The 144,179-nt window shown below is 38.5% G+C and overlaps 1 protein-coding gene across 3 annotated transcripts; it reads left to right on the forward strand.

The window, feature by feature from the left end:
* The first annotated feature begins 18,854 nt into the window (after nucleotides 1-18,854).
* Nucleotides 18,855-85,625, forward strand: CCDC50 (coiled-coil domain containing 50). Of its 3 annotated transcripts, none has more exons than XM_032630224.1 (12): nucleotides 18,988-19,367; nucleotides 45,108-45,170; nucleotides 46,027-46,153; nucleotides 49,365-49,455; nucleotides 57,397-57,514; nucleotides 61,939-62,466; nucleotides 69,531-69,646; nucleotides 70,080-70,124; nucleotides 70,240-70,344; nucleotides 72,531-72,610; nucleotides 77,392-77,498; nucleotides 79,315-85,625. In XM_032630224.1, the coding sequence occupies exons 1-12, from the start codon at nucleotides 19,319-19,321 to the stop codon at nucleotides 79,332-79,334; spliced, it is 1,449 nt and encodes a 482-aa protein (XP_032486115.1). In that variant the 5' UTR covers nucleotides 18,988-19,318; the 3' UTR covers nucleotides 79,335-85,625. The 3 variants fall into 3 exon arrangements, with proteins under 3 accessions (XP_032486117.1, XP_032486115.1, XP_032486116.1); XM_032630225.1 differs by having other exon boundaries at nucleotides 18,992-19,367; nucleotides 61,939-62,385; XM_032630226.1 differs by lacking the exon at nucleotides 61,939-62,466 and having other exon boundaries at nucleotides 18,855-19,367.
* Nucleotides 85,626-144,179: the final 58,554 nt, after the last annotated feature.

The raw sequence follows: 144,179 nt of genomic DNA on the forward strand, positions 1-144,179 counted from the left end.
CCTTATTGTAGTTTTGCTTTGCATTTCTCTAATGATTAGCGATGTTGAGCATCCTTTCATGTGTTTGTTGGCAATCTGTATATCTTCTTTGGAGAAATGTCTATTTAGGTCTTCTGCCCATTTTTTGGATTGGGTTATTTGTTTTTTTGATATTGAGCTGAATGTGCTGCTTGTAAATTTTGGAGATTAATACTTTGCCAGTTGTTTCATTTGCAAATATTTTCTCCCATTCTGAGGGTTGTCTTTTCATCTTGTTTATGGTTTCCTTTGCTGTGCAAAAGCTTTTATGTTTCATTAGGTCCCATTTGTTTATTTTTGTTTTTATTTCCATTTCTGTAGGAGGTGGGTCAAAAAGGATCTTGCTGTGATTTATGTCATAGAGTGTTCTGCCTATGTTTTCCTCTAAGAGTTTGATAGTGTCTGGCCTTACATTTAGGTCTTTAATCCATTTTGAGTTTACTTTTGTGTATGGTGTTAGGAAGTGTTCTAATTTCATTCTTTAACATGTAGCTGTCCAGTTTTCCCAGTGGCTGTCTTTTCTCCATTGTATATTCTTGCCTTCTTTATCAAAGATGAGGTGAGGGCTTCCCTGGTGGCGCAGTGGTTGAGAGTCCGCCTGCCGATGCAGGGGACACGGGTTCGTGCCCCGGTCCGGGAGGATCCCACGTGCCGCGGAGCGGCTGGGCCCGTGGGCCGTGGCCGCTGAGCCTGGGCGTCCGGAGCCTGTGCTCCGCGACGGGAGAGGCCACAACAGTGAGAGGCCCGTTTGCCGCAAAAAAAAAAAAAAAAAAAAAAGATGAGGTGACCGTATGTGCGTGGGTTTAGCTCTGGGCTTTCTATCCTGTTCCATTGATCTATATCTCTGTTTTTCTGCCAGTACCATACTGTCTTGATTATTGTAGCTTTGTAGTATAGTCTGAAATCAGAGAGACTCATTCCTCCAGCTCCGTTTTTCTTTCTCAAGATTGCTTTGGCTATTCAGGTCTTTTGTTATTCCATACAAATTGTGAAATTTTTTGTTCTAGTTCTGTGAAAAATGCCATTGGTAGTTTGATAGGGATTACATTGAACCTGTAGATTGCTTTGGGTAGTATAGCTATTTTCACAATGTTGATTCTTCCAATACAAGAACATGGTATATCTCTCCATCTGTTTGTATCCTCTTTAATTTCTTTCATCAGTGTCTTATAGTTTTCTGCATACAGGTCTTTTGTCTCCTTAGGTAGGTTTATTCCTAAGTATTTTATTCTTTTTGTTGCAATGGTAAATGGGAGTGTTTCCTTAATTTCTCTTTCAGATTTTTCATCATTAGTGTATAGGAATGCAAGTGATTTCTGTGCATTAATTTTGTATCCTGCTACTTTACCAAAATCATTGATTACCTCTAGTAATTTTCTGGTAGCATCTTTAGGATCCTCTAGGTATAGTATCATGTCATCTGAAAACAGTGACAGCTTTACTTCTTCTTTTCTGATTTGTATTTCTTTTTCTTCTCTGATTGCTGTGGCTAAAAGTTCCAAAACTATGTTGAATAACAGTGGTGGGAGTGGGCAACCTTGTCTTGTTCCTGATGTTAGTAGAAATGGTTTCAGTTTTTCACCATTGAGAATGATGTTGGCTGTGGGTTTGTCATACATGGCCTTTATTATGTTGAGGTAAGTTCCCTCTATGCCTACTTTCTGCAGGGCTTGTGACATAAATGGGTGTTGAATATTGTTGAAAGCTTTTTCTGCATCTGTTGAGATGATCATATGGTTTTCATTCTTCAATTTGTTAATATGGTTCATCACATTGATTGATTTGTGTATATTGAAGAATCCTTGCATTCCTGGGATAAATCCCAGTTGATCATGGTGTATAATCCTTTTAATGTGCTGTTGGATACTGTTTGCTAGTAGTTTGTTGAGGATTTTTGCCTCTATATTCATCGGTGATATTGGTCTGTTGTTTTCTTTCTTTGTAACATCTTTGTCTGGTTTTGGCATCAGAGTGATGGTGGCCTTGTATAATGAGTTTGGGAGTGTTCCTCCCTTTGCTATATTTTGGAAGTATCTGAGAAGGATACGTATTAGCTCTTCTCTAAATGTTTGATAGAATTCACCTGTGAAGCCATCTGGTCCTGGGCTTTTATTTGTTGGAAGATTTTTAATCATAGTCTCAATTTCAGTGCTTGTGATTGGTCTGTTTATATTTTCTATTTCTTCCTGGCTCAGTCTCGGAAGGTTTTGCTTTTCTCAGAATTTGTCCATCTCTTCCAGGCTGTCCGTTTTATTGGCATATAGTTGCTTGTAGTAATCTCTCATAATCCTTTGTATTTCTGCAGTGTCAGTTGTTACTTCTCCTTTTTCATTTCTAATATTATTGATTTGAGTCTTCCCCCTTCTTTTCTTGATAAGTCTGGCTAGTGGTTTATCAATTTTGTTTATCTTCTCAAAGAACCAGCTTTTAGTTTTATTGATCTTTGCTATTGTTTCCTTCGTCTCTTTTTCATTTATTTCTGAACTGATCTTTATGATTTCTTTGCTTCTGCTAACTTTGGGAGTTTTCTTGTTCTTTTTCTAATGAACACTTTCTTATAAGCTATTTGTAGCATGCAAAAATCATCTTAAAACAAAAGATAATTCAAGGTTCTTGTCATACATTTTCACACCTAATATAATACTGAACACAATAATAGATCCACAGTAGCCTCACAAAAAAATCATTGATTTAAATTATGAAATCATCACTGCTTTGTTTAGCTTAGAATGGTTACTCTTTTTTCTCAGTAAATCTATTTACTGTATGTGTGTTCTAGTTTATTTTTCCTTTTCTTCCATTTGTAGTGGTGGCTTTCTGCTTACCCACAATATGTCACTTTCCTCTCCTTGACTAAGCCATCTCCTCTCCTTTTGGTGGATTCCAGGAAGTCTTTTTGGGTGGCTAAACAAATTTAAGAATTTATATAAGCCTTCATCAAACCAGCAAAAGAATTTGTCTCATTCTAACGGGTGGCCTGAAGAGTTTAAAGGAAAATAAAATCATTTAAATATGCTTGGCTTGGACAACCCATTTTGCTCAGTCTTGGTTGATTCACAATGCTACCTTGCCAACCACAAATTTCCTTTCATTTTGCACCACGATATTTTTCAAGATTTCACTGTGAGAAATCTTCTATGTTGTCATTACATTAAGTAATGGATGAAATTAGATATTGAACAATTCAGTTTTATTAATTAATTTCTTGATGAATTTAATACTCCTAGAGAAACTCAGTGCAAAGAGCAGTGTTTTAGGGATAAAATGCCATTATCATAATGAGATTTCTTCCTTTGACACAAACCATTAGGTGGAATCAATATTTATGAAGCTTTTATCCTGACGTATAATTTGTAACTCCTGCCAGGGTATGACTTTTTAGCTCAGCTGTTCTTAAGTCCACTAAGTACTGTAACAGGATGAACTCAAAATTATTGCCACTACTGGAAGCTTTGCTAGGAAATGTGAGTTGAGAGGAAAATAGTCCCTGGAAAGTGAGTTATGTAGAAGCAATCAGTTTTGTTGACTGCTGAGAGTCAACTCCATACTTAGCTTTGTTATGAGACATCTTCATCAAACATCCCTTACAACCCATGAACAGATTAATGTCTCTGGAGAGGGAAAATTTGAGACAAGAACTGGGACAGTAGTGTCTAGCAATATATTCTCTTTTTTAAAAAAATCTCACCGTTATTTCACAAGTACCTATTTATCCCCAACCATGTAACAACCAGTGAGCCAAGAGACATGTGGGATAAAATCATTCAAGAAGCTGTGTTCCATAATGGTAAGAACCTATTACTAAGATTCAGAATGCCTACGTTCAATCTGTGATGCACCACTTGTGAATGTCATGATAATTGGTGAGTCCTGATTTCTTTATCTTCTTCCTCATCTGCTGTTCTTCCCAGTATTTCAAGCTGATGGTACAATCAACAACTCTTCATTGTCTGTGGAGTATTATATACATGTTATTGACCCACACTAAAGCCCTCTGGAGTTGTAGTTTTCTGTGTAGCCAGACATAGAATAGGATGGGACATATTCATTTAGGTCCAGCTTGGTGAAGAATATATTTCAGAAGAGAGACTTAGCTGATGACTTTAGAATGAAATCTAGTAGAGTTCCTGAAACAGCCTTCATCCAGTGAAAGGGATTTGAAAAATAGTTATGTTGGTTTTCTTGACCTTGATTGGGAAAACTCTGAAGAATGTACTTCACTGTCATCCCAAATTCCCTAGTGGATTTTACTCCAGTTGTCCACAATCGTATCTTGCTTGATAACATACTCCATCGGCTTTCTTCCCTTCCTAGGATCACTTCTCCTCTCCCCATCAGTCTCTTCTGGTATTTCCTCCCCAATAAACTACCTATACTTGAATCCTTGTCTCAAGGTATGCTTCTGAAGAAAGCAAATTAAGACACCTCTAATAAAATATAATATTCACATATTGTTTTTAACCTCAAAACTCCATTGTACAGAAACTCAACAAACACAAGATATGTGTGTACTGCTTACCTTTTCCCTCACTTACCATATAAGACAAAGAAAAACTACATTGCTGTAAAAACATAAAGAGCACCAATTAACTTCAGAGACATATTCAACCTGCTCACTGATTTCATCATCTATAGATTAGGTATAAAGACGATTTAACTCTAGCACATTTACAATTTGCAAATAATCTACTTGGGCTAGTAGACATTTGGTGCTATCTAAAATATCCATCAGCATATTTGGTCCATGCCAAATGGCTTTGGACAGGATCAAATAGTTCTAAAAATATAAGGACATTTTGGCATAGACCAAATATCTAATGGACTAAATGTCTTACGGACATTTTGGACAGGACCAAATGTCCTGCAAGGATCTACTTGTCATGTATTTTGTTAGTTTATGTCTATTCTTGTTTTATCTTGTATGCAAGTCAGAAACATAAAATAGCCACTAGACTCCATTGCAGTTTCAGAAATTGTCTAAAGCACCGTGGAGATATTTATAATAGTTCAAAAGACCTGCTTTGGGGTTCTTTAGCTGCTTGAGCACTAAATATTCCCCTCCGGTAAGCATGGGGAAATTTCATGCTTATAGTTGCTGCAGATTGCTCATTAACTATTCCCTAAAGAAGCTTTGCTTCACCTCTGGCAGACCTTTCCTCTCCAGCACATGAGAGACAGGCTACTGACAGGAATGAGAGTGCAACACATGAAATTAAATGAACGAGGGACTCATTGGAATTATGTGAAGAGAAAGAATCAGCAATCTTCACTTCCCATTTTAATTAGCTAATGAACGCCTGGACAGGCACTGAGTCATTTATTGAGGCAGAATTCTGTTGCGACCACTCTGTGTGAATACAGAATCATAGATTCTTGGAACCTGAGCTTGCTTTGAATACTAAGCTTGACTTTGAAGGCTCTCCATATCTAGCCTCAACCTATCCCTATAGTCTAGCCTCAACCTTTCCCTATAGTCTCCTTGCTGACCACATTTCCTCCATATTCTAGTATACTGTGTTTTAGCCTGGGCACTTCAGAAAAGAAAACCTGAGGCAAAATTACATGCTTATGTTTTATTGGAGGGTACTGAAGGGTGACAGAATATGCCACCTTAAAATATGCCATTTTGACATAAGGATTATTTTGAGCTAAAGACATCTGAAAAATAATCAGGTGAAAGAAGGGCACTGTGAACTCCTCTTTTTCTTCCCGAAAGCAGGAGATAAATCCACTTATGGAATACGCCCTCCTAATACCAAGAGGAAAGTAGCATTCTTAGCACTGAGAGAAACCTATAAAAATAAACCTTGTTAAACTACACTTATCTTTCTGGTGACTTTTCTACCCAATGAACTATCCTAGCTCTAGCCCCACTACCTTGCCACATTTTCACCATTTACTACTCTTTGCCCAATTCAGTATATAGATGCGTTCAAATCTAGCTGCTTCATTGGGTCTTCAGTTACTTATGAGGGCTCTCTGTCATGTAAAACTCATATTAAATTCACTTTTATGCTTTTCTCCTGTTAATCTGTTTATGTCAATTTAATTCTGAGTCCCAGCCAAAAACCCTAAGAGGTTTAGAGTTACCATTTGCCTCCTGAATGGTACAAAGGAGCACGAGACAAAAAGGGAAAGTAAGGCATGGAAAGAGGGGAACCAAATACAGAGTAATGTGTTGCTGTGCTGGCCACAGTCTCCCATTACTTACCTGAGTCTTGCAGGATATATCTGCACTCTCTGCAAGGAATCACTGCACCTCAAAAGAGTCCTCGGTGGATTGGTAGGGCAAGGGATTCTCTGTTACCTCCATCTCATCTCTTGGTCTTATTGGTCTCTTGGTCTCACTATCTTATTGGTCTACTCCATGGAGTGTTCCCTCTCCTGAACGTTCAGGCTGTGTTATTTCCCAAGGCTTCCGGTAGGGAAGCTAGAACCTCCTCAACTTCAATTCACCAGTAAGCCATGGCCTTGTGAGGCTCTTGGGCATGGAGGCCCTTTTGTCCCCCATTTCTTGTAGTCAAGACTTCAGCCTCCATAACCTTCCCTGAGTTCCAAAGGGCAGATTCAAACAGTTGCTTTCAAGGTAGGAACAACCAAGAAACCACCTGAACCAAGATTAAAGGGACCGGAAAAAAAAAAAAAAAAAGATGAAAGGGACCGGAGAAGCTCATCAAGGGTAGGAGACTGCCCACCTATGATGATATTTAGGGAGTACAGGTACTGCTCACACCTTACTCTTGTCAGCAACCCCACTCTCAAACTATTAGTATAAAACCCTTCACCAAATCCACCCAGGTGGGGACACGTAGTTTTTGAGGGCAGGGACCCGCTGTGTCCCCCTTTGCCTGGCAAAGAAATAAGGCTATTCTCTTCTGCTTCACCCAAACCTCTGTCTCCCAGATTAGATTCTGCAATGGTGTACAGAGGCTGAGATTTCGGCCTCAAGTACCTTATGCAGGGGGTCATTCATTTGTGTTTGTGGGAGAAGTAGAAATAGTTGTACCTTTATCATCATGGGAATGGCAAGAGCTATTGCTAAAATCTCTGTGGCTTGGAAGCAAGTGCTAGGGCCAGGGATAAAGGTAAAGAGGAGCCACATAAAGATGTGACAGGGCAGCTTGAATTGCAACATGGACCCACTACAGAACACTCTCTTGTACAGGACCACAAGCAAAACGTGCAGCCTCTAAGTCGCAGTTAAAGGTCACAGTAGTATTGCCATTTGCTATAAATGTTACTGCCAAAATTTAAAGGGGCTCACATGTGCTATATCTCTTTTGTCATGTAGGAGTTGCAAGAGGCAAAATCATATTTATTACTTTCATTTAAAGTAATCTCAATCTTGCCATTACTGAGAATTAGGGTTGAATACTTCTTTGTTGGAGGAGGCTTTCTTGTGCATTGCAGCATGTTTAGTTGCTTCCATGGCTTCTATCCACTTTAGCTATTTCCCCGACTTCTAGCCCTGATGCCCACTAGATGCTACCCACTCACCTTGATTTTTGAAAAACAAAAATGTCTCCAGACACTGCCAAATGTCTCTCGAGGGCAAAAATTTTCCCCGGTTGATAACCATTGCTTTAGAGGGAAGGACTCAGTGTGCCCCAGATCACCAGACCCAAAACACATGACTCCTGAATCTTTGTAGGGTCTCTTTCCACTTTCTGGTATATATGTGTCTTACTAAAGTATTGAGAATACTTGTTCACTCTTGCTTACCAGGCCAATCAGAATGATTAGAGTGATGTCATCTATACATAGACCATTGGGATATTCTGTAGAATGTGAGAACGATCATCATGGTCAAGACACTTGAGGACTAGATCCCGAAAGAGTATTACAGTTAACATAACCATGTAAAGGCAAACTGTGCTTGATCTTCTATGCTAAATGGATCGTTAATTTGATAAGAGCACACCAAATGTCAGAGACTGGGTTAATAAAGATAATAATTAGCTACTGGGAGTCAACTCTCAATGGGTATCTCACATATCTGCATAACTTGTAAGCAGAGACACTGACTTTTTTTTTTAACATCTTTATTGAGTATAATTGCTTCACAATGGTGTGCTAGCTTCTGCCCCACAATAAAGTGAATCAGCCATACATATACATATATCCCCATATCTTCTCCCTCCCTCGTCCCCCTCCCACCCTCCCTATCCCACCCCTCCAGGTGGTCACAAAGCACGACTTTCTTTATTCTAAACTATCTTTCAAAGGATGATTGTATAGTAGACAGCTTTGGAAGACAGAGAAAGCATCCCCTTTCAGAGCCAACAGTAGGTTTATTTACAGTCCAGTATAAGAAAGACAGTATCCCCCATCAAGGCAAAGGGCAACCAGGCTTACTTCCCATTATAAAAGATTCAGGATCCTTAAGCTTGAGGTTCCTTTCCTATAATACACCCCATTGAGTGTGAAGGAATCACCTGGTTGTCTTTGTATCATCCTGTGTGAACTGGGGTTTGGGGAACTGGTGCAAATGTTGATACACTGTCTACTGCTATTTCTGTAAGTAATACACTATTTTTGTCTCTAACCCAGGAATCTCCTATTTTCTGCCAGTGCCCAAGAAACTGTGACAGTCTAACTTATTAGCTTGCAAGTGGAGTAAAATCTCACACTTCCCAGTTCCTGATGTCTTGTAGGATAGCAATAATTGGAGTTATAATCTGGTTAAGGTTACAGCAGTCTCCCATCATACACCATGACCCATGGTGTTTACAGAGGTCAGACAAATGAATGGATCAGAAAAATGCTCATGGCTAATTTTGCTACATCTTTTATATATTTGATGGTGGCTCAAATCTCTTCAATTCCTTTGGAATGTGATACTGTTTCTTACTTACTGTTTTTGGGGTGTTGCTATAGGAAACTGATTTAAATGTTTTTATTCTTTAATTGGTGCTAGTATATAAAAATACAATTGATTTTTGTATATTGACCTTGTACTCTATGCCCTTGTTAAATGTATTACTTCCAATAGTTGCTTTGCTTCTAAATAGTTTCTATGTAAATAATCATATCAACTATAAATAAAGTTGACTTTTTTTCCAATCTGAGTGAACTTTATTTTCTATCCTTCTTATTTCACTGTGGAGTGTTGCACAGTAAAATGTTGAATAAAAATAGGGAGAATTGATATCCTTTCACTGTTCCCAACTTAGGAGGAAACAGTGCAATATTTCACCAAGCTCTTTATTTTTCATAGATACCTTTTACAACATTGAGGAAGCTTCCTTCTATTGCTGGTCTATTCCTGGTCTGGTAAGAGTTGATTTTCTTAAAATTATGAATTGCTGTTCCATTTTGTCAAAATTGTTTTTGATAATCTCTATTGAGATGATCAAGCTGTTGAATTACAGTGACTGATTTTTAAATATAAAATTAATTTTACATTCCTGGGAGTAGCCTCAATTGTTGTTTATGTGTTTTTCCTTTTGTATATTTCTATTGATTTACTAATATTTTGTTGAGAAATTTTGCATCTATCTTCACCAGGGGTGTTGGTCTATATTGCTCTTTTCATATAATATCTCTATCAGGTTTTGTATTCAGTGCTATGCTAGACACATAAAATAAATTGGGTCATGTTTTCTCCTCCTGGCTTATTCAAGTCTTTCCACACCTAACCTCATAGCACTTTAATTTCATTTTTGCATCCATTACTTTGTGCTTCTGTTGTCATGAATCTTACTTTTACACACTTTATAAACACTACCTTATAATGATTTTTTTTTTTGCTTTAAATAAGTTGTCTTTTAGAGAAACAAAGAAAAAAAAGAAAAGAAGTTAGTCTTCTGGAAACCTATCCTCACATTTAGATCTTCTTTCTTTCCTTTAAATCTGAAATTCCATTTGTTATCCTTTCCTTCAGCCTCTTGAACTTCTTTTAGTATTTCTTGTAGTGTAGACATGGTGGTTACAAATTTTCTGAGCTTTCATTTTTCAGAAAATATCTTTATTTTATTTTTATTTTTGAAGGACAATTTTGTCAGGTATTGAATACTCATTTGACAGGTATTTGTTATCACTTTACAGTTGTAATTTTATTATTTTCTGGCCTGTATTGTTTCTGGTTAGAAGTCAGGCAACATTTATATAAGTTTTCCCATGTATAAAATATGCTATGTTTTTTTGGGGGCTTCCCTGGTGGCGCAGTGGTTGAGAGTCCACTTGCTGATGCAGGGGACACGGGTTCATGCCCCGGTTCGGGAAGATCCCCCATGCCACGGAGTGGCTGGGCCCGTTAGCCATGGCCGCTGAGCCTGCGCGTCCGGAGCCTATGCTCCGCAACGGGAGAGGCCACAACAGCGAGAGACCCGCGTACCGCAAAAACAAAACAAACAACAAAAAAATGCCATGTTTCTTTAGATGCTTTGAAGATTTTCTGTTCCTCTGTGGTTGCTGTCCATTTTGACTAGAGTGGTCTAAGTGCTTTTTCTTTGTATTTCTCCTTCTTGGGGTTTCCTGAGCTTCTTGGACCTGTAGACTGAGGTTTTGAAATAAAATCTGGGAAACTTTCAACCATTATTTTCTCAAGGGCTGTTTTTTTTCCTGCCTCATTATCTTCCTCTCCTCTCCTGGGTCCTTATGTACCTGTGTTATAAACAGTATGGTATTATTCCACTAGTACCTGAGGCTCTTGTTTTTTTAATCTGTTTTCTGTTTTTTCATATGAAATAATTTCTATTCATCTGCTCTCAAGTTCACTGAGTCTGTATGTGCCATCTCCAAAATATTATTAAGTCCATCAGTGATTTTTTTTCACTTCACATATTGTACTTTTTGTTTCAAGGATTTCCATTTATGTTTTTGGTTTTAATCTGCGAAAATTCTATATCTGTTCACTGTTTTTTGTGTAAGTTCTATTTCGCTGAGAGTTTCTAGTCGTTTATTCATTATGACCACATATCTTGCTTTAAGTCCCTAAAAATATTTCTAATAACAGCTAAAAATAGCCTCTTTACGTCCTTGCCTGCTAAATTTAACATCTGGGTCACCTTGGTGTTTGTCCCCTCTGATTGCTTTTTTCTTGATTATTCATCACATTTTCCTACTGCTTTACATGTCTAGTAATTTTTGGTGGGAAAACTTTTTGTCCTGAATATTTTGAATGATACTTTGTAAGGAGTCTGAATTAAATTGACTTTTTTTTTTTTTTTAATGATTGTTGAGTTTTGTCTCGGCAGGCGGTTATTTGCTAGAAGCTCTTCTTCTGTCAAAGCTTGGTTTTAGGCTGTGTTAGGTTAGCTACAGAATATCCTTTGCAGGTAGGCTATCCACAAAACTTATGGCCTCTTTGGTAGCTTACCTGAATACCAGACGTGTTAATGAGGTCTCTCCACTCTGAGTGGGTCTTTAACATTTCCCAGCATCTAGTGTCCTCTAGAGTGCCCATTCCATCCTCTATTCTGTGGAAACTGCTTTCCGTTAGGCCTCATAGGGTTTCATCTGGCAGATATGCAGTGCAGGCTTTGACCAAGGACTTGGGAACTCCTGTGTGCAGCTCCTGCTTGTTCAGTCCCCTACCCCACAAGTTCTAATTGTATCAGCAGCCCTGTATTCTACTTTATGCCTCCCCAGAGAGACTCTGCTTGGACTCCACTCCCTTTATAAAAGTTGGAAAATTGTACAAAGCTACAAAGTTAATAAGAGCATAGGAGCTCACTTCATGTATTTCTCTTGTCTCAGGGATCATACTCCCTAAAGCCCAGGACTTGTCAACATTGCCACATACATTTTCTCCAGCTTTATACTTGTTTATGGATGGAGGACATGTTTGGAACGATTTACTCTATGCTAGCAAGAAGTGCAAGTATAAATATGCTTTTAAATTTGAAATTATGAAATATGTAATATTTTGTATGTAAAGAAAAAAATGGAAAATTTTCCATATTTGTCTCAAATATGTGGCTTTTCAAAGAACTGAAACTTTACAGATATAATTGAAACATACTTTTTTGGTTATTTATTGCTATATAATATACCACTCTACAGCTTCTTAGCTTTAAATAGTAACATTCATTTCTTTGTTCAATATTCAACAAATTGGCTCAGGTCAGTGAGGACAGCTTACCTCTGTCCCACCTGGCTTCATCTAGAATGTCTCAGCTGGGTTTTGAAGATCCATATCCAAAATGCTTGGCAATCCTCTTGGTGTTGGCTGTCATTTGGGAGCTCCACTAGGGGTTCAGGCTGGGGATCTTTATTCCCTTACAGATAGCCTCTCCACATGGCTAGTTGAGCTTCTCACAGCAAGGAGATATTAGGATAGTCAGATTTCTTACAAGGCACCTTACTTCTTTCAGAGCATCAAAACAGAAATTGCCTAGTCTTCTTAATGCCAGAGCTTTCAAGTTTCAGAATATTACTTCTGCCATGTTTTACTGGTCAATGTAGTAACAGATCCAGCACAGATTCAATGCGAGGAGAATTGGACTCTATGTTTTTTTTTTTTTTTTTTTTTTAATTTATTTTTTTTGGCTGTATTGGGTCTTCGTTTCTGTGCGGGGGCTTTCTCCATTTGCGGCAAGTGGGGGCCACTCTTCATCACGGTGCGCGGACCTCTCACTATCGCGGCCTCTCTGGTTGTGGAGCACAGGCCCCAGACGCGCAGGCTCAGTAATTGTGGCTCACGGGCCCAGTTGCTCCGCGGCATGTGGGATCTTCCCAGACCAGGGCTCGAACCCATGTCCCCTGCATTGGCAGGCAGATTCTCAACCACTGCGCCACCAGGGAAGCCCCTGGACTCTATGTTTTGATGGAGCTCTACAACATCATAGTGCAAGAGGGCATGTGATAGGAATCAATATTGTGGTCATTTTTGCAAATGTAATCTACTACTCACAGTTTCCTGCATCCATTATTCTTTCCCCTTCTCCCACCGCTCAGAGGTAGCCACTGTAATCAATGTGTAAACTTCTTATGCATATTTTTATATCTTTAGTACAGCTCTCTCTAGCACTGAACAGCTTTCATACTTCAAGCATTCTCCACATAGAGCCAAGCAAAATAATGAAAAATCTCATAAATGTGTTATAGGACAGGAATTCCCTAGATGTGTTTATCCAAGAATCTACTAAGACCATTACACTGCTGACAGCTTGAGTTACACAGGTTCATCCTGTTTCCTTCTCTCAATTTGAATTTATAGTCCTGCCCTTTTAGTTATAGGTATCATGGGGAAAATAACACGTGGAAAGAAGATTCCTAAATTATGGGTCTCCTGGAGAAAAACTGACTATGTGGTTCATCTTTAAGAGTGGATTCCAATCTTTTCTAGGTTGAAGATCTCCTTTTAATTAAGACCTTCCTCCATACATAATATTTTTTAGTCACCTTTGGTTGAAAAAAGTACATAATCACAGAAAGCTATGCTGATCTTAGTAACATTTGTAAATAAATTTTTGTATATGAATCACAAATGCACTTGAGTTCATTTAAAAACTAGAAATATGCTTTATGAGAGATTTATAATTTATGCAATTTGCAGATAATTCCTTATATATACATACATACACACACACACACACACACACACACACACACACACATATATATATATATATATAAAAATTAGTGGAACTTATGAAAGTAACTCCAGCATACAGGTATTTGTCCCCCAGAGGTTAGAAACCTTTTAACATAGCTCACACTGTTGAATCTTGCTTTAGCTCTGTATTAGATCATGATCCTTCTTGCACAAGTCAGAACCTATGCCAGTGTGCTTAATATCCCTGGATATGAAGACTGTTGACATCCTACCTTAGTCCCTGCCAAGTCTCTTGGATAAGAATCCCTTGCTCTGGCTCCATATAGACTCACTTTCTTCATTACTGTCTCTTGCCTGCACTCTCGTGGTAGTCATGAAAAATCTCCCAAATGACAGTGGTATCCATACTTATTTTTTATTTTCCTTATTTTTTCACACTGGAAATGTATTTATATGTAACAAATAAATACCCTGTAAACAAAAGTTAGACTTCAGGACATGGTGGTATATAAGCTAACGTTTCCTCTTGGCAAAATGAGATTTCTGTCTTTATGCACAGCCTCAGCGGCCATGGCTCACGGGCCCAGCTGCTCCGCGGCATGTGGGATCTTCCCCGACCGGGGCATGAACCCGTGTCCCGTCACATCGGCAAGCGGACGCTCAACCACTGTGCCACCAGGGAAGCCCAAGATTTCTGTCTTTTTAACCCAGTTGTTTCTCCAACTTTTTTTTAATGATGTCTACTATCTAGTAAGGTCTAGTTTTTTTCTTAAAACTCAGTTTTTAAAAACATTAAAAAATTTACTTTCAAAAATATTGTTTGATCAGCACGGTCATGATCTGCTTTAATACTTCTTTACCAAATGCTTTATTCAACAATGTATTCAATACATATTTTGTGAACAGCTATTATGTGCCAACACTATTCTATGTACTTAGGACACAGTAAAAATTCACATAGGCAAAGTTCCAATCCTCTTACTAGACTGGACAGACATAATAAATAAACAAATAATATCTGCAGGAATAACTAACTGACGTGGAGAGAAAAAAGAGACAAGATATGGAATGACAGGGATTGGATTACTATTTTAGATAAGGTCAGGAAATGTCTCTCTGAGAAGGTGGCATTTGAATAGATACTTGAATGAAATTGGGGAAGCACATCATGAGGTTGTTTGGCAAGGGGTGGGGTGGGGTGAAGGCTTTCCAGGAAGAGGGACCAGTTAAGTGAAAGGTCCTGTCGCAAGAATATGCACGGCCTAGGAGGAAAATCAAGGAGGAAGGGCAAGATGCCAGGGTGAGAGAAGGCCAGTGAGTTAGGGTACAAGAGGAAGGAAATGAAATCAGAGTGCTAGGGGTGATTCTAGCAGATTATGGTAAGCACTTTGGATTGTATTCTAAAGATGAGATACCACTAGAGATTTAAGTACAAAGGAGTGACATTCTCTGACTTGTATTATAAAATGTAGGTGATTCAGCAGATATAGAGAACAATCTAGTGGTTACCAGTGGAGGGGGGGAGGGGCAACATCGGGGTGGGGAATTAAGAGCTACAAACTATTAGGTATACAATAAGCTACAGGGATATATTGTACAACAGGAGGAATATAGCCAATATTTATAATAACTATAAATGGAGTATAACCTTTAAAAATTGTGAATCACTACATTGTACACTGGTAACATATAATATTGTAGATAAACTATAACTCAATAAAAAATTTAAAAATTGATTGATATTTCAATGGGAGTGTGGCTTTAGTGGGTTTTCAGGAGAGAATGAATTAGATACATAGGTTCAATCCACCATCTTTACTGAACACCCTCATTCATTTTTTAAACTTTGTAATCTGGTTACTGGCTCTCAACTCTACAATTGCTCTTTCCTTGTGAATAACCGAGATGTCAAATCAAAAGTCCTCTTTCCCAGTCCTTGTTGCCCTTATTTTTTCAACAGTATTTGACACCACAGCCAATTAAACCTTTGAATGAATATGAAACATATGCAGTAGGATACATGAATATGGAACTCACGGGAGAGTTTGGGTTGAAAATATAAATTTTGGAGTTGTCAGAATATTAGGTTGAACCATATTAATTGTCAGTCAAAATGGTTCCATATTGGCAATTTCATTTACCCAAGAGTTAATAATTAAAGCAAAGTGACTGAATGAATTACCCAAAGTAGTAAGAATAGTTAGGAAGGAATCGTTTGAGAACTGAAGTGCTGTCTGAAACACTCCAGCATTTAAAGGTCTAGGAAGGGACTTCCCTGGCGGTCCAGTGGTTAGGACACTGTGCTTCCACTGCAGGGAGCTCGGGTTTGATCCCTGGTCCAGGAACTAAGATCCCGCATGCCTTATGGTGTGGCCACCAAAAAAATAAATAACTAAAGGTCTAGGAAATTGGGAGGAACCCCCAAAGAATGTGATATAGGAGTGTGTGTGTGTGTGTGTGTGTGTGTGTGTGTGTGTGTGTGTGTGTTTAGTTTTGGTGTACATTCTAGGGGTGGTCAGTTGCCTAACTAGGAATACAAACTGCAGGTGTGGTAACCTAGGATTTTACCAGAAGGCTACACTCTAAAGAAAATTATGAGAACTTAAGCTATTTTTTAAAATCTTAGATTAATAACAGAACTTTTATAGCATAACTTAGTGAATATTAGAAATGCATTTAAAATCGGGGGCACTTGAAATATGTAGATATGTGGATTGACTGAAATATTTTAAAGAAATTCCCCACTCTTGTTTGAAGAGTGTATAAGAACCAAGAGAGCCTTTCAGCCTTTAATCTGTGCAACGATACCCAACGCATGATTCCAAAATTATGGCTGTGTTTGCACAAATCTTTTATGGACTGTGTAGTTAGACCCTATAAAAGGATAAAGAATTGGGACTGTATTAAGTTTGCAGAGCAGGTTTTATGACTTTGTACCTATGTGCTAATAAATGTGTATATATATGAATTTGGACATACTTTTTTTGTAACCTAGTAGAAACAATTTGGGTGGAGCTGCTAGCCTATAACTATCTCCAATAACTGGCAGATACCACTATCCAGAAGAACCATCAAAATGAGCTTTCATTGGTTTGGATAATTTTTGAACAAAGCGGCTAGTGGTGTAGAACTGTCTTGGGAGCTAAATGAGATAAGCAAAAATACAAAAACAAAAACAAAAAAATGTTTCAAGAAGATGAATAGAATCATATCTATTACATGGTAATAGCCAATAGGAGGAGGGCTGAGAATTGACCACTGGATTTGGCAATATGGAGGTCATCGTTAATTCTAATAAAAACAGCTGTTTTTGGAGCGGTGAGGCTAAAAAGTATGATTGGAATAAGTTCAAGAAAGAATGAGAGAATAGGAAGTGGAGATCATATGAATAGATCAATATGGCTTATGATCTTATGAAGATCATAAGAAATGTAGATATTTTTAAGGAAAACAAAGCAATGACCCTTTGGCATATCTTAACCATATTAGTCAGAGCCTAGGCAAGAAACAGAAGTCACACTCAAAACGGTTTAACTGGAAAGAATAAAATGCAGGGACTACTTACCAAGGCGTGGGTATGGTTAAGGGAACAGCAGTGAAGCCATTACTATCCTAGGCCTGAAGGGGTACTGGAAAGAAATGGTATTATTAGAGACCCATGAGAGCTGGAACAATGGGAAGGAGGGCTCTAGACAGGCATTGTAGTCAGAGGGACACAGTATGACCAAAATTTTGGCCTAGCATAAAGGAAAGGGGTGTAATACACACCCTGATATTTCTCTCCTCCCTTTTTTGATCTTCTGCCAGTGCTGTGCGTTTGTCTAACTCAAAAGGAAGAAGCCACAGGGCAAGGAGGCCCTGGTGACGTATTTATAAATGTCAGCCTCCGAGGGCAGAGCATGACAGAGCAGTGAAGACAATGGGTTTTGGGGAGGGAAACAGACAATAGTGCTATTATAAATATTCTCTATGACCACAGGAAGTTAAAAAAAAAAGTCACAGGAGGCAGGCAAGTTAAAAATCCTCACAAAACTACCTTTCTAATAGTACTTCCTTTCTATTTACACATTTAATTTACTGGGTGTTCTTTCTGCCTAGTAATAGGGTTGTCTAACCTTTTCTGAAAATGGTCCAAGAGTAAATATTTTATAATTTGAGTCCTAAGAGGCAAAATTGAAAATATTATGTTATTTCTGTAACCACTTAAATGTAATCATTTAAACACATAAAAAGCAGTCATTCAAATTCAGTGGGCTGGATTTGGCCTATGGGCCACGGTTTGCCACCCTCTGGCCTAGAAAATCTTTCTTAATTTTTCTCTGGCCTTAGTCAATGTCAAGTCCAAATAAAACCTCCTACATATGGCCTCTCATACTGTGACTCTGAGCTGTGAGTGACAGAAAATCAACTTTTACTAGTTTAAGATAGTAAAATTACTAGCTTAAATTGAGAGGATGCTGGTGGTAAATCCCAGAATGCAGAGCAGCAGGAATCCCAGCTGCTCCAGGGATCAGCTGGTTTGCTATTGTGGTTTGTGTCTTCAGTTTGGCTTCATTGTCTACTAGGAAGAGCAAACCCTCCCCACAAGAAATAGAATGCTTATCTGTCCTTCTTTATATAATAACCCCAGAGAAGTATTCTGCTTGACCTGTCTCGGTCACACACCCATCCTTAGATGAATGTATGTGGATGAGGGAGGAAGCTTGCTGATGGTGGAGAGGTTCTCTGGTTGTACAAGCTTGTGAGAGGAGGCCCTCCTGAGGAGGGCTTCCCATAGGGAGGGAGAATTCTGTTGCCAGGAGATGCAGACAGGAGATGCTGTCTATTTCGAGGAGATAAAAATGTCACAATTATAGAGCAATGTGTGACATGCCAGAAGAGAGAGATGTCTGACACACGTTGTTACCACCCTCAGAACCTAAAAATCACACTTGGTAGACATTCATGCATTTCTGATGAATGAATGACTCAGTTCCCCCGGCTGATTGTGAACACTCTCTTCTCCTAACTGGTCCAGATTTTGATCAGCTGCTCTTTAGTTCTGTAAGTTGTAGTAGAGGTTTTTAACGCCCATGTATTACCTTTCCTCTAATCCCAGGAGGCAAAGAGTGCCCGAGAGCGCCAGTCTCACAGAAAAGCATCCTGTGGAAACAGCTCACAGAATGGGGACTACACCGGAGACAGTAACGACTGTGTTCTGGGGGGCCCGTGCGGCCTTTTTGAGGAAGCCTTCGGGACACAAAGCCCCACACCGACAGACACGACCCTTCGTCGAGAGGGAGGCAGGGCGCGGGGGCGGGGGCACCGCCGGGCCCCAGCCTCGGGCGCGCGTCACTCGGCACAAAGGAGACAGCAGGGAGGCGGCCGCGGGAGCCGATCTGCACTCGCCAGCCGCTCGCAATTGCGGTTACAGACCTGCAGTTCCCCTCCCCCTCCCCACCCAGGCCCGCCTGCCCGCCCGCCGGCCTTTCTGTCTCCTCTCTCCCTCCGTACTGGCCGGCCTGGGTCCATTTCCGGGCTCCGGGTATTTGGTATCGATCTGGGCCGGGGGCGCGGGAGCAGGTGGCTGCGGCGGGGCAGCTGGGCCGCCAGCCTGCTGCGCCGGGGCCCGTCTCCCGCCGCCTTTGTCGCCAGTCTTTGCCCGGCGGCCCGCTCTGTCCTCCGGGCCCGCGCGCGCTGCAGGACTGACTTTGCGCCGGGTCGGGCGCTGCTGCTGCTCCTGCTGCGCTCCGGGCCGCGCTCGGTGCCGACGGCCGCCGGGAAGCGGGAGGCGAAGCGCAGCCCGGAGCCCGGGCCAACATGGCTGAAGTCACCATCGACCAATCCAAGCTGCCGGGAGTCAAGGAAGGTAGGGGCCGGGCCGTGGAGCGCGCGCCGGGGCCCCTCCGGCTCCCAACCCGGCGTCCCTCCCGGCGGGGGCGTCGTCTCGGCGTCCCCAGCGGCGCTTGCTCGGCGCCCATCTGGTGCCGGCCCGCCGTGGCCGGGAGGGAATTGAATTCAGGCTCTGCTGTGGGACCTTGGGCAAGTCACTTTCGTTCTGAGCCTCAGTTTTCTCCTGCGTAAGGAAATTGTGGCAGAGAGGTCAGCACCACCCTCATCAAGTGGTTGTGCAAAGGTTCTCTTGAAAAGAAATGCCCTTAGTGAATGCTCCAGAGCTGGGAGCTGTGTCCTAAAAATTCAGGCCCAGTCTAGCTAACTTGAAGGCTAGGAAGTGGGGAAGAGTTGACGTTCAGTTCCTTGTGGAGCCTTTGTTTTGAAACTTGACTCTCCCTTCTTCTGTCTACTTTTCCTAGCCCTGCGTCTGGCTGGCTGACTTTCCCACCTTCCTCCAGGGTTAAAAGTTTAGTCTGGGCACTGCCCAGCGCGAGCAGCGGATGGGAAGCTGCTATAAATGAGCATTTTCTCACAAAAAGCACTAAGCAAAGGGGAGCAGGGGACTCACTGTGACCTTGATTTTTACTGGCTCCGTATATTGAGGTCCAGAAAAATCAAGATTGATTAGTATTGGTCTGGCTTGGGTTCTAGCAAGTAGCCCACTGAATTCTTGTTCCTCGTCTTCATCCAGACCTAGTATTTTTTTTTTTTTTTTCAACTGAGGTCTTGGGTGCTGGATCGCCTTAATCTTTAGTGATCTTTGGCTGTTATTTTGACCTTGGGAAGCATGGAAGTCCCAGAGTGCTATCCGGGCTTGCAGAGATTGTCTTTGTAGTGGATGTTATTTGTTTCAGCTGACTCTTGTGGTCTTAGTTGTCTTGGGAATATGGAATTGAAAATAAGAATCTTTGCTTTCTTGGAACTGCGTGTTTCATTGCCAACCTGATTTGATTCAAAGGGGCTTGTGGGTGCTCAGGCTGACCCCAGAATCCGAAGAAAGCTTGCCTACTTTATGTCCCAGAGTTCCAAACACTAGGCGATTTTATGTAGAATTTTTAATTGGGCTGGGCCTGTCCTGTTGTTCCTGAAGGATGTTAAGAGTTTAGGCCTGAGATTTTTATCAAATAGTGTTTTTCAACCTTTCAGTTCCTAACCTGGCTTTGGTGAAGATTCTGGCATTCATATGTAAATGAACTTTTCTTAACACTGTCAAGTCTGGAGCCTGAGTGATAGGAAAGGCAAATTTACACTTTGGAAGTCCAGGTCTTTGAGATTGTCCTTAACCTTTCTGGTATGAGAGAGAGAGAGAGAGAGAGCGAGAGAGAAAACAACCTTAATATGTAAAGTATTAGTCAGGTAGTGCTAAGATTTTACCCAGCTCCCTGTATGTCAGTGACCTGAAACAAACTTGAAACTCACTTTCTGTGTATGCATTTATATTACTCTTAGGTCTTCTGGTTTCTAACCGAGACATGAATGGTTTATTCTAGTATATTCTTTCTTAAGGGTTTCAACAAACACTTTCCATCTGTAAATGCAAAATTTTTCCATTGCTAAACTCCGGAGTTTAACACATTTGGATTGCTTTTATTTTGCACAACATGGTGTTTGGCAGTCGGGTTTACATGATATGGTAAAGTGGTAAGGACATTTCTGTGGCTGTTTCATTAAGTTAGAATTAAGTATTGATTTACTTTGAAGGTGGTCCGAAATTGTTGAGAAGATTATTGTCTATGTAAGCATCTGATTTTTCTAGTTCAAAGATCATCAAAGGAAGTGATACGCTATACTAGGAATGTGCTAATGGTGGTGTGGTTTTTGATCTGGGAAGTATTCACATCGAATAAAGTGTATCTTTCCCTAATATAACTCTTAATTATGGCCAGTTGCTCCCTAACGATGTTTCTGGACCCTAATTAAAGAAAATAAAGTTGGTGTCCATGATTGGGTAAAACATACACAAACATTGAGACTTTTTAATACTGAAACTCCAACTCAGTTTGAAAAGGAAGTTTAGCAATAATTCACTTAATATTCTGGCACAGATTTTTAAACTCCAGTTTTAAAAATCTGTCTCCTCTACTTCTCCTATCAATCTAAACCTTTATATACAATTACAATTTGGGATCATGGGGTAGATTCCAATAGAGATTGAGAAGAATAATGCAGTGGATGTCTGTGCTTTCCCACTGCCCTTTTCTTTAGGAGAGGATGGGGAGCCCTGGGACTTTTGTTGTGAACTTCTCAACAGAGGTCATGGGTAGCAGCTGACATCAGGGAAAGAGACTATTTGAAAACTTTTTTTTTCTAGGTTAAAATCGAATGCTTGCTTATTTAGTTTTAAGATGGCCAAAGATATTCAACATTTGGACAGACCTTTGAAAAAAATAACTACAGCAGTATTTTTACTTTGGGAAATCTCTCTTAAAATAGGAGACAAAGGGACATGTGTGAGTTCTTATGCAGTGAAAAGAATTAAGTCTAACTAAATGTCAACACACATCATTATTTCTGGTTTAAAACCATATTTGGAACATCTAAATACTTTTTGTAATGGAAATACTGTTGCCATTGTTTGGTAGTAATGCTTTATTTCTTCTGAAACATTTGAGGTTCTTTGCCACAAGATTGGAAATAATTCTCAGCCACTTTTTATCAGTAGATGTGTAACTCAAATGCATCATGCAATTTGTGAATGCTAGACAAAGGTATTCTCAAATAGACAAAGGTTCCAACAATATTCCGAAAGTTTTTTAGTTTAGATCAGAGCTCCCGCCCCCCCAAAAAAGAGCACTTTTCATTAGTTAACAAGCTTAGAGTTTTGGTAAATTTTAGCTTCTTCGCTGAATCTTCTTTCTGAAACCACAATCCAGACTCCCCACTTTTTTTTGCTCTCTGCAGTCTGATTCCCATCTTTCTACTTAGTTTTAATTGCTCACCAATCACTAATCTTGCCCTTTCCCCCACCTAACAGAGGTTTCACGTTATCTTCAAGTTTTGGTCTGAGTGCTGTAGCCTGTCCATCAAAGCCATTTCTAGACCCTTTAAAGTTTATTAACTCCTTTGCAGTTTTTTAGTCATTAGCGTTTTCCCACTTTTAGCCATTGAGCACTTATGTATCAACCCTCCCATCTTCTACCAGGGCTAACCTTCTTCTTTCTTTCCTTTAAGCAGTAAGAAATTTTATTATGTGTTATATATCCTTACTGTCCTTCAACTGGAAGTTTCCACCGTCTCCAAAGTTAGTTAACTCTGTGTGTGTGTGCAGGCACGTGTGCACCTGAATGCAGTCACGATTAGCGTCTGAAATTGGTGCACTTGGTAGAGACGTTTCTTGAAATAAAGGTAGCTAGCTATTCTGAGAGCAAATCCTTTTTCTTTCGTGAAAGACAAAAGTTAATACATTTTCAGAAGTATGCCTAGAAAGCACTGATTCATTTTAGGTCCAGGACACCCCAGTGGCATAATGGGGTAAATTAAGTTAATGGCGTAAATCCAGAACTTTAAGGGGAAGAATACAAAATTATGTCTGGTGCAGTGAGTAAACCAAGTAGTCCCAGAGATCTAAAGCATATCACACGCACACTAGGTACCTAATGCGATGGTGATCTCTGAGAGGTGCATTATCTGGCTCCAGGGCAAACTCACTTTCTGTTTTCTGCAAAATTCCACAGCAGTTTTTTTTTGTTGTTGTTATTGTCTTTTAATGAGACCACGGCTACATCTTGAGTTAGGAGGTTTGTGTCTTGCTTTTCCTTACCCTCATCTGGCTTCAGGTCTTTCACATAGCCAGCAAAGATGCAGCAAATATTTGAATGTGTGAATGAATGAATGAGTAAATCATGAATACTAGATGCTCCCTTTTAGTTTAGGAATCCTATCTCTGGCATAATTTCATATTCCTTCTCAGAGCATAAGCTCTTTTTTTTGTATTTTATTTATTTATTTATTTTATAAGTTTATTTTTATTTATTTTTGGCTGTGTTGGGTCTTTGTTGCTGCGAGCAGGCTCTCTGTGGTTGCAGCGAGCAGGGGCTACTCTTTGTTGCTGTGCACGGGCTTCTCATTGCAGCGGCTTCTCTTGTTGTGGAGCACGGGCTCTAGGCGCACGGGCTTCAGTAGTTGTGGCAGGTGGGCTTAGTTGCTCTGCGGCATGTGGGATCTTCCCGGACCAGGATTCGAACCTTTGTCCCCTGCATTAGCAGGCGGATTCTTTTTTTGTTTTTGGCCGTATGCGGGCCGCTCACTGTTGTGGCCTCTCCCATTGCGCAGTCTCCGGACGCGCAGGCTCAGTGGCCATGGCCCACGGGCCCAGCCCCTCCATGGACCGGGGCACGAACCCGTGTCCCCTGCATCGGCAGGCGGACTCCCAACCACTGCGCCACCAGGGAAGCCCTAGCAGGCGGATTCTTAACCACTGTGAGGAAAGTCCTCAGAGCATAAGCTCTTAAAGGGCAGAGATAATGCCTTTTAACCATGGGCATCATGTATCTTAGTGCCGCTATTAACTTTATAAAAACTTTTAATCTATTTTTCTAATGTTTTTTCTTCTCTGATCTTCGCTGTGGTGGAGAGGCAGTCCTGTAGAATTCAAGGAGTTGTTGTAAAGAGCCCTTGAAATTCCGTACGTGCATCCAGAATGCCTCTCACATAAGGGAAAAAAACATCTTTCAGTTTATTGCTATATGCAGGTATGCAGTACCTTCTTAAATGAATCAGTGATTTTTAAAAAATGAAATAGCTGTTAATTGTAAAATAAAGATTATCTTAATGATTTGAGAAATGCTTTTTTTTTTTTTTTTTTTTAAACTAACAAGTACATAAAGGACAACTTCTCCCTTGTGGGAAACTGTAAAGTTAATTGCTATTTTTAAAAAAGGATCTCAGAGTAGAAAGCATTAAAAACCACTGATCTAGGCCAGCCAGATTTTCCAGATGAAAATCTGAGAGCCAGGATGGGAGAGTGGGTTGTATCAAACCGCTGAGGCTAAGTATCTAAAAATTGTCACATGGGGCCTAGACTTAGAAAAGTTCAAAACTGAGTATTCACACAGCTCAGTCTTCCCTGCTCTCTCCTTTCCCACCTTCCCTTCCTTTCCTGTCTCCTCCCTTCCTCTCTCTTCCTTTGTTCCCTCTCACTCTTCTTCTCTTTCTTTTAAATTATTCTGTAGATGCATAAGAATCATTCCTCATGTATTCCGTTAATACTGTCATTTAAAACAGTGGAATAAAAATAATGAATGACAAAACAATTCCAGAGATTTTTCTCAACTTATTTTAGGGACAATGTTTGATATGAATGTTAATGAGTTAACATAGGTTTCATTTTATTTTTTAATTAAAAGCTTTTTTTTTTAGGTTTTTATTTCGATTCAGCAAATGAATTACTGGGTGAACTACAGGAGGTCATACTCCTGCCTCAGTGTTTTTTTCTACCTAGAAAATGCATTTCTTCTCTGGTACACTCAGCTGAAGGGGCTAATGTTTAGAGGCTTGGACATTTTAAGAAGTTTAAACATATTAGGGAAATAAAGAAAGCCATAGGCTATGTTTTTTTCTCTAATTCTTTTCAGGAACATAGGAGTTTTGATTGAGATAAATGAATTTTTGCCTCAGTAACAAAAAGCAGTGTGATACCATAAAACTTAAGTAAACTCTGCTTGAAATCCCAGTTTTCTAAGTACAGGAGTGTATTTTAAAATTAACTACCCTGACCTATAAGGGGAAAAAAATAAACCTTATCACAGCTACATTTGCAGTTTCAGATGTAGCCACTGGAAGGGCTGTTGGATTAATGTTTTTAACTGATGACCTGTTTAAAAGTGTCCTGTGCTTCAAACCTGTAAAATTAGGATACCCTAGATCCTAAATAAGACCTACAAAGGATCATTGGTCTTATATACCTTGGGGATTATTTAGACTATTTATTCCCAGATGTTTGAATTTAGAAACCAGTACAAAAGAGTTTCTAGATACTACATTTAAAAGGACACAACAAACATGCACACTCAAAAGAACTATTTTTTTGGTCATTATTATCATTAAAACACATAAACACACACACATTAAGATATGTAGGTCTTCATATAATAGTTGGTAACCATACACTGACATAAAAGCATTGAAAACTTTCTGATAAACTAGAACCAATCTAAAACCAGTCTTGCTTGTTGTATATCAGTGTTTTTTTCTTTTTAGTCAAATTCATTGATGTATAATTCACGTACAGTAAAAACGCATCCTTCTTAGTATGCAGTTCTGAGTTTTGACAAATGTATAGTCTTGTACCCACCACAGCAATCAAGATACAGAACAGTTACATAACCCCCAGACTGCTCCACCCTTTTCCCCGCCTCCACCAACTGCTGGTGTGTTTGCTTTCCCTATAGTTTTGCCTTTACAAAAATGTCATATACATGGGATCATCCAATAAGTTGCTTTTTGAGTTTGGCTTCTTTCGCTTACCATAATACATCTGATATCATGTGTGCATCAGTAATTTTGTTCTTTTTTATTGCTGAGTTCCAGTGTACGGCTGTAGCACCATTTGCTTATCCATTCACTGGTTGACGAACGTTGGGGTGTTTTCACTTTTGGTGGTTATAAATAGTCTCTGTAAACATTTGTATACAGGTTTTTTTTGGGGTGAACATGTTTTCATTTCTCTTGGGTAAGCACCTGGGGTAGGATTACTGGGTCATATGGTGAATGTATGTTTAGCTTTATAAGGAACTGCCAAACTTTTTCAAAGTGGCCTGTACCGTTTTGCATTCCCACAAGCAACGTATGTGAGCTCCAATTGCTCTGCATCCTTGTCTGCACTTTACATTGTCGAGATATATTTTTTTAAATTTTTAACTATTTTTTTTAAGGGTTTAAATTCTGGTTTTGTTGTTTCGTAGCTGTGTGATCTAAATTTTAACAGTGTAATATCATCTTATGTGGCTTTAATTTGCATTTCTCTAATGACTAATGATTGGAGCCTCTTGTGCTTATTTCCTATTCTCATATCGTTTGTTGAAGGAGTGTGTGTTCTAAGCTTTGCCTTTAAAAACAAATCAGACTGTTTTCTTTTTATTGAGTTTTGAGGGTTCTTTACATATTCTGAATTCAAGTCTTTTATCAGATAGATATTTTGAAAATGTTGGTGGTCTTTAAACCTTGCTGCAACATTAGGATGATGTGGGGAGCTTTGCTGTAAGCATATTCCTGCCCAACTTGATATCAGCTGAATCTCTTGGAGATGGTCCCAGGAATCTGTAGTTTTTTATATCTAGATTATATTCTTGGACTTACAATAGACATTTGGAACATATGACTAAGAATACTGTGGCCACCCTAATGCAGGGATTGATCCTACCCTACTCTGATTTTTTTAAGCTTTTGCATTGGCAACTCATTTCTTTATCAGGGTTAAAGAATGGGCAGCATTTTTTTTTTTTTCCTTTTAGTAATTGAAATTAGTTCCTCTAAGATAGGGGTTTGCAAACTATGGCCTATGGGCCACCGCTTGTTTTTATACAAGTGAGCTGAAGACAGTCTTTACATTTTTTAATGATTAAAAAAAAGAGGAAGAAGAATGTTTTGTGACAGGTAAAAATTATATGGAATTCAAATTTCAATGCCTAAAGTTTTATTGGAACATAACTTTGCTCATTTGTTTACATATTGTCTGTGGCTGCCTTCACGCTGCAAATGATGAGATGAGTGTCATTATAACAGAGACTATGATCAGCAAAGCTTAAATTCTTTACTATCTGGTACTTTGTAGAAAACAATAATTTCTTTGGGACCATTTCAGTGAAACCGTTTTAAAAACTTCCCTATTTAATCTTTTTTGATATTTCAGTTATCACTATGAACATTTATCAAAACTTTTCTTTAATTATAGTGGTGCCCGGTTGGGGACTATTATTGGCTGAACTCGTGTAGCATGTTTTATTTTTGTAGTGACTTAAAAATACAGGCTTACATCCTGATTTTTATTTTACTTCTTTTTAAGAAGAAAATGTGCTCTCCATATAAATTTCTAGGGACTTCACAATTGATTATCAAGGTAGAAATCTTATGTAAAGTGAGAATAATCCATATGCCAGCTCTGAGTAAGGATCTGTGGGGCTTTCATGAGTGAAGTGCATGAGTAAACAAGTTCAACTTCTAAAAAGTTTGCTTATGATTCTTAGCTTGTTACTTGTTACTGGCTGTCTTCAAAACATGTTACAAACATTTGCGTGAATGAAGTGCCACTTTGTCTTCTTGGATACTTGTATCAGAAGTACCTAGGTTGATTTACCACTAAACTTTGAAGGCCTAGTGTGTGATGGGCATTTCTAGTCCTGATACAGCTTCTCAATGACCAAACACCAGGGGAGTCCCCACTGGACTTTCTTGGCTTTTATTTTTCTAATGAGTCATAAAGACTGAGTCACTTTCCATTAGCATTACTCCAGGACTTTTAACTGCATATAGTAAAAGCACGAATGACTTACAAGGATATCTTTCCCTCTTCATTGCCTCCCCATCAACAAATTTTTTTTGCCTATTGACTATATAGAGGAGTCCATGATTCACTTTAGGTATTAAATTCACTAATTTTTGAGTAGCACTTCCCACCAAATACTTTAAAATATTAGCTTTGTCTTTCATATTATGAAATTCAGCAAAATACAGAATGTCAGGGTTGGCAAATACTTTCAAAACGTTTTTAATGTCTAGATGGGAAACCAGAAGTAGAGGAAGAGAAACAAGGGACTTGATTAAGATTCATATCCTCTCATCTGCACGTTGAGATTGGCCTGACATCTGCCAGCAGCTATTTTGGAAAGGACTATGCACTCTCAGTGTCTGCATTTACAGATCACTTTCTGGCTTTGCTTACAAACGGTTCCTTATCCTGTCAGTGATTGCTGGACTCTAACTTGCCATGTCTGCTTCTGTTGTTTTCCCTAACTTGCCATGTCTGTTTCTGTTGTTTTCCCAGTTTTCCATGGTCAGACCTCATTATTTTAAACTGGGCTTTAGTGTACCCATGAAGCATTTCTTCTTTTCTTTTCCCCTTGTAAGTTACCCCATTAAAACTCCACAGAGCTAATGTTTGAAAGATCATTTTGGCTATGTGTGTATATTGGAAGGGACAAGCTGAAGGTTTAGAAGATGGCTGGGGAGCTATTATTGATAGACTCCAGTTTACTGTGCTTTTAACATCCCTGAATTCCAGGAACTTGGTTGCAGTGGCACTCAGGCTCCCCCAAAATAGGATAATTACTGAGGCTTAAAGGCAGTGCTGCCAAATAATTTATAGGCCAAACCCAGACACTTTGTGAGTAAAAAGGGTGATCCTAATAATTTTACCAGAATAGGTGTATGCTGGTGACCACACAACTGCAAGACACATTGCTGAAATACCACAGGCAGCTGGATATGATGAGTAAGCAAGGTCCTTGTTAAAAAACCCTTTCTAGATATGAAATGTAAAGTTTTTGTTGACACTTAAAACCTGAAGGGTACCTGTTTCCCGTATACTATCTTGAGGTTCTTAATGTGTTTTCTATTTCATAATTGATTACTAAGTGAAATCTGCTCAATTGGAGGTAGTAGGAATAATTAAGTTTTCATTTAGCTCTTCATATGTGGGTTTCCGAAAATTCTACTTTTTTGTTACGCGGGCCTCTCACTGTTGTGGCCTCTCCCGTTGTGGAGCACAGGCTCCGGATGCGCAGGCTCAGCGGCCATGGCCCACAGGCCCAGCCGCTCCGCGGCATGTGGGATCTTCCTGGACCAGGGCACGAACCTGCGTCCCCTGCATCGGCAGGCAGACTCTGAACCACTGCGCCACCAGGGAAGCCCCTAAAATTCTACTGTTAATTAGTTAGTTTTCTTTTTGTTTCCTGTTTATTGGTTCTCCCCATTTATTCCCTCTGAATGTGGAGAATGGGTGTTGAAAAGATTTGTGTAATTGAAGGGAGGTAAGAAATGCACACATTTCTGATTCCTACTTACTTGGCAGTATGTAATATAAGTATCATTTTCTTCACCTTAAATAGAGTAGGAGGCTACCATTCTACTCTGTGCATTTCTGCTGTGTATCTTTTAAGTAATTGAGCTCCTCCTAGAATTATTTTGCAGTATTTGCTCTTGTTTACTGATACATTAAATAATTTGTCCAGATTGAAAGGAAGCTTGTATAAAATTTAACTTAAGCAGACTGACTTCTTTGGAAAGGGGAAGTACTTTGAATCTAGACTTGTTAAGCCTTGGTTTCACATCTCATCTTTCCTACTTATTTGATGTAAGGACTCAGAAAAAACACTCAGTATCTCTAAGCTTCACTTTCCTTATTTGTTTATTGGAGATAATATTTACTGTGTCTAATATATGGACTTTCCATGAGAGTTAATTGAAGAAATGGATATGAAAGTATTTTGCAAAATGCAGTGTTATACATTCAGTCTCAGTGATATTACTGTTCAAGTTACCCTAAAATACTCCAACTTTTCCTTTTTCCAGACCATGGTTATTTGAGCCCTAATCCTCTGCATGGTATTTCCTTCTATACTATCTAAATATAGCATATTTCTATCCTCTCACTACCTCCTCAGGCCCAGCTCAAATGCTGATTCTCAGTTAAGTCTACCCTGTTTCTTTCCTGTGTATCTTTTTAACTTACTTCCTTAAGCAACATGTCTCATCCTCTGTATTGGTCTGAAAGCTCTCCATCAAGACAAGACTGGTAGCTGACTGATCTCAGTACTACTTGGGGATCCTTACCCATAGGAGATACTCCAGAAAACTTGTCAGAGTATCTGACAGCTTATGTTCAGTGGGCAGACTGACCTGAGCTAACTGAACTAATGACACTAGAATAAGGGCTATGATCATTTGCATGAATTCACTGGGATAGGAATAGAGGATTAGAAGCAATCACTTTTACTTTTTGTTGCATGAAATTTCCCCATCTCTCACATGTCTGTAGGGGACTGATTGGCGTTAAGGTTAACTCAAGGCCAAAACACATAGTAGGCTCCTTTGGAAGCAATGATCTTACCTGTTTACGGATTGATTTTAGTTAAGTAAGACCTTGTTCAAGTGGGTACATTTTCCAGGATTGTGATATGGTATCATTTTGTTGCTGTTACTAAAGGATCCAATTAGTTTCTTAGATGGTATTGGATTCTATTCAGACTTTTTATGTTTACTGTTTTCTCCTTTAGATTTATTTTTAGGTAAAGGGGTCAAAGTTCTTACAAAGTTTTAACTAAACAGGTCACATGTAACATGTATTTTTTAAGTTCTTGGTTATAGAGTTCCTGATTGTGAAGAATCTGAATATTTTGAGTTGGAAACTAAAAAGATGAATGTACAGATTATAAACCTGGTATGGTTTATGATCAAGAGAGGGTGGGAAAGCGTGAGCAAAAGAGCTCAAGAATTTTTGTTTTGGGGGTGGATACGTTTAATTCATACATATTTTAGGATGGTTTTCTAAATTAGGGCATACTGCGTAGTCTCTTTCAGTTTCATGTGGTGTATTAGAAGTTAACACTGTTTTAAAAACATGCAGTGCTACAAAAACCAATTTATACTTCTAAGTAGATATTATAGCAGTTTTTAAAAATCATCAAAATGACTTTGAATTCTTAAAAAACAAGTGAGACAAGTGAATCAATCCTCTAGAGCAGAAAGGTGTTTGGACAGCTTGTCTTCCTGTTCACAGATGCAGGCTGCCCCTGATTTTCTTTCACTTCCTCTTCAGGGGAATTACATGACAACCAAATATACTATAGGATAACCAAATATACTATACTGAAGCCAGTTTCAGTAACAATACATACATAGAGAAATCCAAGGCATTTAGAACACATTGTAGTTGAACTTAAATTTGGTGATCTTCAAGAAGACTTCTGAATATTGAGGGTGTTCACTTTCCCAGGCTGTGCTCTGTTCATTGGGCCCCAGGTTAACCTTTTAGTAAATAGTACAGTCCACAATTGCGTTCATTGGACAGTGAATGAATGATAACATGGTCTCATTTTACCATGATACTGAAGGCTCTGTGAGAACTGCTAGTTGAGACAGGATAAGTCTACCTTTTTATAAGTCACTAGATTGAGCAAAAAGGTTATTTTAAGATTTATTGGTGGTTAAGGCTACTATACATAAAATATGATGGATAAAAGCAGATGTTTGCCATTTTGTATGGTAGAAATGATAAAACCAACAACAGCAATGAAGAAAGCAATATTTGGTACAGGAGAAAGTTAGCATAACAGTCATCCTGTATGGATAGTCTTTTATATAGGCTGTGGTTATGACATTTTAGATGATGTGCCTGTATCCAAGAGACAAATATATATTACTTATACTGAATCAACTAAATTTCATACTACCTTATATCTAAGTGGGAGGAGTTCTTAAAAATAATTTGGACTGTTTCCTTATAGGTCAGGACACTGAAGTTCTGATTTGGAAAGTGACTTGTCAAAGGTCACTTGGTGAGCTGCTGACAGAGGCAGAACTAAAATTCTGACCGGTATCTGGAATGAAGAACTGGGCTGTTTTTACTCAACCTGTTTGTTCCTTATATGCTACAATAAGGCCATTATATTTCTATAAATTGGGAAAGAGATATCTATATTTCTTATAGTAAGATGCCAAAATGCCATGTGGATTTGGCAGAAAGCTTTTACTAGCGTATTCAAGGAACAGAAATTAGGAAAATTCATCTGGTTTTAGGCATGCTGTATTTTAAATTTACATGTTAATATTTTGTTTAGATTTTGATGGCTGCACTTCTTCTCAACAGTCTACTCTCCTACCATTCTTAATGGTGATACTTTGATGATTCTTCTATTTTAGTAAACTATAATTACATGACTTTCACATAGAATTCTACTTTGCTTTCTAATCCTGGACATTCAACTGAAAAAAGTTTGGGGTGGTGGAGCTTATTAAACATTCTAGACACATTGATTTCCTTTTAACTCAGGCCCACAATGCATACATATAGGAAACATGTTCTCCCTCATGGGAAAACATATGAAGTTAGAAAGAGCTATTGAAATGTAGTCAACTGTTGATTATATTGTAATTCCTTGCCAGGAAACATTTCCATACATTCATAAGAGGAAGTAGTGATTGCTTATTCCATTATAGATTCTATACTACAGAAGTGATATATCTGTGTTAATCAGGGACTTAGTGGGACCTGACTAAAAGAAGTACTTAATAGAAAAGAACTAATTATAAGAATTCATTAACTCTGATGATGCCAGTAATAATTGGAAGTTCCGTTTCTTGAACTTCCTTTTACTGAGTGACAGGTGTTTTCTTTGGCCCTTCACTTACCTAATTTAGTCCTCACAACATTTATCCTCATTTTGCAGATGAGGAACCTGAAGCTCAAAGAGATCAAATAACTTGCCTAAGATCTTTTAGCCAATAAGAAAGCAATTTTGAATCCTGATCTGTGTAGCTCCAAAGTTGTTTTTCCTTCTCTGAAATACTCTTTAAACATTAGGCAAAATCCAAATCAGAACCATCATGCCATTTTATGTACTCTGTTCACTTTTGTATCGTTGAAGACATCTCAGCTTCTTTCTTATTGGAGTTTATTACTAAACTTCAGTTTTTGCTTCTCTCTTCCCATAGCACTGAGTGTCCAACCTTCTTTGGTAATAGAGAACCATCAAAAGTTCACATCTAACTTAAATACCACTAAGGTGAATACAGGTTTCCTTCTCAAAAAGAAAAGAAATAAAGTAAAATATCCCCTCTGATGAACTACATGGAGAACCAAAGTGGTTGACAGAATCCCTTCTTAAAATCTATGCACAACTCCCTGTTACCTGCTTAGGAGGTTTCTGGGTGTACTTTGGAACACAGGCCTGTTTTTTCCAGTTTGCTGTTGGGTCATTACCTTCTTCTGTACAGAGTATTTCTAGGAGACAAAATCTGCATTTAATGTAAGCCTGCTTGTAAGAGAAATCTCCTGGTCTTCTGGGGAGGCATTCCCCTAGTAAGTGTAAAAACTGAGTTGATCTTAGGAATGTACCCATGATCTCAAGATACCTTTTAGAAAAACACAATCTAGTCAGTAAACATGACCAATTATTGAGCATACGGCAGCATATCAGAGTAGAATTCCAGAAATCTCAAGACTTGCCCATTTATTTTATGTGCATACTTTCAGATTTACATTATCCAAGATTACTGGAAATGAGTGTAGAGTTCTGACAAATGGTTACCACAGTGGAACTGTGACTGTTGCAATTTGCTTTATGGGAACAAGATTGTAAGAGAATATTTTTCCCATACCTGCTTATCCCATGAGCAATTTTTTAAGTTTGTTTTTTTTTAAATTTTGAGTATTACTGTACTCTCAATCTTTTGAAATCGAAATGAGTTTACTAATCCTAATAAGAAAGAAAGTGCTAGCTAAAGTATCTACTTGCAGAAGAGAAGTTGAAAGTTCAAAGATAAATAGAACTTGCAGTAGCTAGTACTTAAGGAAACTTGTCATATGAAGCCAATAAACCAAAATGGTTTTTCTTCCCTTGGTGTAAACTTGTACTTAAGTTGGCTTGATGTGATCTTTTGGGTTTTAATGGGCATGACTGGGTTTATCCTACCGAGGTTTAAGGAGATGGGTGGCTTTTCTTTCTAGGCTAAGGCAAACAGAGAAACCAAACCACTTGAGGGCTGCCAAACCATTTGTGGGCTTAAGTGCCAGGAAAAGTGCCATTCAAATAGAGGGACAGAAGGTCGGAGTTTCTCTAGGGATACATGGGGTGAAAATAAAAGAAAGAAATTTTTACTACCAGGATATTCATAGTGGAAAATTGCTTTGAAAAAAATTGTCTGCTACTGCTTGTCTAAGGGTTTTTACCCTTTTGAGGACCCCTGTGGTTATCAGTGGTCTGTTGTTTTCTACATAGAAGGTTTATCTCCATCAGAATAATTTGTGAGTACCTTTTTTAAAAAAGAAAATTTCCTGCAGTGCTTAAGTACTTACAGTTGTTATTATTACTCTCATATTACAGGGGAGCAAATGTAAGTGATATTAATTTGTTCAAGATTATTCATCTAGTGAGTGTTAGAGCCAGGATTAGAATCTAGGTAAGCGTACCCTTGGTTATACCGTAGTACCTCTGTATGCAGTAAGTATTCACTGAGTATCTCGTTACCAATGCTCTGTGCAGTGTACTACAGAATTCTAACACTGTTTAAGAGTTTCATTTTTTCCTAAGTGTAACTTTGATAGTCATCTTTCTATGTTTAATTATGAAATTTTATAAATCTATTTAGAAATCAACTGAATCATTTTAAAGCAGGAGTGCTTCCCTTTTAATCATTTTTATGATAGTAAGAGTAATTACGTATTTAGCTGCTGTGTAAATTCATATATTCCTGAATTGTTCTGAAGTGGAACACCCATGTAAAATGTAATTGTTCTTAAAGGAAGGCACCAAAGACAGTACTTTTAGGAGAAGACTCCTCTGATTATGATCAGTTTAATTTTACATGCCAATTGAAATTCACAAATGCATAATTTGCTAATGAGAATCCACAGTTCTTTGGTAAATGATCTGTAAAGTATTAGAGATCTGGTAGGTTATTCAGTAGTAGCTGTACTTCACAGAATCGAATTCCCTTAACTATATTGAATTAACAGCTCACTTTCCTTTCCAAGAGGATGTTTGTTCACTTTGTTTCTGTGACTGTATCTGCACAGTGGTTACTTGATAGATGTACAACAACTCTTATTCTTTTCAACCGGCTGAGGTTAGCAAAACTACCATCACCTTAAGGCTGAGAAAAAAGAAGCATAGGAGAAATAATGTACTCTGAAGTTAAATCAGTAGCTACTACAAGGCTAAAAATATATTGGTTGTCCATACTGGCAAAGCGAGTTATATCTGTTGGTTAAAATATAAATATGCATTCTCTCTCTCTCACACACACACATGATTAAAATGGTTTTAAATGCTGCTGAGTGGTCCGGTTGTCTAAATTGACACTGTCCTTTCTGTCATACTGTGATTATTGTTTAGGGCAGTGTTGTCCAACAGAACTTTTGTGAAGGTGGAAATACTCTGTATCCCTCACTGTCCATAATGGTAAGCACCAGCCTCATAAGGCTATTTAGCACTGAAAATGTTTTTAGTGAGACTGAGGAACTGAATTTTTATAATTTAATTTTGGTTAATTTAAAGGATAGCTATGTGTGACTAGTGGCTACCATATATAGTGTGAAAAAAATTTTTGTGACCCTAGTGGGTAGAATAATGATGGATGGATAGAACATACAGATTTGCTTCAGTTTAGGGCAGTCTTTTCTAATATGTGTTCCATCCAACATTGGACCATGTGAATGCACCTCACTTGGGGTTTTGGAGAGTTGTGATTTTCCTTGGGTAACTTTTTTCTTCTGTTACTGCCAACACAAAAAGGTTTGGCTTCAAAGCACCAGTCCATAAAGTTTATGCCTGTAGCCCAGGAAGCTTGTGAGGTGGTTTGTGTTTGTGGGTATTTTTAATCATTTATGAAAACTTGAGTCAGATATTTCCTAATGGAAAGTCTTATCTCTATCCAGCAGTTCTACCAGGATGAGTAAAAACTGCTGTTTCCACCCTGCTACCTTCCTTCCCTTTTTCAGTATTCCTCTCACCCTCAGTCTTTTACCCTGTCCGATGGAAATTTCTGACTCAGCCATTTTCACTTTTCCAATAAGTTACCCAGTTACTCTGTGGTCTCTGATAATGATGCAGATGGTCTGTGATATTAAAGTAGTACTTCTGATTTGAGGACTTATATTATCTCAGCATTTTCAAAACCCACTTGCCTGCAATCTAGTGTGTCTGTGGTTAGCTATAATATATCTCCTTGCCAAACAAGTGGTTTGGGTTACTGGGGCTTTCATTTAACTTTGAATTGGGGGGATGAGGGGAAAACAAAAGCTCAGGAACCTATTTTGATAAATTGCATCAGAGTTAAATGTTGGGATTAAATCAGTTGTTTTGCTTTTTAAAATGTCTCCTTACTGAGCTCAGTCTTGTTCTTTTGTTGAAGGTGTGTGCATATGTTTGTGTGTATGTAGACACGTGTTTAAAACTCATGCTTGAACTATTGAGAAGTACATTATATAACTCAGTGTTTTCTACTTAAGTTCCAACATGGTGGCTGAACTTGCTTTCGTGTTTGGTACTAGTAAAACATTTCTCTCCAGTCAGGAACTGGTGTTATTTCTCCTTTACAATAATGAGAACTGAACAGCTTTTCATATTTCCCTGATTGCTTTGGTTCTCAGGAAGATCAGATGCAAATTTGGGGTCTTACGTAGACTTTGTTTTTGTTAGCATACATTTTTCCTTAAAAAAAAAAACTTATTCTCTAACCTTAAGGAAACAGTATAATTAAATTGAATCCATAACATTGCTACTGCAACTTATTTTTTCCTGTAGTAAATATTTGCTGCTTCACTGTTTAGGTGCTTAAATTAGATTAAAAACATGCGTTTTTTTTAATTATAAAATGTTATGCAAGGGATTATAAATAATAAGATTCCATTTCATGGTAGATAAATTAGAAAATATATAAATGTTTTAGAAGGAAAATAAGCTACATTATAGTCCCACAGTACCTGATCAATGTTAAGATTTTGATGTTTATCTTTTCTAGTATTTTCTAAATAAAATTTAACTTGAAAAATCAAATATTTCAGCTATAGTCAGTGTACACTATAGAAAGGCTCAGAAATCAGCCCTGGGCTCTGCCCATATCATGGCGAGTACCTTCAGGACTTCACCTGTGCATATAGCCCATATAATATGCCATGTGGCTGGTCATCTATCGTGTGTATACAACAACAGACTGAAGAGTGCCAGTGGTTTGTACAAAACACCCACATACACTATAGGGAATGTGAGTGCACTCTGAGGCTGGAACTAGGACCAGGGATGATATCTCTAGATTGGCAGGTTTTGTCCTTCCACAGACCATTTTATAGTTACCTGAAAGGGAACTCTGTTGAAAGGAAGTGGGCTTCCTGTGGTTAAATATTTATGAGGAGTCCAGATGATTATTTGGACAGGATAAAGCTGGACTTAACAACTACTCAGACCCTTTCTGATAGTCAATTTCTATAATTTTAAGAAAGTGATGAATCAGCACCTTTTTATGAACAGTGACTGAAATTTAGAAATATTTGAGGAAACTTGGGAACCCAGCCTGTCATCCAGGGCCTTTATTATTTTCAGAGGTATTTTGGATTAAAGCCTCTTGATGCTCTAAGACATTTTAGACTTCTAACCAAGGTGGTGACTTTAGCAGATCAGATATTTGGTAGAACTTTGCAGAAAATCCTGGGTTATACTGTTCTGGTCTTTGTGGAGCTTTTTATGAAAAGGGGAGCTTTCTATCATTTTGTAATGTTGATGGAAGGATAATTAACCCTGAAAATGTCTTTCTGTTACTAGATTTCTCAGGACTTTTCTCTCCTCCTACTTTTTTTTTTTGGTTCTGTCATCCTTGACGTTTTTCATTCACCTTATACTTAATTTATTAACATTTTCTAATTTTCGGGACTATTTGGCAGCCTGCAACTATAGAGGACTTCTGAGGACATGAGACAGTTTTATCAAACAAATTGCTCAGGGGACTAGCTCCAGATTCTGAAAATTCATGCCAGCACCTTAGCACACAGTGCATTCTGCTTTAAAATGCCACATACATCCTATGTACCCTTTCAGGCTGTTTAGCTTAATAAACATGTCCTCATGTATACAGACATTTTTCATAGCCCTGGGGTCTAATCTTGGCAATGCCACATATTTAACTATGTGATCCTTGGCATGTTATTCTAACTTTCAGAGCCATTTTGAGTGATGTACTTAATTGTCATCTAAAGGAACCAAGAATTGACCACCTGCCCGAGTGTACAACTTTTCTAGGTGTTCTAGGAGTCTATCAGGTAATTATCCTTTCCATTATAATACATCTGAAATTTGGGGTGTTGGGAACAGAAACCCTTTGCTGTCATTTAAGGCACTGTGGGTAGATGTGCAGCTTCTTAGCTTTGTTTAGGTAAGCTAGAGAATGTGGAAATGCAAGATTTCATGGTGCATCATTTATACTACTCATCATTTTTCTCAGGAGCCCTCCTTTCCACAAGGATTTATTTGAAAATCATCATCCCAGGCATTGAGATAAATATTGGAGAGAAAATGATCCATAAGATTTTTCCTACCTTTCAGGATCTTGAATGTATAATGGGGAAACAAATGAGTACATGTATTTATATGATTAGTTCTCCAGTGTTATATTTACTACATATTATGAAATCACTGGGGGGAAAAAAAAGCATAAGTAAATCTGCTGGGTGTGTGAGAGTATCAGTTGTGATGGTTTTGGTTCTGTGTCCTATAGGATTGGATTGATAGAGAAGTAACATTTGAATGAGGTTTCTGAAGGTTGATTATGAAGTTTTTGAGAGTAGAGAGGAACCACTGGCAGATAGAAAATGGTTCTTAAGCCCATCATCTGTGTAACGGTGACTAAACTTCCCTCAGACTTGCAAGACTCCCCCATTCTCTGTGTTTCACACCCACACCAACCACCCAAGAAAAACATAAACCAAAACCAATAACCATAAAAATCCCCAAACAATTGAAACAGTGGTTAATGATACTCGATGCCCCAATCATTTGTACAATATGTGGAATGAAAGTCTTTGTCTTTCATAAAGGAATTGCAGAAATCTGTGTGTACTTTGTGGGTAGTTTAGTAAGGGGGGATAATTATACTAAGGACAATAAGTACAGGAAGGTGGATCTGACTTAATTATTTTATAGATCTCTGCTCAGAAGGCTCTTCTATCTCCCAGGCAGATGGAGTAACCATAGTATGTATATGGGAAAGAACAGGGCATTTGGAGACTTGGTCAGAAATGTAGCCCACCCATTGGCTACTTCAACTAGGAACAAAGTAATGAGTATGGAACACCTGTGTTGTTTACCTCTTTAGCATCAGCCAAAATTAGGTGCCACTCTATTTCCTCTGTCATACTGTACTTCAGTTTTGTTCATTTCTACAAGATGGAAATTATAGACACTAAAAGTCAGAGAAGGATCAAAGGTTACCTTTCAGTTACCCTTTATCCCTAATAAATTAATTGCTCAAACATCACTTGGGTATTATTCTAATTGTTTTCAGCTTTCTGCCTGAAAGTGGGAAATTTCAGTTGTCAGAGTGACCAGGGGCTCAAAGCTGTGTTTGTTGTTTTGGGGCTCATAATTGGGGCAGGTGGTTAGGAGAGTGTCTCCATTCCATAGCTGAGCATCTCTAAGAAGCTCCCACTGATGGTGGTGGTGATGGTGTTGGAGACTGGTTTTGGTGTTGGTGTTAGTGGTGGTGATGTTGATGTTATCTTAGTCCCTATATATAAACTTTGCTGGGGCTGAGGAGGTGGAAGATTTGGCATTAGGATGAGGTCTATTCACAGTTTACCTGCATCCCATTTCTCTTCTACTGAGGCAGTTTTATTAAAGCTTTTAATAAAGGGAAGAGACTTCTTTAATAGGTTAGCGAGACATTTCTCTTGTAGGGCAGCAGACAAAGGCTTAGGGGTTTTACCTATGTTATCATTTCTTGGTTAAAATTGTCTTTAACAACTCTGGGACACATTAGTCAGAATTCATTAATGCTCTCTTACCAAAGGGAAGAAAAGCCATTGATTTTGGGTGGAGATGGGGGAAAGTGGTTAGATCCCAAACGGAGATTTTCCTTGGAATTTCCCACTGCAGTTACTACCTAGGGTTTTTCTTACAGGTCATCTATGAAATACTGTGCAAAATTTTTTTGTCCTTGCTCTTCAGAAGTGAACACAGGCCAACCGTGATAGCTAGAGACTTCTTGGGAGATAGTGAGACAAAGTAAACTATGTCAATTGTTATTGCTCTGTTTTAGGACCTGGAACCCACCTTCTGAACACATGTACCACCCTTACCTAAATTTTATTTCATCTTCAATTTCAAAGAAACTAATGCATATTTGTCTTATTTAGTATTTAATAATATCACTCTTTTCTGACATACTTAAACATAGGCCCATTTCTTCTAGGAGTTCTTTGAGCAGAAATATTGGAGGCCAGAAGAGCTCAGGTTGGTTTGCAGTTCATTTGCTCATTTGTTGGGTTATCTTGGTCAAGCCAGTTTATTTCTCTGAGCCTAGTTTCCTCATAAATAAAATGAGGATATTGATAAAAACCTTCAGACCCTCAGACAGTTAGGAGGAATAAGTGTGAAAGTGCATTGTAACCTACAAAGTGTTATATCAATGTCAGTTGCAGTTGCCTGTCATTACCAAACTTTTCAAGACAAAATCTGTGTCTGGAACATCGTCCTCATTCATAGAGGGTGTTTCCATGTGAACAAAACAAAGGAAAGTAAGCATAAACCCAGCTCTCAAAGCAGTGAGTATGTATTCCATCTGCTACTAATAGCATTTACACTAAAACAGAATAATTCACAAAATTATACCAGAACATAAAAGGTAATACAGACACAGTTGAAAGAAATAGTTTCTAGTGAATGTATTAGTAATCCAGGAATTTTTTTTTTTTTTTTTTTTTTTTGCGGTACCCGGGCCTCTCACTGCTGTGGCCTCTCCCGTTGCGGAGCACAGGCTCACGGACGTGCAGGCTCAGCGGCCATGGCTCACGGGCCCAGCCACTCCACGGCATGTGGGATCTTCCTGGACCGGGGCACGCACCCGTGTCCCCTGCATCAGCAGGCGGACTCTCAACCACTGCGCCACCAGGGAAGCCCAACCCAGGCATTTTTATGTGGGAGGAAGCTTGCTCAGTTTTCATAGCCATTTATTTTCAGAAAGTTTGGGGATGTGGGTAAAAAAATGACAAAACAGGAATGACTTCTTCACTCATCTTCTAGTTTGTATAGAGTTAGTTCGTCCCTCTGCTAAGAATGCTTACCCCTTCTGCCCTAGGAGTTTTAACCTTCCTTTGAGGTTGGTTTTGTATGTTAACTACTTTAAGGTTTCCTGATACAGCTCTGCCAAGTCACCCCCACTCCTTACACCTAGCCCCAGTTCATAACAAGCACAACTGCTCCACTTTTATGCCTTCAAGGAATCTTCTATAGGTCTTTATAAACTTTATTACATTTTATATTATGCTTATTTACCTTTCTGTCAACTCCACCTTCTTGATGGCTTGTAAATGACTTATTCCTCCTAATAATAGAATTCAGCAAATGTTTGTTGAATAACTGTGTTTACTAGGTGCGTACTATGCTATTTGTTTATTTAGAGGGATCCACAGATGAATGAGAATCATCTTTCTCTTCAAGGAAAATAGGTGGGAGATATATAAATCCTACTTCCCATTCCTGAGACTTGCTTGCCTTAATATAAACTAATCCACTGTATATATGTACATATCTGGATTTTAAAAATCACTAAAGCTCTGTTCTTTTCATGGGAAAGGGAGAGGTTTCTAGTTTTTATTTGAATGTATGAAAAATTTTACAAGTCTCTGTGATGCTGTCAGTAGCAACAGAGCTTAATTCTATTCATAACATTGTTTTCCTCCTGTCTATGGAACTCTGTTCTTTGACTTTATTGACCAGTATTTCTTCATTTTTTTTCTATTAATGAGCATCTTCTGAAGTCCTACTAAATTTATGCTACATCCAGCACTAACTGTGTGGAAGGTGTAGAGATTGCAGGGCTGGATGGGAATGGAGAATGATGGGGTTGGCTTAATGGCAAGAAGATAACCTGAGATTAGGGTGAATGAAAGCGAACATAGGAGGGAAAAAGTTTGAGAAGTGGCAGGATAAAAGCTCAGGGTCCAGTAGTTCGTCTTAAATGTGCCTGCCTGGAAACGTAGTGAGATGAGTTTATGCTGTTTATTCTCAGTACTGTTTATAGCCCTTTGCTTCAAAGTAGAGTGGATTAGAGCAGGAGCAAAGCTCCTGGCTTTGAACTTGTCCTGGCTGAGAATTGTTTTCTGTAATTCCCAAACTGGTTACTGATTTGCAAGGTGGCTGGGTGTGTGATTTTCCCAGCTTGCATTAGATTAGCATTGCAAAGAATACAGGGGCTGACTTTGAAAGCAACTAGAGTGGATGCATAGGAAATTATGGATTAAGTAAGTAATATTTGCGCATAAATGAGATGATATATTTGGAAGTTTTTAGTAAACTTTGAAGGGCTAAATCTGTGTATTGACAATACAACCCTGTGCATGTATGAGTGTGTGTACATCTTTGTAATCATGGAAGATCTTCTAGGTTCTTTTCTAGTGCAGGCCTTACCCATATTTTGTGGGTACCAATTCAGCCTCTACTGTAATAAGATTCAGGGTCAAATCACAATAATTAAATATACTTCAGCCTTGCTTTTTACATATTAAGAACTAATTAAGAGTCATTATTAAGGCAATCATAAATTCATAAATTCCTTGGTATATCATGATATGTGAAATGTGTCATCATGTTTATGGTTTATATGTGCTGCTGATGAAATAAAGATGAGAATTTTTAAAGTTTTTATGTTTAGCTGTAGAATTTAAGTGCAGTATATGTAAAACATTACAAAAAGCACAGAAAATATAGAAACCCAGGAACCTATCACCTAAATTTAATAGATGTTAATATTTTGCCTCACTTCCTTCAGTCTTCCCTAGTTTGTTTGTAAAGCAGTGGAACAGCATATATATAGTCAAGGCACACCTGCCCCTTTGCTTGTGTCTCTAGGGGTCACTATGTCAGTGCCAGATATTAAGACCATATATTTTTACTACAGGTATATGTATCCATAAACATTATATTTTTAATGTCATGCTGACTGAAATAAAAAACGTGAAAATATTGCAGTTATTCACATGGAAAACTGTAGTAATTTTATAATTTTTATTTTATTCAGCATAATATTAAAAGCATATAAAATATATCATTTTGGCATACCTTTCTGCTCTAATAACATAAATTGAAGTGGCTTTTAAACTTTTTAAAATATTCATTCTGAATATTTGTTGTCTGTGAACTAAATCCATACGTGTCTTAGACATTTAATTAATTAATGTTAATCGGCTAAGTGTTTTAGAGAATGCATGTCGGTCAGTATAGAATATCTTCTTTCAGTCTGTTCCGACTGTGGTTTACCAGAGTCCAGGAGGGCTGGTTGCCATGAGCAGGAAGAGCTCTTGCTTGCTGAGAAACTGACTCCCAGCCCTGCCACCGGCAAACTATGTCTACAGCCTTCATAAGCCCTTTCTTTCTTCTGGCCCTTATTTTCCTCACCTGTTAAGTAAGAGGTTTAACTAGCTCTTCTTGAAAGCACTTTCATTCTGTGAAATATTGGGGAACTTTGACCTGGGCCTCAAGTTGTTAGAATTTGCTGAGAATATATTGGATGTAAAAGAACAGGACTTTCTATTGAAATTGCCGGTTTTGTAGTTGCATTTGAGCCAGGGCTAAGTAGGTCATATTCGGTTTAATATGATTTTGGGGCAGAAATGATTTTTCCATCATAAAACCTTTTCAGAGTAATCTTGACGCCTCCAAGCCCTGCCTGCTTTTTTGTTGCATTATCTCTCAGCGAGGGACAGGGCTGTGTGAATGTGTATGTGAACATACATAAGTGCTAAGAATGGCAAAGGAATGTTTTTTCATTCTGTTTTAATTAAATGTCTTCACAGACAAAGTCAGAGCTGCAGAAAGAAATCTGTAAACTCTGGTAAGCCCTAGAGGACAGTTTCATGAGTCCTACACATTGCAATAGTCTGAGGCCTTGGGAACTTTCCTCTTTAATGTGACGTACATGTTTGGAATAGAGTGAGGATATATCACCTAAACTACACGTCCTTAAAACAAACAAAACAGCATTTTTCATGATAAGAGTCCTTCATATGTATGTTTGTTTTAAGAAGCAGAAGTTTAAATTACAGTTTGGGGTGGAATGGACCTTTAAGACCATCTCTTCCTATTTGTGTCTAAGAAAGTAGTTCAGGAAATGCTCTTGCCTGGCTCTCCAGATGGAGGCAAAGTTAGGGGCAGATGCCTGGTACCCTCCAAGGTTCCCACTGTCTTTTGGTTTGCAGGCTCTCTTTAGGCAGCTCTATATTTAGAGAGACCTAGAGAACCAGTTCTAACTCGTGTCTGAGGGTGTGGACCCATTGAAGAATGTGACTACACTTAAAGTAGAGATCCGCTCCTGCCTAAGGGACTAATAAAGGTGTGTTTTTCCTTAAGAGCACCAGGATACACATAAGTCTCTGGGAAAGGATCCTCTGAATCCCAGATGGCTTAACTCCTCTGACCATGCAAAAACTCAGATTTTTCTCAGCTGCAATATGTGAAACATTCTTGTCTCTTATTATTACAGCAGTCCTTTATAGAAGTGGGTTAGAATTTCTGGGCCTCTGCGTTCTGATTCTGTGATTAATTTCCACAGGCCAGGGACCTAACCATTATTTTGTGACACCTTGTTCTTGGCCCTGAGCAGGTACTATGTGGATTTTTGTGAATGAAGACTTTATACTAACTAGTCACTGTTTTGTGCATTGCGAGTTATAAAGTTGATCATCCTAAAATATTAGGTTGGAGTCTTTGAAGTCCTGAACAAGATCTTTTTCTTTTTATGTTAAAGTACTACTAATGAGCCTTTCTGTCTGCCCCTTCTCCCTCATCCTCTGCAGTGTGCCGAGATTTTGCTGTCCTGGAGGACCACACCCTGGCCCACAGCCTGCAGGAACAAGAGAGTGAGTAATAGCCCTCTGCGTGCTCCTTCAGTTTTCTTTTTTAGTGGTAGCTTGAGGCAGATTTCTCAGAGTGAGGCAGGGAGAAAACAGAGTCATCGGGTTATATCACCCATCCATCCTGAGGGATCTGTCTAGGCAAATGACACCTCAGTGAAGAATGAAGTTCTGGGTGTTTTGAAGTCAGATAGCTGCTAGGGATGAGAAGACTGTTGGATGTATCAGAGGAAAAGAGGGACTTGAACCATTTCCTTTGCCTTAGTGCTATAGGAGGGAGATAGTGGTTATACATGCATCGGGGGTGTGTAGAAGGCTGGCAGAGGGATGGGTTCCTTCCCCTAGAATAGGAGGCCTGAACATCTTTTCCCAGGCGCGGGCGGTGTCTAGCTTGTAGATTTTTCTGAATTTTTTTATGTATGTACTCATGAATAGTAAATCTAAGTTATATGTGTTATACAGAAGTACGTAAGTATGAATTTGTAATTTGTGAATCATTAATTTGTGTGTCAGTATAAAAATTCAGTATTGAAATAGTATTTTATAAATAAGGTGGCAACTTGTAGAGCAGAAAGAGCACTGGCCCTGGTTTTAGATTATTTGAGTAGAAGTCCTGGCACTGCCACTGTTTTATCTTGTGCCCAGTACAAATTACTTTAACCTGTCTGATTCTCTTTTTCTGCAATGCAAAGATGAAAATAATAACTCCTGTGCTGCGTATTATATAGTGTTATTTAGAGCATAAGATGAAATGATGGATGTGAAGCCCTTTTTAATGGAAAGGCTCTTCTTAAGTTTATTCTCAGGTTTATCATTAATAAGCCAAAGCATTATAATTCCTCTCTCCAATTTTACTATCCAGTTGAGCATCATTTGGCATCGAATGTTCAGCGGAACCGTTTGGTCCAGCATGATCTCCAGGTGGCTAAGCAGCTTCAAGAGGAAGATCTGAAAGCTCAGGCTCAGCTGCAGAAGCGCTACAAAGACCTGTGAGGACTTGGGGACTGGGAGGGCATCATGCCCGGACTGGTTTTCTCTGTGGGGTCAGCAACCAGGGCAGGGAAGAGGACTCTCCATCTGTTCCTCTGATTCCTTTCACTATTAGATTACAAATCCTACAGTGACTATCCCATAGTTTTCTTTGAATTAAAAAAATTGTCTTTGTTGTTGGAATACTTTACTAGGTTTTGGGACATGTGGTATCTAGTGTGGACTCAACACTCTCACTGATGACTTTGAGTCATTTGGTCCACCTCTCTGACTCAGATTTCCTTACCTGTACAGTGGGCAAATGATCTCTGTCCCCTCTGCCTCCTGGGCTTTTGGGGGGAATCCAGCGAAATACTGGATGTCAAAGAACTTTATGAGGTCTGTTGGGTTCCTTTATTGTTTCCTAGCAGTGTTTGCTACTCCTATTTTCCTCGAACCCCTGGCTTTTCTTTTTGTGTGGCTGCGCCACACAGCTTGCAGGGTCTTAGTTCCCTGACCAGGGATCAAACCTGTGGCCCAGCAGTAAAAGTACCACGTCCTAACCACTGGACCACAGGGAAGTCCCAAACCCCTTGCTTTTTAAGTAGAGGCAGAATCTTTTGGAAAGCTCTGAATCGTACCCTTAGTTCTCTTCATAACTTAAGTGTCTGACCAAAGTTATTTCTCTGTCTCCTCCTAAATGGAGAGATCATGTCTAAGGTTTCTTCCAGCACAATGACTTTTTATTCTTTTTCATGTTTTAAAGGCTCACAGAGTACCTTTCTTCTTTGAGAGAGGCTCCTATACCTAAATCTCTAATGGTGGATTTAACCACAAAATTGTTTTGAGGAGGAAGGGGTAAAGGAGGAAGTGAAGGGACCCTTCTATTTACTTTCGTTGTCATGTTCAAATAAACAGGATAGCCTGTTATTTTTGCTGCCTTTGAGGAAGGGTTTTTCTATTTTATTATTTTCAGAGAGGACTTTATTCGTGATTTTATTCAGCTTCCTTATTTTGTACATAAACATTCTTACTGACTCTCGCTAATAACTCTGCCACCATGAAAGGCACCAGAGAGCACAGATATGAATAAAACATAGCCATTGCCTTTAAGGGACTCAGGGGAAATAAACTCTGAGCATTTGCCAAAGCAACACTCAAATTTGTGAAACATTCCATATTCTTAAAACTAGATTAATAAACACTTTTTGGTAAGTTTAAAAAAAAAGTAAGTGAAAAGAGGGTATGGAAATAAAAAATGAGTATATTTTTATTTTCAATTCTGTGGTTTGAATGGTTCAGAATCCTTGAATGTTAGACCTGTAATATGAAGTCATTAAGTCCAAAAACTTTTATAGCTGATAAGACGACATAAGAGTGCATGATTCACTGGCTAACAGTGGCAGGACTGGAAATCAGGTCTCCAGGCATCTTGTCCAGTGATTTTTTCTACTGATTCTAAAAAAGCTTGCCATTTCTGCTTCTGGCCTGTGTTCTCTATCTTGTATTCCCTTCCTCCCTTTCTGTCCTGTATGTGCGTTATACACATACATACATACCCCCATGTGTGCACACATCTACTTTCACCTACATCTACTTTTACCTACATAGATTTCACCTACAAATCTATTTCCCAACATGTTGAAAGTGACCAGTTCTTTATACAAATGAGAATAGTCTTCATCCCCTCAGTTTTGTTAGAATAGAATGTATGGATTTCGATTCCTCCAGAGAAGTTAGGATATTGCCCCCAACACCCAACACTTTTCAGTTATAAAAGGCTGCCATTAAACATGGAATATACAACCAAGACTAGATTAACTGAGTACTTTAAGTTCAACTGGCAGGGGGAGAATAAGAGGAAATATTTGTGTAGCAAACGAACTGCATATATAAACCACAATTGTAATTTTGTTCCAGCATCTTTTTAGATAGTGAACTCTAAACGTGCTATCTCTCTCCTAGTTAGCAGTTAAAGGTTGTAAAGGCTGTGTAAAGGTTGGCTCCCCAGCACTATCACACTCTAGAGTTATAAGCTGCCCAGTGACTTTTCTTGAAATCTGCAACCAGAAGACTGGTGTATCTGTAGCCATCTCTGAGAGATCCAAACCCCATTTTCTGTTGGAACCACTGTTTCATAGGTGCTGTTTTAAAGGATCTATTTCTCCCACCAAAATGATTTGTCTTGTTTCTCCCACCAAAATGTACTGTGGGCTTCTGAGTGCAGGATGGAGATTTATTTATTTTCGTATCCTCAGTGTTGAGCATGGTGCCTGGATGATAGCAGGTGTTGTTTGAATCTTTTTGAATGCACAAACGCCAAAACAAAACAAAACTGTGGTAGCAGCCGTATTATAACATTTGGGCTTTTTAGTGGCCAGAGTATTAAGAAAACTGGCATCAGCCACAGAGGTTTCTCCTGGGACCTAAAGCTAGGGAATATACATTGGGTTGTTTGCCCCCCTTTTTTTTTTTTTTTTTTTTTTTTTTTTTATGCGTTACGCGGGCCTCTCACTGTTGTGGCCTCTCCCGTTGCGGAGGACAGGCTCCGGACGCGCAGGCTTAGCGGCCGTGGCTCACGGGCCCAGCCGCTCCGCGGCATGTGGGATCTTCCCAGACCGGGGCACGAACCCGTGTCCCCTGCATCGGCAGGCGGACTCTCAACCACTGCGCCACCAGGGAAGCCCCTTCCCCCCTTTTTAAAAGTTTTATTGAAACTGAAAAAAAATGCCTCTAATTAAAAAATTTATAAAAATCATTTTAAAGTCATACCACCACCTCTAGGTGGCCACAGTATTATTGACATTTTAGTGAACTCACTCCCAATTTTTTTCTGCATACTCTGTACGTAGTTGGTTATTTGTGGACCTTATTCTCACAGTATACATCTCCTTTGAGGGAACATGCCTGTCTCTGTAAAGCAACCCCAGTAGGATGAGGTGATATGGTAGTATAGAAAAAGCCTAGAGCTTTCCGTTGTAGTGTCTGGGTATTACATTCTGATTCTACCACTTATTTTCTCTGCAATCTTAGGGAAATGATTCCACTACTCTGGGCCTCAAGTTTTTTCATCTGTAGGATATGACAATATCAACCTCTTTGCATCATTATTGTGAAGATTAAGTGAGATAAAAATATGCACTGGCTCATAGTGAGTATTCAGGAAATTGTGTTTAGGAAAAATCATTCCTTACGTTCTTTATTCCTGTTGTTTTCATCTTTGTGTTTTAGTGAACAACAAGACTGTGAAATTGCTCAGGAGATTCAGGAGAAGCTGGCTATTGAGGCCGAGAGACGACGCATTCAGGAGAAGAAGGATGAGGTACAACTTAGTTAATGCCCCTCCACCCCACAGAGGAGGGCTGCTCAGCTCCAGAGCTGTGACTTTCTGTATTCACAGGCTCAGTGTAGGGTTGCTGGATGGGCAGAAGAACTCTCCCCTTTTGGGGTGCATAGTCCGAGTGTCACCCTCCATGAACCACTGTTTATTGCCCTTTGACCAGTTGTTTAAGTGGTGAAATCTTAAAAGATGATAATGGATAATTTGACATAAATTGTGAATTCGTTTCCGTAGGGCTACTGTAACAAATTATCACAAACGTGGCTTAAAACAATAGAACTTGGGCTTCCCTGGTGGCGCAGTGGTTGAGAGTCCACCTGCCAATGCAGGGAACACGGGTTCGTGCCCCGGTCTGGGAGGATCCCACATGCCATGGAGCGACTGGGCCCGTGAGCCATGGCTGCTGAGCCTGCGCGTCCGGAGCCTGTGCTCCGCAACAGGAGAGGCCACAACAGTGAGAGGCCCGCGTACCGCAAAAAACAAAACAAAACAAAACACAATAGAACTTTACTGTCTGACAGTTCTGAAGGCTGCAAATCGAAATTAAGATGTTCGCAGGGCCATGCTACCTATTAGGAAAGATCCTTCTTTGCCTCCTCCTAGCTTCTGGTGGCTCTTGGCTGTCTGGCATTCCTTGGTTTGTAGTTGCATCATGTCAGTCTCTACCTTTATTGTCACATGGCCTTCTTCCCTGTATCTTTTTGTCCTTTTGTTTTCTTATAAGGACACCAGTCATTGGATTGAGGACCCACCCTAATCCAGTATGATCTCCTCTTAATTATATCTGTAAAGATCCTATTTCCGAATAAGATCATGCTCTGAAGTTCTTGGTATAAATGAATTTTTAAGGGACGCTTCAGCTCAATACTGGGTGTCTGTCTGCGGGTTATTCCCACAACTTTAGGGAGAGCAGACCTTGAGTGTAGCCTGAACAGGAGTCAGGGACTGTTCATTGCTCTCATTCTTTTTTGTTAATGGTTTCACTCTCCTGTGATATGCTGCCTCAAAACAATGATCTGTTTGATTCTGTATATATTTTTAAACTGTGTTGTTTTTAAAGCTGAAAATGGTTAAAATTAGCAGTAGTATATGGTTTGTGAGAAGACTTGAATTTGCGCTTAATGATCACTTGCTTTTGTGTTATGTTTTCAGCATTTCAAATGGTTCCTTTTCAATTTACATTGATTCTCTGTCTGCTTTTTTTACACCTATTGTGCTGTTCTTGGCCATTGTCTTGATTTATAATAAGGAAAAAATGATTTATTATTTTTAATAGTAGAACGACCATATGGTATTTTGCATACTCAGAAATACTTTTCAGGGTTAAAGTGGGTGCTATTAATAAGTACATAAACTGGGACTCTCCTGGGCAAACTGGTACATATGATCACCCTGTTAAATAGATATAATCAGGGTTATCAGTGAACCAGCCTGCATCTTCTGTTCCTCCACTGAGCCATCCTTGTTCCTCTGGAACTCCTTGTTCAATGCCAGGTGAGTGTGAGACGCCTGGTGTGAGCATATTAGCTATTTCTTTAAGAAACAAACCATGATTATGTGATGATCAGAGTTGTAAGTAGGAATTAAGGATTCCTTTTCATCCTTCCTGTTAGCAACACAGGAGCTCTTTCTTACTACAGGATGTGTTGCATCTCTATAGTCAAGACTGCCTTGGAGATGAAACTGGCAACTGAAAGAAGTGATTATGTTTTGTAGACAGAAAAGCTTCTATTTTAAATATCACAGAGTAACGAAGTTGGCTTCTTATAAATGCTACTGGTGTCCTGTAATTCTCCCCCCTCCCCCCACCCCGTTCAGGGAAAAACAGTATTCGGGAAACCAAAATATTTTATTTTACGCATGTGGAATCTAAATAGCAGTCACAATAATCTCATTGTTACACTATATAAAGCGTGTAGTGTAGTGAATAACTGCGTTTTTCAGATGAAGAAATTAAGTCTTGAAGAAGTAAATGACTGGTCCCAAGCTACAATAAGATGCCAGAGAAATGTCTGTACAGTTCAGTCTCCTGACTGACCGCCTCTGACCTGGATGTACTGAGACACAACATAGAACACAGAGACTTTGGAGTTAGACTATCCTGGGTTTGAATCTTACTCATTTAACTTTTAGCTGAGACTTTCAGCATCTCACTTAACCATGTAGAGCCTCAGGTTCCAAACTGAAGAAGTCCATGGTAACTCCACACTTACCCCAAAGGGCTGTTTTGAAGTTTAAATAAAATTAAGTATATAAAGTCTCTGCCACATATTAAATTAATAGTTGCTCTTTCCTTTTTGCTTTCTTGCCAGGTGTTTTCCCCATCATTCTGCCCCTTACAACAACTCTGATTTCTCTTATAGGGAGATAAGCGTGAAATTAGAAAGGGGAAACAATACACAGGCTTAGGTGTGTTCTAGTGTGGTCTGATCTGAGGGATCTTCAGGCGTTTATGCTTTGCTGCTCTCCTACTACACTGCCTTCCACTATTGTTTGACCTACTGCAATGTTCCCCCTTCCCCAGTGCAGTGCAGTGAGAGATGAGAAATCCAGTTGTGGACGTTTAGTGAGACTAGCCTTTAAAAAACTGCTTTCAGACTTTTTTGACTTTTCACTGATGCCTTAGATTAGATGGCTGTCCCGCCAAGATGTTCTTCTGTTGTAGAAAAATGTGACTTCCAGCTGACTAGTATGTTGTAATATTAAATAAACAAAATCTGCATTAGTAAAGTTTGATGTTGAAGGATGTATGATAATCCTTATTTATTTTAGCCCAGGGTGCCTAATAGGGGAGACTAAGACAATTGTGCTGATTTTTCTGTCCAACTTTGCATTGCCTGTTACTCATCAACTGTCCGAATTCTCCCCCCTCCTCACCGCCCCCATGCTCTTCTGCTTCCTTGTAGAGTCTGCCTAGCTAATGAGTTCTTACTGAACGGCAGGGCTGTGGAAAATTCCTCTCTGGATTTTCACCCAAATCTCTTTTAGAGATTTTTGGGGTCAACTCTCTTGGGTAGTTCCTAGTCCCCCCAAACAGATGTAGAATCCAAGGCCCCTTTCCTCTTGGGACAGATTTTTTTCTGAACAACATTGTTCCTGAGTAGCATTATACGACTTTGTGTGGGTGAATTCGCATGTCTAGCTTTGTTATGGTATAATTTTATTGTGTTTTTTAACAGAGCACAGATGTAAGGAAGGTAGCATTTCCATTGGGGAGACAGATGTAGAAAAGTTTAAAAAAGATCCTTTGTATTCTTACCAGCATTGTGGCCTCTCCCTCCTTCCTTTCCCTCCCTCTTTTCTCTCTTTCCCTCTTCCTTCCTTCCTTCCTTCCTTCCTCTCAGTGCCCTGTTGAAGGGGCTTGTGGCCTTTGGTAATACTGGACTGTATGAGTTTGTGATTAATATGGGGGGATTAATTTTATTGGGATCTTTCCCTTTGGTCACAGCTTTAGCATTTGTCAGTGTTGTTTAATGAAGCCAAGAAATGTGTGTTTAGTTGATTTAACTCAGTTATTCTTAAATAAAACTCTTAACTAATTGTGTGTGAATGTATACATATGTGTGTCTTTAAACCTAGGTCCAAATATATGTGAATGTGAAACTATTTTAGCGAAAAACTTTTTTTTTTTTTTTTTGGCGTAAATAAACAGTAGCATGGCCAACCATGTTATGAAAAGTCTGTGGCACTAGTCCAACAATTTGGAGCCATTTATAATGTGAACTGTTCAGGGATAAACTTAGTAAACAATTTACATTAAAAATTAATCTAGTGTGAGCCATGGTACTTTTTCATAGCATTCTTAAGGTCATTAGTAATTTGTGTTCTAAAAAAATATTTATATAAGCTGGTAATATCTAGAGAATAGCTCAGATAATAATAATTTTAGCAACTGAAATTTTTCCCTATGTTTTGGCACTTTAGAAATAGGTTTATACATATATAGCCAGATGGGGAGTGAGTGGGTTTCTTCTGGTTGAGAAAATTCTTCTCTCTTTTTATCCTAGTTATACTGATGTTTTTATAGCAATGGAATTGGTGTTACCCTCTTTTTCTGGTCTTATAGAGTAACCCTTTTGGGATTATTCCTGCTTTGAGTTCCCTACTGAGTTAGATGTTAATATGTTAATTGCTAGTTAATAAAAGAAATTTAGCAATCTAATGGAATGGCTTCCTTTTTTTTGTTCTTCTGACAGTCATTTGACAATCACATTTTCAGATCTCCTTTAGCTTGTCTTTATACCCAAGATTTTCTCATTTTGAATCCCAGTACTATTGTATGATAGAGGTGAAAACTTTAAGGGGGAAGTAACCCTGATATAAAATCATATAAACCATAAAAATACCCTAAGGGATCCAGCACCACAGTTCAGTAATTTGTCTTCTACTTGAGAAAGATGCGTGGGGTTCCTCTGGGTTCCATTGCACCTTGATTGTATGAATGCTTCTCTTAGAGCAATCATCTTTGCGTGTCTTACATTAGGTTAATCACTTTTCTTCTAGCACTTAATAGATAAGAACATTAACGATATTGACCACATATCTTGTTTCCCTATAGGAGGTCTCTAGCAGAATGTTTGACCCATTGAAGGGAATCAGTAAATCTATGTTTTTCTTAAAATAACTTTCCTCTAGCGTTCCAGGGATCCTTACATGTGCCCTTACTTATGCTCACAGCTTCCAGTTTTCCAGAGTTGAGTGTTGTTTCAATAAATGTATTTACTAGAAAGTCTTGTATGCAACAGAGTTGTTTCTACATATTAACCCAAAGTAAGTCTACCTGATTAATTAAAAAATAATTGAATGTGACTTCAAAAGGGCTTATGAGTTCTTTTAGATTTTTTCCCCAAGTTATGTTTTATTGAACACTAGTTTCATAAGGTTTATATTTTTTTATGTAACAAAAAGGCATCTGTCACAAAATAAATTTGGAAATTCCTGGGTTACAGGAAGATAACAGGTTACTTTTCTTTTATCAAAGTGTTAAAATGAGCTAATGTGTTTAAAGAGTTAGATATAATACGTGTTTTCTATTGAATGCTTTCTGGTTTATTTGGAGAAACTTTTGATACCAGTGTTCTCAGAAACAGAGCTTGACAAATGCTGTTCTAGACTAACCTTTAACAGGAAGGAAGCTGTAGACTAAGGAGGTTGTTTATGTCAAGGGTGACCAAGCTGCATCCAAGCATTGTGACTAATAATTGCCATCTTTAGCTTGTTACAGGGGAAATTTTTTTATATTGAAATCACCTAACTAAACCCATTGTGCAGTAATGTTGGAGAGCAGGGAAGAAAACTGACTTGGGCTAAACCACGGTTTATAATATAGCAGTGATTTTCCTTTCACTCCCCAAGTCTAGCTAGCTGTTCTTCTCAGACAGAAGAAACTTACTCAGAAAAGAGCTGAGAGGTTAAAACAGCAAAGGGTTTGGGTGCTGAGGTGCATGACACATTATGATTATTATTATTCTACTCGGTTAAAAGCCCTCCTTTTGACTAGCTAATGCATTGTACAAAAGAGGCATCACCTTTGTTTCTCTTTGGTTCAACTTTGGCTCTTCACATTGAGAAGGCTTATTACTATGTATTAATTAGGACCAAATTCAATAGCAGCAAAGCAATTATAAAGTCCCTGGAGTAGAGTTTAATAATTTCTACTGGCAGTTGGACCTGGTAATTTTCCTTTATATTTTTATTCAGTTATATCAAGGGAAACTTTTTGTTTTCGGTAAAACAAACCACTTAGGAAAATGAGTGTTGGGTGCTTAGTAAACATGACAACTCAGGGAAGTGTTTACATTTTCTTCCTACTTGTGCAGTAAAATAAATAGGGATTTGGGAAATTCTGTATTCAGGTATTACTTTGGGGAGAATAAATTATCTTGTCACACCTCTCTCTTTTCCTAACCGACTGGTATATTGCTTTGCAAGACATCAAATAGAATGAACCTGGCACAGGGGATGGCACCTGGTAACACTCTCAGATTTATTACAATGGTGCGTTAGGGTGTCAAGACATCTGACTTTAAGGTTGAGTAGTTCAGACTCTATTTTACAGATAAAGAATTCAGGCCCAAAGAAATCCATTTTAGTAGTTAATGTTTCTGTCCCAGTGTCTCTAAAGCATCTCTGACTTGAACTGGAAGAGAAAAAGAAAATCATCATATTCTTTTGGTTTAGGGGATTTTTTTCCATCAGAGTATTAGAAATTCAGATTTCTTTGCATGAAAATTATACTTGTGTTTTAAGTGGGACTGTGTTCTTTACCTTTCATTCTGAGCTGCAGTATTTTGTGAGTGCTTTTACATGGATTACTTATCAAATATATATGTATATGTTTTACAGACTTATGAGAAGTTTCCAGCATAGAAATCAGTTAAAGGACATATGTTAATAGTATATTTATAAGTTTGAATTTAGGCATGGACTTAACATAAAGTCAGGTTTGTAAGGCTATTTTGTGAGCATTAAAAGCCGAGTATATGGATAACGTTTGCTAATTTACCTAGCCTCAGTATCCAACTTACTGCTACACTGATATAAGAGAAATTGAGTCATTCAGATGAATTTTATTTGCCTTGCAGTCTTATTATATTCTTCACATTGACTTATTCAGAAAATTGCAAAAAGAAGAATAGTGATTAATTCTTGCCTCAAAATTTGCACCATTTACATCTGAGCACATCTTATATTCCTCATTGTAAATATAAAGAAGTTAGCCCCTCAAACTACCTATGGCTATTATTACCATTTGCATCGGTGAGTATTGTTGCCATATTTGTAAGATCTTTAAGAATCTGATAATGGCTAGGGATCTTTTTTCCAAAAAAGTGTACATGAATAAAGTTTATGTGCTATTTTATTGGGCCTTTCATAGAAATAATCTTCAAATTCAGAACACTGTCACTTTCTACCTCAAAACCTTTAGGAACCCCTCATCCCTTACATTACAGACGCCAGACTTCTTAAGATTGTCTGTAAGGGGTGCCTGTGATCCAGCTTCTGCCTGGTTTTTTAGCCTCACCTTTCTCTGTAACACCCCACATCCAGTGTTCTAACTGGACTATTGGTTGTTCCCTAGATTGATGCCCATTAAAATATTTATAACTTTGCTGATGCTGTTCTCTGTTCTTCCTTTACCCGTTGGAATCCAGTTCTTTGTTCAAAACCTAACATTAATGCAAAGCCTTGAACTAATCCGTTTGAGTAGAAATAATATTCCCTCTTTTGTGCTCCCATAGACATTTTACCCTCTTTTTTGAGGCATTTATAATTCAGTTGTATTGCAGCTATTTGTATATACCTTTGTTTTCATGGGGGACGGTAATCATTTAGGGGACGCAGTCAGAATGTTATTACTCATCACTCAGTAACTGCTAAAAACTTGCCTGGAGATAGAGCAGAGGGGAGACAGGAGGAAGACTGTTTTCTCTTTTTTATTAGTTAAGACGGTGGTCCTCTAATGCAAAGCTAAATGAGAACCAACTGAAAAATTCTTTTAAAAAAGTTTTCAAATTACATTGTAAATACAGTTTATAAAAGTTTATAGATTATGGTACTCTTCCTCATTCAGACTTAGTGAATCATCATCTTGGAAAAAGGGCCCATAAATATGTATTTAAAAAATTCTGTTCTATAACCACCTGTAGGAACATTACATTTGAATGTCTTCAAGTTAAGTTAGATTTAAATTCAATTAAAAAAAACTTTCCCTCTCATCTGGATCTTGTGCCCTTCCTATTGAGCAGTCATCTGTGGCATTTGGACAGAAGGAGCTTAATATCAGGAAGTTTAGAGAGCCTAGCTGGAGGCAGAGCCACAAAAGCCTGGCAGTGGAATGTCAAACCATTGACCTGTAGGGTCACTGTATGGAGTTTGTTCATTCTCTGGTAATGTTTATTTCCCTTCTCTTTGTATTTGCAGGACATAGCTCGACTCTTGCAAGAAAAAGAGTTACAGGAAGAGAAAAAGCGAAAAAAACACTTTCCAGAGTCCCCTGGAGCCAATGCTTATGGTGATAGTTACTATTATGAAGATGGAGGTAAGTTTTTGCATCATGACCTACTCTATCCTTAGACTCAGTTGCAAGACACCCCTTTAAATTTGTCTGTAAAGTGACCCTAGGGCCCCTTTAGATTTGTGGTGGAATTTTATCTTATCTAATAAATTCATCTGTTCTTTAGTTGGATGACCAGAGCCATTTTTATGGCTGTTAAAACTTGAATATAGTTTAGCAAAATTTGTCATGCATTCTTTTGCACTATTGCTACTTGGAATGTTGTATTACATTCTAAGCACATAAACTGGGGTGTGGAAAAGTGGCATATGAGTCTCTGGGCTTGATCTTTCTCAAGGAAATCTGGACAATACTGTTTGAAGCAGCAAAGTGGCACAAATACTAAAGGAGGTACAGCATTTATCAGTTACTGGATACCAAAGCTTTTTTTCCATGCTTCTTATCTTTTAAACCTAGGCCAATGGGTTAACCTGCTGATGACAAAATTGAATTTTAAGATTCTCTGTTCCTTTTTTGCTCTTGATGCTTTCTTTGCTATTTGATTACCATATAGAAAAATTTCTGAAATAGAGAGATCCCTTCTCTAGTGCTTGCTTTTGCAGTGGTGGCGGTGGTGGTGATGGTGTGGTGGTGGCACTTGTGGTGGTGGTGAATCTTTATCTTAAAAGTGTGTTGGGAAACGAGTATTAACAAATATTGTTCAGTCCTTTTTAAAGATCTGTCAAAGGAAAGACATTTCCTATGGTTTTTAGTGTCAGTATTTATTGTAGTTCAGCTTGGAGACTATACTTAGGATACCAGCTAAATAAAATCTAAAAGCAGCTTCTAGAGAGTAAAGATTTTAAGGTCAGTAATCCCCAAGTCCCTTGAAAATTAATTGTCAATTGCTTTTCTATAATTTCATTGTAAAATGTAAGTAGGTATTTGTCTTTGATGAGTGGAATGAAAGATACATATATGTAGGTGATAGGATTATTATAGTTTGAGTCTTGCAGTCACAGTGTTCTAAATCTATCCTAATCAGTAGAGCTCAGCTCTATAACACAATCAGTAAGCAGGTTGATTCTCACTTATTGCTTGGCGTGTTGTTCTTCCATATGTAAAATGCTCAGCTCTTTGTTGATAGCCACTTTCCTTATGATGGTCTTTCTAATCAAATGTAGTACATCATTTAAAAAGAAAAATTATTGCCGTATTTTTCTGTACTAGAGGTCAGAAGGTAAAGAGTTACTCGTCAGCTTTAATTAAAATCTTAGAAATGTGGTCTGGCGTAAAACATTAGGGTGGTAAGTAAATTAAGTACACTAATTTTAGCATTCCTCTATTAAAACCTTTATACTAACTTGAATTGGGACTCAAGCCTGGTGGTTTGGACCAGACTGCTGACATACTGTTTCATCTCTCTAGACTATGTTAAGAATTCTGTGGATTTTCAGGGACACCTAAAATTTTTACAAATCTCTATTTAACTGCTTTTGTAAAGTTACGGAGAATAGCATATATGCTACTTTTTTGGAGTTGGGGGGGATTGGTAAGAGAAAACAATGACCTTCAGAGCATGTGCCTGTAAAGTACTGTTGGAATTTCTCTTCAGTTGTGTTGCTGCTGGGAGACGATATATCGCTGAGCACATGATCTTCATTTATATGCCTTTGAGTTAGACTAAGTTGAGTTCCACAGAAACCGTATTGCAGTCCAGCTCATATTTACAAAGCAGCCTTATGTTCTTTGCAGTGGTCCTTTCCCAACACGTAAGGGATATTCTTTAATTGTACTTCTTTGCGTGCAATATGATTTTTGTCTGTCTTATAATAATCACAGCAAATCATTACAGAAGTGTTTGTTTTAGCTTTCATTTTAATTAAACTTTAATAAATTAATCTTTTAAGAATAATCATTTATAGTTTTTCTACAAATCTGAAATTATCCAAAACATCTGTCAGATTTATATCGATTGAAGTGGTATATCTTATTCATTTATGAATCCATGTTTTTTTTTCAAAGCCACTTACCTGTATTGCAAGCATATTAGAGACTTTAAGTCATGGTCTTTGGAGTCATTAGACCTTGATTCACGTTTCATCCATTCCTTAGAAAAATTGTAATGTTAAGGAAGTTATCTACTGTAATCACTCTAAGCCTTTTTCTCATCTATAAAATGGAGATTCTAAAAATAAATCCTTCGCATGGATGTTGAGAAGATTAAACAACATAATTTTTCTGAAGACTTACGAACTCTAAAGTACTATTATTTATACATATATTAATGTAATATGTGTACTACATAGTATTTTGTCTATTTAAACAAAAATCATTTTATTTTGAAAGACAAACATGGAAGCACACAAATCAAATGTTTGCATATATATATGCATATATATATATGCAAACATATGTGTGGGTGTATATATATGTATACGTATATACATGTATATGTATGTATGTATGTATTGGCTATAAGGAAGTTAATTATATTTGCCAAATAACTTGGTCTCAAGAAACATAAAAGTCTCAATCCTTAACTGAACTGGGTTTTAAAGGATTCAAACGGATTCCTCCACCCCGTCTCTTTTTTTTTTTTTTCTTTCCCAGGTTTAAAGATATCACAAGTGATCACAATAAATATTTTTTCCTGTCAACTCTGTAAAAACATAGTGACAGCTCTGTTCTAATTCTTGCAACACACTTCCCTAAAGTAAAACTACTAATATTTGTTAACTTTTTAGAAAGAAGTAAAAATAAAAAACAAAACAGTCATAACTTGACAAATCAATGTTGAAAACAAAACCTTTCTTGTCTCTTTTTGGGCTTAAAGGCAGGCTTCGCTCCTGCAGTTTTCTGTGGGAACATAGGTATTAACACTAAACCATTGTCTCCTAGTTGGGGTCATCATTTATGTAGCTGGTCAGTATTATGTTAATTTACAGCAGTAGTGAAGTGATTCTTTCTCAGCTGTCAAGATACTCCTAAAATAACAGTTTGGCTAAAAGAATAGATACTTTATTACAGAGAGTAATTGTTCTGTTTCACTTCTGCTTATGTAAAAAATAAGTTTTCCATAAATTATGAAGATAAACACCTCTACAGACTTTTTAGAAGACAGATTTTAATTTAGATGTCATCTCTGAGGCAAATGTTCTTTTCTTCTGGAAAGCTCAAAAGGAAACATTTTGGAGTTTCTAGTGGAAGCTTATGGCATAAGAGATACATATAACACATCTCCCCACCTCTGTTCCTTCATTAGATAACAATAACACACTTTAACAAAAACAAAAAACCCAAAACAAGCAAACAAAACCCGTAATAACTAAGGAAATGTATGGTCGTTTATTTTTTCTACATCCCACCCAATTACGATAGCTGTTTCAAAAGCAGTTCAGCGAGTGACTAATTCCAATAGGGAAATCTTGGCTATCTTAGCAATTTTCCACGGAATTAGGATTTCTTTTTGTTACTTCCCAGTTAAGGTAAAAGTCTTAGAAAATGTTAAAATAAATATGCTCTTGCAATGTGCATTGTTAATTTACTTCCTTTGTTTTCACAGTTTGCTTGTTCTTAAATGAGACCTGACAAAAAAGCACCCATGTGTGTGCTGTTTCTGCAGTTTGTGTTAAACTTAGGGACTTGTATATTTAGCACATATTGTATTTTTATACCCAGAAAACAATATCATAAAGTTTTTTGAAATGTATTTAGGAAGTGACTCCTTTTTATGTATTCTGTTATGGCATCTCTTTTTAAACCTTTTCCTCTGAAGAATTTCAAGTAAGATTAGGAACAGAGTTATCCAAAGATAATACGGTCATTTACTCACTTAAAATTCTCCTTTACTCCCTCTTCTTCCACACTGAACTGTAACATGGCTGGGATTGTTGGCTTTGGCCACCTATGGGGAAAGGACAGAGGAATACGAAAATCTGTGGCTCATCACTCTAGTGGACTAAGTAGAAATTAGCAATATTCTGACATAGATTTATTGTTATTTCCAATAAGAATATTTGAAAGTCTCTGACTGGAATCACAAAGCTTAGTTCTTTTTCTATTTTATAAGACTCCCTCAGCTCTCACTTTTCCCCCATATACTAGTTCCAAATTGGTTTTATAAATAGAATTAAACATTTAATGACTAGAATTTTTGTTATTGGCAAATATTAAAGTATGTGTTAGCTCTTCGCTAATCATATCAAGCTCTTCTTTCAGATTTACTTTTTTTCACTTACTTTCATTTTAGTTTTCTACCTTTCTGGCTATGTACCCAGAATCCTTCATGTACGCATGGACCATTCCAGCAAATGCTCATTCCTTCGTTTCAGTGTGTTAAATTGAAAAAGTAATCTTCTTCATTTTAAAATATGTTAAACTTGGGCCCTGTCTCTGTCCTGTAGTGAGTTCATACTCATGAAGTTAACTTGCATTTCTATTTTTCACATTCCTCCACCTCCGCTCAGACCAGCCACGGTCAAGGAGGGCAAGGGAGTTGGGTTCTGGCTTCTCAAAGTCTTATAGACTCCAAAGTGAGGAAAAGACTGTGAAGCAGAGAAAGCAGAAATCGAAACCTCCACAGGAGAACTTGGAAGAACTGGAAGAGCATCGTTCATCAGAGAAACCTCTTTCATCCTCTAGCTTGGGTAAAGCGAGGGACGATCCCCAAATTAACACTGAGCAGCCTGAAAGGAAACGATCTGGTCATGAGAGGCTCCGAAGACCTCCTCTCCCCAAGATCAGTGGTGAGGTGTTTCTGAGCACTGAATCGGAAGACTGGGAGGCTAACCATAGCCATCGAACTCGGAATTGGGAAAAACAGTCCAGGCACCAAGACCAACTTTCTCCCAAGGCCTCACAGAAAGCGGGGCTTCACTGCAAGGAAGCTGTATATAGAAGCAACCATGGGCAAGGTGAGCACAGAGAGAGGAAGCACAGGCCCAGGGCTCCTCCCATCTCAGAGAGTGAGGCGCGGCACCCACTCCATGATGCAGGTAATAAAGGACAGCCTCGTTGGAAGTTCTGGTATCATGTATATACATACAAACAACTGTATTTAATAAGCATCGTAAACAACCTGTTCTTTCTCTCTGGCTTGTGCTCCTGGCTTGGAAATAAATCCTGGAGCCAAATATTACAAAAAGGTATTCATTTAATCTCAAATCTCTGCCTTCTAAGAGAACACACTCATTCCTTACAACATTCTTCCAGCTCCAGATTGCAGTGGAGGTACCCATCCCAGATACAATTTTTAATTTGCCACGACCATATATCAGAGATTCTGATACCAAAGCAATGCTCTTGAGTTTCTGGTTTTGATTCAGTGAACCCAGAAGGTTTAGGCACACCACATTCATAGTATTTGCCTAACTAGAAGACCTGCGGGGCTGGAAGTACTGGATTTTCTTGACCTCATCTTTCCCAGCTCTAAAGTGAGAGATGGGAGAGGCAATCTCTTAAGATAGCGTTTTTCAAATAGTGAGCCTCAAGTTTGTTTTCATCAGAATCAGCTGGGCTATTTCCTAAAAATTCAGATTTCTGGGCCTTACATATGTTATCATCTCTGGAGTGCAACATGGCAATTCGGGTTTGTTTTAGACCAGGAGGTGATTCTCATGTACTTAAAGTTTGAAAACAATTGCCTTGAGTTCCTTCCTGTGCTTTAACCATCTTCAACTCTAACTCTACAGTTGGTGTTCTGAAGTGCCAGTATGAGGTAAGTTCTTGGTACTTATATAAGAACGAGGTGAAGATTAGTCTTAAACCTCAAATTTCTGGCATCCATGAGGCCTAACTCTGAAGTCTGTCACTGACATAGTAGTGGTTCTCTCTATTCTTGTCTGGAAACTGCCACTGTGATGTTTTCTGTGTGGCTGTACCACTGCAAGTCATAGTACTGCACTGTCTGGTGTTTTAATTAGACCATACTCATCTCCCTAGTTCTGTTTTGCTCTCATGGAAGTTTTACAGAGATACGAGGATTATTGGGAAAAAAGTACCAAGGAGATGACTGTTCTTACTGAACTTCCATTACTGTTGCCCAGCCAACCTCTACTTCTGGTCTGGAAAGTAGTTTCTAGATTGCAGGTTCAGGTTGATCCTTTTGGTTCCTCCTTTCATGTTATCTCTTCCTATCATGTTAGTCCTTTAAGTTTTTAAAGGACTTGGTGATAAAGAAAATGAAAATTCAGTTCAGCAAGCCAAATGAGTGTCTGCCACAAATATTCTTGCCTCAGGCTTTATGTTTGGGGATGGATGCTTGGATCTGAGCCTCAGAAGTTTCATGAGTCAAGCCAAAAAGATGGATATGTAGACAAACAATTGCAAATTTGATATACTTTTAACAAAGAGCTGTGGGGCAGTTGAGGAGGAAGTGATAAAATCTACGTGGAGTAGGCTTTATGAGTAAGTTACACTGGATCCAGATTTAGAAAGACATGTTGGAGTCCAAAAGATACCGGGGAGGAATGATGATTACATCGGCCTCTACATTTCTGATTCTGTGACTCCAACCTTCTAAGTGTGCTCTGAGGGCTGGTTAAATCTTTATGGCTTTCAGTACACTTGAGGGTATCTTAAACAGGCTTAGAAAGGGTGGAACTAATATGAAACAAACACTGACTCACAGGCCCTAGTACTGGAGTTATAGGCAAATGTTTTGTTTGTTTTATTTTAATAGCATAAGGGTTTAAAAACAGTGTGACTAGGCAGCTACTAAAATGGCTACAACATAGCTGCTAGCGTCTGTCATTTTATATTCAACTTACTTTGCAAACTTTACCGACGTGGGCCCTGTAGGCGTCTGAATTTGCGGTGCCCTTCCCCCCCACCTACCCAGAATAGGTCAGAAGATACATGAAAATATAATTATTAGATACTGGTGTCTATTACTGGTGGCTGTTGTGAAAGCACAGTTCTTCAAGTTGTTAGCACAGGCCAAAGTTTTATTTAATAATGAAGAAACTAGCAGGACAGCAAAGAGCATTGATCTGCAGGACATGGTTTTTTGTTTTGTTTTGTTTTTTGTTTTGTTTTGGGTTTTTTTGCGGTATGCAGACCTCTCACTGTTGTGGCCTCTCCTGTTTCGGAGCACAGGCTCCGGACGTTCAGGCTCAGTGTCCATGGCTCACGGGCCCAGCCGCTCCGCGGCACGTGGGATCTTCCCGGACCGGGGCACAAACCTGCATCCCCTGCATTGGCAGGCGGACTCTCAACCACTGAGCCACCAGGGAAGCCCAGGACATGGTTTTATAATTGGTTGAAAATGGAACACAGAATAAAATTGCTAAATTAAATATAAGATTGGTTAATTTTCTAAAGGGCAGTAAATCCATACCACCTTTGAGGGTAAACACCTCTATTGAGCTATTAAATTACAACAGCTGGGCTTCCCTGGTGGCGCAGTGGTTGAGAGTCTGCCTGCCGATGCAGGGGACACAGGTTCGTGTCCCGGTCTGGGAAGATCCCATATGCCGCGGAGCGGCTGGGCCCGTGAGCCATGGCCGCTGGGCCTGTGCGTCTGGAGCCTGTGCTCCTCAACGGGAGAGGCCACAGCAGTGAGAGGCCCACGTACCGCAAAAAAAAAAAAAAAAAAAAAAAAAAAAATTACAACAGCTTATTAATTTTCTGCTGGTCAACTTCCAACGTCTCAGAACCATTAAACACCATGCTGCTATGATATTCCCCAAGTGTCAGAATGGCTTATTACAAAATACTCTTGAGTGGTATCAGGATCCATGTGTCATCAGATTACCTTATTCCATAGTTTGGGATAAGTTTATCTTGAGTACCAGTACTTTTAACAGTTTTATTTTATCAGAATTTCTTGAAAGGTAAGCTTTGTTTGTGTTTATTGAGGGAGATTCTTGTGTCCTCAGACTGGAGAATGATGAACGGAAAAAGATAAGCAAGAATTTGATTAAGAAATGAACGTGGAACTCTTGAAAATATGGTTCACCTGGTGTTTTGAAAGCTAGTTTCCAAATTATGTTTGGGTTTCCAAAAAGAAGGCAGCCATCTTGGTAACTTCTTTGAATTAACTATGTTTAATAACATTTTAGAGCATCTCTGTTTTCTGTAATGACAGCCTTACACGGTACTATCTGAAGTTCCTCATTACATACTTACAAAAGCTCTTTTCACCTTTGGTACGGAGTACACTGCATTTAATGGGCAGTCCTGTCAGTCCAGAAATCTAGTATTCCAGGCTGTAGAAATTTTCTACTTATGAGACATGCAAGTTCCAAAGATATATCAAGAGTTCAAATAAACTCTTCTTTTTCCCTCTAAATATTTGACCTAGAGAGATATTACCTCAAAATATAACTGTTTGTTTTTATTGGGGTATAGTTGACATATAACATTATATTACTCTCAAGTGTATATTTGTATGTATTGCAAAATGATCGCAATAAGTCTAGTTAACATCTGTCACCATACATAATTACACATTTTTTTTCTTGTGATGAGAATTTTTAGGATCTGTTCTCTTAGCAACTTTCAGATATGCAATGCAGTACTTACAGTCTCCATGCTGTACATTGATTGCATCCCCATGACATTTATTTTATAACTGGAAGTTTGTATCTTATGACTCTCATCACCCATTTTGCCCATCCCACCAACTCCCACTCTGGCAACCACAAATCTATTCTTTGTATCTCTGAGCTCAGGATTTTTTGTTTTGTTTTAGATTCCACATATAAGTGAAATCGTACAGTATTTGCCTTTCTCTTTCTGACTTATTTCACCTACCATGATGCCCTCAGGGTCCATCCCTGTTGTCATAAATGGCAAGATTTAATTCTTTTTTATGGCTGAATAATATTCCTCTCTCTCTCTGTGTGTGTGTGTGTGTGTGTGTGTGTGTGTGTGTGTGTGTGTATCTAACATTTTCTTTATCCATTCATCCATCAATGGACACTTAGGTTGTTTCCGTGTCTTGGCTATTGTAAATAATAATAATGCAGTAAGCACAGGGTGCATATATCTTTTTGAGCTTGTGTTTTCATTTCCTTCAGATAAATTCCCAGAAGTGAAATTACTGGATTGTATGGTAGTTCTAACTTTTTAAAAATTTTTGAGGGACTTTTGTACTTTTTTTCATAGTGGTTGTACCAACTTACATTCCCACCAACAGTGCACAGGGGTTTCCTTTTCTTCACATCCTTGCCAACACTTGATATTTCTTGTCTTTTTGATAATAGTTATTCTAACTGGTGTGAGGTGATACCTCACTGTGGTTTTGATTTGCATTTCCCTGATGATTAGTGATGTTCAGCACCTTTTCGTATGTGTTGGCCATCTGTATGTCTTCTTTGGAAAAATGTCTATTCAGATCCTCTGCCCATTATTTTAATCAGATTGTGTTTTTGCTGTTGAGTTGTATGAGTTCTTTATATATTTTGGATGTTAGCTCCTTATCAGGTATGTGATTAGTGAATATTTTCTCCCATTCTGTAGGTTGCCTTTTTATTTTGTTGATGGTCTCCTTTGCTGTGAAGAAGTTTTTTAGTTTGTTGTAGTCCCACTTGCTTATTTTTGTTTTTGTTGAGTTTTCTTTTGGTGTCAAATCCAAAAAGTCATCTCCAAAATCAGTGTCAAGAAGCTTACTGCCTATGTTTTCTTCTAGGAGTTTTGTTGTTTGGGGTCTTATATTCAAGTCTTCAAACCAGTTTGAATTAATTTTTGTGTATGGTATAGGTTGGTGGTCAAATTTCACTCTTTTGCATGTGGCTGTCCAGTTTTCCCAGCACTATTTACTGAAGAGACTGTCCTTTCTCCATTGTGTATTCTTGTCTTCTTTGCCATAAATTAATTGAACATATATGCATGGGCTTATTTCTGGGCTCTCTGTTTTGTTCCACTGATCTATATGTCATTCTCTCTCTCTCTCTCTCTCTTTTTTTTTTCTTGGCCATGCCGCGTGGCTTGCGGGATCTTAGTTCCCTGACCAGGGATTGAACCCGAGCCCTTGGCAGTGTAAGTGCGGAGTCCTAACCAGTGGACCACCAGGGAATTCCCATGTGTAATTCTCTTTTTAACTGCCAAGAGGTCACAGTCTTAACACCTTTCAAACCAAATAAGACTCTTTGTTTGACTGTTTCATTTGAATGCCTTCCAAGCATCTTTGATTGATATTAAAGCAAAATATTTTCTCAGTTAATTTTGTGGTGTAGAGTAGGAGGCATAGTAGTGGAGAAAGTTTAGTTCTTGAAATCTGAGCACATTTCCATTGTACTTCTTTCCCCAGATGGCAAAATTGAAAGAGCAGGGCATAACTGTGTCTCCCCTGTCGTCCTCAGCTAGGCTTTGGGTTGCTCGTGGAAGTGCCATTTCTGTAGGAGGGCATATGGTATAGCAACCTATCTTGTCCACTGACTTTTCCCAATGCCAACTTCCCTATCTAATTTTACTTATTTTTCCCTGAAATCTTCCCTCCTAGTTATGACTAAGCTAAACATAACTCAAGGAGTTTTATCTACTCTTGGGAGTGAGTATACCACTGTTTCCTGACTGTGCCAGACCACTCAGAAATCTGCGTTAAAAGCAGCCCAGCTTAGCATAAGATTCAGTAACTCTAGAGATAATGTGAAGTTGAAGTAGATTCTGTAATTCTGGGTAATCAGGTGCTAATAGACCTGAAGGTAAGAAAGCCAAGTTTAATAGTCTTTATTTGGGGAAAGGCATATGAGTCTGTGGCTTTTGGATTTACCACAAAGCTAGGTTTAAAGTTCAAAAGAGGCTTCACCAGATAATTTAAACTCTTCATTTGCCCAGAATTTAGTTGTATTTTTTTCTTTCCTTTTTCCTCTTTTGTTTAAAGCAAGTGAATCATGTGCTGAGGCATTTTGATAAAAATTATATTCATGTACAGTTAATCTGATGGACATAATACACCAAACTAGTAGTTCTAATGGTAATTGCAATTAAGAATCAACTGGTAAGATTTAAAATAAACTAACAAAGGCCACATCTCACCCAGGCTACTTATATTAGAATCTCAGGGGTTTGGATCAAAAATTTTCATGTGTATGTAAAGTACTCCAAGTGATTCTAATATATAGACATGATTGAGAACCTCTAATGTAAAGAAATAGGCAACTGGGAGTAAATTTTCTTTCTCCCTTTAGTAATCCATTTACTGAAAGTCACTATTCCAGATGGTTAATCTTATTCACTGCATTAAAATTTTTTATTATTTTTGAATGTAATACAGTCACATTTTTGAATAATTGTAATTTATAAAGGATACAAAGAAGGAAATACCCACAATTTTAGAATAACCATTAGCATTTACCACTTAATTGAAAGTTATAAAAGGAATATATGCTGCTTATAAAATTTCAAAGTAAAAAGCCAAAATTCCATACCAGTCCCCGTGTTCCTTTCTCCTCAGAGCAATAGAACCCTAAGGTCATTGTGCTCTCTGACATTTCACTTACGTTACATCTTCCCTAAAATTTAGCAACGTTAAGCTGATCAGAGCTATAGGAAAGCTCTGAAGCAAGTGGGTTTGGAGGCCATAAGAGCAGAAGCCACTTGGCAGGGCCACTGACTGGTTAATAGGGACTGTCACATAACTCACAGATGATGCTGTTTCTGTTCCCTCTGAAGTAAGGTGTGCAGGGCCGAGGTAAAAAGATGGAAAGTCTCTCATCTCCTCCAGCCTTGACAGTTTAGTCTCTTTAAAACTCCAAATAACTTGCTTTTCTCTAAATTCTTTTTATTTCAGGGACTTAATCTTTTTTCACTTCCTGTTTTGCAAAAGCCTCACTTATAGTTCCTTGTATGATTTTCTACTGCTGGAGAAACTATGTGAGAGGGCAGTTTTTACCAAGCAGGTTTGGGTGGGTAACTTTGTTTTAAATGTGTGGGTTACCTGTATCACGTCTTGCATGCCTAGGGGAAACAATTATTTCCAGCACACCCTACGTTGAATTTTAGAGTGGAGGCAGTATTGTCACTGTTAGATACTGAAGAAAAATTTCTTTATCATAAATTTTGCCACTTTTCAGAAAACACACTCAGTAGCCTTACTGCACTGAGCTTTTTCTAGGAATGAAGCCCAGAGGGATGAAGGAAGTGGTCTCTACTCCATCACGAGTGACCAACAGGGATCAGGAATGGAATGATGCTGAAATTGCCAGAAAACTGCAAGAAGAAGAAATTTTGGTGAGCAAACTTTAATACAGAATTTTAGGTGAATTAGTGTTTTTTTTTGTGAATTGAATCAATCTTGACATTATATAATAGGCATCATAGTCCTCTCTCTGTCAAGAAACTGATACCTTTTTTATGGGTGGAAAAATCAAGACAATAGGAATAACGTGTCCAGTTGTACTCACTGAGTAAGCATTAGCAACAGAATTCCATATCCCTGTCTCTCCTTTATTGAGTTCTGATAATTCTCTAAGAATCCGCTGTAGAATTTGATAAAAATCGACCCTGCTCTGGCTAACAAAAGTATACCAACTGATTATCATCTTCAGGGGTGTTAATCACCACTAGTTTCAAATACCAATTTACTTTTATGAAGATTTATTTTTTTTAATGGACAACAGAGATTCCAATTAAATTATACTTTTTTGTATTTTCTATACCATAGGCTACCCAGGTGGACATGAGAGCAGCTCAGGTAGCTCAGGATGAGGTGAGTTCATGTTAGTTAATTTGTTTAGCTGATATTCTTTGGAAATATCCCAGTATTTGTCCCAATTTTCTACCTGCAACTTTGCAATCAATGATACTGACTGGACTTTGTTTAGGAAATCGCTAGACTTCTAATGGCTGAAGAAAAGAAAGCTTACAAGAAAGCCAGGGAACGGGAGAAATCATCTTTGGACAAAAGAAAGCATGACCCCGAGTGGAAGGTAGGGTCTGTCTGTTTGTTTTTAATTAGAAATACAATTAGAACTGAAATGGGGAGACTTGTTTTAGGGTAAGCTCACAAATATATTTAGGGTATACAAATTATCTGTATTGCATATGTGAATCTGACTTGTAAAAGTTGATTCACCATGAAAAATCATATTGAATTCTTCAAAGTAACTGTGTTAAAAGTTACTGCTAAGGTCGGAAAACTCATGTCCTTCATTTTAAGACCAACTGAGATGCAGGTAGGTGCCTCTGGCCATGAGCAATCTTAGGTTTACTATGCTTGCCTTACAGGAGAATGTAGTGTTTTCACTTGCTCTTAAATTGCCCTTCTCTTCTTCTCTCAACTTTCCCTGTTTGCGTATACTGCCCTTCCTCCTTGATCATGCGCAGGTGTCTCTGTTTCCTCTGACATCACTTGACCCATGGCAGACTGACGGCCATTCTTATCACCAGCAATCATTGCGTATGAAACCCTCTAGCATGAGCTTGAACTGTAAGCATCCCCTCGTTAATCAGAAATAGTAGACAAAATAGTCAGCGACTGCTGTTCATTCTCCTGTAATCTAATTGTTGTATATGGTGATTGCAAGTTTAGTTGAACAGATCTTACTCATTAGCTACTGTGTGCAAAGGACCACTCCGGACTTACAGGGAAAGACAAAGGTAGATTTTCCCCAGAATAATGTGTAATGTAGAGAGGAAGATAAACTATAGACAGCTAACAGATACAAGGTCAAGCTGGCTGAAAAATGCAAAATGGAAGAACAACAAAGGAGCGGGGGTGAGAATTCATATAGTAAAGGCTTTTAGCGGGGGAGTTTGTACTATGCTGGAAGGATGGAGCCAGGGTGTGTGTCCATGATATGGTTGATGTTTAGGACTGTTCTTCCCCCCTCTTCCCTCCCTCTCTCAAACAAAATCCTCCCTTGGGTCTCTGATCCTGTCACAGTCTCAGCATGTTTTGAGGAAAACAAAGACAGAGAAAGCATGATGACGGTGTCGCTCTACTATTGCCTGTTGCTCAGTTACCTAGTTGTGAGTCTGAAAGCAGATGAAAATATTATTTGCATATTAATTATTTAATTTATCTCCCTCCTGTACTCTCTTAGTAATGCATGATTTTTCCTAACAGACATATTTCATTTTGGTAGAAGGGTTCCCAAATGCTTCTGTTACGTAAATTAAACCATAAGTAGTTGACCAGGAGTTACTCAGGTTCTTTGTTAACTGTGAGGGAGTAGGTATTTTTAAAGATTGCAAATCAGGAAATGAAGAGGGAGTAGACCACATTTCTAGCAGTATCAGGACTTCTGTCATCTCTAGATTCTGTAACTGGTGCTGGAATTGTTTCTCTCCTGGAAAAGTTGGCATGAATATGCCTTAGTTTCTGAGCTTGAAAATTAGCATCCCTAAGTCAGGTGTTCAGAAATAAGCTTAAGAGCATGAAGCTAGATTCCACAGACTCTGGGAGTCCGCCAGTTCTGTTACTGAACCAAACTTGGGTCCGCTCACCCATGTGCAGTAAAGCCACTCTACTAACATCGGGTTGTGGGGAAGGAAAGCGCAGCGTTTACTGTAAGGCCCCATACTAGTAGTCTGGGACCGCTAGTACTCAAGAAGCCCGAACTCCCCGGTGGGTTTCAGGAGAGCATTTTTAGAAGGCCTGGGGGCTGTGTGCTCATGGTCATCAAGTAGTTAACATCTTCCATTTGGTGGGGGTTTTCACATCTGTAAAACTACTCAGGAAATGTGCACCAGATACTATTACCTAGGTACTTCAGAGAGGAGCTAAGGCAGAGAATATGGGGGAGGGGGGTCTGTCCCTGGAAGGCGTGATAGGGTCCTGATCAGTTATAGTTCTCGTCAGCTGCTGTGCAGCTGTTTTGTTAATAATGGGTGGCCAAGCGCATCTCTATGGGGGATCGTGTTTGTGTGTGTTTAGCCCACTCATCTGGCTGTACTGAAAACCTGCAACACACTTTCATGATTATATATTTTTTTGTCTCTGAGTGGCTGTATTTTTAAAAATATTTTAAGTTGCTCAACTGGATGTAAGTAACCTGAAATTACTAAAGGAGAGTTTCATATCATTTAGATAATTAACGAATCTAATCTTTCTCTGTTTGTTTGCTGTTTTCTGTATGTGTGTGTGTTTTTCTTTTCTTTTTTTTCCCCATAGCCCAAGACAGCTAAATCAGCACACTCAAAGTCAAAAGAGAGTGATGAACATCACCATTCTAAGAATGACAGGCCAGCACGGTAAGATGACACCTGAAAAAGGGAGTGAGGAACTTGATCTTGGGGTGAGTAAGGAGATGTTGGCTGCCTGAAAAGAGTGTTTGTTCCTTGGAAAGGAGATCCAGAAATCTGCAGTTGTAAGGTGGTGTCAAGTCTTGCAGGGTTATTTTCAAGCTTTGTTTTCAGTTTTAAATTGGGTTGAACAAGGCAAATCAGGAAGACGGAGAATTTTACAGAAGCTGGGGTATAGAAGGAAAGATGTACTTTTGGTTAGGACCAAGTTCTTGTCTCTGGAGTCACTGAATTGACTGACCTCAGCTAGGAAGGGATGAGATTAACCATTTTCCTAAGTAAAATCTCAGGTTTCAAATTTTTTCTGAGTTTCATGGTCACATTAGTGTGTGCATGACATTTGCATACACCTAAATTCATTTCTATGTGAGTCTCAACGTCCTAGGCAAATACTCATTTGAGTCATTGCAGATTGTTCTAAATCCCACTAGATCAAATAGCTGTGGCTATGCTATGTATACCTTCTGACTTCTCTCAAGCAGTCTTGGGTCGTGGTTATGGAGCGTCTGCTGTTTTTCCACTGCAGATTCTCAACATTTAAGTCTCTGGGGAAGCAACCTTTATTTTTTCTTTATTTCTTTCTGTTGCTTTTCAAAGGGAAATTGATTGGAAGAGGAAGAGAGAGCAATTAAATAGAAAAAGACAAAAGTAACACTAAATCTAATATTTTGAAAACTAAATTATTGAGACTTTGTACTTTGGTCCTGATTATTAATAATATATTCATTAATTTTTTTTTTTTTTTTTGCGGTACGCGGGCCTCTCACTGTCGTGGCCTCTCCCGCTGCGGAGCACAGGCTCCAGATGCACAGGCCCAGCGGCCATGGCTCATGGGCCCAGCCGCTCCCCGGCATGTGGGATCCTCCCGGACCGGGGCACGAACCCGTGTCCCCTGCCTCGGCAGGTGGACTCTCAACCACTGCGCCACCAGGGAAGCCCTTCATTAATTATTAAAACAAAAATTTTATCACACTGAAAAATATACACTGTTGTTGTCACTCATTGCTCACACTTAAACTACGAGACTTGTTTCCTTAAAGAGAATATAGTGTCCTTAAAATGCCATACTCTACTTTTAAATCCATGGGCTTTCAGAAGATAAATACGTTTCAGAAAACTTTATCAGGTTGTAAAGCTTTTAGGGCAACAGTAGTGTAGTTTGTCTAATTGTATAAAATTGGTTCCTCTTCCAGCTTTTGGTTATGCACATGCCAAATGCCTTTTAAAGCAAATTTTAGAGCTACATACTTCAGCTTTATTTATATCCCTACAACAGCCAAGTAAAATAAGAAGTAACTAAACTGTTCTCAGTAGGTAAATAGGTGTGGCATATTATGGTTTTTTTAATGAAGGGAATTAAAATCATCTTTAGAGTTAGTAATTTTGCAGTCTTCAAAGTCCTTGGGCTTTTTAGAACACCTTGGCACCTTGGGCTTTTTTAGAATAACTTTGACAGCATATGATAGAACAGTCTGGAATGTCTATTTAAAGGATTTATTAAAGTTGAAAACAAGTTTCTGGAATGTAATAGGTACTCTTTAAAATATTTGATGTATTTGATTATGAATAATCAAATCCTGTGTTAAAAATGGCTATTGTAAATGAGTGAGAAGTGGCCTATGACTAATAGAACTGAATTGAATTAAGAGGAATGTTTGTCTTTAAATAGCTTTTGCAGAAAGACTATATATGGCAAAACAAAAATGAATAAGAATTTTATGAAACCTATATTTTCATAGTTAAAACTTAAAGCCTATTATCTTATTATAGGTATCTTATACAATTAATATCAGAATTATGCTTTCTGGTTAGAGTCTGTGGTTTCCTCTTTCACATTTAGTCATGGTGGAAGTTGATTTATCCATTTGTACAGAAAGAGATGGTTTCAGGGGTTGAGAAACACGGAGCTTACTAGTTCAAGACGTTTACTTCAGTGTAACAGTCATGGTTAAAAGTCATTTTCATTGTCTATTATAAGATTTCTAGTCTAAAAAAATAGAGAACCAGTAGGCAATCTGAGTTAATTCCAATTCTTTGTAATTGGAAAAAGTTTCAACCCAAGTTCCAAATTGTTTTAACTCTAGGATTGTATATTAATAATACTACTTGGTATTTTAGTTTTGCATTTTTCCCTTAGAAAAACTTAAGGATTTTATAAATCTCATTTAGTTCCTACAGTATTCTTATGAATATGAAATATATTTGTCTCCCTTTCCTCATTTATCAAGTATTTGTTGAGCACCCTAATAAATTGTCCAGAGCTAAAGTAAGCAGCAGTCAAAAAAAGTTGTTTCCTGCTCTTATGAAATTTATAAACTAAACAGATAATTATACAAATAACTATTATGATTGTGTTAAATGCTAAGGATGAAAAATACAGGTTGTTAGCAGAGCATAAGGAGACACTTAAACTAGTCTAGGTGTCTAGGCGGGCTTCTCGAAGAAATGAATTTTGAGTGAATTCTGAAGCATATTTGGCTTTATCACTATTAGCTTAAAGATACAAATCATTTCATACGAGCAGCTGGAAACAAGTAATCCTAATACATCAAAAACTGTAAAACAAACTATTAGTTAACAGGGTTTTTCCAACTTTGGATATGAATACCCTTAACTGAAGTAACCGTCTCCAGTGCAACAAATAATTTGGTAGGACCCCTGGAAGCAGTAAGCCCAGATTTGTTCTCCGTGTAATCAAATATTGAACAAAACAGCACACCAAGAGAACTGAGGGCATTCTAGATTCATTTGTTTATCCTTATAGGGGGGATCCTAGAGAATTCATTGGTGTCCTATACTTTGTTTTACTCTTTAGCATCCCTTTCCTTGATGATGAGTTGATGGTGAGGCAATCAACAGAGTTTTTTGTTTTTGTTTTTTGCGGTACGCGGGCCTCTCACCACTGTGGCCTCTCCCGTTGCGGAGCACAGGCTCCGGACGCGCAGGCTCAGCGGCCACGGCTCACGGGCCCAGCCGCTCCGCGGCATGTAGGATCCTCCTGGACCAGGGCACGAACCCATGTCCCCTTCATCGGCAGGCGGACTCTCAACCACTGCGCCACCAGGGAAGCCCAACATAGAGTTTTTTTGACAGTACCAGTTGGCTTGTGTTTCTCCAGTTTCCAGTCACCTAATGAGGGTATTAAAAAGAGTACAAAATAGAGCCTGCCACCCTGATTACCAATCCTGTTTTCTTGAGCCTCAGTTACTTCTTTAGTTAACTTTCTTAATTCTGGAGTCAGATTGCTTTGTCTCAACTGTTCCTGCCAAGTCTTATGTTACTTTTTAAAGGCGAATGCTATAAATATCCATGAATAATGAAAGGAAAACACTGGTTTGATTTCTAATATTTGTAAACAAATGGTTCAAAAAGAAAAACAAGAAAAATGCCACGTTATTTGTTGCGCTCATATTTATCATATGTATATAAAAATGTAAGAAAGTATAAAAACATATGCCACGTACCATTTGAAAGTATAAGGAGTATGTGTGCTTGTGTGCATGTGTGTGTGTGTTTGTATAATCTTGAATGCAGATAATGCTAATGATAAAAACACACACCTATGTAGCAGAGCATAGTATAGTAGTTAAGAGCACTGGTTTTGAAGTCCAGTTGAGTTTGAGCCCTGGCTCTACCACTCACCAACTGTGTGAACTTAGATCGCTTACCTGATCTAACCTAATCTAACTCTAAAATATGTGGATGATAGCTACCATGCAAACTCATCCTGAAAGTTGAGATTGTCTCTGTAGAGCCCATAGCATAGCCCTCAGTATATACACACATTTACATCCGATGCTGACCTCTTCCAGACACTGACTACCCAGGGAGATACCTACTGCTGGGTCAGGGTGAGAAATTTGAACACTTGTCCTCATTCTTATATGACAGAACCCATTATACCCAAACGACCATAACTTTCCAGACTTCAAAATATTTATGCTTTCCATATTGCGTATATAATTACACGACACATCCTACAACGTGGCTGTATATTTGGCAGGTCTTAACCTCATCTGGTTCCATGCTTTAACACAAATGTTGAGCACACCTTTAGGAAACAACAACCAAAAAAAGGGAGAGATTTTGTTCTATCTGTATCAGTGCCAGATGTCTGCAAAATCTATGTTATATAAGTAAGATAATACAAAGTTTGGAGTATTAAAAATGTCCCAATTTTTTTTTTACAGTTTGTCTTGTTTTGACATGAAAGTTGCACATGTATTATTACTGCCCTTCCCTTCTCTAAGTTCTACTCTGCCACCTAGTGGTTTAAGGAACTTTGCTCTAAATTTTCTGTGTTGGCCAGCGTCCCCTCTCTGTCCTCCCTTCTTACCTGCCTCCCTCTCTCCCTTAATTACTTTCTTCCCTTCTATCCTTTCCTTTCTTTCTCTTTTTCTTCGTAATACCTACCAAAACAAAGTATACTTCTCATTAATGGCAGTGATAACATTAATCTTTGTTTCTCTAGCCCTTAGCACAATGCCTCACACATACTAGGTGTTCAGAAAATATTTGTTTTCATTGAATTATGTGCATCAGAACAAAGGAACAGTAAGATTAAATAATTTATCCAAGGTCATGTAACTGGCCAGGAACTAACATGAGGATTCTAAAATATTCTGGCTTTGTATTTCTACCGAAAATGTCTTTGCCAAGTGATCCAATGAGAGGTGGAATTGCTGTCATTACCCCTTAGAGTATCTCCTTAAATTCTAACTTTTTTTCAGGCCACTACCACCTACCATGACAGAGGCTGAGGATTTGGATTACACTCATTTTACAAACCAGCATAATTCCACGCGTCATTTCTCAAAGTCAGAGTCTTCTCATAAAGGTAATAAAAATATATATGGTCAGGTTTCAGATCCGTTTTGGTAATCCTCATGCTGTGGTGGGAAAGCCAGACGCTGTCTTACAGATTACTAGAGGGGAAAAATAAGTTATTCTTCCTCTTGGCAGATCATTATAGTAGTCTTCATTTTTTTGGAAAACAAACAAAAATGATTAAAAAACAGAAAGCAAACACCTTAAGCTGAATACAGGACTTTTCTATGTACAGTTAGTTCACCCTTGAACAACACAGGTTTGAGCTGCGCAGGGGTTCATTTATACATGGATTTTTTTCAATAATAAATATTACAGTACTATACCATCCATATTGGCTGAGTCTGCAGATGTGTGTACAGAGGGCCAGCTCTAAACTATACATGGATTTTCAACTGTGCAGAGAATCAGCACCCCAAAACCCCACATTGTTCAAGGGTCCAGAGAGAGTTCATTCATAGCTTTTATCAGATCCTTAAAGGGAGACTATGTTCCCCACTTAGATCTACTGGGCTTTTCCTGTCTTGGCTCTTGTTTCTCATCTGCCCGTGATTCTCTTAATTAGATTAAAATAAGCACATACGTACACACATCACACAAAACACATCGCATGGAAGAAAAATGGGACAAAGAAAATGAGAAAAAAATGTGAGATCTAAGTTGGACCAGATCTTTAAAATGAAAGGAATAATCGGTCTAGTTCCTCTACTAACCATACGCGTTCCCTTAGATGTATTTTTGTGACAGTCATAAAGTGAGTGAGGAAAATGTCGTTTCTCATATTAATTTGCTCATCTAAAGATGGAGGTGATTTTAATGGTATCAGCACAGTCAGGATTATATGAGTAAAATACATGAAAGCAGATTGCAACAGACTTTACAAAGATTAGGTCTTATCAATTGATGTTTGGTTTTTTTTATGGTTTTTGAAGATTTATTAGGTGATGTTTTCATTATCCTTTCCCAAATCTAATGATTGCCTTCCCAAACTTACTTAAATTTTCTTTTCGGAGGTGATTACAAGATACCATTGCACAGGTGCAACTCTAGACTAATTAAATTAGAATTTCCAGGGGCAGGTTTTGCCAGACATTTGTATTTTTTTAAAAGCTCTCCTCCTGCTTCCCTATCATTCTGTCATTCATCCAATGTTGACATTAAGACAAAAAACATTACTTAAAAGATGAGATTAGTTGAATATTATCAAAACAACCCATACACTACAATTTCCATTAGTTGGTGGCCTTTTTACCATCCCTTGTTTAAGTGGAGGAAGTTCATGAGGTTCTTTCTCAAATTATATACATGCATCACTTTTAGGAGGTGCCTTCCTGTCCTTGACATACATTCGATACATAATATTAAAATAACACATTGATTCTGAATGTAAATACAACCTGGGTATCCGCAGGAGATTGGCTCCAGGACCCCCGAGGATCTCAGAATCCTCAGATACTCAAGACCCTTGTATAAAACGGCATAGCATTTGCCACGCGTCCTCCCCTAAACTGTAAATCATCTCTAGATTACTTACAATACGTAATACAGTGAGAATGCTCTGTAAATACTTGCAAACGTATGGCAAATTCAAGTTTTGCTTTTTGGAACTTTCTGGAAATTTTTTTTCTGAATAGTTTCAGTCCATGGTGGATGGGGAACCTGCAGATATGGAGAGCCAATTGTATTCTTACAACCAAAAACAAACAAAATATGAACCACTTGAAATGCATATAAATATAGGTAAATTATTTTACCTGAGCAGGGAGAAAAAGTGTCTCAGAGATTTTTCCTTCATCGTTTTTCTTCTTTTTTCCTTCTCTCTCCAGGTTTCCATTATAAGCCGTAAAAACCTAGGAACCTGCCTTGAAAACGGACTCACTGTAGCAAAATTACTGGATGATACAGAACGCATTCCATGCTTATTTTTTTCTCCTATATTTTGTATTCCTCAGATTTATCCTCAAGTGTTTTTTAGACCATAAATAATTTTCATTCATTTAAAATGTTTTGGTTATTCCTGATCACGTGGGCAGTACAAGAAAATCTAGCTTCTGAATATTGGCCACCTTTATGCTGCATATGCTTCCTGGGATATAGTATCTAAGAGCTCTATAAAATGCCATTTTCGTTAGGTATGGAGTATTGATATCTAGGGAATAGGCTTTATTTAGCAATTAGAATTTTGTGGAGATAATGATCAAAGTAACACAATGTTTGGATGCAATGCAGAATAAAAGAATATGAGAAATAGCTTTTTTTTGGTTCATTAGTGTATGATATATTAAAAGACAGAGACATTTGCTTTTTACTATTCAAGGAAAGAAAAAAATCACAACCATAAAATATTAAAAAAAAAACCCAAAAAACCTGGAACAGTTGAAATATGTAACAGACTACCAGGACTGTAGAGGTTTTACGTATCCTTACACGCCCTCCTGGGAAGATTGGCTTAGATGTCGTTCACTAACACTGTCGCTGCCATTGCCTCCTCAATAGCAAGGCTTTCTGAAGCCTCTGGGCATTGGACCATTTATTAGTATTTACTAGCAAAAATTTAATTCTGTGAAGTTTTAACTAAAGTCTGTGCAAAATCAACTGAGAATCGAAAAACTGAAAATGAAAATTTTGTATCCCTTCTCTTATTTTACATTACTTATAAAGCCGAAGGGAATGGAATTGGAAAAATGTTTATATACATGGTGCTGCCATCATTTTCTCTAGCTGTAAGATTGATCATAGCAGCATATGTTGGCAACCTCTCAAAAATATTTTGTGTATCTGTCAATAAGTAGATTAATTGGGCATGAAGTTGATAAAGGGGTTCTTCATCCAACTATTTGGTTCTACACATTTGTTAATGACACATGGGCATTGGATTCCTTTTGTGCCAGACCTTTAAACCCCTCTTCAAGAAATATGGAATTTTTTTCCATCTTCTAACCTCATGGAAATGCCTCTTTTCCCATACTAGTTAGTTAACATAAATATCAGTCATGCTATATATATAAATAATATCCTTTCAGCCCGACTTCCTGTTATTTTTCATTGTATGAATCTGACGTTTTTTGGCATTTTTAGTGTGATGTTTGTTTAGGAAAGAAATCTGTGGGTGACTTGAGAAAAATGGTTAATCCATTCTTTTCTGGCTTCTGTTTGCCTTATCTTTTGAGATAGTCTTTAAAGTTGGGCAATATTCAGGAAGCTTTTTAGACTAGTTTCTCAGAGCAGATTTGGGTTTTTCATTTTGAGAAAGATCTTTAGTTTCATAAAGTTTTTGGACTGTGTGAACTTAAGTAAAAGATATCTAAGAATTAAGTTTTGGGAAAATGATAATCTAGGAAGAAACAAAACCCTTAAGGATGTAGTCATTTCAGAAAATTGGGGAAAGGAAGAATAACAGGACTTTGAATGTCCAGGATGAAATGAAGGAGAAAAAGTCTTTATTTAAATAGGCAAGGGCAGACCAAACGGAGACCCTAGCCTTAAATCAAATTCCAGAGGGTGGTTTCAATATCCAAAGTTTAGGTATTGTTGATTTACAGTAATGCTATATTTTTCTTTGTCTGCCCTGTGATTTTGCTTCATGTTTTAAAAAGTTTTTTATGGTAGCTTTAAAGAAAAAAAAACAGTATATTTTTACTTGAAAATCAGGCAAATGGGCAACATTTGCCATATTTTTATTTTATAAATGTTTATTTTTCTATCTCATACAATGATCAGTTCTTCTTTTCAAATTCTCCGTTTCTCTTGCCTCTCATATATTACTTCATCCAGTCATCTTTATTATTGTAAAATGCTAACTGGATATATTTTACTCAAAACAAATGTCAGGTGAGTTAACACGTGACCAGGATGTTAGTGTTTCAGCTGTCTTAGTGAGTGACCAAAGGTGGTATTTCCCTCGTGACACACAAATTCAGCACCTGGATTGAAAATTTGTTATTTTTTTTAAGGTTTTTAAAAGATTAGAATTTTTAAATATTTTAATTTAATTTAACTTTTTTTGTAAAGCAAACACTTTAAGGAGTATCAGAATAATTCTTTCCCTGTGAGTAAGGAGACAGATCAAATTCAACCAGTGGAATTCCTCTTACTCTCATTCAAATAGTGTAATTGTTATCTTTGAGACTATAGAAGCAACTAACAATTGTATTTTAAGAAACTGCCAGACATTCTTCACTGTGTTCTCTGCTTGTCACTTTGTCATTTTTATATAAATATGGAAGCATTTATTTTGTTTCTGTTCCTACTGCTGGAACACACGCAATTTAACTTTTAGGCCCACAGTGGATTATGCTTTAATGTTGTGATGTAAACGAATACTTCTGGCCTTTAGAAAATCTTTCTGTTTCCATACCTCTGTTCTGTGGAGACCAGGCCTCATTAACGTCAGTATCACTGAATGAGCACAGTGTGTTGTGGAGCCTTATCATAAGGCTACCGGACATGCACACCCCATTGCCGCAGCCTAACTTTTTGTAAGTCATCGCCTGGAAGCAAGGTTAGGTAAGGGTAAGATTAAATGTGCTGAGTTGGAAATAGTGTGACTCTGCTGTCTAGCCATTGTTAGACATAATTTTATTGGGAGACTGGACGGTTGCTACACATGCTTTAAAATAACACTGCAATTTTTAGAAGGTCACTTTGCGTACAGAGTCTTGGACTTACTATTTCCCAAGTGACTTTACAACAACCAGCAACAGACTAATGAACTGCAGAAAAGACTATATGGTTTTTGATCATAGAGAAACATCTAAATTAGAAAAGATACGGATAGATGCTCCCAGGAGGAAAACCTTTTTAGAATGGCAGTGGCCACTTGGATCTAGACCAACATATTCCATAACGTGTGAACTTGGGCCTGTGTTCCACTGGACTCACGAGGAAATTAGGAACCAGACCTGTTTACCCCTTTTCTTCTGTACTGTGGCCCACAGTGGGACCGGACCATGAATAAATCCGTTGCAGACATTGTCCGTACATTTCACACAATCTTGGGACTTTTCAGTATAAACTAATTAACTTTCAACTGATTATTATTTTTCTTACTACTGTCAATGTTCTCTGAATTTTGTCTTGTGCCAGATTGCTCTTTGGAAACACCTGGTATAATACGGTGCATTTAGTTTACCACATAAGTGGTTAACACTCTAGGGCCTTGATTTTTAATGAGTGTTGTCTTTATATAAAAATCACGTTGGGGAGTACCAAGATTATTCATTTATTCAGTGATGATTTCCTTGAAAGATAACTGTGGTGATTGGCTGTAATATCCTCAGCCACATAAAGACGTAAGACCCCTGTGTAAGCAGCTTTCTGAAGGACTGAGAACAAGATAGGACTTGCACTCAAAGGCTTTTTTCCCTTTTGGGAAAGCACTATTTGTGTTGGGGACGTTAATACGGAAAAGGGAATCCTTCAGGTAGATTTCACTGTTACATAGTGTGCCATATTCTGATAATACTGGCTTTTTAGAAACAAGCATACAGGAATCAAGACCTGCTCTTTGAGCGAAAAGGAAAAGAAACAAAGACGAAAACAGATTTTTAGAGTACTTTGTCCATTGCTTACTGCTTGGAGTCAGAGAAAAGTTAGATAAAATGATCCCATTTTTCCTCCTATCTGGTGGTGCCTGTGAGTCTTAAAGCCATAACTGCTTATCTTACTGGTGACAGGATCCTTTTTTTCTCCCTAGTCCACAGTAGGTCATCTGGGCAGGGAGAAGCAAACTGGAGACTGGCCTGATAATGCCGCACGGGGCACCCAGTGTCACCCAGAGTTCTCTGGGAAGAGTCTCTTTTATCCCTGAGGATACATAAGACTGTTAAAGGGAAGAGTTGAGGCTGTTGTTACTCTTGCCATTTAACTCTCATTAGAAATGCTGAATTTATTTCTAGAGAAACCAAGAAGGAAAGGGTAGAGTAGGACATGCTCACTTCTACAGTCACTTTTCTTAGGAGACCTGCACTGTGTGCCAGCAACGTCTGTGAGGAGCAGTATTGCCTTAAACTAGTTTGATTGTGACCAAGGTCAGTGTACTATATTTCCTATATGTGAACGACTGTCAACTCTCCATTGAGATATAAAATTCACAGGTGAGCCCCAGACATCCTCACACCAAGCTGTGAGTGACGTCCACACTGATAGGTATGTCATTCCATTTCAAATCGCCTCTCAATCTATGAATGAGCAGTGGCATGACCAAGAAGGCTGGTAGTAGGCGAGAGAGAATTTCCTGACCGGATTCTTCAGGTGATCACTTCCTAAATAATTGAGAGTTGACTGTCCTCCTTTTCTATGGCTACTGTGTAGAAGATATTTCCAAAGGTTCTCTTATGCAGTGTGAAGTCATTATGTTTTGTAAGAATTTCACCAACACTCTTATGTATTAAAATGCATACATTAACAAAAAAAGAAAACCGAACAAAACAGAGACATTTACTCAAATGGGAGATTTGTTGATATGAAGATTGTTTGTATTTTATTACTTTTAAGAGAAAATCAATCTGAAACTTTTGCTATGGTAGGGGAGACACCAGAGTGTGTTTTAGGGTTGTATTTGATGCTACAGACTAACACAATCATCTAAGTAATCATGTTGATTTGTGGAAATGTCTGGTCCTAAAAATCATTCTCTTTGCCCTTAAATATGTGTGAACACTGCCTAGATATATGTTCCTAATAGACTTAAATGTTTTTGTGTATTCTCAGCAAACTAGAAAATTTTTCTCTCATCTTGAGTAACTTTTTCATAGCATAAGGCATTTCAGATAAGAACAGAACTAATTGTGTAACTTAGTGCCCCACGATTCATTGCTGAGTTTCATATAGAAAGAGTGGAAGAATTGAAAGACAGGGGTCAAGTGACATTTCCTTCACAAAAGAGCAAGGATTAAGGACAGCAAAGAGAAGACAGTTGAGAGAATATACTATTACACATCATACATATACTTAGGATAAATTTTTGTTGCACTGAGTTTCAGACCATAATTGCTAAAAGAGTTTCTAACTCTTTCTAAATTTAGTGAGAGGGTTTTTGATACCAGAATTTCTAAAATTTCTTATTGAATTAGCCTCTGAAATCCCCATAGGCTATACCTTCAGCTTTGTCATAGACTGAAAGCCAAATGCCCTTTCTCGGATATAGCTATATTTTTCACCTGCCTCTTAAAGGCAACCCAATATTTAGTTCATGAAGTATTATGATAGCATATAAAAATGATGTTCCAAAATGAGAATTCTCTGTAATGCGGTTTTCCTTAAGAAGAATCCATCCCAACATTATTGTATTTTGAAAGGTGCCGAATTACAAAGTGTAGGAGTTTGTTCATATAAATCAAGCTGCTCAGGAAATTTGAGGTGGTGCTGTCATTTGTCTCAAAATTTGGAAAAGTATCCTCTTGCAAGAGGTAACTGCACAGTGCCCAGAGGTTTTGGATGCTTTGGTAAGAAAGCCCTTTGACATTTGGAAAGTAGATGTTTAAAAAAACAAGTGAGATGTTATCTCAAGTGCTCATCAGTTGTAGCCAAGCCCCAGAGGGAAAGGCAGCTTTGAAATAGTTACTTCATGGAACTGAACAGAACCTTAATGGAACAGAGTTGCCAGTCTGAGGACAGAAAACAAGGAGGCCACCTCAAATCACATGCCTATCTAGAGATTAAGTGAAACTGTGAGGGACACTGGATGCCTTAAGGTGACTGATGTTGGGTACCAGTGGGTATGTGTGCACGCTTCTGGAAGAAGTTGATGGAAACAGTCTGTTTCAGTCCACCTTCATACAGCACAGGTTTCTGCTCATGACCTCATTGGGGAAAGTGAGAAATGTGGTGCTGGAGACGTTCTTGTGTCTTGGGCGGCTGAGGTGCTAACGTCATTCAGAATCCAGTGCTCAAGCCTCCCTTCAGTGCCAGTTATACATCTTCATTCATTCATCTATGCAAGCTTGTGTTTCAGTGGTTCGTTTTTTACGCCTTGTGACCCATTGGATTCTTTCAATATCAGGTTTAACATTGATATTATGAATCATTTTTAAACCAAAGTATTGTATAAGTCCGTGTGCTTGTTTTCCTGAACGGATGGAGGCAAACACCGATCTTGTCCTTTTCTCTTAATACAGTCATCCATTTATTACGTTAATGGTCTCTGTCTCATGTTTTCTTTACCACATTCAAGGACTTGGGAAGATCTGGGAATATTCATTTGTTTTTTCTTCTTTACAAAGTTAACCCTAATGTATCTTTGTTTAATAACAGTAGCTTTTTATCTTATTCTGGTTACTGTAACCATGTATAACACTGTACTTCCTAGTACATTAACATTCTCAACAAATACTCCCAAGTCCAAATCCGTTAGAAAAAAAAAAAAAAAAAATCCGTTAGAGAAGTGGCTTTGTTTTGTGTGTGGTGATTGGTGGCTTGGTTGATGTATTTGAAAGAAAAACAGGTAAGTGGATGTTCACACAGTAATCCGAATGATTAAAGGCTCCATGAGGCCAAAAACCAAGTCTGCACCACACATGCAGTCCATGGATGTTAAAAATAGACATTAATAATAACCAGCATTTAACATTTTACCTTTATGAGGTGTTTCTTTATCTAATTTTCTTTACTAGACTAGCCATGATGTGGAAACTGATTCTGCAGAAATTTAGCAGGTTACTTAAAAATAAGATACGGGCTTCCCTGGTGGCACAGTGGTTGAGAGTCCGGCTGCCGATGCAGGGGACACGGGTTCGTGCCCCGGTCCGGGAGGATCCCTCATGTCGCGGAGCGGCTGGGCCCGTGAGCCATGGCCACTGGGCCTGCGCGTCCGGAGCCTGTGCTCCGCAACGGGAGGGGCCACAGCGGTGAGAGGCCCGTGTACCGCAAAAAAACAAAAACAAACAAACAACCCTCTTAACAAAAATAAGATACTATTTTCAATGACTGTTAAACTGATTTTTAAAGAGGTAACTAGTGTGTTGGCCACAAAGTTCGTTCGGGGTTTTCATGGCGCTACGGAAAAACCTGAATGAACTTTTTGGCCAACCCAATATTTAGTTTCCTTCGGCCAGACTCAAGACCTCACTTCCTTCTCTGGCAAATGTTACAAGGGAATCTAAGTGATCTCAGTTATACATCTATACTGTTGTGAAAACGTGTTAAGGAAACCTAATCCAAAATTGGAGTTGGGAAGCCACGAAGGGAGGGCTCTCGCACGTGCCACGCGTTGCAGCTTGTATAGTTCAGCAGGAAGGAGGAAGAGTTCCTCTCTCACCTGGCAACAGTAAGCTGCCCTAATCTTCAGCCAATGAGAAGCCACCACCACTTCAAAATCTCATTCTCCTCCAGTGAACTTTTGTTCAAAACAGCCCCTCCCCATTTGTTCTCCAGACTTGCTTATGTTTCAACATAGTTGGCTTGTCCCAAATTGTCCTTTGCTTTTCCCATATAAACTAATTTTTGCTTAAGGAAAATTGCTCTTTGCTCTGTTTAAGGTTTACACTGTGTATCACTACCAGACACCTAAGGAGCACTGGTGATATGCAGACATTACAGTATTTTTTAGTTGAAGAAATGTGTTGATTTCAGTTTCTGAAGAATGGGTGAAAGTTGCCAGGGATAAAAGTTTGCATACCTAAAAGTCAATTTAAAAATTAAATATGTAATTAAGGCAGCTCCTCTTAATCTGTGGCAGGAGGTACCCAATATGCCTGGGTGGGTTTTGTGGGTATGGCTGGGTCCGAATGTCAGGCTGTGGCCATGTGGTGTGGAGAGGTAGCACACTAGAAAGCTCCTCAAAGACAGCCGGGAGAACCTTAGCTGCCTTCTACTCCTTGGAAATTCAGAGAAATCTCAGAAGGCTTTGGACTACTACATGTCACAGGGTAGGGATTTGAAGAAATTTCACCCACATATCAAGGGGCAGAAAGATCACGTGTTTCCTCCCCATTGTATCTGAGTTACGTGCTTAAACAAACATGAACTAAACACTGCAGTAGAGCCAATGACTAAGGAAATCGACAGGAATAAGGAGGTCTGAGTCCTAGTCCTGGCTTTTCTGTGAACTTGGTTCAGGACCTTGGAACACCACTTATCCTTTCTACTAATAAGCTCATTGCAGTGAGAGTTGGCAATCTGTAAGTACTCCTTCAGGTCGAATATTCTAGGATCCTGGCTGTCAAGATGTGCTGGGTTCCTCTAAGATACCTCAAAAAGAGAAGAGCCTCATGCCCTACTGGGAGCCTGGAAAATCCCGAACTCTTCCTAGGCATTCGTTTGTAAGGCCTCATTCCTGAACTCGTGTCCTTTAAAAAGATTTTTATTTTGGACAAAAATTATATATGTTTCAGTGTACAATGTGATGTTTTGATGTACGTATACACTGAAATGATTACCACAATCAAAGCAGCATACCCGTCGCGTCTCATAGTTACCTGTGTGTGCAGGTGTGTGTGGTGAGAACGCTTCGGACCTACTCTCTTAGCAAATCTCTAGTATATACCACATTACCATTAACTGTAGTCACCATGTTGTACGTTAGTGTCCAGAACTTATAACTGAGTGTGTGTTCCCTTTGCTGATCTTGTGTTCCTGACTGCGCTGTTCTGCTCCTAGCTCCGCACCCAGCACATTGCCCTCAACTTAACGTGTTCCTCTAACCAAATCTGTCTCTTTCTATCCCCAAGCTTCAAATATGACCCTCTTTCACTGAAAGGTCTTTAGATATTCTTGTGAACTCTTGAACCTCCAGCTAGTATACCTTACTTTTCGTACTCCCGAAATGTATATTTCTGACCGATTCCTGAGCCTTTGGTCGTGTGCATTGTAATGCACACCTGCCACACGATTATTTTGTGTCATTCCTTTCCTGATCTGTGCCCTCACGAGCAGTGCTCTCAGTGTCTGCCTGATTTTGAGGAAGATTTTCCAGCTGACCCACCAAGCACCTGCCCTCAAATCCCTGACCAGGCCTTGGGGGCTCTCAGACGCAGAGCTGGGGGCGGGGTGTGTATGTGTGAGTGTGTGTGTCTGCAGGTATATCTGCCATTGGCAGATGTGTGTGTAAATGACAGTGGACTTTTCTGGCCTGGAGAGGTGGGTACCAAGTGATATGTCTCAAGTTTTCCTTTTATGGATCATGCTTTTGGTGTCAAGTCTTAAGAACTCTGCCTAGTCTTACATTTTTTTTACGGTACGTGGGCCTCTCACCGCCGTGGCCTCTCTCCTTGCGGAGCACAGGCTCCGGACGCGCAGGCTCAGCAGCCATGGCTCACGGGCCCAGCCGCTCCGCAGCATGTGGGATCTTCCCGGACCGGGGCACGAACCCGCGTCCCCTGCATCGGCAGGCGGACTCTCAACCACTGCGCCACCAGGGAGGCCCTTCTTTTGTATTTTTTTCTACAAGTTTGTAGTTTTAAGTTTTATATTTAAATCTTTGATCCATTTTGAGTTAATTTTTACATAAAGTGTGATGTTTAGGTCAAGGTTTATTGAAGTCGTGACTAACGGAGATTAGGCCTCCTTTTTTTTTTTTTTTTTTTTGCGATACGCGGGGCCTCTCACTGTTGTGGCCTCTCCCATTGCAGAGCACAGGCTCCGGACACGCAGGCTCAGCAGCCATGGTTCACGGGCCCAGCTGCTCCGCGGCATGTGGGATCTTCCCAGACCGGGGCACGAACCCGTGTCCCCTGCATCGGCAGGCGGACTCTCAACCACTGCGCCACCAGGGAAGCCCTAGGCCTCCTTTTATATCATTCTAACAAGAAAGGGGAGGGATGTCTCGTTGCTGCCTGGTGTGGAGGAGGTCCAGACTCCTCACATGGTCCCCACTGACACTGTGTATGTGTGTGGTCAGGGAGAGGACATGGTGGATGGCTCATCACCTTGGGGATATAAGTCCCAGCTCCCTACTCTGCCTTCTCTGACACCACCCTAGTATGATAGGGGGTCGAGGGTCCTCCCCACAGCCTAACAAGGCTGAAGGTCTAAGCTTCCCACCAGGCCGTTGCTGGCAAGGGGAGTCATGGAGCCATGCCTTTTCTCTGTGGTGTTTGGCTAGAGTAGAACTGTTGTTGTCTAAACGTATCTGTCTTGCCAGATTGTCCCTTTCCCAGTTCTCTGGCTAGAGATAGCAGGCCCTTGGTTGGTGCCTTTTGTTTTCTGGGCCTCTTGGTGTTTCCAGGTTCCTGGCTTCTTCAGATCCAAGTCTGATATATACAAGGCAAAAAGAAAACCCAAGGAACTCAAAATCATGTTGTTCCTGGGGTCCCCAAATCCCTCATCTTTTTTTTCTCTACCATTTTAAGTCTTCTTGTGTTTGTTTTCTATATAACATTGAAGGTTTTTTTGTTTGTTTGTTTGTTTTTCCTTGCATTTAGTGGGAAGAATAGGGAGAAGTATGTTTATTTCATCTTCCTACAAGTGGAAAACTCCACTATTTACTTATATATTAATCTAGCATTTTTATGCTTTGTTTAGGTTTTGATGTTTAGTTCACCTGGAGTTTGTTTTGATATAATTTAGCTTTATTTTATTTTCTCACTTTGTTGGTCCTTTCATCCTATGTCATTTATTAAGCAACACACTCATTTCCTGTGGATTTGAAATGCCACTATTGTAATGATTCAAATTCTGTATTTCCTCATTTAAAAAAATTTTTGTCTTAGCTCCTAGTCTAGTACTACATTTTAAATCATGAAATTAACATCTAGTGAGACATTTCCCCTTGATTACTCTTTCAAAATATGTCTATGGCTATTCTTTCATATTTATTCCTCCAGGGGAAACTTAAGATCACTTTGGCGATTTTCTTTTTTTTCATCATTTCATTGATTTATTTATTTAGTTGGTATATTCTTTTATTGCTAAAATGGTATATTTTATGTTATGTATATTTCTTGTGTTTGATAGAGATTTTCTTGAACATCAGAGGTGAAAAAAAAAGAAAAGGAAAAAATCTCTCCTAGTCTTTGCAGATTGACTCTGTTCTGAAGCCCTCCTTTAACACTTAGCCAGACTTTCACTGAGTCTAAGATCTACCCAAGGTCAAAGCTTGAGTTCTTCTGAGGTCTTTTCTGAGCATGCATCTTGCCCTGGGCATGTGCATGGTTTTCTAAATTTCTCCATAAATATGGGTGCTTTTAATTGCTCCAATTTCACAAAGAAACTCTCTCCCCGGTTTTTTCTCCTAAGACCGGCTATCTGTTGTCTCAACTGTAATCTCTTGCCCCAGTTGCCTTTGAATGGTTTATCTACTTTGCAATGTTTTCAAATGATGCCCACTGCTTTTCTAGCCTCGGTGAATTCCAACTTAGGCAAAACAGAGATGAGCATTTTGCGTCACTCCTTCAGGTAGCCCCCCAGTCAAGTTATGAAGATTTACACAATAATTTGCAAATAAATTCTACTCTGCTTCCTTTGGAACCAGGGACTAGGGTGCCCCAACTGGGAATGGAGGCTACTGTCTTCAACTGTGGCTGAGCCAGAGAAGGGGGCGGGGCGATAACGAGTAAAATGCCTAGAAGCTTTTCTACTGTTTTTAAGTTAACTTTTTCTGGATTCTGTGTTCACTTGGTTAATGTAAACCTATGACTATTTTCCATAGTTCTGACAAAGTTTCTGCTTATTTCTAGATATTTCTGTGGCAGAATTTGGAGCTTGGAGGTGCCTACATAGTCACTTGGCTGCCATCACTCTGGGCAGTTTCTTAAAAAGCAAATCTGAGTCATTTTATAGATTAATGTTGGGAAATTTATCTTACTATGCTTTTCATGAGTAACGAGAGGAGTAATAAACAGTGGAGTACAATTTAGCTGTCAAAAGGAACAAGGGAAGTCTCAGCCATGGAGTCATTTCCAGGATATATTTTTAAATGAGAAAAGGAAGGTGGTGAAAGCATAAAGGTTTTGCATCATGTATCTGGAAAAGGGGGTGTGTGGGGTTGCTGCTATGTATGCATGTTTCCTTATAATAAGAAAAAATGAAATGTTTATAAAAATTTTTAAAGTTAGCTATAGGGAGGGAGGAAATACATGTGTAGGGGATATGTAGAAGCTAGACATAATGGGATATACCTTATCTTGTAGATTTGATGTTATAACCAGATACTTATTTTAAATCACTATGAAACAAAATTTTACAAGTAAAAGGAAAACTATAAAAGTGAAAGTAAAATAAAGCAAATAGACCTAGAAACAAAGAGCACCCTGGTAGCGATTAACATCCTTCATGCACAGATTGTGGTCTTTTTTTCTACCAAAAAAAACCCAATCAGACTTTCATAGAGAAATGGCTAATTTTAGATATTTAAATTTGCAAGATGAAACTGCCATATCTTGTATTACCAGATAGCAAAGAAGCTATCAAAGAAAAGGTTTTGTCAAAATATCCCCAATCAGCCAAAGACAGGATAATTTGTGCATCAATAGGGATAATAACTGAAATGGATAGAAAGACATAAAATATGTTTAAACCCATGTATTTAAAATGATCTTTATCCCCTTAAAATAACCCTTACTGATCACCTGTGGCAGATGCTATGGACCAGCTCATTATTTTGAAAACTGGTGAATATGGAGAATAATCAAGCATTTATCCCTCCTGTTGTTTTTTTCTTTTTAAAATAAGATCTGTATCTTACTAATGAATAAATGAATAGCTGATTATGATAAATTTCCCTTTATAGAATATTTTAGCTAATAGTCAAATTTTAAAAATGATAGAATGATAGAATCATTTTGCAACCCTCAAAGAATTAATAGATCTACACAATGATCACTAACAGTTGGTATCATAAAAAGAGAGAGAATTAGATATTATGTCCCTCCAAGTGAAGGTAACAATATTATCAACAAAATTACCAAGTTTCTAGATTTATCTACTAATATATAGGAAGTATAGGGCATTCAGGACAATTTTAAATAGCAACACAAGATTGCAATCTGCAAAATCTAGACTATGAGAAACTATAAAACAAACAACAAAAATTCTTCAAAATAAAATATATTTGTAAAGAAAATGGAGAAGGGGAACAGTGTAAGACACAAGCAATACTTTTAACTAGTTGAAAAGACTGAAATCTATAAGGTGATTAGGGAAATGTGAACACTGACTGGATATTTGTTGATATTAAGAATTTAGTGTTAATTTTTTAGGTCTGATAATGAAATTGGGGTTGTGTTGTAAACAAAAATTTCTTATATTTCAGAGATACACACTGAAATATTTATAGATGAAATGATACGGTGTCAGGGGTAGGACATAAATGAGTATAAAAAAGAAAAGATAGGCCATATATCAATAACTGGTGATGAGTAAATCAGATTTATTATGCTATTCTCTCTACTTTTATATATGTTTGAAAATGTCCATAATGAAGTTTTTAAAATGACAGGGAAATAAATTTTCAAACAAAAGCTATGAAAAGCCACACTAAAGATGTATGTGTACTTCAGGCAAAAGTGAAAAGATCTTGGATGAAAGGTCAGAAATACAGAAAGGAATAAACATAAATGAAAAGTATATATTTGTTGGTAAATATAAATGAATATTGACTGTCTAAAACAATGATTAGATATCTTGTGGGTTTAAAACATAAATAAAATACACCAAAATTGTATATGAATTATGATAAAGTAAATGGAGTTAAAGTGCCATAAAGCAGTATTTCTCAAATTTTTAATATATGAATCATCTAGGTATCTTGTTAAATTGTAGATTTTGACCAAAAGGTCTGGAGTGGGGCTGGAGATTTTAAATTTTAATAAGCTCCCAGGTGATTTTTATGCCGCTTGTCTAACAACACACTAAGAAGCAAGGTAAAGGAAGAGGTAAAAATACTAACTTTTATTAGACTTTGATATGTCAAATATGCTTGCTGTAATCTTTATTATAACAACAAAAAGAGTGGTAAAATAATGTAAAACTACTAAGATAGATAATAGTGAGAGAAATGGAATAGTAAAATATAATCAATCTAAAAGGAACATAGAAAAAGTGAAACAAGTAGAAAGCCAGTAGTTAGATGGTAAATTCAAACCTAAACATTTCAGTAGTTATATTAAGTGTTTGTGGACTAAATGTTCCAATTAAAAGCCATAGATTGTCAGACTGAGAAAACCCAATTATATGATGCTTATAAGAAATATTTAAAATACATGATACAGAAATGTTGAAAGTAAAAAAAAAAAAAAAAAACACACAAAAAGCAAACAAAAAAGTTCCATGAAAACACTAACCAAAATAAAGCTGTGATAAATATCAGAAAAGTCAAACCTCGGTAAAAATATTACTGGCGAAAAAGAGGAACATTTTATAAACTTGCAGCCTTCGTGTTACCAGGATGATTTCGACAAAGTGGACAAGTGAACTTTTCTAACAGTTAAAGCTGTTAGGCTGCCTCAGGAAGTTATTCATTAAACTATGCTCCAACCACTATAAACTCACTTTCTCCAAACATACAGACTCCTTTGTAATTCTATTTAGATGTAAACAGAATCTTTCTAATATGAAATATTTTTCAAGGTGAAGTGGGCTACACTGGGAAATAGTGATTTCTAACCACATGTAACCCTGGTTAGGACTGCATCTTATTCTTGCTTAGCAGAGTGCCTGACACATAGTAGGAGCTCAACGTAGAAGTTTCTATGCTGAGTAAATTGACGGATGGAAAGGAAAGAGGGCTCCTAAAGCTCTCTCCAACCTTGACATTCTTGGGATCCCCATTTACTATGCAGAGTGTTAAAAAATGATTAAAGAAGACAATTTAGGTGATACTAACAATCTAAGGGGGCAAACTATGAAGTGGAGTCTTCTTTCAGAGAACTGCAGAATGGGGTGGAAGGCGGGAAGCTTTTATAGGATAAAGAATAAAAGAACAAGGGAGAACAATGTCAGCATCATGGCAGAGTGAGATGTTTCCTTTGTCCCTCCCTTTCAATCTACAACCAGTAAAACATCCACAACTCAAAAAAGGCGCCTCTGTCCAAAACACCAGGATGCCAGATAATTCCACATATCTGTACATTTAAAGATGGGTGGAACAGATAGAGGAGAAAAAACCATGGAAACAGTGGAGGCTGTGCCTGCAATCCTGGTCCCCTGGCCATGGCAGCTGAGCCTGAAGCCCCAGAGAACCCAGGATCTGCAGGAAAGGCGGTGCACACTACTCCAGCCCCCTGACGATTGCCTGCAGTGGTGGCATCCAGGAACCCGATAACACCGGACAAGGCAGGGGCACCCATGACCCTGGCTTCCCCTCTCCCCATTTCTCTCTCTCTGTGGCAGCAGAGCCTGCAACTCAGAAGATCTTGAACGCTGCAGAAGTGCCCACCATCCTAGTGCCCCAGGCAGCAACGCCAGCAACACCAGCCGCAGCAAAGCACCAACAATCCCAGGGGCACAAAAGCAGTGATAATAAGAGCACTTGGTGAAACCTCTGACCGAGGTGGTGGAGGGTTGGAAAGTGAGGACTTTCAAATACAACCAGAGACAGCTCAGATAAGGGAAGCCAAAATGTTATGCTATAGTGCCACTTACTGAGAAATAAGAGAAAGGCCTCTAATTTCTAATCTGTTGAATCTTTAGATTCAAGTTAGGAAAAAAGCTTTATCTAAAGTAGAAACATGTTCACTACTTTAAAGGCACCAGCAAGGGAACAACTCGTCAAACACCATGAGGCACCACAATAACACTGTATCACTAAAAGAAAATGACAATTCTTCAGAATCCAAACTTAAAGTCATGGAATATCTGACTTTTTGAATCTGTTAGAGTTCAAAATAGCTGTCATGAAGAAACTTGACAAACTACAAGGAAACCAAGAGAGGCAATTTCATGAGCTCAGGAATAAAATTAGTGAACAGAAGTAATACTTTACCAAAGAAATTGAAATTCTAAAAAAGAACCAAACAGATATTCTGGAGCTAAAGAACTCAATAAATGAAATGAAGAATGCATTTAAAAGCATTGGAGATAAAGCAGGGCATATGGAAGAGGGAAATAGTGAGCTTGAAATAGAAATCTAGAAATGAGACAGGTAGAAGGGAAAAGATAATTAAGATCTAAAAATATGAGGAAATTCTCAAAAACCAATCTTGACTCTTTTAGAAAGGGCAACATTAGGGTAATGGGTATCACAGAAGGAGAAGAGAGCAGAGAGTTTATTTCACGAAAAAATAGCTGAGAGCTTCCCAACCCTTAATTTTTTTAAGCTTAATTTTTTCCCACAATAACTTCTGAAAGAAGGTGTGTATTTTACACTCACAAGGCCTGTCAGTTCAAACTAGGTATATTTCAAGTGTTCCAGAGTCACACGTGGCTAGTGGCTCCTCTTAACAGACAGCACAGATCTATTACATACCTCAGTTCAAACGGAGACAGGGGGGAGTCCCATTTTAACATGTTAACTAGCTCATACAATAATGCAAGTGAAAACAAAATGATTGATCAATACGAATTGGTGTTTTCTAACCACCACCAAACTGTAAATTCCGCTTATTTGTCTGTTGTACCCACATTTTACCAGAAGAGGGCGCTCAGAGCTGGCAAGACGGCTTAAACCTTGAAGTACCAGAGACTTAGCACCCATCAACTGGATTGGCTGGATATAAAAACCAATACACTAGTTCAGTTAGGAAAAGTCATACTCTTTACAAAAAACAATACCTTATGAAAGTATTAAATGCTAATTATATAATTTTTTAGAACTGTGATAAGTAGAATTTAAATCAATTAATGCATCACCCATAGTCCTACGGAAACACAATTACAAACACTTTTTACTACATTCTGTTCCAGGCCCTTTTCTGTACATAGGATTTAATTCCATGTAATTGTAGTCATATTAAGGAGAATGTAGGGTTCAGAGAGATTTGAGCATGTTTCAGAGCTAGTGAGATTGATCAACCAGGGTGAAAAAAAGTTTGAAGAACTTGTACTATTAATAAAGAAATTTCAGTACTGATAGAATAAAATTTCTGATAAAGTAAGGAGCCAGAGACACATAGTCATATGCATTCTATGTGTATAACATACACACACACACACACACACACACACACATACATATATATGTTCGTACTTGGCCTTGGAGATCATATTATATAATAGGTTATATATAATATGAAGGCCAGAGAAAATGGAGTGTAGATGACATAGATTTGGCGGTAGGAGGTGGATAGAGTTTCTATCTTTCATTTCTTCCTTCCTTCCTTCCTTCCTTTTTTTTTTTTTTTTCCTCCTGTGTAGTAGGAGAGAATTTCCTGTGCTGAGAATGAGAATTAGGGGGTAAGGTTGGAAGTCTGAGGAGTGTGAAATAAGAAGCAAAGTTCTATTTTACAACCAAAAAGTGAGATTTAGAAGCCAGTGGAGAATGGTGACAGTTTGGAAAAATGGCCAAGGGAAATGATGAAGGGGACTGACTAGGAACTGCTGAGTACTGTGGATCGAGAGAGCAGCTGGGATTGGATTCTCTACATTTATGGTGGCATCAATCTTCACGAATGCTTGCTTTTCAGCAGCGGCATCAGCAACCCATACGTAGAGGCAGAAGATCTGAATGGTTGGAAGTGATCCATTGTTGGAGTTTAGATGGGCGTGTGTAGCAGAGTCAAAGGGCCAGAAAGAAAGAAAGAGAATAAGTGAGGTACCGTGACATCTTGATATGAGGCCCAGGGGTAAGGGAGTAACATTCTTGGAGAAGAGGGAAAAGTTTTCTAAGAGATCATAGTGATCAGGGTGCAGGGATCAGGAAATGAGGGAGTGAGTGTAAAGAATAAAAGCTTTGGGTCAGAAGGAGGATATTTTAGATATGGAAAAGGACTGAAGCCCAAGGAGTAGTTGAGAAGTGCAGTGCAAAGAAAGATGACTGTAGTTTAGGGTCAAGGACTTTGAACACTTGGTGGTCTAAAGTGTCATTTACGTGGGCCTTGAGTCCCAGAACATGACCGAAGGCGTTGTTGTGGAGGTTTACATTAACAGCAAAGAAAAACAGATCTGGGAAGGGCAAAGATCTTATGATGCTAATCTTGAAGGAATCCTTGAGTAATCAGGAATTTGTGTCAATTCCTAGGCATAGAATTTGGTAATGCCACAAAGGCTCCTAGAGCAAGATGAGAAAAAGTATTCTTTCAAGGTAATAAATTTGAACTGTTTTCAGGCCTCACACCCTGGGATTTAAGTGCATCAGATAGATTTGGGTTAGAAATAAGTTTTTGATTCTCTTGCTAGCTGTGTAGCTTGAACAAATTACATATCAACTCTGAAACTTAGTTTCCCTATCTGTAAAATGGGGATAATAATATAATCTATTTCAAAAATTTACAGTACCTTTTTCATAGAAAATATTCGATAAATGATAGTTGTCGTAGTCAAAACTAAGGGAAGAAAAACAAAAAAAAAACCCTCAGACATGTTTATTGATAAAAGGCAGAACATATTCAGACTGGAAGGATGTTCTGAGTTTATCAACAATAACAACTTCAATTATGGGCAAAGAGAAACAGAAAGAAGCCAGGAGTTGTTCCAGATCAAACTGCAGGAATATCAGGTTCTCTAACTCTTTGCTAGAACCTGTAGCGTCCTCCCCTTTCCTTCCCTTCCCCTCTCCCTCCTCCCCTCCCCTCCTTTCTTCTCTTCTCTTTTCCTTTTCTCTTGACAGGTTTAAGGGTTAAGAGTTTTCTCTTTATGCAGCATAAATCTGGTTTCCTTATTTCTAATCATTTGACCTTCTTATGCCCTCTAGCAGTTTTACTTTCTCTTTTCATGACAGCTCTTCAGACATTTGGAGACAGTGACTATCTCCCTGATGGTTCACTTCTCCCACATAGTCGTCCCTGGGTCTTCAGTGTCCTTTTACAACACAGCCCAGGGCCTTGGCACTTCCAATCACCTCTTTGCCGGTGTTAGTTTGTCTGGGTTCCTTATGGGCACCTCACCTCCAGGCACGGTCTGAGTTCCACAAAACTGAGTAGTATGGAACATCTGAGGTGTGGACGCAGTTAAAACCCACATCGATCTTTTATTAAGCTTTCCGTTTGTTTCTCATGCAGCATTTTTATGGGCTTCCCCAGAAGTGCAGATGGATTTTACAACAGAAGGCAGGGTTTGCTCTTTTTCCAGGTTATATTTCATTTCGTAGATTTGCCTATCATTTACCTTTGCTGATTTTGGGGATCCTGATTCTGGCAAATTGAATGTATGTGCAGGTTTGAAGAACACTGGCTAAGCCTCAGGTGACTCCTGCATCATTTAGAAGCCTGGAAATTGACTTCACAGTCAGAGCCCCTGAGGTTTGACTCAGGGTGGGAAGGTGGGAGGGAAGGGGGCTATAGACAGCAAGGAGCTTCCTCCTTAGAGAAGATGAGCTGGAGAAAAGGGGCATGCGAGCTCCAGGGTTTGTCCTAACACTGACCCTGACAACGTTTTTCTCATCAGAAGCAAAAGTATTCCTTTTTGAGAAAGATTGTTTTTACTTTTCAAATTGTACCCTTTCTACTACTTTGAATTTAAGCATTCTTTAGTTTGCAAGGTAGATGTGCTAGTAAGTGGATTTTTTTTTTAATCTGCTTACTTGGGAGAAGAAAATTGGGCAATCTGTTGATCTACCAAATTTGAGAGCATTGGTCTCTAACTTATTTGGATACATTAAATACGTTGAGTGAACAAAAAATTTACTTTGTCAGGAAGGGAAAACTTTTCCTCTACCCTCTTAAGGTCACTGGCAGGGTCTGAAAATTAATCTGACAAAGATAGATTTAACAGGAGAAAAGCATACACGTTTTATTGAATTTTCACATGTCCAAGGGAGCGTTCACAAGAGAATGAAGACTTGAAGAAATGACCAGAGCCAAAAGCTTTTATACCTTTTAGACAAATAAACAATAAATCTGTGAAAAATTGACAAGAAGAAGGTGTTTGGGCCTGAAGTACTAAATGGTGAAGAAGTAACTGGGAAGGTAAGGGTGAGTTTAACAAGGTTTGTTTATACAGATTTCTCGGCTCCAAACTCCCCATCTCTAGGGATAAGAATATCTCCCTTCCTCCTGATACAAGGAGGGAACCTTCACATGAGTTTTATGACCTGTTTCTCAGGGAAGAAGGACAAGGGGGGAAGGTCAGGAGAATTTTCTAATTCTGCTCTTTTCTCGAACTCCTTCAGCCTCAGATATTCAATACGCCCAGGTGCCATATTTCGGGGTTTGTCCTGAACCCATCAACCTCCTCTGAAAACTAATTTCCACATAAGAAAGAGTCTGTAAGTAGAACTCACTGTGTGTTCAGACCAGAGAGCTTTGTCAACACTGACTGTCTTACTGCTGTAACTTCCCACCTTACAGAGGAGGAAGCTAGTAAGTGGCAGGACCAATGAGGCATATTAGGCTTGGCTTTCAGCCCCGCATGTAATTGCCTCTCTAGGTCTTAGACCTGGTTTTTGAGTCAAGGAGAGCCTGGGAACGTAGCTGTGCAGTGAAAGGGTGCATCGCCTAGAAAGCCTGTCTGTGTAGCCTTGCGCAAGTCAGTTCAGCTCTCTGGGCCTCTGTTCACTCATCCTTTAGACTCTATGTAGTGAAGCCCCCTTGCAGCTCTAAAAATCAAGGTTTTAGCCATGACAATAGAATGTTAATAGGAAAGAACAAAGGACAAATAGGTGAATGAAAAGAAATAGGGCTTCTTCTTTTGTGATATTTGTGTGTGTAGTCTGGGGAGTTCTCCTCTCCTGGAAATATGTAGGTAGTTCTAAGGACAAACCCTTTTGCTAAAGAACAGAACAAATTATAGGAGAGAGAAAAGTCTGCTAGAGCAGGGCAAAGGAGACAGATGCTGCCATCAGTTGCTGTATTCGTAGTGTTGGTAGGAAATGACGTGCCCACTAATCAAGCAGGGCCATGAGGCATAAGGAAAGCCATCAGCCCAGCAGGAAATGGGTTGTCTTCATAAATGCCAGATCTTTTCTGCCCTCTTCCACTCTATTTTAATTGACACGTTCAGTACTTTTTGATCTATAGCAATTAAGAGGCAGCTTCTGCCGGTATGCCGGTGGAAGCTGGTCAGGGCTTTGAATCTGACACTGAACGAGACGGAGAGGTGCCGTGGGAGTCTGGGCTGTCAGGAGATGACAGCGGCCTGTGGCAGGACTAAGTGCTTTTCACCCAGAGGCAGCGCTGCTAGTGAGATGAGAGCAGGGTGCCCCAAGTTTGCAGACGCAGGGGAATGAGCTGGCAGAAAGAATCACATCACATCTGCCAGAGAAAGTGATCAAAAGCAACAGGACTCAGGCAACTGGCAAAAGGTGACCCTGGATACTTGTCTGCTTCAAGAGCACAGATGATCCTGAAGATTGTGAGAAAGTGAATGCATGGGCCAGGATAAGCCTCGGCCAAGTTAAACGATCTCTCTGTCTGTCTCAGAGTTTAAAAACTCCATCCTTGCCATTTGACCACTTGCAGATTATATTAGGAAATAACGTTTTGTACAATGTCTGTAATTTTGGATTTTCAGTGTTCCAGTTTTATTCCTTGGGGAGCTCTGCCAATACTCATCTGAACACTTCTTCAAGCAAGAGACCCGACACTTGATTTTTCCTTACCTCCCATCAGTTCCGAGCCAGATGTTGAAATGAAATAAAGGAAAATCTGCTTCATTCCAAATTCAAAGTGTATATATTGCTGAAAGCCATGCCTGAGGCAGAAGAGCAGTGTTTCCATTTCTACATTTTAATCTCCTGGATCATGTTTTTTTTGGCCACGTTCTTTGTTTACTGTTTCATTCAGTCTGTGACTTCCTAAAAAGAAAGGGTCAGTTTCTCATGGAGGTAATTTCGTTTTTCATTTCCTTATAATCACGTGGTAACTATTTGAGATTGCACTCTCAGCAGGAAAACATTTACCATTTTTAAATAAATATGGTTACTGCAGTTAAATCAACTTTAGCTTGTTCATCCTGAAGCCTTGAAGTTTGTTAAATTTTTATTGAAAACATACCTTATGTCCTAGAAAGCAATTCGCTCTTCTAATGCAGATTTCTACATTGTGGAAACTGAGGCCCCAAATGATTAAAGGATCTATCCATATTACCTAGCTCGTTGATGGCAGACAAGTCTTAGATTTCTTATCCTGACCCCACCCTTGTGCCCTTTCCCACCTGCTGTTCCACCTCCATTTTCAAGGAGAAAAATCTATTATCCAGCGGTAAGCAATCGATTTCTATGTTCTTATTCAAAATGTGGTCTGGGAACCAGCGCCATGGATCCCCCCCATCCCCGGCAGAATGTTCAAATACAAAATCCAGCCCAAACCCATGGAATCAGAATCTACATTTTAACTCATGTGCACCTTGAAAGCTGTGATGCACTAAGCTCTCAGGTTGGACTTTGACATTTAATTGATAGATCTATTTGGTTAGGGTAGCCTCTCAGGCTTTATAGGATTGGAAAACAACATATGTGCATATGTTTTCATTTCAACTAATAAAGCTGTTGCTTATTCTTTAATTTAGCTTGTTACATGACAAAAGTTTAGCATTATAAAAAAAAGTTTAGCATTATAGATAACTGAAGAGATGATTACTTAAAATCAAGTACAAATCTAGGGATGATCTCTAATATTACTCTGACTATGGGATAAAGTAAAGCATTTAGGGCCTGTCTTAATTTGGTGTATAATAATAGGGACTGTGATGGTATAAAAAGATTTTTAGAAATAAAATGGGAAACTAGGCTATCTCCTTCCACTGAGAAGTAAGCCACCCATTACAAACTCGATCTTTTTGGGTTTTTTTTTAACATCTTTATTGGAGTATAATTGCTTTACAGTGTTGTGTTAATTTCTGCTGTATAACAAAGTGAATCACCTATACGTATACATATATCCCCATATCCCCTCCCTCTTGCATCTCCCTCCCACCCTCCCTAACCCACCCCTCTAGGTGGTCACAAAGCACGGAGCTGATCTCTCCATGCGATGCAGCTGAGAAAAACACAATTCAAAAAGAGTCATGTACCACAATGTTCATTGCAGACTCTATCTTAAAACATCCTTTGCAAGCATAGGTTAAAAACAGGGAACGTTTCTTGTCCTGTCTCTTACGTGTGAATTTTCATACCAGTGATAAGAGAAGGTCTGGCATCACAAATTTAAGCTGTTTTATTCCTATTGTGGAATGTAGGAGTGGCGCTTACCTTTGCACACTGGATTTTGGTCCATCTCTTATTTTTCCTCTTCATCCATACAGTCTCCACCGTGTCCTCTTTCTTCTCATGATTCCAGGAATTTATTAAAGTGCCTTTTTCTGTAGAACCGTTTTCTGTAATATTTCACCAACAGAAATGCCTTTTAAAAAACAAAACGAAACAATCTCAGAATCTTCCCTCCTCCTTAAAACCCCCAATTTTTATAAGATTAAGTAAAAACTTCTTAATAGACCTTCATCTTTTTGAAAAATATTTTTTTTAATTGAAATATAGTTGGTTTACAATGTTTCAGGAGTACAGAAAAGTGATTCAGTCATACACACACACATATGTATGTGTATGTATATGTGTATATATGTATGTGACTTTTTCAGTTTCTTTTCCATTACATGTTATTACAAGATATTGAGTATAGTTCCCTGTGCTATACAGTAGGTCCTTGTTATTTATCTATTTTATATACAGCAGTGTGTATCTGTTAATCCTAAATTCCCAGTTTATCCCTCCCCCACCCCTTACCCCCTTGGTAACCATAAGTCTGTTTCCTGTGTCTGTAAGTCTGTTTCTATTTTGTAAATAAGTCCATTTGTATCATTTTTTTAAAGATTCCACATATAGGTGATATCGTAGGATATTTGTCTTTCTCTGAATAGGCCTACATCTTAATGTTCACCCTGATCTGCGTCTTACCCAATTCACTAACACAATATGTGATTGGTCCCAGATAAGAAAAAGAAAATCCCTATTCTATAAAAGATTTTAAGGGACAACTGGAGAAATTTGAATAAAGGCTGTATATCAAAAGTATGATATCAGTGTTAATTTCCTGCTTTTAATCATGGTACTCTGTTTATGTAAGATAATGTCCTTCATTTTAGAAAGGTGCACTCTAGTGTTTAGAGGTAAAGGGGTGTCGCCCTGTCTGCAGCTTACTCTTAAATGGTTCAGGAAAAAAAGTATAATTCACAAACATACACACACACACACACAGAAAGAGTGAGAGAGACATTCACACAGATAAAGTGCAGTAAAATAATATTTAGGGAAATTAGGTGAAAGGATTTTAGGATTTCTTTGTACAGTACTATTATTGCAACTATTCTGTGAGTCTAAAATTTCAAAATGAAAAAAAAATTGGACAGATGGTCACGTAGATCAACCTGTTGCTATTACAATTACATTATAAAATCTTAATCTGTAAAATATTTTCATGATTTATTTTTTAATGAAATGAAGGCTTATAAAACCATAGGCATACTATGATCCAAGTTATATAAGCTATGCGTACACATATATTTTAGAATAGAAAACAGACTGAAACAATAAGCTTATAAATGTGAAGGATAGTCATTCCTTAGCAGTGAGATTTATGGGTAATTTTAATATATTTTTCCTTTTGCTTGTCTATTTTTTCTTAATTTATTCAAATGGCTGTTTTATTGGTTAAAATGAGAAAACAATAGAATTATTATACTTGCAAATTCTTCATTAGATTTTATTCCATCTTGTTTAGAAATTAAGATTACAAATAACGAATTTATTTTGCATCTTAAGTTGCAAAACATTAGTGCCTGTTTTAACCTTGCTGAAATCAGAAATACAATGGTTTCCCTTGTATTTTGTTTTTCTTACTTGTTGACATGGAAAAAAATTGAAAACATCTCTTGTTCTTTCTCACACTTTAACCAATAGTTTTCACCTATTTTAACACTTGAATTTTAACCGAAACTGCTAAACAAGGACAAACTGAGCCATTTGGATAAGTATATGTACACTTGTCTTGAACCCACTTGGCAAAGGTGCTAAAAAGTGCCAAGTCAGGCTCAGGAGAAAATCTAAAGAAACAAAGGCCCTAGATACTGTTTCTATTGAAGGGATAAGTTTGGTTACATTTTTATTTAATGAACAATCAGGGCAGCAATATTTCTCCTCCTGCCCACCTCTGCTTCTATGGCTCAGAGCCACCTTGTCTTCTTCCAGCTGACTTTACATTTTCGAAGTTGAGGCAGAAGGCATCTAAAGCCTTCAAATGCCATAGAAAACTTCTGCCATATTGTTCAGCAGCAAGCTTAGCAGTAATTTCTCATCTCTTCCAGAAAATAACTGTCAATCAGTTAGTAGAAAAACATTTAAAATTTAATTAAATTATTGAGTGGGCACCTTCAAGATGGCAAAGGAGTAAGACATGGAGATCACCTTCCTCCCCACAAATACATCAAAACTACATCTACATGTGGAACACCTCCTACAGAGCACCTACTGAATGCTGGCAGAAGACCTTAGACTTCCCAAAAGACACCCTCAGGCGACCTACACACAGAGGCAGGGCCAAATCCAAAGCTGAACCCCAGGAGCTGTGAGAACAAAGAAGAGAAAGGGAAATTTCTCCCAGCAGCCTCAGAAGCAGCGGATTAAATCTCCACAATCAACTTGATGTACCCTGCATCTGTGGAATACCTGAATAGACAACGAATCACCCCAAAATTGAGGCGGTGGACTTTGGGAGCACCTGTAGACTTGGGGTTTGCTTTCTGCATCTAATTTGTTTCTGGTTTTATGTTTATCTTAGTTTAGTATTTAGAGTTTATTATCATTGGTAGATTTGTTTATTGATTTGGTTACTCTCTTCCTTTTTTAATTTATATATATATTTTTTTTTTCCTTTTTTCTCTTTTTGTGAGTGTGTATGTGTATACTTCTTTATGTGATTTTGTCTGTATAGCTTTGCATTTGCCATTTCTCCTAGGGTTCTGACTGTCCGTTTTTATTTTTTTTAGTATAGTTTTTAGCACTTGTTATCATTGGTGGATTTGTTTTTTGGTTTGGTTGTTCTCTTCTTTCTTTCTTTCTTTTTTTCTTACTTTTCTATTTTTAATTTTTAACAATTTAAAAAATATTTTAATAACTTTATTTTATGTATTATATTTTCTTCCTTTCTTTCTTTCTTTCTTTCTTTCTTTCTTTTTTTCTCCCTTTTCTTCTGAGCTGTGTGGCTGACAGGGTCTTGGTGCTCTGGACGGGTGTCAGGCCTGAGCCTCTGAGGTGTGAGAGCTGTGTTTAGGACATTGGTCCAACAAAGACCTCCTGGCCCCACATAATAGCAAATGGCGAAAGCTCTCCCTGAGATCCCCATCTCAACGCTAAGACCCAGCTCCACTCAATGACCAGCAAGCTACAGTGTTGTACAGCCTATGACAAACAAAAAGCAAGACAGGAACACAAAGCCAGCCATTAGCAGAGAGGCTGCCTAAAATCATAATAAGTTCACAGGCATCCCAAAACACACCACCCAATGCAGTCCTGCCCACCAGAAAGACAAGATCCAGCCTCATTCATCAGAACACAGGCACCAGTGTTCTCCACCAGGAAGCCTACACAAACCACTGAACCAACCTTACCCATTGGGAGCAGACACCAAAAACAATGGGAACTACAAACCTGCAGAGTGCGAACCAGAGATCCCAAACACAGTAAGTTAAGCAAAATGAGGAGGCAGAGAAATACATAGCAGAAGAAGGAGCAAGGTAAAACCCACCATACCAAACAAATGAAGAAGAAATAGGTAGTCTACCTGAAAAAGAATTCAGAGCGATGATAGTAAAGATGATCCAAAATCTTGGAAATAGAATGGAGAAAACAAGAGACGTTTCACAAGACCTAGAAGAACTAAAGAGCAAACAAACAATGATGAACACCACAATAAGTGAAATTAAAAATTCTCTAGAAGGAATCAATAGCAGAATAATTGAGGCAGAAGAATGGATAAGTGACCTGGAAGATGAAATAGTGGAAACAACTACCACAGAGCAGAATAAAAAAAAGGAATGAAAATATTTGAGGACAATCTCAGAGATCTCTGGGACAACACTAAATGCACCAACCATCAAATTATAGGGTCCCAGAAGAAGAAGAGAAAATAAAGGGACTAAGAAAATATTTGAAGGATTAAAGTTGAAAACTTCCCTAATATGGGTAAGGAAATAGTCAATCAAGTCCAGGAAGCACAGAGAGTCCCATACAGGATAAATCCAAGGAGAAACATGCCAAGACACATATTAATCAAATTATCAAAAATTAAATACAAAGAAAAAAATATTAAAAGCAGCAAGAGAAAAGCAACAATTAGCATACAAGGGAAACCCCATAAGGTTAACAGCTGATCTTTCAGCAGAAACTCTGCAACCCAGAAGGGAGTGGCAGGACATATTTAAAGTGATGAAAGGGAAAAACATACAACCAAGATTACTCTCCCCAGCAAGGATCTCATTCAGATTCAATGGAGAAATTAAAACCTTTACAGACAAACAAAAGTTAGGAGAATTCAGCACCACAAAAACCAGCTTTACAACAAATGCTAAAGGAACTTCTTTAGGCAGGAAACACAAAGAAAGAAAAGACCTACAATAACAAACCCAAAACAATTAAGAAAATGGTAATAGGAACATACATATCGATAATTACCTTAAATATAAATGGACTAAATGCTCCAACCAAAAGACATAGACTGGCTGAATACAAAATAAGACCCGTACATATGCTGTCTACAAGACCTGTACAAAAACAAGACCCATACATATGCTGTCTACAAGAGACCCGCTTCAGACCTAGGGACACATAAAGACTGAAAGTGAGGGGATGGAAAAAGATATTCCATGCAAATGCAAATCAGAAGAAAACTGGAGTAGCAATTCTCATATCAGACAAAATAGAATTTAAAATAAAGATTATTACAAGCGACAAAAAAGGACACTATATAATGATCAAGGGATCAATCCAAGAAGAAGATATAACAATTGTAAATATTTATGCACCCAACATAGGAGAGCCTCAAAACATAAGGCAAATGCTGACAGCCATAAGAGGGGAAATTGACAGTAACACAATAATAGTAGGGAAGTTTAACACCCCAATTTCACCAATGGACAGATCATCCAAAATGAAAATAAATAAGGAAACACAAGCTTTAAATGATACATTAAACAAGATGGACTTAATTGACATTTATGGGACATTCCATCCAGAAACAGCACATCACACTTTCTTCTCAAGTGCTCATGGAACATTCTCCAGGATAGATCATATCTTGGGTCACAAATCAAGCCTTGGTAAATTTAAGAAAATTGAAATCATATCAAGCATCTTTTCTGACTGCAACACTATGAGACTAGATATCAATTATAGGAAAAAACTGTAAAAAATACAAATACATGAGGCTAAATAATACACTACTTAATAACCAAGATATCACTGAAGAAATCAAGGAGGACATGTACTCATGCAAGCTACCAGGACAATGACAGTTTATTCACCACGAACTGGGAAAATTCCAAGTAAACCTGATTACTGCTTTCTCCCTCCCTGTTACTAACTCTTTAGAGAAGGTCTTAACATTTGGAGCAGGTTCCCAGACTTAATTTAGTCTGGCATGTAGGAAAAATCAGGAAAACCAGGATTATAGTTTAATTACTGACTTCTGTATGGCTAAAGTTGCAGGGATATAGAGAACAGTTAGTTCAGTGCTTGTCAGACTCAAATATGCAAACCAGCCCTAAGACTCCAATTAAAAATTCAGGTGTGGGCTTCCCTGGTGGCGCAGTGGTTGAGAGTCCGCCTGCCGATGCAGGGGACACGGGTTCGTGCCCCAGTCCGGGAAGATCCCACATGCCACAGAGCGGCTGGGCCCGTGAGCCATGGCCGCTGAGCCTGCGCATCCGGAGCCTGTGCTCCGCAACGGGAGAGGCCACAACAGTGAGAGGCCCACGTACCGCAAAAAAAAAAAAAAAAAAAAAAAAAAAAAAAAAATGCAGGTCTGAGGTGGGGACTTATGTTCTGCCTTTCTAGTATTGTCCCTAGGAGTGTCCAGGCTTCTGCTCTAGGGCGCACACTTAGGAGCAAAATCTGGTTCAACTCCCTTATTTCAGAGACAAATTCCTTGAAACATAGAGAGGTGAGGACTTCTATTTTATTTACCTGTATGGCAGACTATACGACCAGAGCCCCACCTCCACAACACACACACACACACACACACACACACACACATACACACACACACACAACTACCTGGGTTGCCAGATGAAATGTAATTGATATCCTACTCAAAGCACACAACTGAGCTTGAAGTAAGAAATCTTCAGGAACACCAAAGATAAAGAACAGAAAACTGGAGAGTAAGTACATGAACTGCCATGGGACACACTGAGAACTACTCACCTAATTTTCTAAATGTGTACCAGAGAGGGACTGTGACCTACTCAAAATTACATTTGTGTAGGACCATGACTTGCTCAAAATTCCATTTTTGCAAACCCCGTGTAAGCACTATATCATTAGCCATAGAAACTAGAGAAGATATTTTGTATTAATTTTCAATTTAAAAAATATACAATTTTTAAACGTTACACTCCATTTACAGTTATTACAAAATATTTCCACGTTTCCCAGTACATTCCTGTAGCCTATCTTATACTCAGCAGAAACTGAAGGCTTTGACAAATAATAATGAAGACCTACATATCAGATTTAAAACTTACTATAATGCTGGTATGATTTAAGAAGAAAAACAGGAATAGGCAAATACATCAGTAGATCAGCATAGAGAGTAGAAACAGAATTAAATATAAATGTAAATATATATTTTCTTAGTATCTGAGGAGGCTGCATTTCAATTCAGGGGGAAAAACAAGGTAGATCATTTAATAAATGGTAATGGGACAGCTTCCTTTCCTTTGAAGGAAATCAAGATTGGTATACAGTATACGATGGTACATGGTGAATTGTAGTCTAAAGTTAAAAAGATCAAATTATGTAATAAATTTAAAACACAGCTGTGGGAAGAAAATAAAACACAACTGTGGGGCTTCCCTGGTGGCGTAGTGGTTGAGAGTCCGCCTGCCAATGCAGGCGACACGGGTTCGTGCCCCGGTCCGGGAGGATCCCCCGTGCTGCGGAGCGGCTGGGCCCGTGAGCCATGGCTGCTGAGCCTGCATGTCGGGAGCCTGTGCTCCGCAACGGGAGGTGCCGCATCAGTGAGAGGCCCGAGTACCAAAATAAAACCCAACCCTGAGAAGCAAACAAAGGATACTATTTGTAAATCTTAGGAATCCAGAAGCCCCAAATAACAACAAGAGGACAGATTTAATCACATACAAATAAAAACTTATGCACAGCCAAAGACCCTCTTTAAAACAAAGTCACAAAACAAACAATCATCTGGGAGAAACAATCTAACACTTATTGATAAAGGGTTACCACACCTAATATAAAAAAGTTTCCTAACAAATTAATTAGAAAAACACAACAACCCAAAGAAAAAGTTTAAAAAATGCAAACAGATAGTCTGGAGAAGAAATGCAGAAGGGCACTTAATGGTAATCAGAGAGATGCAAATTAAGACTGCAATGCCCACTCTGCCTGATCATTGGTGTTGATCTTAGGTTTGAACTGATATACTCGTGAGAGAAGGAATAGGATTTACTCAGCACCAAGTTTATTTCACTCTATGACAGGATAAATGAAAGGCAACAACAAATCATGCATGACACCAACAGAGTGGGGTCTTCTGACTATTAGGCAGAGCTTGCAGTATCCCCAAATCACTACACGCTCAGGACATGTGTGATCACAGAGACAGAGCTGAGCTCTTGGAAGCCATCAGCCCTGGATTTGAATACCTTGCTAATTGTACCACTGTCTGATACTGTAGTATCTCATCGATATCATTTATTTTTTACTTGAAAAAGCATCTTGATGATAATGTGCAGGTGCTTGGCCAAGTACATACACCTCAAGCTGCTTATCATTTATCTTGGATAGGCTATGGGTATAGTTCTAGTGTTAGTATCACAAGAAAGATTTAACCAACAGTCAAATACATATGTCCATGTATGTATGTATTTTTATATATATATATATATATATGGAAGAAAGGAAGAAAATTTTATTCTATAAATGACTATATTTTCTTTTAAATTACTATAGCAAACATATATTACTCATGAGTTTTATTTAAAAAATAGTTGGCTTCAGGGACATTTGTTAAGGAAATAACACTAGCAACTAATGCTAAACCTGACCCCAATGTAATAACCTGTGAAATGGACTACAGAATGGCTTACCAGAGTCCCTGGTTCTTAGAGGACATTTGGGTCTTATTAACTGAAGGCCATTCCTACTATTAGGGTGTTTCTGTGACTTGCAGAGGTGTTTCTTCTCTGGGTGTCCCGCTGTAAGGAGAATGAGGTTTTTTAGTAACTGTCAGACTTCCCTGGCAGCTGAGCCCCTAAACACTTGGATTAGCCCGTGTTTATTTTGTTGTTTTTGTTTTTGTTTTGTTTTGGGTAGTAAAAACCTCTAACACCTGGCTCCTGAGGCTGAGATATTCAGTCATATCGTGTCTCTTCACATAAAGCCAACATTCCCCAAGAATCTGGTCAAGTTCACGTAGAAGCTTCTCTAGTCCAGTAATATTAACTGTCCAAGCCCAGGATAAGTTTCCAGGGGTCTCAGAACTGAGGTTCTCTGGATGTCGTCAGAACTCAGTCTCTAATTGCAGGTTTAAGCCAAGTTCTTGATGGCATCAACTTCACCAGAGTTGACTTGTGGCTCCTGGTGTGACTTTGAGACCTTCACAGTCAGCTCTGATAGATTTTCAATAAGCTTCTTCTAGAACCTCGATAGGAATGCTGGCTAATGACTGCTGGCATTTGCTCTGAGCTGAGAGGTCAAGTGACAGTCCCTGCTTGCTCCAGAAGATGGGGGAGAATCTTTGAGATCTCCATCTTGGATTCCAATACTCCCAGTGGCCTTTAGGGCCATGTTCTCCCTGGGGAGGTGTGTGGGGGGGGATTGTCTCATGAGAGCATCAGGAAAAATATTTCTGGAGGTTCCCAGGGCCCAGCTCAACCCTGTGTGCTCAGGGAGACCCGTTGGAATTGTGTGCATGAGGTTCTAGAAAGTTTGATTTCTGCAGCTAGACACTAGCTAGACCCAATCTGTCCTGGAAGCAATTGGGAAGACCCACGGTGAGGTTCTGAGGCCCTCCAGACTCAGTGGGAAGAAAATTAGAAAATCTCCCATCTCCAGGGATAAGATTAGTCCTGGTATGCCAGCCATTCCATTACTGGCCCTGGCTCTCACTACAGAACAGATTTTGCTGCTGGGCATAAGCTGTCTTTCTTAGGCAAATTTTCACAGGTTTTGGTTTATTTAAAAGGACAGCCCTAATACTCAGAAGATCCATGGGTATTTAGGTAAATTATTTATGGTCTGAAATCTTGTACATCCACTTTTCAAAGGAGTAATGCAATATGGATGAGAAATGAGTTCTGCCTCAGTGCATACACCATGCTCAGCATTCTTGCAGAATGGTCTTCGCCGTGTGGAGTCTTTTGGCAACCTCTGTGGTTTTAAACTTTTATGGCCCAAGCATTGCTCAAGGTGAAGCAGGTGTCCATTGAATTTTATTTTAGTAGTAGCTTCCTTGTGGAATGGTTATTTGATTCTCTTCCTTATTAAGATATTTCTGGGCTGAGTTTTCAGCATGAGAACACTGGCTATTATGATTATTTCAAATTCTAAAATAATACAGTAAGAAGGTGTTTTTTTTTTCATTTTGCCAGAGAATAAATTTAGGCCATGAAAAATTGGATTATTTACCCTAGATGACAGAGTGGACACTTACAAATTCAAATTTGACCTTAAATTTAATTATTCCATTAGACCTAAAGTTCTAAAATTTCAGCATGCATCAGAATTACCTGGAGGCATTTGTAAAAGGCAGAGTTCTGGGTTCTATCACCAGAGTTATGATTCAGTGGGACCCAAGGATTTGTTCTTCTCACAAATTCCCCAGTGATGTTGATGTTACTGCTCCAGGGACCACAGAGAACCATTGCTCTAGACTATGCTGAGGTTTTGGAAACTCTCATCTGCTATAGTTTATTCCTTAGAAGCTTATATGTGCTTTCTAGCTTGTAGAGTACCATCAACATCTTTTATATTGTTATACACAAGAATCATTCAAGGGCAGTTCTAGGTTGTATTAGACCAAAGTTTTTATTCTTTGGACTTTCCTTTATGAAAGAAACACTTTAGCTCCAAGGGAATGTTTTGTCGCTCCATTATTTGTTTTTATTTCCTTGTGAATACAAGATAAAATCTTGCTTGGGTCTGACTGAAATAATTCATCCTCTGATATCCCTGAAACAGGTCTGAAATAAAACATTTATCTTTTCCTTTGAAAAAAATGAAAGTTAAACCCTGAGTATATCCTCTCTGTTTGGGAGTATTGAGGACCACGTTCCCCAGCTCTGTGATGATTATGACTCTTAGTCTTGGCTCCTGACTCCACATTGTGTGATCAGGCCTAAGGCCCCCCCCTTTCCAGGAGCATTCATGTTTTTCCTTTGTCAACTCAGAGTGATACTTCTGCGAGGATCAGATTAGTTAAGAGATATGAAAGAATTTGTACATTCTAAAAATATGAAATGGCACTATTTTATTTTTGAAAGACAGAAATGACCAAGGACAAAACTATTTTGCTAGGATAGTCTATCTCTAGAAACACCAATATAATGAACTAACTGTTCTGCCGGAATAGTCACAGATGAGTAGGAAAGCCCAGCTTGCTCTTAACACCTGTGGGCCATACATATCTCTCTATTTCAGAGGTCTTGAAGGTCCTTGGTTACCTTCAATAGGTTATATATTATTTCTGCTGGCAGCAGTCAGTGGGGTATCGATGTAACTTATTGAAATCGTTAGAACAACTCTGCCATGATTCACATATAATTTGGCTGTAGCCACAAAATTATGTCTCAAGTGTATCTTAATGGGTGGCCTACTTGCGCTATTTATTGCCTTCATTCTAAAAGACATTTAAGTGCTGTGCTGTTTTCTTGAACTAAAATATTTAACATTTAAAATAACATAACCTTTATCCCCAAGATTACATTAAAAGGATGGTTTCAGGTTTCATTTAATTCTTCACTAAATGAGAGTGTGATAGCTGAACGACAACAAAATTTCTGGGGTGCCTTTTGAGAGGAATCAGAAATTAGTTGATAACAGAGAAAACCCCTGAACTCAAAAACTTATTGTATATTCTGTATTGCTTTACAGAAAATACCTAAATTACTCATAAAACTTTTATGAACGAGGCCATTTTTGAAGCTGAAAAGCAGAAAATAATGTTGAAACTCTTGAAGTGAAGATAAAAATGTTCCTCAAACCACCTCCCCTCCCTTTTTTGACCCAGTTTCTAGTGGAAAGCTCTCTAACAAAACTGTTCTCCTTTTACTTCCTCTTTTCTGAGTGATTGATGTGTAGGGAATTTTGTCTTGACTGGGGTAACTTCGGAGGAGAATACATCTTTTGCTCACTGGATTCAGCACATGTTTGTTTCTGTTTGGCTCCAAAGGGCAGGACGCTGTCATTGACTTTTTTTTTTTCTTTTTTCTTTTTTTGGCCAATCTTCTCATCATATCCATCTATGGTCATTGTAGGAGATGGTAAAACATTTACAGACTGGCATTCAGTTGGAAATCCTTTATAGCATCAGTTGGAATCCTGATGGGAAAATGAAAACTGCATTAGTCATTGAAAATAAAATAGATTTGATTTGGGATATCACCACACAGTAGTTAAAGAGTTGAAAGAGCAAAAAGGAAACACTGTGGCCTAAAATAATAGCTATAGGAAGAGCCTGGGATAAAGAGGAAACAGTGAAGATAAGGGACACAGTGTGGTTGGTTTTGGGAAGCAAAAAGAAGCTGCAGGCTTGGTCGAGCATCATTGCTACGGCAGCTACAGTGGTAGGGGCCTAGGCTGAAAGGAAATTCTTTGTCCCCTCCTCCTACTTTCCAGGATTGCTCTCAGAGTGCTGCCTGTTGGTGGGAGGTCACAGTCAGCCAACCAGCATGGGAATCTGGGAAATAGAGTTGGTGTATTTTGAGCCCCAGCATCTCAGAGTATAGAATGAGTGTGGAGGTGTGAGCAAACTGATAACTAATCAGCATAGTCATAATAATTTTTAATACAAAGAGAGTAATTTCTTAGCATACTTTTTCCTTATTAATATACTACCATCATTTCAGGGTCCTGTAATTAAATATATAATGAAGTTTTCATCAAATGGCATTTTAGATTTCTAATTTTCAACTCTATATGTTTGCCATTCTGTAATTCATGGATTTCTGTCTGTCTCTCATCGTTGGTAAGCACTATTTTAAATTACCATAGTATATTTTACACATGCATATTTATACATACATATATACACATATAGGGTAATTTGGAATATGGGATTTTCACCTTCTGTGCTGATCTGAGAACTTAATTAATCCCTATATATGGTGCAACTTCACGGTATCTAATAACCTATGACAATTTCAAACATGTTAAAGCAATTTAAAAATAACCGAAGTATATGAAAGTTTATTTCCTCTAAAGAAAAAGAATTTGAGAACATAAAATAACAGCATTTTTAGGAAAGGACTTCAGAGCTCATCTAACCAATGAACCTTAAGTTTCTAAAATTAGTTCCACACGATAGTCAATTCTTTCTTAAAGATTTTAGTGCTGGACTGAGATAGTAATGAAAAAGCTGAAATAAATTTACACTCAACACATGTGACTTCAATTAACCCAGTTTTCTTGAATTGTATGAACTGGAAATGTTTTAGGTGGATGGATGAGAAAAAGGAACTCAAAAAGAAATGAGCGTGGGCTAGATTGGGATGTTAGCTCATTCCAAAGAGTTATAATTAGGATCTACGTTATCCAAAAGGCAAACATGCTTTGAGGTCTGCTCTGTCTATATACCTAGGGAAAAATATGTGATTCCTTCGGTGTGAAAAATTACCAAATGGTTTATGAGAGTGAGGCAGGAAGCATACATAGTGTAACAAGCACTAACTAAGCCTTTCTATAATGGAGTAGATCTGAGGCTTGTCCTTTATAAATAAGAATTAAGAGAAAGTGCAGAGATGGAAACCAGGTTTAGGGCTCACACTTCTCCAATGTAAATTAAAGAAGGGAAAACAAACCATCTTTTTCAGGTCAGAGACTCTGGCATTATTATTCTTACTGAAGCTAACATAAACTGCTTTCAAAACAAGAAAATAAACTTGTTGCCCTTCCTGAAGCACTCCAGCCCACCTGACTACTAAACATGATCTAAGTTCTTGTTATGTTACAATCATCTGCATTTTCCCAAACATACATTTTTCTTCCATATCTTTGCTCCTACTTTTCTCTTAGCAAGAAATGTCCTCTCCTCTTTTGCCCTTCCTGTGGAAATTCAACCTATCTTTCAGATTCCATGAGTGTCAATAAGCCCCTCCAAGATTCCCTTTGCTTCATTCAGTTGCCTCTTCCTTACGCTTAGAACTTTCTGCCTTATTATTTTCTGTCTCCTACACAAACAGTTCCTTACTTTAGGAGATACACTCCTCTGATAATACTACCACAGACTACTAGGCATGAAAGACTTATACTCTTTTCTCCAGAAAGTCATACACATTTATATACAAAGAACTGTATATAGAGTTTGTTAATAGAGCTAAAGATTTAAAAGATGGAATCTTTTAGACTCCTAATGTACTTTTTTTTTCTTTAAAATGAAGTATCTGATGTTTCTTTTCCTTCCCTTTCCTTTCCCTCCCTTCCTCCCTTTACACTTCCTTCCCTTCTCCCTCCCTCCCTCTTTCTTTTTCTTTCCTTCTTTCTTTTTCTTTTCTTTCCCTTCCCTCCTTCCTTTCTTCCTTCCTTCCTTCCTTCCTTTCTTTCTTTCTTTCTTTCTTTCTTTCTTTCTTTCTTTCTTTCTTTCTTTCTTTCTTTCCTTTCTTCTTTCCTTCATTCCTTCCTTCCTTCCTTCCTTCCTTTCTTTCTTTCTTTCTTTCTTTCTTTCATCTTTACAGAATAGTGGTTTCTACTTTTTATTTAGAGAATCAAATGTTTGGGTACTTTTTTTCTTAGAGAGGAAACATATCTCAACAAAGCAAGTACAGTTGAAACCCTATATACTTATAACCCAATATACTTACTCTGAAAAACTTTGTTGAAGAAAAAGTATATTACACTCTAATATTATGTCTTTAAGGACATTGTAGAATTAAGTAGTGGAAAGAACATTGGACTTCATGTCTAAAGACGTGGGATCAATTTTATGATCCACCAGTTAGTATGTATGTGAACTTCCAAATTAATGTAATATCCCCGAGCCTACTACAGCTCTGTAAAGTAAAAAATAATAATACTTACATGACTGTAGAGATCAGATGAAACACAAATGAAAACATGTGTGAGCTGTGTATTACATTAGCTAAGTTGTAGAAGTTGTTTTTCTTGTCATGAATGAATAAGAATCCTTATAATGTAAAATCACATTTAAACATAAGCACCAAGTTGCTCTTGGGATATGAAACCATTGCAGGGAAACAAAAAAGAATACTACTTTATCTAAAATGCCTCATGTATTCCTCACTGTATAGCTGATTTCTAAGAAAACTAAATGTGAGATCTAAAACTCATTTGCATCATATGCGCTGAATTAATACCAGTGAAAGGAACTATAGTGTAGTAAGAATGGCAGTGGTCTTACCTCAGACACATCTGTGTCCTCCTCTTACGATCTCTTAGCCTCACGTCTGTGTGGCAGATGTGGTATAACCAGGTTGGTAGGGTAAAGAGCCCCTTTAGTAGTGGGGCTGGATATGAAAGGGGAAGCTTTGCTTTTCTGGGGACTTTTTCTTGTGACCTGATGGTTTCCTTCCCCTCAGAGTAGTTAAGCCACGGCTGGCATTATCTAACTTTAGATTTCTCCATTGATCAGGGACCCTGATGATTTAATGACACATAAATTGTATTCCCTAAGATTCTACTTGTCAGGAGTTTAATGGTGGAAGCAGATGTCCCTGTGGTGCCATCACACTTACATAAAAGTGTCCCATCATGAGTGGGTACCACATAGAATCACTATTCTTTTCATTTTTGTCTTAAGAGTCTAAATGAGACTTTAAAATTACAGAAGAGACCCTAGAGGCTACAATATTTTCAATTAAATCAATCATTTCCAATAAAGGAATGAGATATACTTAATTTTTAAAATGCCAACATTTCATGACTTTTTCATTTACAAGCTATATGCTTTTATGCAAGATAGTTTTCCCTGAGTCTTACTGTTATTTTTAATATTCTTTGAAATCTCAGAGATGCATTTGATTATTTAAAATAATGTTTTAAAGATAGCCATATGTAATGTTTCTCTTTAGAAGAATATTATATAAAAGAGAATTATAATCTCAAAAACGCCAATGGAATGTTTTTTACTTGCATTAGATTTTTTCATCTGCCTGTTCTAGTTACATGTAACTAATTACAATAAGTCTTTCCCATTCACAGAAGCATTGTTAATTATTTTCTTTACCAGTGATCCCTAAAATAATAATTTGTATTTCTGCAGAGTGAGAAGCTTTTGTGCATGTATGTTTGTGTGTGAGCACACACGTAAAATTATGAATGACGATATTAATGTCTACAGTAGGAAAGATCAGTTTACAAATTCCTGGTTTATTTTTGTTTTATACATCTATCTATACATCTGTATAAAATAAAATGCTTATAAGTTTAACTGAGACCATATGATTTTATCATGTGACTAACCACAAAGGAGTATTGGTAAGTAGCTCTTATATTCATTCATTTGGCATTGATGGAGTACCTAGTGTGTGCCAGTCATTGAGAAGAACAATGGGGACATGAAGAAGATAGGATCCACACCCTCAAGGAACACAGAATCCGCGGCCTAGAGAATATACACGTAAATGCATTGACTATCATAAAACAAGACAGTCTTGTAGCTGAGATTAGTTCAATGAGCTATGAGAACATACAGCAGCAGAATTTCCCCAGTCCCTTGGGAAAGAGCAAACCAAGTTTCCTGGGTGATGCTCCAGCCGAGTCAAGAAAGGATGATGTGCAGAGGTGCGGATGCTTGAAAGAGTATGTTTTATCAGGGATTCGTTCAAAGCATGTATTTCAATATGATTGCAATGTCAGTATTTGGTATACACATTTCAGTAGAACTAAAATGTAGTCTGCAGAGCAAATGTGGTTAAGAGAGGAGGCTGCAGAGATTGGCAGTGCCAGACTGTGGAGGGCCACGCTCAGGGGTTGATATTTTATTTTGAAGGCTGTAGGAATCCAACGAGCGGTTTTAAGTAGTGTTGGAAATGAGAAATAGCTTGATCAGTTCTTCATTTCACAAAGATCATCCTGGTAAGATTGTGGTAGAAATACTGAAGGTCATTAAACTGAGGGCAGGGAGAAGAGGTAGGCGGGTAATGTAAATGGCAAGGTTTTAAACATCAGGAACTGTGCAAGGGAAAAGCATCTGACAAAACCAAGAGACCTTTGTGGGTAGACTCAAGAGGCTTGACGACCAATTATATGTGAGGAGTAGGGGAGAGGGAAGGACCAAGCATAATTCCTGGATTCTAAATTAGGCAGGGTGGTGGTTCCATTGACTGAAAAGGGAGGCGGTTTGGAGAGATGATGAAAAGTACTGAGTGATCCCCTGGGGACTAAGAAGACCCCTGAAAAAGTAGATAGAGAAGTGCAAAAGCCATTTGTTGCGGCCAGGTACTTTGAAGAAACACCTAGGTTGGAAGAATAGATCTGTGCTTTAGCAACCCAGTGTTAATTGAAATCCAAAGAGTAGGTGGGGCCACCGAGGGAGATCAAATACAGTAAGAGGAAAAGAAGGACAAAGATGGAACTCTGTTAAACGCTGTCTTTTAAGGGGTAGCTGAGAGAAAATGAATTCAGGCAGGAGGTTAAGTGGCTAGAGATGTAGATGGAAAAATAGGTGAGAATTGCATCATGGAAGTCTTCCAGGAGAAAATTTCAAGAGGTTTGATCCAGACTTCTATATATTTCAGAGGAATTAAGTAAGATCAAGGCTGAAATGTGTTTATTTTATTAGGAAAAATGGGATAACTGATCACCCTTGTGAGAAAAAATTTCCCTGGAGAGATAGGGATAGAAATCACATAGTAGTAGGGTGAGGGCAGAATGGAAAGGAGAAAATGTAGACTACTTTTAAAGTACTTTGTTACAGAGGAAATCAGGGAGATTAAAGGATGGCTAGAAGACCCTGGAAATCAGACTGAACATTTAATTCTTAATAATGGGAGAGAGATTCATATGTACCTATGTATGAAGAGAAAGGAAGCAGTAGAGAGAGTTGCTGAGAGTACAGAAAAGAAGGAAGATATTGTGAGGTCCCTAAGGAAGAAAATGTGATTTAGGGCACAGTTTGAAGGATTATGTTTGACTTGATATAAGACCAACTTACTTGTGAAACTGGAGAGAGGTGATAACAGCCAGTGGAGATACAGCTATTTATTGATGGACAGGGATGAGGTAAAAGCAGGAAATTGAATGATGACCTATATCTTGGGAAGTAAGAGAAATCTCCTCTGTGATAAAAAATAAAATAAAATGGCAATATTTCTGTGGATACTTTCGTAGGAATACTGATGGTCTCCATGAAGTTGAAATGGTATACTAAAAGTATAAAATGATTTGTCCTAAAAAATGTTGTGTGGAAGAAGATATTGATAAATTTTTTTTTATTGCTGTGGATGTCAATGTTTGGTACTTTACTGTGGCACATTTTTAATTACAGATATGACAAAAAAGGTACAGTGACCAATTGAAAATAGTTTATAGGAGTTGAAGATGATAGGGGAATCAAAAGTTTATGTATTTCCCAAAGTGAATGTGTGATTGGCAGGACCTAAGAGAGACCAGAAGTTGCAGAGTGACTGCGGAGTCCAGGGTCTCTCATAATGTTGAGACTTAAAAATATATTTTTCATGTTATCTCTAAGATGTCACATACACAGTGACTGAATTTTCTAGAGCATAAACATAATGAATTTGTTAAATGTAAACCTTTAACGTACATCAGTTTTGTAGCCATATTTTGGCATTTCTTTATTCTGCAACTGGGAACCTCAAAAAATAGAAATGGCCTTGACTTTACTTGCGCACTGAGATGCCCTGGTGCTCAAATGGTAATGATGGGTCTTAGAAGCATAACTGAGGAAGCTTCCATCCCAAGATCATATATTTGGATTTTTAAAAATTATTATTTTGGGAGGATAGGAGAAACAGAAAAAAAGGGAATGTTTGTTGATAGAGTCTGTCCACTTACTAATGTATCAGTTGATTGGAAATTAAGACTAATCCATTCTGAATCTGGTTAGCATAGTAAATCTATATAATAATTTAATAGAGTTTATGCTAAACCAATGATTAAACATCACTGTATGTTGCACATTTCTGGGTTAGCCTATTGTTTACTATCAACTGAACAAGGAATAATTTATATAAGCAGAAAAACTCTACTCATGCAGAATTCTACTGTCTAGATGTCTTACTTATGGAAAATCCTATTGAAACCTAGAAGTAGGCAAAATATTCATTCTACAACTTAAAATAGGAATATACAACATACTTTCAGCACTAGGGTTGCCAGACAATTTCAATTAAATATTCTGGGATCCTTGATAGAAAACTGTTTAGTCAAAAATAGATAACATGGTAAATTTGATAATCTCCGTTGTACTCTATATTGGGTATTGTGTGGCTTTTAATACCCAATTTTTTCCCAAAATATCATTTTTTTGCTTCAACATAAATGGAAAGCATAATAAGATATATGCAGTGTTCCCGTCCTACTATCTTGAACATTCAATTTTTTTTTGGTCTTTAGTCTATACACTTCTCTCAAGTCTGTACATTTCTTTTCCCATACCAGTAATAAACCATTTTATACAATAATGGTACAGCAAATTCTTTGTTGAAAAAGAATATTTTAATTCATCGAGAAATGCTATTCTTTCCAAAATGTGAACATCATATTCAAAGCACCACCTCCTCTCTAAAGAAAATATGAAAGGAACTATTTTTAAAGTAGCAGCAGGAAGATTGGAATATTTCATCGAAATAAGGAAGTTACTCACGATTAGCCAAACCCAAAACACTCAAGGGACATGACATTGAACTTTCAAAAGGCAATGCTTCTCCAGATATATGGAACTTCTGGTGTACATATGTATTGCTCCAGAGAGCAATTTAGTTCTGTTGTAATTCAAAAGTTAAGTTTAGAAATGACCTTCTATTAAGGGAGGGATAGGGAGGATGGGAGGGAGACGCAAGAAGGAGGGGATATGGGAACATATGTATACGTACAGCTGATTCACTTTGTGATACAGCAGAAACTAACACACCATTGTAAAGCAATTATACTCCAATAAAGATGTTAAAAAAAATGACATTCTATTTATTCTTACATCTGAAAGATAAGAAACTCAGTAAAAAAAATTAATATAGATTCCAGGTGTGCAAATCTTTTGATAAGGTTGCTAAATATTTCCTACCTAAAAAAGTTCCACAAGATAAAAACAGGATGAAACAAAATGAACACCAATGCCTTAAAAGATAAAGGGGGGCAGGTTTAAAACAAAATAAATGTGTCCCTACTTAGTAGTTGGTACACAGTGCTAATAATAATAAAAATTTTAGTCAAATGAAATGCATGAAACTTGATTGAATGCTGGTTTAAAAAAAAACTATAAAAGACATTTTTGGACAATTGGAGAAGTTGAATATAGACTGGATATTAGATGACATTATGGAATTATTGTCCATTTTCTGAGATGTAATAAGAGTACCATAATTTTTATAAGAGAATGTCCTTATTCCTAAGAGAGCATGCTGAAGTATTAGGGTAACAGGACAAAAACAAAAACAAAAACGAACAGGTGGATATTTACCCTATTTAATTCTATCCATTGATTGTAAGATGTACCACTATTGTTTAATAACTAAGAGAGAAAAATGCTGTCAATAAAAATAATGCTATATGCTTTCATACCACTTTGCATTTTAGCTTTTATTGATAGAGCTTTTTAAGTCATTCATGAAAATTTGCATAATTATACATCTCTTTGTACATACTTAAAAAATGAAAACTTAAAAAAATATTCATTAATTTTTCCTGACACTTCTCCACACTCAGAGTCTGACTCTTTCAGATCTTGTTTGGCCTCACTGCCACCCACATCCATGTCATTTCTTCCAGTATCATCCTCTGTACCACTAGGAAAACTGGTATTGCAGAATTTCTTTGAAGAGTGCTTCACCCTTTACTTTGGGACTTTCTTCCAAGCTGCAGACACCATTTTGCAAGGTTGAGGGTGGTGCTTTTGATGCTTGCCCTTGGGCAGGTAATGACCACAGCCCCAATGCCATCTGGCAGCAGCAATTACAAGACACGATCAGTTCAGGACACATCCCAATTTTAGAAATATTGAAACTGTGGAACAATCTGTATGTCTTAGAATAGATGAAACTTGGTATGTTTAGTTTAATTCAGGCAACACTTAAAGCTCAAAGAATAAAATCATTGGCATATTGCTTTATAATTTGAAAGCTGCTTTCATGTGTCCCAACTAATTCAATTTTCCAACACATTAAATGCTTGCTGGGTACTATTATTGTTGGGTTACTATTTGGGTTGTTGTGGACTATTATTTATTTGCATGCCCACTTTACAGATGATTAAATGGTTAGATCATGAACACTAGTAAATGCTCAAATGTGAATTCAAATGCAACCTGCATGGTGCCAACATGCATGCTTTTTCTACCCACTCTTCTACCAGGGAGGAGAGAGTGAGGGCAAGAGAAAGCAATGCTGACTTTAGGGGAGCAATGACCACAGCTACACAGCCCCACAGAAATGCAGACAAGAGGACAATATATAAATAAAAGAGCTCAGAAATAGAGTAGTTTAGAGATGCTAAGTGTTGCAGTAAAAAATATTAGGCCCAGAATTTCCCTGGCGGTTCAATTGTTAGGACTTGGCCCTTTCACTGCCGAAGGCCTGGGTTCAATCCCTGGAGGGGGAACTAAAATCTCACAAGCCATGTGGACCAGCAAAAAAAAAAAAAAAAAAAAAATCAGGCCCCTTCTTATTATTAGTCGATGTCCATGATAGTATTAGTTGTTTTGAAGCCTTGAAAAAATGTTTAGTGTTTCTTATGCCTGCTGTTTCTTTTTCAGTAGGGAAGCAGTCCAGTTTAGAAAGTTAAACTTCCCAAATAGTTTAAAATTATTTTATTTCAAAAACAAGTTTCTGGGGCTAACATATAGTCAAAACATTAATAAATCGTCATGTATTTTACATTGTACTTAAATAATCGTGACTTTGACATCCTAAACTAAGCCTTTGCTATTATTCTTCTGATTATTAATGTAATATATATGTTTTATAGATGATTTGGAACATCCAGGATGGTAAGAAGGTATAAGGAAAGAAAGAGTAAAATTCAAATTAAAAATGCCCCACAAAATTCAAACACTGAAATACAATCAGTGTCAAAATTTGGCATATCCTTGCTGATTTTTTCTGTGCATTCAAAAATATAACTAATATATTGAAAATATTTAGTACCCTGCGTTTCTCCAGAGACATAATTATAATCATTACATCATATTCCATTTAAAATAATAACTAATATTCTTTTTGACTGAGTGAATTTCAAAAAATAATAAAACTATCATGTAAATGATGTATGTTAGACATTCGGAAAGCAAGGGCATGGTCTATTTTCCTACTGCCTCTTTGAACCCCCCAATATAAAAATGTTTAAATGCACTAGGAGCTGGCTGGGTGAACAGTCCACCTGCAAGTTAGTCATTTTGGGGGGAAGGCACAGGCTGGAGTGTTAGTGAGCATTGCTCAGGGATTTTGTCCTGTGACCTGGTGTCATATACAATGCCCTGGAGGACATTATAATTATGAAAACTGCCTCTCCTTTGGTAGAGTCTGGCCTGTTTCTCTAATGCTCTGCTTGTTATACATTTAAAGCAAGGATGAAAGATTTCTTTAGAACCAGCTTTAGGGCTTCCCGGGTGGCGCAGTGGTTGAGAGTCTGCCTGCCGATGCAGGGGACACAGGTTCGTGACCCGGTCCGGGAGGATCCCACATGCCGTGGAGCGGCTGGGCCCGTGAGCCATGGCCGCTGGGCCTGTGCATCCGGAGCCTGTGCTCTGCAACAGGAGAGGCCACAACAGTGAGAGGCCTGCATAACGCAAAAAAAAAAAAAAAAAAAAAGAACCAGCTTTATGTTAGCTCAGGGCTATCATAAATCAGCTCTTTGGGGATCACTTCAAAAAGTTGAATGTGAACTGCTTTGCTTGCCTCATTATTAGACTTTGAGATGTTAATCTTCCATTCTGGAGTTTTGTTTTATTCATTTGCCAAATTATTTCAGTATACTTGGATTCAGTTTAGAGTTTGACATCTGTGAGTTTGATGTTTGAGACCATGGCGGGGACAGTTTACATTTCAGTAGTATTGTCTCTATAAAAGCACCTTGAAAGCTTCAAAACCATCTTTAGTGCAAGGTGACTTTGTCTGAGATATCCAAGGAGTGAAGAGCAAAACATTTTGTGAAGGGATTAGAATAATTAGGGTGCTAGGAGTCCAGCTTTGCTGCCTAAGCTCTGTTTCAAGTACAGTCTTTCTCAAAATCATTACCTTCAAGTCTCTCTGCCATTGTCTTCCATCAGAAGATGTAAGATTTAAGATGTAAGATGCTAGAAACTGCCCTTTGTATTTCCTCCAATCTATCTTGTAGACATGTATATGCTTAGAAAAAATCAGGAGCCCTTTAATATCCTTTCTATGTTTGAGAAATTTCAACTAAATGTGTGACTCTATTCTCAATTCAGAAGCCAGATATTTGTCCTCCTTGCCTTCCTTGCAGCAGGGACACAGGCATATGACCTAGACCCTCTCAAACAGAAACATCCTCACAAGAGAGCTACCTGAGGGAGCATTCGCCCCATGGGAGCCATTTGCAGGAAAGCCTGGTGGCCAAGGTGTCTGGCCTCTGAAGAGCTGCTGTGTGTGTCTCCATTGGTACTAAGAATGGGGTCTGCAAAAGCAGTCCCCGGACTCTGTTCTTGGTTGCACACATCCAACTCTGACTCTGTCTCCACCTCAGGTATATTTTAAGTCACCTAACATGCAAAGCAGACTCTTTTTTCCCCTTAAAATGGAAGGAATTTTGTGGTTTGCAACTCTAAAACCCGAGAAACACACCCTATCCTCTTACCCACTATGCTGCACCCATTGTCTCCCCAGCACAGGAGCCGTCTTATTCCTCTTGATCATTTTCCTCATCTTTATCCACCATCACAACTAGCACCATTTCACAGGATTTACAAATGCATCGACTCTGTAAATTATTTTGTTTTGTTTTGTTTTGTTTGCGGTACGCGGGCCTCTCACTGTTGCGGCCTCTCCCGTTGCGGAGCACGGGCTCCGGACGCGCAGGCTCAGCGGCCATGGCTCACGGGACCAGCCGCTCTGCGGCATGTGGGATCTTCCCGGACCGGGACACGAACCCGTGTCCCCTTCATCGGCAGGTGGACTCTCAACCATGAGCCACCAGGGAAGCCCCGTAAATTGTTTATGTGTCAAATTAAATTGTCTGAAGACAGCCCCAGGCAGCTCTGTAGGAACTGTTTACTTTCCTGTAATGAACGAAAGAGGCTTTCCCCTACACTCTTCATAAATAGTACCTAAAAAATAATTCTTTGGTGAGCAAAATCAATATCTCTGTATAATGTGAACACAGATTTTCTGAACAGGACTAGTAGAGGAAAAACTGAACAGAAAGATTTACTGATTGGCAAATGTAAAAGAGGAAATCCATTTGATTTCCAGAACCCAAGTGAAAATGAACAGTTGCAGTTGAGAATAAACAGTTGAACAGTCAGATTTTGTTTGTTCTGATCTAAGTCTACATGGTGGAATGGACATACGAAGAATAAATTGGGATACTTGTGTTCAACTCTTGTTCCCTTCCTTAGCTCTGTGATTTGGACGTTAGGACTTTTGAAACTTGGCTTTGGTCATTTTCAAAGCAGTTAACACGCCGTCCCCTTAAAGGCTTGTTATGGGGGTAGGAGAATGAAATTGTTAGCATATGATGGTACTTTATAACTTGTAATAAGGATTATAAAAATTATTCCTAGTGTTTTTTTTTTCTCTCCAGTATGTTGTTTTTCTATTGAAAAATTTCTAACTCCTCCAGAGAATTTGAGATTAAAATAAGGAATATATGTTGAATGTCTGCTTTCTTAAATACAATCTTTCCATTTTCATGGGGATTTTATTGGAAAGAATAAGCAATATACTTATACTTTGGAGAGCATTAAAACCTTAAAAATGTATCTATATCTTATAATTAAATAAGAAAACTTTTCTGTTAGGATTTTTGAGCTGCAAGAGACAGATAGTCAAACCTAGCTTAAATAACCACCAAGAAAAGGAATCTTTTTTTTTTCCCTTTTCATAGAACTGGGAAGTTCAAGGAAAAATTTTAAGGCATAGCTGGATTCAGGTACTTTAAGTACTGTCATCAGGAGTCTTTCAGATTCTGATTTCTCTGTGTTGATTTGCTTCTGGGCTCTTTACTGGAATCTCTAGACTTGGGTTCTTTCAGTTTAGCAACTGCAAGAGAAAGGGAAGGCCTTTCTGGACAGGGCCCGCAGAGTTCCATGTGTTCTCATTTGTCCAGGCTGAGTTATATGCTGATGCATGATCTAATCACTGTGGTCAGGAGGATGGGGTCCTCTGTGGGGTCACATCTGGATCACATGCCTAATCCTGTAGCTGGTGTAGTCAACAGTCTTTGAACCTCAGGGACTGAGAGTGGGCGGGAGAAAAGATTCACAGGGAGAGACTATATAATGAAAAATTATGCCTGCTTCATACATTTTGAGAAGCAGCCAGGGCTCATGTATTAAGAAATATCTGTAGAAAGTGCTAAAATTTACTTGCCTTCAGGAAGTCTTGTTCTCTATAGCTTTTATCTCTAATTTAGTAATCAGTAACTTAGACACTCTCCTTATTACCTAGACAGGTTGTTTTGCAGCATTATCGAGGATATGAATGACGATAGGGCGCCCATGCTATCATCAAGGTGGACAGATGCCTAAAGAGTATTTCTTAGATGGCCTAAAAGAGAAAAACAATAAAGTGGTCTGAAGAAAACAATGCTGTGGAATGCGACCATTTGCAGCCTGCTTCTGTGAATTTTTAATAAAAGTCTCCCCTACTCTTTGACCTAAAGTCACCTCTGTCTGATATGTAGATTATAACCCATGTTTTTCTTGATTTGACATTTGTTTAATATACCTTTGCACACCCTTCAATTGAAACGTTTCTGAATCATTCTTTTTAGGTGTCACTTTTTATGTGCGTGTGCTCACATTACTACTTTGTGCTTCAATGTGAAATCTTTTCTTTGAATAGGTGAACAAGCTTATTTACATTTATTCATATTGCAGATATATTTGGTTTTTGTCTGCAATAATTTTATATTCTGTTTTCTGTTACGTATTTTTAAATATTCTGAATTCTTTTCTATGTTTATCTGCAGTTCTGATATTTAAGATGATTATTATTTTTCTCATAATTAATTTATAACTGTACCACTGTATAATATTCATAGTTCTGTAAGCCTCTACAAAGTATCTGTTAGAGTTTATAATCTTTCTTCCCTCACCCAATTTTAGTCAACACTATTAACTTTCTTTACCTTTATATGGTAAAAGATGTTTATTATTCTGTTGCTTTTCTTGTCACTCTAGATCTTATCCTTTGAGTCCCAGTTACTACTGGAGAGGCATCTCCTAGCTTTATTCAACTTCTATTCTCTTTCTCACCTTCCGCCTCTCAAGTTATATTAATTACATCTTCCCTACATCATCAGCTCTTATAATTAAATTCTTTCCTGCCACTTACTCCTAACACTTTAAAAGTGTCTTTGTTTTGCAATCAAATATCTTCTATTTTCACTGCCACTCCTTTTGCATTTCTCTAGTCATCTCTTGGTTGGCTCAAGTTTTCCCTCCAGGGCCTAGGGTTGGATCCTTGATTGGGGAACTGCAAACCGAGCAGAGGCCAAAAAAAGAGAAAGGAAGTACACTCTGCTTCTGTTTTTGTTTTTCATTTTTCCCTAGAAAGACTCGGGATCAGCTGTCAGACTATTTCCTTTCTACTTGAAACTCAGCTTGGTTTGATGGAAATTCCTTGGATTACATTTTATTTCCTAGAATAAGAGATATTTCTTTATCGTCTTCTGCCTTTGAAAGCTGCTATGGGGTAATCTGAGACCAATACAATATTTTCACTTTACTAGTGATATGAAGTGTTTGCTTAGCTGCCCAAATAATTCTTTGTCTAAAGTCAAATAACTTCTGTAGGAAATAGCTCGATGTTGACAGCTCTGAGTCACTTTTCCCTGGTACATGATTTACTCTTTTAATATGCAAATTTAAGCTTTTTTTTTATGCCAGAAAAATTTCATTCAGTTATATTTTTAAATATTTGTTCCGTCTTATTATCTCGGTTTTTTTCTTCAGAGACCATGTTATGTCTATATTTGCTCTGCCTTGCCAGTCTTCTATATCTGTTATTTTTACTCTATTTCATCCACTGCTTTATTCCATTTTCACCCCATTTCATATCTATCATTTTCCACTAATTATGTATTTCAATTCCATTTTTTAATTTAATTTGTTTATTTCTATTCTCAGTTTTCCTTACTGTGTTTTCCACAATGTCCACTCTTTCTTGTGCTTGTTCCAATTTGGCCACTTATATTTCACTTCCTCCTCTTATCTCCCCTCTTTCCTCAATTCTTGCATTTTCATTTTGCCATCTTCCTTTGGGCAATGATTGCTTTATTAAACTTATGAATTTAATGATAGATTTATGGTTATAATTTTCATACGTTTATGACAATATATTCTGTGTGTCTTCTTTTTTCTGACAGTAAGTTTTGTTTCTTTCACCTTTCTTTTTTATTGTATCTTTTATCAAGGCTGTGTTAGGTCCTCCTTTATGGTATATGGTTGAAAGAGTTGAATTTTCCTGGAGTAGCTCTTCAAAGGTTTGGGAAGGGGAAAAAGAGGACAAGGGATACTATGGTCCCCCAGGATTTGTCCTCTGCTGCAAATGATACCAACTGTTTTCTTCAAATAGATCCGCACTGTGAGTTTTGCTGTGAGGATGTACCTACTCCACATCCCTCAACCAAACTGGGCATAGGAGGGTTTCTGCCTGTCCTGGGCTCCCCACCTCCCTTGTTGGTTAATACAGCCAAGGAACACGGTTCTTGTCCAAGGGACATGGCTGAGCCTCTTACTATCAGAAGCTGTGTTTTTATGGATCTTTCTGAATTTATAAAGGCTTAACTCTCATCCTTTGACATTTGTTCCATTTTATCACTCCATCTTACCCCATATGCTGGCTCAGTCTGATCTGAGTCTAGTTCATCTCATCCTTGTTCAAAGTACTTACTTCTCCAAAGTTCTTTCCCATGGGCTCCTGACCTCCAAGAAACACATGTTTTTCTGGCTCTTTCTGCTGCTTTTCAGCCCCCCTGGAAACTTGATTTCTCTGCAATGCACCACTGCTCCCTATGCCACTACATCCCAAGGGGTTAAGGGCAAGTTTCTGCTGCTTTAGACTGTATTTTTGAATTTGTGGATTTTTTTTTTTTCTGCATCCTAGTTAAAATGAAAATGGAATTTGCTTGCTTTCTTCCTTCCTCCCTCTCTTTCTTTCCCTTCCTTCCTTTTTCCTCCCTCCCTCCTTTCCTCCCTTCCTCCCTTCCTCCCTTCCTTCCTCTTTCTTGATAGAGGTTCAGGATGAAATGGGAGGACTATTCGGACTAAAGCCAGATGCATATTCATAGTGTGATGACCAATGATTCAGTATAAACAGCAAATTAAATCTTGAAGTTTTAAATGTCTTTTCACTATTCAGTGCATGAAAATGTAGCCTTTACATCAAGTCTAGAGATTTATTACTAATTTTAGTGTGGCTTCATGAGCCTCTAACTAGTGCAGCTATATGGGGCCCTGCACTTAATGTTTAATGTTCTGTGGTTGGTTACCATCTTGAAATTCTTAATAATTTGATATTTGAATTTATGTTTTGTAAGCTAAGTCTGATGGGACAATGGAGCATATGCAGTGGGTTTGGGACCTGGGCACATGCACTGTCCTGGCTCCCACCACCTCTCCACTTCCCTGGGACAAGTTCTTGCTGGCTTCCTTCTTCCCTGTGACAAACTGCTGCTCTTTGCCCAAGGAGTTGACCAGGTTGCTTGGGGGGCTGTGTTTCACCATTGCTCTCTGGCCATAGAGCATTGGACAGGCAGTTTGGCAAGGACCTCTCACCTATCTCCAATCTAGGTATTAAACTCATTCCCATGTGAAAATTTCAATGCCTTTGGAGGTGATCCATTCACTATAGGTCAGAAGGCAAGCCCATGCGAAGAGGACACTGACCAGTCCCTCCTTCACGCCTGGGGCTCTGCATTTGTATTTTCCACTAGCCTTCCAGATTATGTGCCAGCCCTGTTATTTACATTTTCAGTTTAGAATACTGAGGCATGTATAGAGCCACAATTCTAGTAAGGTCCTGGGTTAGGATTCTGGAGCTCTTAGCCTTTGTACTCTACTTCTGTCTAATGCTACTGGACTGTTTGCACAATTGTGATAGAGCAATTGGAAGGTAAGTGCTGAAATTCCATTGAGTTTATCCTCTGCAATTTATGTACTTTAGATTTATCAATGTTTACTGACCCACAGATATGTACTTGGTAATGCCTCAGGTAATGTGAGAATTACAGAGATGAAACACACTTGGTCTTTGACCTCAAAGAGACTAAGTATTGTGTGTGTGGAGGGTCCAAGGAAGTAGAAGTGTGGTAGAGGGAAGAAGAGTTAATGCTAGTAGTAGAGATAAGGTTAACTCTGTTTCTAGGGGAAGTACATTGATACAAAGTGCTAATCAAAGTTCAGAGAAAGCTAGAATCAAATCCTGTAAAGAAATCAGGGATGTTATCCTAAGAGGCAGTTGATCTAGCTTTTTAAGGATACATAAGATTTTGACACGCAGAGAAGGGAGGCATGAGAACCACAGAGAGAAGGGTGTACATAAAGACACAGGGATGACAGTCAAGGATGTTTTCAGTGACAATGACATTCTGGTAAACTCCTAGGAAGTGAGTGGAAAGGTAATTTAGCTGGAACAATTGTACTTTCACTGAAGGCATCACGAGGTATCATCAGATGAATAAGGGTTACAGCACATTTCAAACGTCCCTAAGCAAACCATGAGCAGACCTCTTGGGTGACTCTCAGAAATACGGAGGTGAAAAGGACTCTTTCTGCAGGAGACTGAATTTCCTGTAGGTATTGGAGACTCAGAACTAATAAGATTCAATTATTCATATAATGAGACCTTAGTTTTACTCGTAGCCTGGTGAAAACTCAGATAATTGGTAACATTTAAAGTTTATAATCTATACCCATTCATTTAGCACATATTAACTGTTATGCGCCAAGTCCTTTGGGAAATACTATAATGACCACATCTTGCCCCCAGGGCACTTGGATTTAAATATGCCGACAAGAGAGCCGTGCGCATGCGTCAGCGCTCAGCGCAACAGCGCGCCAGGTCAAGGGTCAGCCTGCAAGAAGGCTGCGGTGGTGACCTTCCTTCGGCTGCTGGGATGGGGCGGTGCACAGCGCGGAGACACCCCCTGGGCGCCAGGTGCTTCAGGGTGCGGACCTCACCTACCGGGTAGAAGGTCATAAACATCGGCCAGGTTTATGACGATAAAGATGACAGGAAATTTCAATTTGTAGGTCATCAGAAAGAGGTGAAAGAAAACTTTGTCATTGTTCAGAGAGCCGAGAAGCCTGTGAGCGAAGTCGAGAGTAGTGATACAGTGTGACGGCAGTGGAGGGGCCCTTGGCCGCCTGAAAGTATACATAAACATCAACAAAGAAACAAAGACTGGGACGTGCAGCTATTGTGGACTCCAGTTCAGACAGTACCATCACTAGGGGGGCGCGCAGGTGAGCATATGCGCGCAGGTGAGCATATCAATGTTGGAATGAATTAAAGAGACCCTAGGGCTGCACGTATTGCATTACTGGGGCCGAATAAAGGATGTTGTTCTCTTTAAACAGTTTTTAAAAAGGACAGAGAAGAGAGGTAAGTAAGCAACAAAAGCAAAAGTGATAAGATGTGGCTAAAAGGCTATGGAATTCCAGAGGATGGAGACATTTCAAACCTTCAGGATCATCACAGAAGCCTTCATCCAGTGGCTGGGATTTCAAATGGACTTTGAAAGATGGAGAAGATTTCACCATGAAACCATTGAGAGGAAGAATCCCAAGTGAAGAAACAGCATGAGCAGAAGTTGGAAAGTAAGGGGCAATATACAGTGAATAGTGAGAAACTCAGTTTGATTGGGGGTAGCAGTAGAGACTGTAGGGAAGGGTTTTAAATGGCTAAAGAAATGTCAGGAGAGATGTTTTTACAAAGAATGTTCATCATAGAAATTCTTTCAGGTGATGCCAAATTCATAACCACAAAGAATGGCAGAGGGGCAGAACAGTGAAGAGCCCCATATAAGAAAGCATGAAGGTGCTTCAGAGTGGCTGTGAGCTTTCTTTCCTCTCAAGAGAAAATACCACTGCATTTCTTTTTTCTTTTTTTTTTTTTTTTTGCAGTACACGGGCCTCTCACTGCTGTGGCCTCTCCCGTTGCGGAGCACAGGCTCCTGGACGCGCAGGCTCAGCGGCCATGGCTCACGGGCCCAGCTGCTCCGCGGCATGTGGGATCTTCCCGGACCGGGGCACAAACCCGTGTCCCCTGCATCGGCAGGCGGACTCTCAACGACTGCGCCACCAGGGAAGCCCTGTTTCCCTGATCTTTAGGACCTCTCGTGGTGGCAAGTGACTGGCCTTTCTTGCCTGGAAGAGAGTAAGAGAAAACTGGAGATACTTACTCTGTGATATAATAGGCTGGTATTCTCCAACCAGGGGTTCATGTATATTACTTAGGATAGGTGAATTCAACGTGCACGTTGAGAAGAAATTTATTCAAGTAAACACAAGAGCTTGATCCCCAAATATTCTCTTACTATGGCAGAGCAAACAATAAAAAGTAAAAGTTTCACACCCCACCTGCTTACTGCAGGTTTACTACAAGAGGCAGTCTCTTTTACTTTTCTTTGATTTACATTTTTCTCGTGGATATCTGGTACTGCCTACTTTACCACCCATAAGCTTAAGAAATAAACATAACAACTCCATTTCTTGATTCATCAATTTTTAGCAGTAGCAGTTTATTCCAAAAACAAAAGATGCAGTTTGCTCAGGTATAAACTCCTCTCTCTCTTTTTCCCTTCTTCTGTCTCCCAGTTTCTAAGAATTTTAGCATAATTTTAACATTTCCATGGTTCATAGACTAGAGAATTCTACACTTTGTTTACAAAATTGTGAAAAACAAAACCCAACAGTGTTTACATTATTGATGTAAACATCATTCACTGCAGAAACAAGCTGTGTAATTGGATCTGTAGAGAAAAGGAAATGTCATCCTAAATCATTAAATGAGTCTCTCTATAGAGAATTTTCGGCAAGTCAAGTCCAAATGAATTCTCTTTTTTTACAATTCATTAATTGGTCAAAGTAATGCTGTATTATAGATCAATTCATGCCTGGACCATAAGGAAATGAGCCTTTTAGAAATCTCCCTGGGTGTCTAAGGAGCCTTTTGGAGAGAATCTAAAAGAAGAGGGAATATGTCAGGACTGTTTGAGCAAGGTTTTAATTGGCAGAGTGAAGAGGTCTCCCATAGACTTGTGTCTGGCTCCTAGAGAGGACGTGTATAAGTTTAATCTAAGGCAGTTAGGGTCCAGGGAATCATTGCTTTGATAATTTGTTATGCTAATAACTGAATAAAATACAAAAATAATAAAAGGACTATTTATAGAACTTTGCCCCAAAGTGAAATCTCGAGGAAATTAATGACACTTAATGATTTTGGCAATAGGGTCTAATGGAAATTGTGGAGTTTGGTATACATAACAGCATATATAATGGTAACTGAAACATGGCAGAATCTAGTGGAAACAGGTACTTTATACAATGGACATGGAGGTACCAAGAAGAAGCAGATGTAGACCCAGGAAAGGTGGTGGTACCCAGAAGGAGCTTGTAAGCATCTACAGAAAGCAATTCATGTCTGGGAGAAATGGCAGCACTCACTGGAGATGTTTGTACCCAACAGACACAATAGTCCCCAGCAAAGGAAAATTAGTTTAGAAGATGGAAAAAATGGTGGATTTTATATGGAAGATGAACAGTTTGTACATGAGAGCTCCCTGAGGACATAGGTATGAGGAGGTAAGGGGGAAAAAATCAGTCAAAAAAAGGCTAGTGAAAAATCAGCTATACTGACCTTCAAGATGGCAGAGGAGTAAGACGTGGAGATCACCTTCCTCCCCACAGATACATTAAAAATACATCTACATGTGGAACAACTCCTATAGAACACTGACTGAACGCTGGCAGAAGACCTCAGACCTCCCAAGAGGCAAGAAAATCCCCATGTACCTGGGTAGAGCAAAAGAAAAAAGGAAAAACAGAGATGAAAGAATAGGGACGGGACTTGCACCTAGGGGAGGGAGCTGTGAAGGAGGAAAAGTTTCTACACACTAGGAAGCCCCTTCAGTGGCGGAGACGGTGGGGTGGGGGGGGGGGGCGGGGGCGGGGGTGAAGCTTCAGAGCCACGGAGGAGAGCACAGCAACAGGGGTACAGAGGGCAAAGCAGAGAGATTCCCGCCCAGAGAATCGGTGCCGACCAGCACTCTCCAGCCTGAGAGGCTTGTCTGCTCACTTGTGGGGGTGGGTGGGGGCTGGGAGCTGAGGCTCGGGCTTCGGGCTTCGGTTGGAGCGCAGGGAGAGGACTGGGGTTGGCTGCGAGAAAACAGCCTGAAGGGGCTAGTGCGCCACAGCTAGCCTGGAAGGAGTTCGGGAAATAGTCTGGAGCTGCTTAAGAGGCAAGATACTATTGTTTTGTGAGGAGAGGGGATTCCTTCCCCGTCTGCCCACAGAATGTAGAGCCTTGCCTAAATGAGCTCCAGAGACAGGTGCAAGCTGCGCCTATCAGCTCGGACCCCAGAGATGGGCATGAAACACTAACGCTGCTGCTGCAGCCACCAAGAATCCTGTGTGCAAGCCCAGGTCACTATCCACATGGCCCCTCACCCACCCCCACTGGGAGCCTGTGCAGCCCGACATTGCCAGGGTCCCGTGATCCAGGGTCAACTTCTTCGGGAGAACACATGGCACACCGCAGGCTGTTGCAACGTCATGCCGGCCTCTGTCACCTCAGGCTTGCACAGGATTACAATTATAACTACCGTACCCCTCCCTCCCCCTGGTATGAGTGAGCCAGACCACCCAGTAAGCCACTGCTTTAACCCTATCCTGTCTGGAAGGGAACAGAAGCCTGAGGGCAACCTACACGCAGAGTTGGGGCCAAAACCAAAGCTGAACACCAGGAGCTGTGCAAACGAAGAAGAGAAAGGGAAATCTCTCTCAGCAGCCTCAGGAGCAGCGGATTAAATCTCCACAATCAACTTGAGGTACCCTGCATCTGTGGAATACCTGAATAGACAACAAATCAACATAAAACTGAGGTGGTGGACTTTGGGAGCAACTGTAGACTTGGGGTTTGCTCTCTGTGACTGAACTGTTTTTGATTTTTATGTTTATCTTAGTATGGTTTTTAGTGCTTGTTATAATTTGTTGATATGTTTATTCGTTTGGTTGCTCTCTTCTTTCGTTTTTATTACTTTTTTATTTTAATAATATTTTCATATTTATTTTAATTATTTTATTTTTTTAATTTTTAATTTTTTCTTCTTTCTTTTTCTCTCCCTTTTCATCTGAGCCATGTGGCTGACAGGGTCGTGGTGCTCCGGCCTGGTGTCAGGCCAGAGCCTCCGAGGTGGGAGAGCAGAGTTCAGGACATTGGCCCAACAGAGACCTCCTGGCCCCACATAATAGCAAATGGTGAAAGCTCTCTCAGAGATCCCCATCTCAATGCTAAGACCCAGCTCCACTCAATGACCAGCAAGCTATGGTGCTGGACAGCCTATGCCAAACAACTAGCAAGACAGGAACACAAAGCCACCCATTAGCAGAGAGGCTGCCTAAAGTCATACCAAGTTCACAGGCACCCCAAAACACACCAACGCATGCAGGCCCACCCACCAGAAAAACAAGAGCCAGCCTCATTCATGAGAACACAGGCACCAGTCCCCTCCACCAGGAAGCCTACACAAGCCACTGAACCAACTTTAGCCACTGGGGGCAGACACCAAAAACAAAGGGAACTACGAACCTGCAGCCTGCAAAAAGGAGACCCCCAAGCACAGTAAGTTAAGCAAAAGGGGAAGACAGAGAAATATGCAGCAGATGAAGGAGCAAGGTAAAAACCCACCAGACCAAACAAATGAAGAGGAAATAGGCTGTATACCTAACAAAGAATTCAGAGTAATGATAGTAAAGATGACCCAAAATCTTGGAAATAGAATGGAGAAAATACAAGATACGTTTAACAAGGACCTAGAAGAACTAAAGAGCAAACAAACAATGATGAACACAACAATAAATGAAATTAAAAATTCTCTAGAAGGAATCAATAGCAGAATAACTGAGGCAGAAGAACGGATAAGTGACCGGAAAGATAAAATAGTGGAAATAACTACCACAGAGCAGAATAAAGAAAAAAGAATGAAACGAATTGAGGACAGTCTCAGAGACTACTGGGACAACATTAAATGCACCACCCATCAAATTTTAGGGGTACCAGAAGAAGAAGAAAAGAAAGGGACTGAGAAAATATTTGAAGACATGATAGTTGAAAATTTCCCTAACATGGGAAAGCAAATAGTCAACCAACTCCAGGAAGCACAGAGAGTCCCATACAGGATAAATCCAAGGAGAAATATGCCAAGACACATATTAATCAAACTATCAAAAATTAAATACAAAGAAAAAATATTAAAAGCAGCAAGGGAAAAGCAACAGTTAACATACAAGGGAAACCCCATAAGGTTAACAACTGAGCTTTCAGCAGAAACTCTGTAAGACAGAAGGGAGTGGCAGGACATATTTAAAGTGATGAAAGGGAAAACCCTACAACCAAGATTACTCTACACATCAAGGATCTCATTCAGATTCAATGGATAAATTAAAACCTTTACAGACAAGCAAACATTAAGAGAATTCAGCACTATCAAACCAACTTTACAACAAATGCTAAAGGAACTTCTCTAGGCAGGAAACACAAAGAAGGAAAAGACCTACAAAAACAAACCAAAAACAATTAAGAAAATTATAAGAGGAACATATTGATAATTACCTTAAATGTAAATGGATTAAATGCTCCAACCAAAAGATATAGACTGGCTGAATGCATACAAAAACAAGACCCATATATATGCTGTCTACAAGAGAACCACTTCAGATCTTGGACACATACAGACTGAAAGTGAGGCGATGGAAAATGGTATTCCATGCAAATGCAAATCAAAAGAAAACTGGAGTAGCAATTCTCATATCAGACAAAATAGAATTTAAAATAAAGACTATTACAACAGACAAAGAATAACTACATAATGATTAAAGGATCGATCCAAGAAGAAGATATAACAATTGTAAATATTTATGCATCCAAAATAGGAGCACCCCAATACATAAGGCAAATGCTAACAGCCATAAAAGGGGAAATCGACAGTAACACAATCATAGTAGGGGACTTTAACACCCCACTTTCACCAATGGACAGATCATCCAAAATGAAAATAAATAAGGAAACAGAAGCTTTAAATGATACATTAAACAAGATGGACTTAATTGATATTTATAGGACATTCCATCCAAAAACAGCAGAATACACTTTGTTCTCAAGTGCTCATGGAACATTCCCCAGGATAGATCATATCTTGGGTCACAAATCAAGCCTTGGTAAATTTAAGAAAGTTGAAATCATATCAAGCATCTTTTCCAACTGCAACACTATGAGACTAGATATCAATTACAGGAAAAAACTGTAAAAATACAAATACATGGAGGCTAAACAATACACTACTTAATAACCAAGAGATCAGTGAAGAAATCAAAGAGGAAATCAAAAAATACCTAGAAACAAATGACAATGAAAACACGATGACCCAAAACCTATGGTATGTGGCAAAAGCAGTTCTAAGAGGGAAGTTCATAGCAATACAAGTCTACCTCAAGAAACAAGAAACATCTCAAATAAATAATCTAACCTTACACCTAAAGCAATTAGAGCAAGAACAAAAAAAAAACCCAAAGTTAGCAGAAGGAAAGAAATCATAAAGATCAGATCAGAAATAAATGAAAAAGAAATGAAGGAAATGATAACAAAGATCAATAAAACTAAAAGCTGGTTCTTTGAAAAGGTAAACAAAATTGATAAACCACTAGCCAGACTCATCAAGAAAAAAAAGGGAGAAGACTGAAATCAACAGAATTAGAAATGAAAAAGAAGTAACAACCAACACCACAGAAATACAAAGAATCATGAGGGATTACTACAAGCAACTATATGCCAATAAAATGGACAAATTCGTAGAAAAGCACAACTTTCTGAGACTGTACCAGGAGGAAATAGAAAATATAAACAGACCAATCACTGAAATTGAAACTGTGGTTTAAAATCTTCCAACAAACAAAAGCCCAAGACCAAATGGTTTCACAGGTGAATTCTATCAAACATTTAAAGAGTTATCACCTATCCTTCTCAAATTCTTCCAAAATATAGCAGAGGGAGGAACACTCCCAAACTCATTCTACGAGGCCACCGTCACCCTGACACCAAAACTAGATGAAGATGTCCCTAAAAAAGAAAATTACAGACAAATATCACTGATGAACATAGATGCAGAAATACTCAGCAAACAGAATCCAACAGCATATTAAAAGGATCATAAACCATGATCAAGTGGGGTTTATCCTAGTAATGCAAGGATTCTTCAATATATGCAAATCAATCAACGTGATACAACATATTAACAAATTGAAATATAAAAACCATATGATAATCTTGATAGATGCAGAAAAAGCTTTCAACAAAATTCAACACCCACTTATGATAAAAGCGATCCAGAAAGTAGGCATAGAGAGAACTTACCTCAACATAATAAAGACTATATATGACAAACCCACAGCAAACATCATTCTTAATGGTGAAAAAATGAAACCATTTCCTTTAAAATCAGGAACAAGATAAGGATGCCCACTTTTACCACTATTGTTTAACATAGTTTTGGAAGTTTTAGCCACAGCAATCAGAGAAGAAAAGAAATAAAATGAATCCAAATTGTAAAAGAAGAAATAAAAGTGTCACTGTTTGCAGATGACATGATACTATACCTAGAGAATCCTAAAGATGCTACCAGAAAACTACTAGAACTAATCAATGAATTTGATAAACTAGCAGGATACAAAAGTAATGCACAGAAATCCCTTGCATACCTATACACTAAAGATGAAAAATACAACACAGAAATTAAGAAAACACTCCCATTTACCATTGCAGCAAAAAGAATTAAATACCTAGGAATAAAACTACCTAAGGAGACAAAAGACCTGTATGCAGAAATCTATAAGACAGTGATGAAAGAAACTAAAGAAGATACAAACAGATGGAGAGTTATACCATGTTCTTGGATGGGAAGAATCAACATTGTGAAAATAACTATACTACCCAAAGCAATCTACAGATTCAGTGCAATCGCTATCCAACTACCAATGACATTTTTCACAGAACTAGAACAAAAAATTTCACAATTTGTATGGAAACACAAAAGACCCCAAGTAGCCAAAGCAATCTTGAGAAAGAAAAATGGAGCTGGAGGAATCAGGCTCCCTGACTTCAGACTATACTACAAAGCTACAGTAATCAAGACAGTATGGTACTGACACAAAAACAGAAATATAGATCAATGGACCAGGATAGAAAGCCCAGAGATGAACCCACACACATATGGTCACCTTATCTTTGATAAAGGAGGTAAGAATATACAATGGAGAAAAGACAGTCTCTTCAATAAGTGGTGCTGGGAAAACTGGACAGGTACATGTAAAAGAATGAAATTAGAACACTCCCTAACACCATATACAAAAATAAACACAGAATGGATTTAAGATCTAAATGTAAGTTCAGACACTATAAAACTCTTAGAGGGAAACATAGGAAGAGCCCTCTTTGACATAAATGACAATAAGATCCTTTTTGTCCCATCCCCTAGAGAAATGAAAATAAAAATAAACAAATGGGACCTAATGAAACATAAAAGCTTTTGCACAGCAAAGGAAACCATAAACAAGATGAAAAGACAACCTTCGGAATGGGAGAAAATATTTGCAAATGAAGCAACTGACGAAGGATTAATCTCCAAAATATACAAACAGCCCATGCAGCTCAATATCAAAAAAACAAACAACGTAATCCAAAAATGGGCAGAAAATCTAAATAGACATTTATCCAAAGAAGATATACAGATTGCCAACAAACACATGAAAGGATGCTCAACATCACTAATCATTAGAGAAATACAAATCAAAACTACAGTGAGGTTATCTCCTCACACTGGTCAGAAGGGCTATCATCAAAAACTCTACAAACAATAAATGCTGGAGAGGGTGTGGAGAAAAGGGAACCCTCTTGCACTGTTGGTGGGAATGTAAATTGATAGAGCCCCTATGGAGAACAGTATGGAGGTTCTTTAAAAACTAAAAATAGAAGTACCATATGACCCAGCTATCCCACTACTGGGCATATACCCTGAGAAAACCATAATTCAAAAACCATCATGTACCACAATGTTCATTGCAGCACAATTTACAATAGCCAGCACATGGAAGCAACCTAAGTGTCCATCAACAGATGAATGGATAAAGAAGATGTGGCACATATATACAATAGAATACTACTCAGCCATAAAAAGAAAGGAAATTGAATTATTTGTAGTGAGGTGGATGGACTTAGAGTCTGCCATACAGAGTGAAGTAAGTCAGAAAGGGAAAAACAAATACTGTATGCCTACACATAGATATGGATTCCAAAAAAACAAAATGGTTCTGATGAACCTAGGGATAGGACAGGAATAAAGGTACAGACATAGAGAATGGGCTTCAGGACATGGGGAAGGGGAAAGGTAAGCTGGGATGAAGTCAGAGAGTGCCATTGACATATATACAGTACCCAGTGTAAAATAGATAGCTAGTGGGAAGCAGCTGTATAGCACAGGGAGATCAGCTCTGTGCTTTGTGACCACCTAGAGAGGTGGAATAGGAAGTGTGGGAGGGAGATGCAAGAGGACGGGTATATGGGGATATATGTATACGTATAGCTGAATCACTTTGTTATAAAGCAGAAACTAACACACCATTGTAAAGCAATTATACTCCAGTAAAGATGTTAAAAAAAAAAGACTGAAGTCCTGTAAACTCAGTACAATCAATGATTTTTCCTATTTTTGGCAAGAAAAAAGAATTAGTAAATTATGACTGTTTGCTACTATATGTTATAAACCACAAGAAGATAGCTACTACTGTTCTTTTCATTTTATAAATTTATTTATTTATTTATTTATTTATTTTGGCTGTGTTGGGTCTTCGTTTCTGTGCGAGGGCTTTCTCTAGTTGTGGGAAGTGGGGTCCACTCTTCATCACGGTGCACGGGCCTCTCACTGTCGTGGCCTCTCTTGCTGCGGAGCACAGGCTCCAGATGTGCAGGCTCAGTAGTTGTGGCTCACGGGCCCAGTTGCTCTGCAGCACGTGGGATCTTCCCAGACCAGGGCTCGAACCCGTGTCCCCTGCATTGGCAGGCGGACTCTCAACCACTGTGCCACAAGGGAAGCCCCATTTTCCTTTTATTTTATAGATGAAGGCAATAGGGCACAGTCTGGTTAAGTAATTTGCCCAGGTGGTAAGTGGGAGAGCCAGTATTTGAGCCTCTTCACCCACCCCCTTCTCTTAATTTTAAATTTTTGTTTCGATTTTTACTGCTGAGATTTTCAGATCTCATCTCTTTTTGCTTAATTGTTGAACCAATAGAAAATAAGTGTAAACCCCTGTAATGCTGTGACCCATGACAATGTGAATTTGGACATGTCATGATTGTTGTTTGGATCTCTCCCTTGCCCAAAACTTGCTTTCAAACTAAGATAATCTAACGTTTGCACTCCTCTTCAGAATGCTGTTAGATGTGTCTATTATCACTAATTCAAAGATGAAGAGGCTCTCAAGTAACTTGGCCAAGGTCACATTCCCAATAAGAAGTGAAACAGGATTTGGGGTTTTGAACATAGACTTGACTGAATTCAAAGCCCATGTTCTTTCCAACTTATACTATTTCTTTTGGTTCTTTGTGTTTAATGGATTGCTGCTACTGTAAAACTATTTATTAATACTTTGGAAGGGCATGTGCCATATATTTTATAACTTATTTCTCATCCAGATGAAATTATTATCAAATTCTAATTATAACTTCCATTCATAATAAATTTTTACTTCTTTTCTACTCAGTTCAGCATACACTGTTTAAAATCAAGTGGTCAATAAGTAATTGGAGAATTGGGAAATTATTTGGAATAAATATAATTTATCTTCATCAAAAAAAATCAGTTACAGTCATTTGTTGCTTTTTATTTAGGCCCTTGATAAATGTTGTGAACATTTTAATTTGTAGTTACATGAAGACATTTCTCTATAGCAACATGACATCATCGGAAAATTTTGGTCTGAGAAACTATGTTTGAGACAATCTTGGGCAAGTCCCTTTAAGGCAATCAGAAACTAATTTTCCAATCTGTAAATTAGGGATAAGTAAAACTCCTTCCTCACAAGGTATTGTAAGAATTAACTGGAGAGATGTGAAAGTCATATGTAAACTCTAATGGGTTATAGGACTGTTAGATTTCAGTCTGTAGAATAATTTCAGAAATTCTTTCCTTTAAATGCTTCCCAAACACGTGGGGCTCAGACAACACTTCTTATCCCTTGCTCAGTGGAGCAGTGATGGTAATTAGAATCCTCATTCCCTTTATCAATACAGCTGGCTGTCTTGGCCTGCCTTGAGGCTAAGGTATCTTCAGTATTTTGATTTCTCCCAAGGGCACTCAAAGAGGATATACTTTATGGTCCTTAGAAAGGAATATATTACCTTATTGTCCAGACTGCCATGGGCAGAATTTTCTCCTGAGGGGACAATTCAACTCCCCCAATTTCAATGTCCAAGGAACTCTAGACAACCTAGATTTATTAACAAACCTTTTGCTATTGTTGAGAATATGAAAAAGATATTCATTTTTGTTACGGTCTTTATTTGGATTTTTTCAATATTTGTTTATTGGACTTCTGTGGGGATGGTGACCAGAGTGGTGTACAAGGAAAAGCACTAGAATAGAATTCATAAAGATGGGGAACTCAAGCCTGGTTCTTTCTCTTTCCATCTGTGT

Source organism: Phocoena sinus, chromosome 4 (assembly GCF_008692025.1).
Source record: "Phocoena sinus isolate mPhoSin1 chromosome 4, mPhoSin1.pri, whole genome shotgun sequence".
In the NCBI taxonomy this organism is placed as follows: domain Eukaryota; kingdom Metazoa; phylum Chordata; class Mammalia; order Artiodactyla; family Phocoenidae; genus Phocoena; species Phocoena sinus.

What these genes read in the sequence shown, in the direction of transcription:
- CCDC50 (XM_032630224.1), top strand. Translation starts at nt 19,319, where the DNA reads ATGGCTGAAGTCACCATCGACCAATCCAAGCTGCCGGGAGTCAAGGAA. An exon ending in GCACCCACTCCATGATGCAG is followed by an intron (nt 62,467 to 69,530) that starts GTAATAAAGGAC and finishes AGCTTTTTCTAG; the next exon opens with GAATGAAGCCCAGAGGGATG. An exon ending in TGCAAGAAGAAGAAATTTTG is followed by an intron (nt 69,647 to 70,079) that starts GTGAGCAAACTT and finishes TCTATACCATAG; the next exon opens with GCTACCCAGGTGGACATGAG.